The 113,271-nt window shown below is 33.7% G+C and overlaps 1 protein-coding gene across 1 annotated transcript; it reads right to left on the reverse strand.

Annotated features, from left to right (window-relative positions):
• Positions 1-3,324: 3,324 nt before the first annotated feature.
• On the reverse strand, positions 3,325-96,470 carry LOC140748329 (homeobox protein aristaless). The gene is made up of 5 exons (XM_073081171.1): positions 95,958-96,470; positions 18,767-19,031; positions 16,355-16,400; positions 4,990-5,186; positions 3,325-4,584 (listed from the first exon to the last, which is right to left on the reverse strand). The coding sequence occupies exons 1-5, from the start codon at positions 96,127-96,129 to the stop codon at positions 4,266-4,268; spliced, it is 999 nt and encodes a 332-aa protein (XP_072937272.1). The 5' UTR covers positions 96,130-96,470; the 3' UTR covers positions 3,325-4,265.
• Positions 96,471-113,271: the final 16,801 nt, after the last annotated feature.

Below are 113,271 nucleotides of genomic sequence, written 5' to 3' on the forward strand. Positions count from 1 at the left end.
CCGTACTAGGATTCCCTGTATCCTGGGTGCTATGGGTACATTGGTATAGAATAGCCGTGATAGCCTAGTGGTGAAGAAACTCGGCCTCTCGATCGAGGGGACCGAGGTTCAAATCCCAGGCACGCATCAAAATTATGTGCGCATTAGAAATTAATTATCACTTGCTAAACGGTGAAGGAAAATATCGTGAGGAAACCTGCATGCCTGAGAGATTTATAAAAAAATCTCAAAGGTATGTGAAGTCTACCAATATGCACTTGGCCAGCGCGGTGGCCTATGGCCTAATCCTTCTCATTCTAAGAGGAGATGATGATGGTTATCTTTTTTATCTATTATATTTTTCGTCTGACTATTTGTTCAAGTTCTTTGGTTAAACTCAATCAATATTTAATCCAGGTTGTAGATGCAATGATAACGAAATTAAAAAGGAGCGGTAAAAAATACACAAAAATCTATAGATTTTTAAGGATGGTAACACAGACTTTTGCAAAGAGATATGAACCCGCGCACGTATAAAATAATTATAATAATGTTCAGTTACGATCGTATTATATGGATGTCAGGAATTCGCGTCCAAGTCGTTCATAACAGAGTTGCATAAACCTTCGTCGATCGACACGCCTCCCACCAACTAAACGGATTTTAACGAGTTTTTAATCCTGTAAAGCTACTTATTTCATTTTGTAGAACACCAACGATGATTAAAGACTTAAAACTGCATTATTTTAATCTTTGCATATAGTGAATTATTCGCGAACATCCTTATTATAAAGGCTATGAAATTTTTTATCCCAAAGTTGGGGCAAGGTTCTCACACCATGATTGGGTGAAGCTTGGTACAAAATCTGTAATGTTACTCCAGTGATGATAGTCGGTAGTACATACATTTAAGCATTTCATTAAGAGCAAAAAGTATTTGAATTCATAATCAATGTTTGGATGGGGAGATAAATTCTCCTCCTTATGAAGGGTGCGGTAAGCATTTTTTATGCATCATTCATAAAAATAGAGATAGTTTAACGATCTATTTTAGCAATAGTGGCCTGGGTATTTGCAACAGTAGACTAGTTGTTATTGCATTGCTGGCTTTGAAGTAAAGCTCATTTTGAGCTTACATTAAACTTCGTCTGCGATTAGGTATGGCATGATTAGAATTGTTTCATGTTTGGAATTTGGTGACGTAGTGACTTGTTGACATTATTGATGGACTGGTTACTTGTTTGCTATTTAAAATATCTGAAAGATGCTTTCAAGATCTTCCTTCGTTAAGTCTAGGGTCTATACCTTGGTCCCCCGGTTGTGAGGCCCAGTTACTACCACTATCATTACGTAACTGCTTTCAAGATCTTCAAAATAAAAGTTAATCTTCATTGACATCAAGCGCAGAACAATAGAGCACGAGAGTACCATCGATACACGTCAGCGGCCCAGCAATCGTTACTTGAAGCAACATTATAATTGAATTTCAGATTAATAGCTCTTTTGAAACCAATCGGGCCTACGCTCTTCCCACGTTGCCTCCATAATTGAATTTCCCATTGGTATAACACTTTAATTAGACGATAATGTTATTAATGAGTGTCGTTGCAGTATTGTTTCGTGAATGATGGATGAGGGCTGGAGACGGCTCCCAACAGTTAGCTGTCATATTTTTCAAAACGGCCGTGATGAATGGTTTCTCCCGTTGAAAGTTGAATTGGATTAGTTCGTTTTGGTTCCTTTGCTTGCGTCGGAATTGAATAAGCTCGTGCTAATTTTGTTTTAACTGCGTTCATTAATTAGTTTGTGTACGTTTCTCTCTCATTATTTTTAGAGTTTCAGCGTTATTAATCGACGCGTATTGCCGCGGTTATCATACCGGTCTACAAGAGGATTCTGGGTTTGCTGCCAGGCAATGAAATCAAAATGTTTTTGTATTTGTCTTTTTGTGTGTTTATCTACATTATCTAGCATAATGGGTATCTATTAACTAATTACTTAATAATTAATATGGTATAATAAAAACGTACCTAAAGATTATTGTTATTGTTTTTAACAAAGCACTTAGCGATTATACGAGTATATTCGATGAGGTTAATAAAGTTACACAACTTTACTTTATTAGGGTGACATAGTCCAAGAACTATGTAAAGACGCGGATGGCCATACTGATAAATTTTGTCGATCACTGTCTTATGGATGCCAACTGACACGCCAACCTATACTACCTATAGGGAATTCCTATAGGTAGTATAGGTTGGTGACTCAGTTTTCGTTATTAGGTATAACTTATTCATAATAGGTAATTTAGGATAAGTGTGTCTTACTATGAAGGCATTTTAGGGAGATAGTCGGAGATACATACGTCTGTAGTATTGGTACTGAAAAGAAATATTTGAAAGAAACTCTCTTTGTAATATAATAATGTAGGTAAATGGTGTGTGTAGAAAAATAAAAGCATTAAAAGGTTTTATACATTTATTATACATGATCCTTTACGAATTCAATTTAAATTAACAAGTTGTACAAGCAAAGAACGATGATTTATGTTGTTTTTGTAATTATTTCTTTGGTACAACCATGTAAAAAGCTTTTTATAACAAAAGTAAATCATAAATAATAATTTGAAGCCATTAAACTATAAAAAGTAAGCAAGCCGATTATTTTTCTTCCAAAAAACAATTAAGTTCGGTTTTTACACTTAAAATTTTAAAACATCATTAATCAATTAATTAATTTTACGACGGGTTGAACGATGTTTTTAAATACATAAAATAAATTACGTGCGGTACAGTCAAACACGTAAATTGCACAAAAAACATGTCATTTTAATTTTCATACAAATTAGATGTTCCTACATATACATACACATATACAATACTATTGTCAATATTAACTATTTATATTTTGCCCGCAAATTGTAAAAAATAGAACAAATTTAACATTTGTCAAAAGTATTATTTGTCAATGTAATGTCAATTACGTTATTCACTTGTTAACAATTCCACCAGCACTAAAGCTACTCGTATCTACAGTCCACTGCATTATGTATGAGGTTTTAGACTATTAAACAATCTGACAAGTGACTTATGTTGCTGTCGAATAAAATGTTATTAGTCACGAACATTGGCCACTTTCATACCACTGATAAAATCCATGGATTGTAATAATATTAAAAGTTCGAGAGCAAATTATTGACATTATCTATTTTTAGTGCTGTCCAATTATATGTCAGTATTTTAGTTATGTATAAAATATTTTAAATTGTTATAAACACAGATAAGGCAGAAAAGATTATCATGGAAAGCTTGCATCATAACATATTATTTTTGTTGAACGTTAACATATAATTTGACTGTAATTATAATTGTACAGAATACAAACTTGCAAATTACTATAGCAAAATATTGCTCACTGGCATTATATCGAGTACGAGCCAATCATTATTTTTTTATAAATAAGGCCACAAAAAATCCTTGTCAAGATTTGTTAGAATAATAATATAATTTGTATATACAATTTAACAAAAAATATTTTATTGTCAGCAAAGTTATAGGATGTCGTTATCATTATTATTACATGTCTTTAAATAAATATTACTGTGGTTAGGTAAGGCACGTAACCTTGTATTTGTCAATATACAATGTATAATTGTATAATCATGTCTTAGATTCAAAACGAATATACATAATATTCCTTAAGGCTATAATAAATAACAATAAGGCCTACTACGGACGGATAGCATCGACCTAACTACACAATACTAAACTATTATACTTTAATAATCTAATTACATATATTTTATATAGTTATCTTACAAGGCAACATTTGCCAACAAATCTTTGTTTAAATGTAATTAAGATATAGGTTCGAAATATAAAATACTGATAATTTTACTTTAAAATAACCCCTTCAAAGTACAAAAGGAAATTAACTTAATGCGATAACACTTTTGGAGCCGAGTTTACATTTAGTTGTAAACGATTATATTATTATAAGTCGTAACAATAAATCATTTTTTAAATATACTTTATTGTATTTAAGGCATATATTACTTTTAGAAAATTGAGTCTAATTGTTAGATTTCTTTTTTACTATTCATTTTATGTAGTATTAGCAACATTATAATAATGTACATGAGTTATCGTAATACACAGAAGATAACAATAAAATTTTAAACAACGAATATTTCTTTGACGAAACATTAAATACTTCAGTAATACCAATTTCCTACTACCGTACAATTGAATAAACCACTCATTTTTCTAGAGTATCAACTACGAAGCTCAACTGATAAGGTCGGTGTGGTGTCTTTGTCTTAGCATCTCTAGTCTCAGCTCGTGTTCTCTTGCGGCCATTCTTAGCGCTGCTATGCTGGAGCTTCGTCGTTCCACTTCTGGTCCCTGGGGGTTGGGGGGAGACTCGCTCCCCGGGGAGATCGGGGGCGACACTGGTGGGGGGTCGGGGGACTGCTGCGGGGGCGCCGCGAGCCCCGCGAGCAGCGTGTGGAATGGGGGTGCGGTTGAGTACATTGGGGGGTTGAATAATGGCGGCCGGGATAGCGGCGCTCCGAGATACTGCGCCCCCAACGGGCTACCGCCATACCTGTTGAAGGAATGACATTGTTAGAATTTAAAGGCACATTTGATTTTTCATTTATACTGTTCTATTGCTATTTCGGCCAAGCATTATGTAATGAGACCAGTAATATGACAGTGAGTAGGTTTACAAAATAAAGTATGCATATGTTTAATCTATGTTATGTTTCCAGTGGAGCAACACGGTGGTCAGTGTTTTAGTATTCGATTACTATCCTGAGCCGAGTACTACATTATAAAACAATCTACATTATATAAGTAGACATCTTTTGTCTTCTAGATATCTTCTTTGATATTAAACATTCTAAAGCTTCAATTAAAGTGAATTAGACATATTTAGATGTATCGTGTTCGGTGGATAGTACCGGTACAGTCAAACTTCGGAGAATTTTAACAACATTTTGCAACTCACCTAAATGAAGCCAGCGCATTGGTATCAAAGGGCTTTCTGAATCCGAAGCCCAGTTGTGAGAAAGGATTGGGCATGGATGCGACTACGGACGGCGGGGGAGCGCCCCCAGCGGCCCCAAGGTAGGGGTTGTAGGGGTGTGCTTGGGGTCCCACCTTCTCCTGCTTCCGCCATTTCGCGCGACGGTTTTGGAACCAGACCTGCAAAAAATATTATTAAGTTAGGATCTCTTTTAAGGGTAAATTGTTGTCTTAAAACCTTTGGCTGAAAGTGCAGTGCCAGAATATTTTACATAAAGTGTTGTCATATCATAGACCAATAGGCTTTAAAAAATTAAAAAGATGATGCAAAAAGAGGCCTTATTTATATTCACAATAGGTACTTTCTAAGATTATAGGACACGACGATCTACTATACAAAAAACAGGCAAATAAGTATTGCAATTTTATTTTTAAGTATTAAAACACGTTTTTATATCGAAACTAGAAGTGGTCGGCGGTGTTACCATATACGTAAATAAGTATTAAACCTAAATGACGTCATGATGGGTAAAGTTTAAAGTAAGTATTAAGTAAAACCATAAACGATGATATGATATTCTTAAGACTGGGTTAAAAAGATAAAAATATTTATTACCTCCTATTGAGAGCGTACCATTATCGTACATGTAGTTATTACATTACTTAACTTTTTTTTTATAATATAAGAGTAGCAGACGAGCATGCAGTCCACCTGGTGGTAAGTGGCTACTGCCGCCCATGGACATCTGTAATCAACCCCAGATAGGATTAGATATTCCTACCTGAGGTTGGCCACAGATGCGCTACCCCTGAGGACTAAGCTGGAACGCCTCGGAAAAGTCTGTCTCCCTTACCACACCCTTCAAACCGGAACACAGCAGCGCTTAACACTGCTGTTATTAGGTAGAAATAGGTGCGATAGGTACTTAACTTTGTAATTCAATTTCATAAATTCTGCACAATAAATTATAATAAGTTAGAATAGCATAAACAGATAAACAAAAGTTGCCTTTTTAGTTCGTCCATTACCATGAAACATAGTGTCAAGTCCTAAAGATTTTAAAAACACATCAATTATGCATGTTTTGCAATTTCGTTATTGGCACGGTGCCACAAAAACGGCACATTTCAATATTTTATGGCAGGAAACCCCCCGGCGATTGATTGGTTCCTTAATGCATATTTATGTTTTACTTTTAAATAGCCTTTGTGGCCTAACTTTCGTGGTTTTTGTAAGAGGATTATAACAAAATAGTCCTAATAAATGAATTTAGAAAAGGAGCTTTCTATACGAGTGCTCATATCGTCGTATTTTCACTGTATTGGTGGCCATAAACGCATAGGAGGGATAAATATAAACCCAGAATTCGAATGTCTGTAAAATACAAGGATCCCTGCATCATACGAGACAATGCTAATGCAAAGAATTACACAGTGTTTCTTTCCCAGTTTCTTTAATCTATAAAATCCTATTTTACTGTCGATAAAGTAATTCAACCCGATTACGGAACCTATGTATGTAGGTATATCATGACACACTTAGCCTCTTGTATAAAATGAAATTAATACCTAAGTGTTATTTATTACAGATAATAATGATATTTTTCACAGATCTATATATCCAATACAGGTTTGTGATATTTTTCTTATATAAAAGCATAATGGCGTAACAATGGACTTTTCAAAATTACTTCTATAAACTTATCTACTTGTCTATACTCATAAATAATTCCCAAATTGGATTTAATACTGGACAAAAGAATGGATTTATATTTGAATCGCAAACGCGTGTGTAAAATATTTTTTGACACGCATTACGAAACAGACGCGAGGTAGCCTCACAAAACCAACCTTGAGGTCGCAGGAAAATTATATTGATTGATTTATAAGCTATATTCGCCCAACATTAATAAACTTACATATTTATGACTAATAAAAAACTTTACGAAACTGCTATCATTATGTAAACTGATATTTTTATGGTAATTTAAATTAATTCACTTATGATAAATGCAACCGTGTAAAAAATTTTCAACCACGTTTCTGTAAATGTCGATGGAGTTTAACTGATGCTGTGGGACCATTTAACTGGTGATTTTGTTGGGTCATTTTGAACTTAGGTCTGTGGTTATAAAGTTTAAAATCGTGGCTGCGTGCCCGATGTATTAAGTTTACAATTCGTATTAAAAATATGACTTCATACGGTGCGGCTCTCGAATTTATAAATGTTGTAATTGGAGGCAAACACGTCGGCGGAATGGCAAGTATGGCGGCAAAAAGACGGTCGATCTGGTGCGGGGTAATAGCGGCAGAGTAGCGCATTAAGGTAATGACGTCTTGGGAAGGGCACCTAAAATGTCGCTCGATAACGATTTCTGTTGTCGATTTATGGGATTTATCCTCAAAAAAACATCAAATATGTATTGTCTGAGGATGCGGATGAGAAAAGTCATAAAGTACTCGTATGTATAATTCTAAGGAGGTTTTAAGAGAAATGGTAAAATATATAATATATATAATATAGTATAAATAATAATAAATAAAATGTCTACATTGGATTTATTTATATTACCTAACTGCTTCAACGAAATTAGGATTTTAATTAATTGAAAAAAAAACACACTAATTAAAACAATCTGTTGTCATCAATCGTATAATTATATCCTAAAATTTATAAGAAATAGATGCTTAAGAATAAATTATAATTAAAAGAAGCTATAAAATATCTGTGGCTGGAAATTATGTGCGTTTGATTGACATTGGCAGTTTTATTTAAAAACCGAACATGGATTTATGGATGCATGACGTCATAGCGAATAGATAACACATTTGTTAGGCTATAAAATTTTAATAGCAGTTTTAAATTACATTATATTAATTATGCTTAAAACTAAGATTTCTTTAATTTATAATTTATTTATTTTATTACGGACAATATAATTTAGGCGCACATAATCTGGTTTCCATGAACGATGTAATCGAAAATGGCGGCGCTTCCGTCCGCCGCCGATTCGTTTCTACTCGAAACAGATCAGATTTTATTTTAGTTTGGGATTTCGCTCGCTTATGTAAACAAATTCGTCTTTTGCCCGTTTGCTTTGTTAGCACAAATAAAAAATATATAATTAACTCCATAGATTAGTATAGATGACTCACTCTTAACAAGAAAACGTAACCAGTTTTGACAATTGAAATAGTTGCGTACAAAAGTTTTGCTACGGCTTCGTGCTAAAATGTCCCTAAAATTTAAATAATTATTTATTTATTTATTTGAAATAATAGGAATAGATATTATATGAATTAAGTGTGTAATTACATTTCATATTAAATAACATAATTATTTATAATCTATCTATCTATTTACAAACTAAAAAAATATATACAATATATACAAAAAATATAATTTAAACATTTTTTTTTATAATTTGAAATAATTATTTATTTATTATATAAATTACGCAGTATTAGTTATTTATTCGTATTTTTTCTCTAAAAATGTTTTATTTGTCAAGAATTCAAAAAAAGAACTTACAAATAAGCTGTTTGTGGCTTTATTCAAGTTCAAGGCGGCGAAGTATCTTTACTAATCTATGATTAACTCCATAACTTATAAATTACAAAAGAAGTGTAACTTCTTAGGTAAGAAGTTATACTTCTTGTATAGGCATTTAAGTATGTGAGTAGGTACCCTTTTTGCGTTTATTTGGCGGCATCTGTCCATACGTAAATGTATGACTGATGTAAAATGCAAATTCCTATCGTCGCATGAATGGAAGTTCTTAACTAATAACTAATAATTTCATTTTCCGTTTTAGTCCTTGCGAATAGAATAAATTAATTAGTTGCAATAACCCGCTAATTGATTCAATTTACAACGCATGCGAAAACGAATGGTCATACATATTTAGTGAGGCATAAGTATCAATGTTACGAAATATGAAAAATTCAGTTTAATGTTGATTATATACGGACTTGTCTTACTGCGCGCGATACTGCGATATCCCATAAAACTTGTTTCACTAAAGATTGTATTTAAAATAGTGTTATTAAACGTGTAAGCAAGCTGCCATTGTGGATTTTATTCTTTACTGGAATAAGTTTTAAAGTTAATTTCTTGAGAACATACTGATAACTTCTTACGTTTTATTGTTTATGTGTCTGGATTTCAAAATAAGATAAAAATAATAAGTAATATGTCTAATGGGAAGTGGTCACTGCTCAGAGACTATACATGTAAATTAACTGTAAATATGATTGACTTGCTACCTCAGAGGATTACTTCGGTAGAGTACCTACCTACTTTGGTTTTTTACTACAAAAAAGTTTTTTTACTACTTTAACCTAATATCTAAGCCATTAACCGTTCAGTTACTATGCAGAAATTTGAATTATAAAACATACTATGGAACGTTAAAATTCTCTATTTCATCGCGCACTTATCGACAGTGAAACCTCACCTTTAACTTTACAAAGTCGATACATAAAGTAATAACAAATGCTAATATGGGTAATAAACTAAAGTGTTGTTCGCATGTCCCACAATGGTGTTGCATTCTAGCAAATTGTTGTTTAACTTTATCTTCGAGCTATTAAACTTTCAATTACACTGTCCTTTGAAGAATTATAACTTCAGCTTAGGAGTCGGTAATAACTATGGTTTATAGCACTGAGACAAAGTGGCTAAATAAGGGCTAAAAATAGTTATCTTTTGAATAATTCGAATTGTTTCTTTTGTAAATAATAAGACATGTTTTATACTACGAATTATTTCAATTGTGTACATAGATATATAACTATGAGGTTTATTCGCAATTTCCTTCCTACAAATTATTGATTATTAAAATTATTTCTTCATTTCCTGTATTGTGGTGAATAGTGGAGAACATTTTATGCAAATTATCCTTAACATTTATGAAGATGTAAATGCTAACAATTGGTTTATATAGTTTAGATTATCTGTAATAAGTTTTTAGAACAGTATAGTTCAGCCGTATAGTTATACTGTTTAGAAATTCAGTATAATTATATATTAAATTTCAGAATTTCAGAAATTCAGTATAATTACGAGTGCATACCGACTGATACCTATAACAAGTTAAAAAACGATACTTTTACTATTTGTCGCAATTTTTTGATTAAATTAGTATTACTATAGGTATTATACTAACAAATGAGAAAAGTGAAATAAAATTAAAAGGGGTCCCAATATTAATGGCAAACGGGTTAACCTTAGTTTTCCTCTAAATTTATTACGCAGAAATTCCAAACGTTTAACGATGTATTTATTGGTTTTCTCCAACTAGCAAATATGTATTTTACCCGTTTCATTTTATTTTCCAATTAACGGTTTAAAAGGAAAATGAAGTGGGTTTTGTGTGACAGCGATTATAATATTAATCATATATTTACCTACGAGTAATTTGCATAATTGACTTCTTTTTTCCTTATTCTATACTAGCTGACACGGCAAACTTTGTACCGCCTCAAAATCTATTTATCAAATATATTTCATATAAAATATAGACTATGTTACTCGTGGATAATATAGATTTCGAATGGTGAAAGATTTTTTAAATCGGTGAATAGTTTTTGAGCCTATTCATTACACTCAAACAAACAAAGTTTTCCTCTTTATAGTATTAGTATAGATTTAAAATATTTAAAAAAGATTAAATGGATGCACTTATACAAAATTCTGATGTGCGTGTGTTCGTAATAATTTTGCTCCTAAGCGGTTTGATTGAACTTATGATTTGTTTGTGCTTATGGAGCCGCTAGTTCTTATGTATAGTTGCACCCAGTAGGTGACGCTGATGTGGATGCCTATACAAACCATATTTTTAATATTTTTTTTTCCAAAGTCCGACCTTATATTTTTTAGTTTTGTACCACCATACAGACCATATATTTTTAGTATAAATAAAGTAAAGTAAGTTCGTTCATCGCATATATCTCGCTCACGATCCGACCCATGCCTTAAAATAAAACATTGTATTGTAATTCACAATAATGTATGTGTATTGAATTATAGCGTTTGTTGTTCCTTTGACCATAAATTTTCTAACTTCCTCTTTTAACAATACAACAATTATCGATTCGATCTACAACAGACCAGTAGGTTTTATTAAAATGTATCCACAACACCTGCATAGCGCAATTCGTAGAAACCTGAAGTTTAATGCCAAGAATAGATGAGCTTAGGGCTGTCACATTTTGTATTATGTCTCTGCAATGAGATAGGACCGCAGAATAATTTATTTTCATATGAATTCTGGTCTTAAGGTCGTCGTAAACTAAATATACTTTTATGTACTTAGAAGAAGCAAACCGTTCAGTTCACTGTTAACTGGTCACTCCTTCCCATCGCCGTTACATGCATTAATCAAACCCAAATTAGTTAAATCTGCCTGAGGTTGGCTTATGCGTTGCAACTTATGTGCCTAAGATGGAACCGTTCGAAAAGATAAATCTCCAGAATTTTCAAACCAGGGGGGTTACTACCATCTCTTAAAACAATATTAATTTAATCATACATTGAAATTTCTTACCACAACCTGTTTTAAGGAGGTCGTGGTACGAAACAAAATGATGTTGATGAAATATTGAAATAAAACTTTCCTGCACTATGATGGTTTTTAAAAGATGGTGGTAGGCCCCAGAACACAGTCAACACTAAACTGCTGACAGCTATTTTTTTAACGACCGTTAGGTACATTATATTTTAGTAGTTACTGACGACAAAATCTTACATTTTTATGTATAATCTTAAGTATAGTATACATCGTAATTTTAGTATAATCGTATAGCATACATTTTACTACTACTATACTATACATTTTAAATACTCGCTAAAATATAATAATATTTTTATAATTTGTGGCAACCCTAGCCTAAGTGCGGGTTATTGCTTTATCGTACGACTAATTTGTATTCGTGTAATTGCATCGATTGTGCACAATAAGTGTGGCAACAAATGACCGAGTGCGGGTTCCATTCCGTGTTATTAAAAGATCGGTTGTCGTGAAGCGCTGAATGTTACTGTGCACTTGGAGAAGGTAACTCAAATTGTGTCCCACTGCTGGGCACGGGTTTCCACTCAGAGAGACGTATAGGTTAAAATTCACCACAATTGTCCCAAAACATTGGCCACGAGAGATTTCAAACGAGAGTTTGGGAAAATTTCTATTATTTTATTATTTATGTATTTTTTATTTGACCTGTTTTTATTTTAGGAACATCTGTTTCTCCACATATTTTCCTTCACTGTAAAAGTAAGTAATCATTAAAATATATTACGTACTGGGCTGGGAATCGAAGCTAGGACGCTCCATTTGAGAAGCCGTATGAGAAACCACTAGGCTATCATTTCTTAGGCATACAATGTATTCGAATCCAGGTGGCATTGAGTCCAAATTAAATTTAATTTATTCCAAATACTACCACTTAGACAATTAGCTTGTGCATAATTTGCAAAAGGAATGATGGTATATATAATTAATTATTTATTGCTCAGCTGGAGTTACGTCACACTACGTATTTATCGTTGTAGTCATCTACATTGTTTCTAGCTCTGTGGTCGACTATCAATGATATCCCGCCTACCATTAGTATTAAAGGTGATATATTTTTTTGTAAATTTAACGTAATTTCAATGATTGTCAAGTGAGGATGTACACAAAAGATGGTCATGAAAATTATAAAATTGATAGTCCAATATGTACCTACACTAACTTTGTGAAGTCTACCAATAGGGTGCATACTAGCGTAGTAGAACTAAATCCCTTAATTTGGGAGACTTGTGCTTTAGAAAGATGAGTTTTGTTTCTAATGTGGTGATAATGGCTACAATTAAAGTATTTTTTACCAAAATTAAAAAGTATATCTAACCGATTAAAATTGAAGCTCTTAAATTAAAACACATTCAGTAATAAATCATTCGTTAATTTGAGTTTAGTGTGATCTGGTTTAATTTTTACTTTATTTTTATAATATAGGAGTAGCAGACGAGCATGTAGTCCACCTGATGGTAAGAGGCTACTACCGCCTTTGGGCATATGCAATCAACCCCAGATAGTATTAGACATTCCTACCTGAGGTCGGCCACAGATGCTCCGCTACCCCTGAGGACTAAGCTGGAACGCCTCGGAAAAGTATGTCTCCCTTACCATACCCTTCAAACCAGAACACAGCATAGCTCAAAACTGGAGCTATGAGGCAGAAATAGGTGTGGCGGTGGTGCCGCCGGAGTCGAACCGCAAAGGGTTCTACCACCTTCAAAATTTCCTAATATTTTATTACTCCACAAATTTGTAATATTTTATTAGAAATACTGTTTCGTTAAATTGTTCATTGGTCTGTAAATGTTATACAATATTTTATTATCACTTTAGATTTTTTTATAGTACTCTCCAAGATCTCATTAGAAAGTCTTAGTATTTATTTCAAATCGTTTTCATTGGAAATTTTCTTCAATAAATTTCTTTAATCCACGCGTTTTTCATACGCGATTATGTTCTACCAATATCAATTGTGAATAAATTTTATATGGTTACGCAAAAAATCCTCATTACGTAGTTTGTTCACGCGAATCGGATTTGGTTTCCGACAAAACAATTTTAATATAGGAAGTTTCCTAATTTGACTAATTAATAAGGGAAATAGTAACAATGGGTGCGTTACAGTGATGAAGTCTAATGGCTAATTGGATAATGGCTAAATTAATGACTCGAAAAAGTTCTAAAATGACATTTTGACGATTGACTGTTGTCAAAGGTATTCATAAATAAATAAAATACCATATTTCAGGAATCATAAATCAATACTTTCAATAAATTAATGTGTATGCTGAACATGATGACTTAGCCGACTACGTCGTGTAATTTTGGCTTAATTCTTTGGCACCTTGTTTTGATATTTAAAATTTTCATATTAATATGTGTGGAAATTAAATTGGGTTTAAACAAAATTTATAGAACTAAACAAAATTATAATATTAGGCTGTAATTTAACTGGATTTTCGCGTTATAAGGTACTGTTTTTGAATTGTTATTTGTAGTTTTTGACTTTATTTTAGAGATTATCTTGATTGAGTTTCCAACGTAAATAGAACCCTCCATAAATTACTCTCCATTAATTCAGAATTACTATCAAAGATTGGCCTGTACCTAGCTTGATCTACTTATTAAAAAATAAACACATAAAATAATTTTGCAATCACACAATGCATTCGCTGTTTTTTTTTATTTATTTTTTTTTAATTTGAGCCTAGCGATAAAGCAGACTGGCTATCTGATGGAAAGTAATCAACGTCGCCTATGACGGTCGACGTCGACGTCGACGCATTTGCAACACCAGTGGAGTCGCCAATGCATCGTCGGCTTTGAAGGAGAGCTCTTTTTGCACCTTTTTTGAAGAGCCCCATGTCATAGCGCTCTGGGAATACCTCAGGAGGAGTTCATTCCACACCACCGTGGAGGACCGCCACGGGTCCAGTTGGTGTGGATGGAACTTCATCCTTCGGCAAGTGGTTACTTAGCGATGCCCAAATTGCAATAAATCGATAACCTATCAAAAAAAATCCAGTGTGATTTTCATTTATCCTTATAAAACGAATTATCAAAAATGTATAATTCGTCTTAACACATATTTTCAGGCTAAATTTCTTAATCCTATTTAAAATAATTAATTTAATGACGCGTCATTAATGTAATCTTATTTTCAAATTAATACCTTGGTATCTTTAAATACATAGATAATTAGCCTTTGTTAATTCTATTTTAAGACGATTATTTTCCGCGACGATTATAATCCCCGCGAAATTAGACGCGTATTTAGGTAATCTAAAAACGTCACTATTTTTAGATTTGTCTATAAAATATGTCATTGTTTCCTGTACATAATGTTATTGTTATAAAATACGAAATAATATAAAGATCAACGAACATAATATTATGTCATGGGTTCATTTCCTAAGCTCTATTACAATAAATAAAGATGTGTCAATCACGTTATTCCAGTAATAACAATCAAAATAAAGTTTTTCAAATAAATACAATCCAATTACACCTCACAAGTTATATTTTGTCTGTAGGGCGTGCCCATTACTATTGCCAACTCCGAATCGATCAACTATATTCCTTGTATAAAACGTGTCATTTCGCTCGGTGTGAACTGATTAAAGGTTGCCAGTTTTATCGTCGAGTATTGTACGAAACAGGCACTTGTGGCGCAGGGCGCATTACTGGTAATTTGGTTGTCTTTAAAGGTGTTGTGAATGTGTTTCGACCTTTATATGTGGTAATTAGGTTGTAATAAGTTGGATTGATAGTAGATAGTGCTACAATACTGCAGGACGATGGCTGGCTCTAGTCCAAGTGGATAGGTCTGAATTATTTTTCATGTTTTATTTTACATGCAAGTCACAAAAGGTGCCCTATACATAGGTTTGTGTTATGTAAGGTATCCACCATAAACTGCCATTTAATAACTGGACAAAAGCTTAAAACATCACATAGTTATTAGGTATATAAAAAAGAAACATTGTCTTTTTGAAAATGTACGAGTATGTGTAACTTTACGATCGATTTTTGTAACTCTACTTTGTGCCCGGGGTTAATATTGACACTTTAAATACCTGGACGTCACTAGGACGACCTTTGAATAAGGAAAAAGTCGCTGATATAAAAATTCAAAATTACAGCTATCTGAACCTAAGCACAAAGTTTCGTTCTAACCTGAGAGCTTCGTTGGAATAAGTTAGGTATATACGACTCAACGTAACTCATGTTTTTACCAGTTTTCAAACAAGAACACACCATTATAATAATATTCCTAAACACAATTTGAAAATTGCACAATCATAAATATTATTGTTCATTAAATAATTCAGTCCAGTCATATTTTTTGCATATTAATAGGGATTATATTTTTATTATGAAGTGCGTACAGTTTACAGTATAATTTATAAGTGAACAGTATCCATAAATCTTGACACTGTATAATCAGTAATTGAAGAGAATTGCACATAACTACGATGGTTTCGTTTTATTTTTCCTTTTAAAAACACTTTATAGTAATTGATGCATGTTATTATTGGTGTTAGACCCTTTATAATTATGTAGCAAAAAGGCGGTGGCTTTGAATTTATTAGTTATTAGGTACCTAGTTAGGTGGTTATGGACGTTTCCACTTTATGTTTTCATGACAAACTCCTATGCAGATCGAACGTCAAGACTCCATTTTTTTTTAATATTATAGAAGTTTCTAGAAGCGCGCAGTTCACCTGATGGTAAGCTGGATGGTTACAGGTGCAATATAAATAATAACTAATAAAATATAGTAATAATTACCTGTATCCTTGCTTCTGTCAAGCCAATTTTCATCGCAAGCTCTTCCCTGAAACAAAGAATTGGATTTGCGTTATTTATCACCATATCGAAGTAACATGCAGGTAGGTTCCTTAATTAAACAGATACTGTTAATTAATGTGTTCATATTTAAAGGCAAATTCAAATGAGATCCAGAATTATGTGTAATTTTATACAAAATAAAATTTTGTTTTAATTACTCGATTCATAGATTTATGTATTTTCTCTCTTACAAATGAAACTGTTTCATCTAAAAACTGTTGCATATTATGTAACAAGTCATTATTACTTATTATAAAATATATTTATAAATAATTCATGTGTTTTACAGTGTGTTTAATTCGGCATTGAGCAGATTTATTTACCCCGATCATATGGACAGGGGTCATTGAACTTTAGATCAGTTTAGTTTCGCTTTACTTCAACTGGTATGTTTATTTATATTATGTACTCGTTTATATTACCACCACTGTGTATAAAAATGGCTTTATTGGAGGTGTGCCATAAAGTTTATCTAACGTTAACGACTGCCATAAATCAATAATAAAATAATCTTTATATAAATTTATAAAATCATTGAACGTAGGTATTCTAGGTACTAATTGAGTCTATAGAATGGGAGGTATGAATTGAACTGAACCGTGAGCGAAACGCATATGTATTAAGTAATCTAATAAGTATATCTCGATTAAAGCAGTTATATTTGATTCCACAATTTAGTTTTGGAAGTAATATACATAAATAATATTGCACAAAGCACTATACATAACGTTGCAACTTTAGAAATCTAAATTAATCGCACAAATCACGTTTACGTCATACGTCGATATCAGTTATCTGAAAAATTTGAAATATTTCCGTCGGTTTCCTTTCGACAATGCTATAAACATGTATAACATTATCAATGTAATTGATGTAACTATTATATCTACACTAATATTATAAAAAAGAAAACTTTGTTTGTTTGTTTGGCTGTAATGAATAGGCTCCAAAACTACTGGCCCGATTTTAAAAATTCTTTCACCATTCGAAAGCTACATTATACACAAGTAACATAGCCTATATTTTATATGAAATATATGTGATAAATAGATTTTGAGGCGGTACAAAGTTTGCTGGGTCAGCTAGTTACAACATAAAGGTAAAATTTATTTGTTAGTTTTTGATATTTTTGGGCTCTTATCGGCTTAAGCCGGAAATTGGACGTTATCAAACTAATCCTATTATTTTATACTAAAATAGAAATTATCGAAATACTACATAATCATATTTATCGATTATCTGGCATGTATACCTAAGTGTTACTGATAGAACGTTTCGAATTCATTCAAATGCTTGATAAGAATTTGTCAATGGAGTTTGAATGATACTAATCTGTTATATTACGTTTCTTACTAACTATTTGAACTATCCTATCTATAAAAAACTGTATTATCATTTGATTATTACTTTTTATAGTAATTGACATAAAATGATTAATTTATTCAGTATGTAATATTAAAGTTTTATTAAATAGAAATTTTACTTTTGTATAAATGACGAAAAGTCTTGACATTATAATTATAATCTATTCTAATTTATTAATTATGATATTTGTGTGTATTATTTTATATTTAAATAATAATAATTGATCCTGTAATTTTATAATAATTTTGTACGTAAGTGATGACAAAATGCATAGTATTATATTGATAAAATATGTATATGAAGCATTTTACAAAATAAATTTGATTTGATTTGTAAAAGGTTACTTCAAATATTTTTAAAAATAGTCAGACTATTTTTGGACCAGCCTTTTAAGAAATTTTCTCAAAGGTCCAATCTCTACCAAACTTTACTTGATAAGGTGGAATATGGGTCTAAACATTTTCATTTGCAGTTTACACTGGTACATAGTAGTGGACTGTAATGTAGATTGCAACACTTGAATATAATAGCAATGAAGAGACATATGACTAAAAGCAATATTGATTGCAGTGTAAAAAGGTAATTGTTACTTGAAATGGAGTGGTTAAATATATTTATCCATAAATATACTTATTACAATTATACTTAATATGTACTTATATATTAAGTACCAACATGGTATTGTGGATTTCCGAAATCGTGGCTTACGAAAGGCTTTACTAAAAGGTTATTATTGTTACGTAGGTACTTGTTACAGCCAATTAGTTTAATAAAACAACGCGGTTAAATCTTTCTGAACTATATTTATTTTTCCGTCATTGTCTTTGTGTGTTTTTTCCCAATAATTATTTTAATTATGTACAATTTAATTAAATGTAATTTTAGTGTGGTTAATTTAATTATTTTAATAGGTCCAAATGAATAGGTCAAACAATTAATTTAATTATTACATAAAACAATTTATGTTATTTATAAACATGAACTCACCGAGTAAAAACATCAGGATAATGCGTCCTGGAGAAAGCCTTCTCCAGTTCTTCAAGTTGGAAGCTGGTGAAGGTGGTCCGATATCTCCTCTGCTTTCTCTTGGGCGCGAACTCATCGGCGTCGTCGCTGTCCGCGGAGCCCGGTAAGGGCCGCTCTGACGGCGACTGGTCCGTGTGCAGCTCAGGGGTGGTGCGGGGTGAGTCGTCCTTCGGCGGCTCCGACACACCCATGCCTGTGTACTTCTGGTAGTCTTGGTTGTAGTAATCTGAGAATAAAAAAGAAAGGAAACTTTTATTTCCATTATTTGGGAAGAGTAGTATTGTTTGGACAGTATTGTTTTGTGTACGACTGTAATTATCGTTAAGCACATGATCCTCTATGAGAAGATAGGAAAGTTATGGAGGTTTTTCGTCATTTCGTTTCTTTGCATTTGTGCTAATTGTAGGCACAAGTAAATAACCGTTACACGCAACGGAACATTAATACTATTTAAGTACTAAGTAATAAATAAATCGATAGTGTTAAATTATATTTTAATTAACATTTCAAAATTACAGACAGACAATTCAGTTTATTTATTTGTATCATCATCATCATTACTGTCCCACTGCTGGCACGGGTCTTCTCTTCGAATGAGAAGGATTAGGCCATAGTCCACCGCGCTGGTCAAGTGCGTGTTGGTAGACTTCACATACCTTTAAGTTTTTTTTTATAAATCTCTCAGGTATGCAGGTTTCCTCACAACGTTTTCCTTCACCGTTTAAGCAAGTGATAATTAATTTTAATACGCACATAAATTTGAAATCAGAGGTGCGTGCCTGAGATTTGAACCTTGGGCCCCTCGATCGAGAGGCCGCGTTTCTTAACCACTAGGCTATCACTGCTTTTTATTTATTTATATAGAACTAAGTATTCTATTCTATTTATTTATACATATGGCTAGCGTTGACAGCATTCGTATATGCTGATGGAAACCAATGAAGCGGTAAGATGAGACAAATAACTTATCGCGGTACGCTCATCGCATCGATTAGCAACTAAATTAGTCTGTTTATTCTTTCATATATGCAGTAAATGAGGCAATTTATTTAAATATTGACGTATGATTCGTTTATTTTATATCTACTTATGCAAACACCGGAAGTCTTGTGCTTCTATTGCAGTAAAAAAACTCGCGTTACTGTCTACATAGACAGTCTGCATTTAGATTGCAACTGCAAGAATGCAGTTTCTGTAGTTGACATAACTGCATCGCTTACGATAGCGCAGTTCGTTATTCATTTGTTGCATAATTGCTAGCGGATATCATAACGCGTTCGGTTCGGTTTGGTAGCAGTTTCAATGCAATTTCAATAACGGCATAAATACACATCTAAGCTGAAATTTAGCAGTTCGACTGTGGCGATCCTGTGTAGTGTTAGCGATATTGTTATTGATTTCAAATGTGACTCCACTATTTTGATTTCCTTCTATATATCCATAGTCCGTGGACGCAGGTACATTTTCTACACTAATATTATAAAGATGAAAACTTTGTTTGTTTGTTTGGTTGTAATGAATAGGCTCAAAAACTACTGGACCGATTTTAAATTTTTTCACCATTCGAAAGCTACATTATCCACGAGTAACATAGGCTATATTTTATATGAAATATATTTGACAAATAGATTTTGAGGCGGTACAAAGTTTGCCGGGTCAGCAAATTTTTAGTTTTATATGTAACTAACATATAAACCTAAAAATACAATACTATATAATTAACAACCTCCTTTTTTGGAAGAGGATTAAAAATAAAGATTTTTATCTTTTGTTCACACAATCCAGTTAAAAACTCGTATAATTTAGAGCACACATTAAATAAAATGGCAAAAATATGTTCGAATAAAAACTGTAATTAAACGATGCAAAATAATTAATTTAATTAGCAGTTCCGACGCAACGTGCGTGTTGGTACTGTGCAAGTGTGCATTCGGTTTAAAATTGTACTCTACGCCAACAGGTTTTATTTCTTAATATTAAATTATTACTAGTTATTAAATTAACTGTAGATACATTATTTAAGGATTAATTATTTTTAATTTTGCAATTCGCAAGTTATGAAGATTGTTGGAAGTTAAATAAATTTATGAATTTAATTTATAATTCAAGTAATGTTTATATGTTATTGTTTTTTTTATAAAAATGTTAATTAAAGCTTATGTTTTTAAGTGAAAACGTAGTAGGATGGTGGCAATTCAGAGAATTCAGGGGAAAATACAGTTTTGAAATTGGAAAATGATGTATGACAGAAAATAAATTATGAGGTCTAAAGTAGTATCTGTGATTGTAAAGGACGGTAAAGAGCGATAGCACCATTCAAATCGGTATAGCCGTATCGAAACTCAGTATGTAGAGACAGACAAAAATATTAAAAATGGTCTTTTTGCAATTAATAATAAATTCACAGTTTTATGCGAAATCAAAGCTGACTCTGCATTATTACTTTTATCTGTACATTTTAATTTCGAAAAAATAAGTCCGATAAACCTTCTAAAAAAGTAGATAAACACACAAACGTCAGTTGATATCTCGATTAGTTGTTGATGAGAGACGACATGCGGTGATAATTGACAACAATCGCTGACGACAATCGACGACGTTTAGTAACATGAGCTGTCGATCATGTACTAGCTCACTAATCATACTAAGTTGCGTTAAAATTAATTTCCAACCTATAAATATAATCATAGTTTACGAGTAAAAACTAAAGACCACCCTAAAATCGCATAAGTAAAATCGTTAAGTCTGACGATTCTGATGAGGAACGGGACAAAACTATTAAAATCGTGTATTGTTATCGGTTTTTCATAATTTTGCAAAGTTTTAAATTAATAGGACCGTTCAAAGTGGGTAAAAATCGAGTTCTAACATTCCGTTACATATGTACCCACATATAGGTCAAGCTAATAAAATCGTGGTAAAAAGGCCCACTAATTTATTGTTTTATATTTTAACCGTCTCACTTGATTAGTTCATGAGAACTCGCAATAAGAGCTCGCATCTAAGTTAATTTTAAACCGCTTGTAATTTAAACGGGCAAAAAAATAACTTAAACATGTTTCGGCTGCTATCGGTACCTGTATCAATGTCGTGATTTAAAACTATTAGCTTTGATCCCGCAATGCTAATGCCGACCTTACGTTCTTGTAAATCAATCGACGTCATGCCATCGTCTTATTGTCGACGAGAAGCGACTAACTATTTGGAAAAAAATATCGCGTGAGAGTAATGATCTGTAATTAGATTTTTTTGGTAATAAGTTACTAAAAAATAGGTCGTCAGAATCAAACAATTTGTGAAATGTATATAAATCAGCGAAAAAAATGGTCACCGGAATGCGCCACTGGAATAGACACTTGGAATAGACCGCTTGTGGATGCTTCAACGCCAGAGGCTTTAGAGAAAGTCTTTTTATTGTACTTTTTTAGGAGTTCCATATCATAGGGCTCTGAAAATATTTTGGAAGGAAGTTTGTTCCACGTCTTGTAAGCTCGTGTCTAAATTAAACGTGAAGGATGAAGGAATATTTGTATACAATATTACTTATTTAAAAGTAATAATAAAATACCTAGCAATATAAGTATTTTTTATCATGGTATCTCATATGTTCATAATGTATTTTATCTATCGTTCTCTTACCAAATATATCTTTAAACGCTTACTGTGGTCAGACACGTGCCCGATGTTAATGGCATTAAGTTAATTACGTCCTGATTATGGCGTTGGCTTTAATCGGTCGGCCATTACATGTCCGGTTTTTGAATAAGACATAAGAATTACGCGGTTCATCTGCAATGTGATACGTATTAAATATCATATTGCTACTACATAAATACAATATTTAGGTACAATCCATTGCGGTTCGACTCCGACGGCACCACCGCTTCACCTATTTCTGCCTAATAACAGCAGTCTTAAGCTGCTGTGTTCCGATTGGAAGGATGTGATAAGGGAGACATCCGAGGTCCCAAATTAGTCCTCAGGGGAAGCAAAGCGTTTGTATTTCACCTTAGGTAGGAATCTACTCTTATCTGGGGTTGATTACTGATGTTCATGCGACAGCAGCCACTTACCATCATGTGGACTGCATGCTCGTTTACCTTCTACTTTACATGTTATAAAAAAGATAATCTATGGGCAATAAAGTATTATGTATGGAATGTTTTAATAGTTAACATTGTAATGTAATAAATGTTATATTACATATTGAATGGTAATGAAAATAAATGTATTTTATTTATGACATCAAAGAGCAATGTAAGCTAGCTCTGAAAAGTTATTTAAAATGGTAATTACAATTCTAAAATTACTCTTCACAGGTAAATTTTAAGTTGTTCTATTATTTTCAGTTCAGTTAGTATTACAAAATTACAGCTCTTTTAATATTTAATTTATTATTAATTTACGTCATTGCCAGGATGCAAGTATAGTTATATATAGTTTATACAATTTATTTTTATTAACTGAATTCGTTTCAATTGCAAACGTTTGAATTATTTGAATTTTCCGTTAATTTTATCTTTATTCGATTTAACATTATAATCCATCAAATATCCATAAATTTCGGAAAATTCGTTAATATACAAAATAGTCGTTTTTAAAATGGTACAAACATAGTAGAGTAATTATGACGTAGGTATCAAATGAAAAGTCACGTGATGACCAATTAAAATAGTTCTGTTCGAATAATACGAAAACCGACAAAGTGCTCGTCGCATTTTGTCGTTCGTCGGTTTTTGTGACTTCCAACAAACGTGACACAGATGTAAAATTCACAGACTTCAAACGTAAAGTTGTTGACATATTTAGACGCTCGCACGAGAGGGCGTATCAACGATTTAACTCTGTGTTTATTTTACTAATATGATAAGATAGGAGAATTGACAATAATGATGCTCCCATGACGCATAGGCATTGCGGTATGATTAAGTCATATCATGTGGTTCTATTTCTGTGACGTCATGTGAGATTTAACCGGAAATTTTGAGATTTCTTTGCTTTTGATTTCGCGTATACATAAGGATAAGCTTAAAATAACGCGCATTTACACTAGGATTAAAAAAATCATATACTTCTGTTATCTTAATACGTCATATAGATATCTGGATCGGAAATAGAAACTAGTATAATACTATTATCTATTTTTTTTTAGCGCATATCTATTTTATTAAAAGTCGATGGATATAGATGAGAGTGAAAAGTACCGAATATACCCGAGTAGGTTATTTACATATTCGTGCTCGCGTCTATTTATCTTTACTCGGCACATGTCCAATATCAAAACATTGCATAAAATGCGTTTTAACATGACTTATTAACTTTCGCACATGGGAACAACACCGCAAATTCCGGAATTTGAACGCATTTTAACAAAATTGCAACAATTAGGCGTTATGTTAAAACTAAAGGTGTTCCGTTCAACGTTTAAACTGTTTTCCATAATTGCGTTATGATAATTATTATGGGGCGGAAGTGCAAAAAATCAGGCCCGTACCCCATGAGCGATCGCGTGCGATATACATCTACTAATTACGAATATAATGCGCAAATTGCCATTTTGACACGCATTGGTAATAACATGCAAGTAATGCTTGCGGTTTGAAGTCGGTTTTTGTGGTAGAAACATTGACCCAGTGAATGGATGGGGGTAGGTAAATGGCCAAGTGCGATTTGAAGTATTTGAACCCACATTGAAGATTCCGTACCAGCATTTTTCATTTTTCTATTTTGTAGTTACTATCTACATGCATGTTTGTAGTAAACCTTGCGCATTCTGAAAATTTAAGTGTCAATCTTTTATGGTTCATCATTGAAAAACGCCGAAAAATACCTGCATTTTGTACGTGGACCCTTATCTATATGAATTTGTGATAGTACCTAAAACACGTTACCTACCAATAGCTTTAAATCATAAAAGGTTTTCACCAATTTCCACTCAATATAAATAAATGAAGAAATTTACGGACATTTGAGTTACCTACATTCATTCGATTTGTGATGCTTTCGAATTTATTTATGAAATATTAAAAAATGCACTATAAAAATTAAAACATGCAAGTAATTAGTCTATTGTTTAAATAATTTACGAAACAGAGAAATGAATAAGCACCTAAGAAAACCATAATACCTACTTTTATGATATGAAGCACAATTTAGGTAGATCACATACACATTGAAGGTGGTAGAACCCTTTGTGATTCGAGTCCGGCGGCACCACCGCCACACCTATTTTTACCTAATAACTGCAGTGTTAGGCGCTGCTGTGTTCCGTAAGGGAGACAGACTTTTCCGAGGCATTCCAGCTTAGTCCTCAGGGGTACCGGCGCATCTGTGGCCGACCTCAGATAGGAATATCTAATTCTATCTGGGGCTGGTTACAGATGTCCATGGGCGGCACTAGCCACTTACCATCAGGTGGACTGTATGCTCGTCTGCTACTCCTATATTATAAAAAAAAACGTAACCCATTTTGACCAAATACTGCAATAAGTTAAATTATTTGACATCTAAATATTTATTGTTGTGAATAGATGCTAACGAGTCTACCAAGTAGAGTATCGTTGGGCGTAATCGGAACTTGGATGGATGGCCGCTAAAGGCCTTATGTCATGTATGCTACAGTCTCGAGGACAGAAGACTTGGTTTTAAAGGTAACCGTTGACCCTTGGTCAACGCGTAATTCTACCAGGTCAGTGTTCTTACAAGTCTTATAATGCATAAGTCTTCTGCCCCGGTTATCAGTCGTTAAAACCTTAAAGGCCTTAAGGGGTTGAAACTATTCGAATTGAATTCGGCACTAATATTTATTTTTTATCAATCTATGCAGTGTGAGGAAGTACAGGCCACCACTAGATAAGGGAAGTAGATTCAATACAAGAAGGTTAAATCCAAATAATCTATAAAGGACAGATAAAAACTTATAATAGGCTTTTCAAAAAAGTTTAAATTCTTCTTTAAAGCCCTCGAAGAATTGCCAATTCCTCTGGTGTTGCAAACCATGGTCTCCGGTGTTGTACCTGTGACTACTTTAAATATAAATAAGTATAAAAACTCACCTAAAATTCCCATCCCTTTAAATATCGGTACTAGATGAAGATGTATCGATGCAACCAACTAGAACGGAGTCTCGCGCACGAGTGACATAATCGAAACATTCATAATTATAGCGAAATGAATGTGATAACGTTGATAACGTAACTTCCCGTCGTTCCAATATCTTTGTGTTCATCAATAGAAATGTTTGAGTTAACAGTGATAATGATAAGTGTAAGTGGCAAGTGCACGTAACGCTCTGGGGGCTCTAAGTCTAACGCTAACGCTTTGTCTACTGTCATTTGTTCGCTTATATGGTGGGTTTCCTATGATGTTTCGATTGGTCGAATACTTAAAAAGTACATTACACATTACATTATATGAAAATATTACACCGATAAAATTGTTGTTATCCCAAACCACGTGAATTTTGATGAATCCCAAGGCGAATATATTACATTTTGCCACGATTGTTCAATTTTGAGAACGAGCATTTGTTACACATTTATCTTTTCATCTTATATCGTAAAAGTTATGAACTATAAATAATTCAAAATTCACATTAATTTAAATAAATCTAATTAGATATACATTTTGATCGATTATGTTAGAAAACAATATCTTTCGATATCGGTCGAGATAGGACTCCGTTTAAACCTTTTGTTGGTGGCATGTAGACATTAGCAGAAACACGAAAGTTTATAGCACTTTAAAAAAATTGTATGATATGTCATGTATCAAAAATAAAATTGTATATTCCCTGAAATAAATAAAAGAATGGACTAATCCACGAAAGGTTACTAATCAAATTTTCATACTTAAGATTATGAAACCGTGTTAAGAATTTGAGTGCTAAGCAAGCTAATCAAATAGAAACATTTTTCTGATTACTTTATCTTTCATCACCTATTAATATCCGATTATACAATTAGATTTATTTAATTAAAAATATATCTTTCTGATAGTTAATGATTGATAATTTCCATAATCAAACCTAATCTACTTATTCAAATATTTGAAGGTGGTAGAACCCTTTGTGGTTCGACTCCGGCGGCACCACCGCCACACCTATTTCTACCTAATAACAGCAGTGTTAGGCGCTGCTGTGTCCCGGTTTGAAGGGTGTGGTAAGGGAGATAAACTAAAAAAAAAAAATAAGGTTGTGGTCTCTATCTGTAAATTATAGATAAGTATAGATATCTCACCGCCTTGTAATTGAAGGAAGCCATTAAATGGCATAAATGGCTAACAAGCTATTTAACGGCTGTCATGGTGTAATATACGCGGAATAATGCCGACATGCGCAGTTAAGTGGTGCAAAAACATTAAATCGAAGAAAAATGCGGAGAAATATCATTTTATTCGTAAATTATCTAAAAACTACATTTTTTAATATTTATCAAACACGAAAATATATGACAGTGACAATTTCAATTGTCAAAACTGGTTACGGTTAGAGTTCCCACATATTTGGAAACACTATAGATATCTCTTAGGGACGTTGATTTCCATTTTGTCAGTCTTGACCACTCAAGGGTGTTGGTGTTCTAACTATGTTATCGTTTAGGGTTACATTAAAATACGAAACTTTTCAATGTAACTACGTGGTGCGACACGTGTTCCACCGCTCCTTTACCCTTTGTCCTGCGTGTGAGACACGCACGCGGACACAAGCCTGCGTGACAGGAAAAAAGGTCCTAAGTATCGCTCTATTTATTTGCTTAGTGTGCTTAACTACGGCTGATGGTAAGACTAAAAAATTAAGGTATAAACGCTAGATTATAAAATCCAATTACCTATCGACCAACCAACCAATTGTTTAAAGTTGATAGCGATAACGACCCTTTCTGACTTGATTAATTCATTGACATTATTATATTTATGAATAAGATTGTATAGGTATATGTTTATCAATGAACGTGCTATCGCTAAAGAAAATTATCGAAGCAAAATCGTACGATAGAAACAGTGAGATTATATTTATTACATCGTATATATAAGAAAATATAATAATAATTTTATATCGACCGGTGAGTATGGTCAGGACAGGTGACCTCTAAGGGACTAAAGATGTGCCACGCGGTCCGGTTTGTCATCTTTTGGTAGTGCAAACCACGTTGGAGGCCTTAGAGATTTTTTCTGTCAACGCATGTCCTACTCGCATGTCAGCACGCGTCAATTCGCTATTTTCTCTTGGCGACCCGGGCGCGTGACATGACAGGAAAATTTTCTATGAAACGATAGGATGTGGACTAGATTTGCTCGCTTATCTTAGCTCCATTATAGGTTAAAAATATCACGACTTGACGAATAACATGAATCTTCTTCCACAATTCTTCAAGAATATTAGCAGACAACGATGCAACCCCCGACCGCGCCTGACTGTCGAATCCGATTTAATCGAGCCGCGTGGCGGTAGCATCAATCGTTTTTATTTATGAGTTTATAATCATAGCATATGTATAGATAGATCAACTATCATATACATAGTATCAGTTTCTATATTACTTATCAGCACACGATACATAGTCTACTTCCTTTGTATTATCTAAGACATGATGTTTTGCGAAAGCCCTAAACGTGATAAATCATTTTTTCTGAAAAGTGAATTTCCTTAAAATTTTACAATCATTACGTTGTGTTTCTAATTAAATTAATCAACCCATTATGAAAGTACTAGACCAGTACTTGAGTCAATAGATAATTTATTTTCCTGGAATTCTGTTTATTGTTTATATTACACATACATAATCCTTTTTCCTGTAGGTTTTGTTTTCGCGCGTGGATTAACTTGCATCCTATCCAAGCGCTTCACAGATACTTTTACGGGCGCTTTTCCTGTCCCGCGTGTTAACGCTCGACCGCCACGATTTGTTTTTTAAAAATACCGTTAATCAAAAATTAACGGCAGTGGCAGTGATAGCCTAGTGGTTAAGAAATTCGGACTCTCGATCGAGGGGTCCGAGGTTCAAATCCCTCTGATTTTTCAAAGTTATGTGCGTATTAGAAATTAATTATCACTTGCTAGACAGTCAAGGAAAACATCGTGATTAAACCTGCATACTTGAAAGATTTATAAAGAAAAATCTCAAAGGTATCAAAGTCTAGCAATACGCACTTGGCCAGCGCGGTGGACTATGGCCTAATCGTTCTCATTATGAGAGGTGACCCGTGCCCAGCAGTGGGATAGTAAAGGGTTGATGATGATGATGATGAAAAATTACCAATTAATGCAACAATGTTGACATAGATAAATCTTATGACGAGTAAAACCAGGTTATAAAACTGAATTCGCAATTGTTTGTCACAAGTTAATTCAGTTAATTGGCAGTTCGTACGAACAGACCGTTATTTACTTTGTATACGCGTAATGAAATATAATTTATTCCTTTATTGCTTGTAATTATAGCTTGATTTCATTCAATTTGATTAGTTACAGACTCACCACTACTATTGGTTTAGAGAAAATCGTGTAGTTTTTACCAGATTGCACGAAAGAGTTATGTTTTTGCACTTATTTCTGTAATTTTCTTTATTTAATTGGATTTTATAATTCATCTGGATAGCCCAAGAGTTTTTAGATAGGTGACGTCAATACAATTAAAATAGCAGGTGTAAGAACTTTTTAAATTACTCTATAATTATTAAATCGCTTGATATTATTATTTGCTTACGCAAAAAACATGAAAGATTAATTTGTTTATCTTATCTTAAATAAATGTTGTTAGCCGACATGTGACGTTAAAAGTAAGTACATTCTATGTCACGGTATCATCATGATTTTTATAATAATGTTTGTATGTAATGTTACCGTGCACGTACAAAACTTACACAAGAATTTGACCGATAATAGACTTAAATTAGTATGAGTAAGTTTTTTTATCAGTCAATTTCGATTCAATAATTTCACTTTAAATAACTCTGATATAGTATCAGTTGAGGCTGTTAGAATCAGAGTTGCATAACTACAAAAACATGATTTACAATATGGAGAAAAATGTGCATCATCTTTAAATTACGAAAATACAGATAGGTCAAAAGTCTTTAAAATGCAGTTAGGCCACTCTGGTTCTAGCCTCAGTTATTAAAAGCATCCTAAGCTTCTTTACACAGCAGTATATTTAAACTTTTGGAAGATAACATAGAATAGATACCAAACGGTTCAAACATTGTTTTAGAAGTTGAAAGTATATTCTTACACGAATGTTACTATTTATTTCTTATTTTTAATAATTTTAGTTTGCTATCGAGTGCGAGTATTTTGTGAGTTTTCACGGTAGGGGTGTCCCTAGTGTGGGATGCGCGTAGGAATGATTGCTTGTAATTATTTAATCGCGGGTCGTGACACTACGAACATTCGCGACCCTACTTTGTCTATGGGTTTTTACTCCTATGTTCTCTGTAATAGTTAGCGATGGTGGTTTGAATAATGATGTTAGACGACCAATTACATGATTCCTTTGATTATCGTCAGCAGATATGTATAAAATTAAATAAATTTGAAGTGTCTGTCTGTAATTTTAAATTGATAGTAGTTTTTGAATTCACTAAGGTACTAGGCATTAATTATAAAACTAGCCAATTTTATACTATAAAAAATTATATCGTAAAAATAGTCAATGTTACTCCCACAATTTAGACGTACCCAACGACATAAGTTTAAAAATCGGCAAGGCGTTTGGGCTGTAAGACGTGCCAAAGAATGAGACTCCGCAGTCAGGTAAAAAATAAAATGAATGTTTCGACTTCAACGAAACTTTCAGAAATATTATTTTACAGAATTTTATAGAGTCATTTTACTAGAAAACATGCAGGGTTCCTGTCAAAAATTAAAAAAAAATCCGCGTTCATGCAATTCAAACCGCGGGAGAAAGTTCGTATCAATATAGAATTTATTTTGATTAGTGTATAGAAACATTCATTGTGTTCAGAATTGATATAGATTGTTCGATAAGATTACTGATTATTGTAACTACATATATGTTTTAGTACTTTTATTAATATAGAGTGGCTACACTCCTGTATTTATATAGAGAAGCTATTCCATTATGGACGTCGCTATTATAATATTAAATATAAAATTTGTATATTTTTAATTTTATCAATAATTTTAAAACGAAAGTTTTGCTGCTCTATGCTGCATTTAATATATCTAGAATGACCTACCTACGCACCTGACCTGACCGTACGACATGTAGTGTCCATACTTATATGCCTATATTTAATTAAGAATTATTTTTTACAATTTTCATTAAATTCTTACATAAGAGTCTTTAAAAATAAAACGTTAAAAAGCTTTCGTTTCCAACTCGTAATTTCCAACACTAATTCTAACACGACAAATATGAGTGAAATGGGAACCAGACTAATGAGCCGTCGCCGCTATAACCCTACCGAGTATAAAATTAACAAATCGCCATAATTTACATCGTAAATTATGCCTTAATAACATAGCCGCTTATCTCCAACTAAGACATCTACTACTGGAAAACGTCCAACGACAGAGGAATTATAAAATGTACCTTAAATACACGGCCAATAGGTACAGTTCCCTCTAAGAATGGTTCGCCAGAAGTAAATGTAAAGTTGGTACAAGTTCGTAATAAAACAAAGGGAATGATACGTGCGAGTTAATTACGGTCAGAAATGTAATTAGGTCTAATCAAATAACGTAATCTTTTTGTTTATTTTTTTCTGGCCGGCAAAACAATTTTGTAGTTCATTTTTTACAGCCTTTTGCAATTGACTATGGCGTTTCGGAATCGATTTTACAAAATGTTGTTTTAATAACCAAATGAAATTGAAGGGTCTGTCTGTGTATTATTTTATTTTATTAGTTAATAATAAGTAATTTGCATCCAAGAAAAGCTTGAAAATACGTTGTATATTCTTTGTGTGCTTATATTTTAATATAGTTGCAGCATTTTTTTCTAAGGTAGATATTTCATTAGTAGGTCTACTTTTTAAATCGAAACTATAGCTTCAGGATTCTGCATACAATTAAAAAACTTTCATAGTTGGCGGTGCGTAGGGAACTCGTTTATAATGCTTAAGATTTAATATTTATTTATCTATATTGAATACTTACTCGTATTTACTCATCAATTAATGTGAGAAACGATATTTAAGTGCAATAAAAATATTTTCATTTTTGTTTAAATTAAACCTAATATATTATACTACCTGCTAGAAGATTTTATAATTCATTTGATTGGTGTATAAAAATGTTTTACAAGTATTAATGTTTTAATATTATTCCGGTCTTGGGTAAAACTAGTTCCGCTGATTTGCATTGCTCGCTAAATATAGTAAATTTAATTGGATAATTTTAATCGAACACAGGATATTCTGTAAGTATCGTTTATAAGCTACCATAATTGTCAACATAATATTTGTACCTAATTGTTCATTATAAGGAGGTTATACGTATGTTTTTATAGCAGATTTTCTTGAGTATTTCATTATGTGTTAGAAACATATTTGATACTAGCTGACCCAGCAAACTTTGTACCGCCTCAAAATCTATTTATCAAATATATTTCATATAAAATAAAACCTATGTTACACATAGATAATGTAGCTTTCAAATGGTGAAAGAATTTTTAAAATCGGTCCAGTAGTTTTTGAGCCTATTCATTACAACCAAACAAACAAACAAAGTTTTCCTCTCTGTAATATTAGTGTAGATTAATGGAATTATCAGGGTTTTGGCTAGTTTTGTTTATATTACTTCTAGCGTATGCAGTGATAGCCTAGTGGTTAAGAAACTCGACCTCTCGCTCGAGGGGTCCGAGGTTCAAATCCCAGGCACGCACCTCTGATTTTTCAAAGTTATGTGCGTATTAGAAATTAATTATCACTTGCTTAAACGGTGAAGGAAAACATCGTGAGGAAACCTGCATACCTGAGAAATCTTTAAAAAAAAAAAAAAAAGTTTTCAAAGGTATGTGTAGTCTACCAATACGCACTTGGCCAGCGCGGTGGACTATGGCCTAATCCTTCTCATTCTAAGAGGAGACCCGTGCCCAGCAGTGGGACATTAATGGGTTGATGATGATGATGATGACTTCTAGCGTAAAGCAGTTTTTGTAGATGCTAGCTGACTTACATATGAGGCGGTCATATTAGTCCTTAGGGCCAACAACATCTCTATGATAGGCTTCAGAATCTGTTCTGTAAGGAATTTCTTACAGAAGTCCACATTTTCAGTGACCACTTGACCATCAGATGGACTGCATGCACGTTCGACTCCAATCTTATAAAAAATATACATTATTTTATTTCAAGATACGTAATAAAGATAGAAAAAGAAAAAAAAGTAAGAAAACCGATAAAGTTCATTATCGCTAAAAGCACGGAAGTATTCCTTCAAATATTTTCGGAACTAAATTTTGTTATGGTTAAGTACTTAATCCTATGAGTTATTATTTAAATTAAATTGTTTTCTTTGAAATACTTTTTTAAGACTAAATATTTTACCTAATCCCATGAATAATTGTAGAGCTATTAGATAAAATAGCTACGATTATGACATTTACGTACAATACTATTGTGAATTAGGTACTTACTTCATTACAGAAAAATATATTTGCTTGTCATAGCCCGTGTCTGATACGACCAATGTCTGTAGATAAATATGGCTTTTAGCGGTGCGTTGTCGTTCATTAATTGATTAAATGGATTAATGATATGCGATTCGTCTAATCGAAATCTGTTATTAAAGATGTCTTGCTATCCCTGAGCCTGGCCTGTTTAAGTACCGTTGTCTATGTCACCCTTATAACTTTAAACCAGAATATAATGCAGAAGAAGTAACACTATTTCGGCCTCCGCAAAGGGAATCACTTTTTAATTCACATCATTTTGAAGGTGGTAGAACCCTTTGTGGTTCGACTCCGGCGGCACCACCGCCACACCTATTTCTGCCCAATAACAGCAGTGTTAGGCGCTGCTTTGTTCCGTTTTGAAGGGTTTGGTAAGGGAGACGTACTTTTTCGAGGCGTTCCAGCTTAGTCCTCAGGGGTAGCGGCGCATCTGTAGGAATCATCGACCTCAGGTAGGAATATCTAATCCTATCTGGGGTTGATTACAGATGTCCATGGGCGGAAGTAGCCACTTACCATCAGGTGGACTGCATAATTGTCTGCTACTCCTATATTATAAAAATAAAAAAACATTTTTTCCCGCTTACATTTTCAATTTCCCATTAATTAAAACGAAATCCACTATTGACACAACCACACCTTATTTTACCACACATCCGTCCATATCTACGTAGGTATAATTAGCAACAGATATGAAATTACAACCTAAATGCCCCACATATGCATAGATTGCACACAATCGTATCGCGTTCTATAATTGTGTGCACTGTATAGCAATTATGTTACGTCAGTATGAAAATAAAAAGATCTTATCAAATAATTAGTTACTACATTACACGCCTTGCCGCGAACAAACAAATATATTAACATATACCGTGCTATGATGCAAATGTTATATCAACTGTTATGACATGCTTCTAATAATTTTTTCAGTAGCAAACGAGCATGCAACACTTAATGGTAAATGGTTTTCACGTTGGTTATTGTAATTTTATCACTATTTTTTTTATGAGTGTGTATAGTTCAATCTAATTGCAATTTTTGAATGTCAACAATGTAGCACCGCTTCGGAGATGTTTGGCTATGGAGAAGAAGCGGTGAAAGAGACTCCATACGCGTGCAAATTTTCATCTTTAAAAAGTAAGTTCTAATGTACTGATATTTATTGTTAAGTCTGAAAGATAAAGCGTTATGTAGTTCGACTTCGGTGGTATCACCGTCACTGCTATTTCTACCCTATAAGTAGATATTAATAATACGAGTATGACCGTTGTATTCTTAGCTGTGGTGAAGGAATTATTTACAAAGGTGTATTGTATATAGTACTTAATTGTATGCTACTTATTTACGAGCACGCGTGACAAGTTCGAGCGTGAATACCGCGGAACGGGAGCGTGAACGCTGCTGATACGTAGCGTTTTCGCAGCATACTTCTTGCGGCGGGTTTCGCTATGGATATGGTTAACACATTAACGCGATTAACCAGTACCATACAGTCCCCATAGCATGGTTTGTCTTATTTTGTTTTTGTACTCTGAGCGAGATATCAACCAATTGTATTAATATATGTAAAATAGCACTGATATATTACAAGATACACTTTCTTATACTATAAACATTACACAGATTAATCGGTTGGTACTATAAACCTCTTATCGCAAGGAAAGTTCACTAATTTAGCTTTTGTACGCCAAGCGTGATAAAAACCAATTGTATTGTTTTATAACGACAATAGCACTTATATATAACAAAATGCACTTTCTAATAATATGAAATGACAAAAACATTTCTTTGCAAAACGAATCGAAACAGACAAAGGCTGCAAAAACGCTTCAAAATAAAATGATGGCGCTTTCTGCGTCGTTCCGATAAATACTTGTGGCAATAATTAATTTGTCTCACGCACAACAAACGTACATATTTTATATATGTGTTTGGTAGGGTTGCCAATCCTAGTACAAATTATTGTACCTGGTATTCTACTTGCACCTTGTATTGTTCCTACTATATTTTGGGCTAATATACGTACCATATAGACGTATAAGAACTGTTAAAAAAACATAATTCAGTATGAAATATATAATTTAGTTAATAAGAAATAATTTTGACCAATTTTCTTTTCTTAATAATGCGAGGACATAGTTTCGAGCCAGTTTCGAGAGCGTGATTTAAAAAAATATTTGCGGAATAAGTTTAGCTTAGTAATAATTGGTGCTTACTTTTAGGCTGGTCCTTTTAGGTTTGCAAAATTAGCAGGTTATTTAATATTACATTACTTTATTTCGTTATTCGTTATGAAGTAATTAGTAAGTATTTTTTTAAGTCAAGATCAGCTTTTTTAATTTACCTTTTTTAGTTGACATTTCCTAGGAAGATCCTTTTTAAAATACTTTTTTTTTGTTTTTTTTTTTACATACTGGCAACCTTACAACTCGGGTGCAAAAACGCGGGAAAGACTCACTTTCACCGCGCAATTATAGATAGCACCACGATAAGGTAATGCGTGGGCATGCGACTGTTGGTAACGACGCCCTAACCCTCAAATTATAGGGGCGAGTTGACACGTCGTTTTTTTGCGAACGTCAATATACATGGTGTTTTCAAATTGTTCTTAGAATTAGCTTAAGTAGATTTAATAGATAGAGTATACTTGGCGCCTTGACACCATGAGTCTAGCTGGGATACTTAAAAAAACATAAAACTTTAGTATAATGTGATCCATCAATTCATTAGCCATTGATAGTCCCTCACTGCATCTTCATGTGATTACCATTATAAAATAATAATATTATGTTAATTGGTAGAAATTAAAATTAGAGTGTGTAACTGAATCATACTCGATTTTACCTAAGATATTACTGTAACTTGTTTTATAATTCATATACACGCTAAGATTCCATGTCTCGTGGGTGCCATTAACAAGTATAGTTAGCGCTAAAGTGCTAGTCCGCTCTGAAGTTGTTGCGATCAGGTGTCATACAATTTGCTATGGCGACGCAATTCATTTCTATACTTACAGCGGACTAGCAGTTTTACGCGGACTATACAAAGACACCCAGACCTAGAACAACTGTTAGTCCGGGGATCGAACCCGGAACCTCCGCATATCTAACCATTATAATTATAAAATACTTGTCATAATATAATTTTACTATCATACACAAATGGTTATGTTATTTTTCAAACAACACCATGTATAGCTTATAAATACAAATTCCCACCTTGACTGATGTTGGTAGCGTTCAATGGAAATCAGTCAATTAAGTCGTTTGCTCGATATTGGTTGCATAAACCAAGTTCACTGCAGTTAAGCTGTCAGTGGTGAGTAATCGTGTTTATAGTGCACAAGTAAAGGCGGAAACATACTATTGAAACGCCACACTGCCCGATATAGCGTGACGCCTGTTGATTCAAATCCAATATTGTCTATGACCAGAAACACATAATTATTATTCTATTAAAATAGCCGACGAGCATGCAGTTCACCTGATGGTAAGCGGCTTCTGCCGCGCATGGACACATGTAATCAATCCTAAATAAGATTAGATATCTGAGGTCGGCTACAGATGCGCCTCTATCCCTAGAAACTCAGCTGAATGCGTCGGAAATGTATGTCTCCCTTACCACACCCTTTAAACCAGGACACTTAATGCATTAAGGAAAATTAATGCTTTCTACACTCACAGCCCCACACTAGGATTCCCTGTGTCGTGGGTGCCATGGACACACACATAGACAAATATACAAACACCCAGACCCAGAAACAGAAATCTAAATTCATCATTTAGATATCTGTCCGACCGGGGATCGAACCCGGCGCCCTTTGCGCGTCAGACCGGTATGGTCACCGCTCCGCCACGCGGGTCGTCCGTAGTGTAAATCTGAAGTTGTAAACAAGCATGCAGTCCTCCCAACTATTTTTTTGGGCTTTTGACGTATCTATTCAATTGTAATTGATATACATTTAAATTTTTCACATATATGTCACTACTTCTATATCTGCTATTATAACAGATAGTCAAAAATAAGTGAAAATCTGGCTATACGGAACCCTCTGTCGGCGAGTTTCACTCGCAATTAGCTGATTTTATTTATGCATCTGCTTGGTACTCAGCTTTGTGTGTCCATGGTACTGACATACAAGAACTCCAGGATGCCATTGCGTGCAGACAGCGATTGTAGATTCCCTACATAAGCTACACATAGTTACTATTAACTGACATTAGATCGACTGCATTCGATTGTATTTTTGTAATAAAATACCTATATTACTCAAAGGGTTTGCGTGTAGAAAGTGAAAGCATTGTAGATGGTCTATACGAGCTGCAGTGACATCAGATGGACTGCATTCAATTGTACTTCGACAAAAACGTATATGATACTGATATTACTGATAACTTATACGGAGTTTATAAATTTTAATGCCCTATATGCATCGAAACGGTTGAATGAAGATATTATCTGACCCTAATATGTTTTCGATATGATTGTAAATTTGTCAATTTTTATTAGACTCATACTTCAGGTATATTACAAAGAACTCATGTTACTTAAACATATTCTAAGAATGTTTGTTTTGAACATAGCTTAATAAAGTTTTAATTTAGAAGTGTTATTTTTATAACCTATATAAAGGTAGAAAAACTCTTATTGTTGTGACCATAGTCCCACCATCACACCTTTATAAAAGCGCTGTTAAGTTATTACAGGTTCGAAGGATGTAATAAGTTAGACAGAATAAGATAGATATGTTTATTAAGTTTTGCTAATTATTTTTTTGAAATAGCAATGCACCTGTCGTCGGCCTAAGGATAATTGACTTAATTTTTGTCGGTTTTAGACGTCAATGGGTGATAGTTACCACTCTATATGGAGGACTGTATGTTTTTTGGCTACTTCCCTTAGGACAACAACACTCAAATTTATTTACAATTTTGCAGTTTTTATAACAAAAATCACCCTGTATTTTCTAATAAAATAGCTCTAGCTCAACCTATTACTTAAGTATGTAGCTACTACTATATTGCTACTATAAAGCCCCTGTAACTATTCATGTTATTGTTTTAAAATTCAAAATAAACTTTCTTATACATGGATTGTGTAATTCCTGGATAATGTTTAAGTATTATGTTAACGGAACGTTTTGTTAAGTTGTTTCTGTTAACATTTTACTAAATTTATTTTGACATGAAAATATACATTTAATTGGTTATTTCGGACACCACACGCAATTCCATCACCTGGTGTGTCACACGTTTAAGGTAAATACGCATGTTTTTGCAAACCGTTATTTACAGCATTTATATCGCTATCTTACAATAGCGATACACGATACGATAAATTCCTTTAACAAAGAAACCTAACACTCAACTGCATTCTAATTCGAAAAGAAAATTAATTTCACCGCACTACAGTTGTCGTTTTAAATTAAAAACCGACACGTAATTGCAAGGCGGCGGTCGCAGGGTTGATCTTATCACGCGTTGATCGATAGTTCACTGAATTCGTCGTTAAATCGCAATCAGACAATTGTTTTGAAATGCGGAAACGAGTTGTTACACTGCTAAATATAAGCGATATTCGAGTTTTTTTGCTCATGTATGTCCTTACGAACATCACAGACTGATCATATTTATTCTATTTTATACAAATGGTATTCATAAATTACTGCACATCCTTTTAACTCGTTTTCAATATAATGTACAATAGTATTTACATTTACATAGTAAAATAATATTTTAAAGCAGCTTATATTCCAAGAGAAGCTCTTTAAAATAGATAACATTTTTTTACAACATAAATAATGAGCCTGAAAACCACTTTAACGTAGTGTTAAATTTTTCTTAACAACATTTTAATTCATTTACATCGGCGAGCGACACTTACCTATTTGTTTTGCTGTTTCAAACGACTCGCGTCTCGCTACTCGCAAGTACTCAAACACATACCCAACACTGTTCGTCCAATTTGTCATTCGTGTTGAAACATTCCATTATTTCAATGAAATACTGAAAAACTAAATAAGTCACAATTCCGCGTAATTGAGTATTGAAACAGTACATGAGATTATATTTTAACGACATAATAATTCTCGGTTTACGTTATTACGTTACAAATTTCCTTTGCGATTCAATTTGTGTTTTCCATGAGTTTGTTTATATTATCGTTTTTATGATTAAGCAAAAAATCCAGACTAGCTACTTGTATCTTTACGCTCTGAACTTTGTACTATATGCAATTTACATAAAGTAATCATCATAGTGATGTGATTCTACTCTAATAAAGTGTTCTATTAAATCATTAAATAAATTCAATTGAAATTGACGTTGCAATAATAACGACTACGGTATCAACCAATCGTTCTTGTCAACCATTATTGTCAATATATAAAAGGAGCTTGTTAATAATAAGGACATCATCAATATGGTATACTAAGTGCTACTGCCGCCGTCAACATCTGTGATCAACCTACAGAGATCGACCATAGTATAGCTACCCTCGAGGATTAAATTGGAACGCCTCGGTTTATAAGCTTTTTCGAGATTTATGAGCCTTGAAAAGTAAATCTTTCATCAATACAATATCGACAACAATGCTGTTATAAACCGGATATAGGTACAATAATTGTGCTTTCACGAATTATAAAATTTTAGAAAATAAATAAGTAATTTTTTAAAAAAGTTGGAGGGCGGAAAATCTACATAATGGGCACATAACTTAAGCACCGACGCTCCTAATAACACGAACGAACAAAATAGATATTTGCATGCCCGGATTCACAATTCGTAATCCCGACAAATACATACCTATTTTCCGTTTCGTGCTAATGAACAATTAAACAAGCTATTATTTATATTGGCTACACACGCCGGCAGATCGCTCTGGCAACATTTGCAATTTCAAGCAGCCATTAAATGCACTCTCTCACGGATGTCTGCGCAACTACCTAGCCGCTAATTGTTAACAATGACAAGAAAAATAGTTGCTTTCGACTTAACGGCTATGTTTTATTGATAAAAAACTCTGTTTAGACACCTCAATCACTGCCGGTGAGGAAAGAGTGGCGAGGAAGAAAATTATTAAATTATTCAAATAAATAAAGGATTATTAATATTATTATTTGTAATAAAAATTCAAGGGGAGAGATTCTTTTAAAACATTACCATGTTAGTAAATAATTAAGAAATTAACAGGAAACTCGGAAGAGGAAATAATATGTAAGTAATTGCCTATGTATTGGTGATATATGAAATATTGTCCGTACAAAACCAAACAGACATGTTATATGCATTTTGCGTTTTGTAAAGTTATGCGTTATCTGTGACTTCTGTGATAGATTTGACGTTATGATGAACTTATACGAAATAAAATAGTTACCTACAATTTTTAATATGTTCGCCATTGGTAAGACAAATGTCTTATACAAACACTACCCAACAATCGCCTTTGTTTTTTATTTTTAATTTTCTCTCTCGCAAGCCGCAATAATTTCAAATTAAAAAGTCATTCGCTAATGGTAGAAATTTAAAGCGATGTCATTACGATTTATGAAGTGTTGCAACGGCAATAAATAATATCCGAATCGAGATATTTTGCCGCCAAGAGTGACGTTAAATTAATTAGTAAAAGGGTATTTTTAAAGATTTTTTGCAGCGAAACTCACGGAGCTATGCAACAAAGTAATGTGTGGCAAATTGGAATTAACCTTTTTACTACCGACTTTTAAAAGGAGGAGGTAGTATGTTCGGTTGTATGTTTTTTTTTAGAATTTAATTGGTAATGTGGTTTTCATATTGTTGCTTTTTTGTATTTTTATTTAAGGTTAACATTTGAAGCTTTTAACGGATGGAAGTATACTAAAAGTTCTTAAAATTTAAATTTGATTCTAACTTTCATTTTTACAGTTCGAACAATTCTTGGATAGAACAATTCTGTTATTGTATAAATAATACTAATCAGAATTAAGTATAGAATTATAAAAAAATAAAATTGAACATTTATTTAAAATGGTATAAAAGAATTTCAACTGCCCAGTATCACTTAAGGTTGACTTCCGAGAAATGCAGCTTGCAGATTAATCTGCGTCAAAATAAATGTCAAGCTAATACTTATCGTAATGCATTGACAAGGTTTTATACACTTTACTTACAGTCTTACACGAATATTGATTTTAGAGCCCGTATACAAAATTACATTAACAACAATAGACGTTTACGTCCAGAAGTCCACCATAAAATTATCGGTGCCTAAACTTAGCAATTTAACCCTAGAACGCGCACGGAAATGTCAGTCGGCGAACAGCTGTGGGCGCTCCCGACCTCACTTTCATCTGTAACCATGAATTACTCGACAGCCTTCCCGCGGGTTAATTGCAAACAAATATCGCCCTTACGCCTCGCGTAACCGGTAATTATGGGATCGCTCGTAAGTGCAAGGAAGTGTAAGTAACGTTAGCTTCTACATTGAAATATACTAACCGTTTGGTATTGACTGGGGTCAAGCTAATGGGTTAAACTTTAAGGAATAAATAACGCTGTTTACACTCATAGTTAACTTGTGTCTTGGAGACACAAAGGCGAAATAAAAAAATAGGTTCCGAACGGAAATCTATGTCTTTAAAATTTTCATCTGACTGGGAATTAATCTCGGGATGGCGTGTTAAGTATTATATGCCAGTTATGTTCGCGGTTTTCAATATTTTGGCCATTTAATACAGCAGAATATATTCTTTTTCAGTAATTCCTCTGATTTTTTGATTTTTTTCAAACACTTACCTACTATCTGCTAAAAATGTGTGAACCGTTGACAACTGCAAGTATGTTTTTTTATTTCAAAAATCTCATTAAATACTATTCTACAATCAAAGACCAAGGGTTTAAAAATTCGAACTAGGACATTACACCAACAAAATATGCATTGTTGCATACCTACATAATTATTACATACTTAATAATGTATGTATTAGGTTTGATTAAGTTTTCCTTTACCGTTAAAACGGAGTATCATTACACAATCACTGTTAATATACTTCCATTTTAATTTGCAAACGCCTTTTAAGAATTATTTAAACTTAAAATAACCAATCTTTATTCAAGGTCGGTTTGTGGCCGCTAATGCTGTAATTTGACGTAACTGACTAAATCAGTCTCAATCAATTTATTAATGGATTAATAACAGTTTTCCTAGCAAACAAAATGTAGGTTAAATATTCTGCAAACCTTAATTGCTGGCTACAAATGTATAATGGATAAGTAGGGTTGGCAACATTTTTTGAGATGTTAATAGTATTTTTTTGAATATAGTACTCTACAATGTACCATTTCAGGGGTAACGTAAGATTAATAATTTTAAAAATACCTGACTGCTTAAAAATTGACTTGACTGAAAAGGGATCTAGTAGGGATGTAGCCAATGTCACTCCTTTGGGCTGTAAAACTTATCAGATTTTTTTCTGGGAATTTTGCTGTTGAAAAAAGTGTGTAATTGACAAAAATATAATATTTTTTTCAGTGTTATAACGTAGTAAGTACCTACGTTAACCAAAAATATAAAAACGCTTTCTACACTTACAGCCCCACACTAAGGGAATCTTGTCATGGATGCAATGGACACATCTATAGACGAATGGACAAACTCCCAGAGCCAGAACAGATATCTAAATTCATCATTCAGATATCTGTCTGGCCGGTGATCGAAACCCCGAACCCTCTGCGCGTCAGACCGATTTAGACCGCTCCGCCACTTAGGTCGTCAAATAAATAGTATACTTTTTTTACGAGTGACAACCCTACATGAGTGAGTCAGTGACGCTTCTGTTCACGGTTCGACTTTGTGATGTGATATGTCAATTGATCGCAGACACACGCAATCGCGTTACTTTTTTCACATACGCACAAAAACGAGTAGGCATGCATGTACGCACCCACGTAACTACATGCTTAAATACATACTTAGTTGTGTCTACACAAAAAAGTCTTGTCTGTATGTAGTTCAGTAATTTTTACAAAAAGAAAAAAAGTTTGCCTTTCACACGCAAAAGTCAACTAGAAACTGATATTGTAAAATCTTTTAAATTTTTTTTAGATTAGAAGAAAATTAGAGATTATATGGAAGAATTCAATTATAGAGATACATTAGATAAATTCGTTTAAATAGAAACATAATAATATTTTTTGTTAAATTTTAACATATCTATGTCCACGATTATATTATCATGTTTAACCGTTTAGCCAAACTTCAATTATTATTAGGAGTGTAAGAGATTTAACGTTTTCTATTTTTTTTCAAAAATATCTTATTTTAAGATCTAGTGATTCTTTAATTAGTTCAATAAGTCTAACTTCCTTTTTCATTAGTTATAACTAAGCATATGCAGCTTATGTAGTTTTGTAGTTATTATGGATTTCGAACGGCCAGTCATACATGTGAACGGTAGTCTCAGAAATAGGAGCTAAGTTGGAATGCAGTGGGTATTAGTAGATAATCGCAATTACAACGAACTCCATACTTGAGTCAGAAAAAACTGACGGAATAGTTGCTTATTAAAGTCCAAACGAAAAAATGTTACCAACAGACAGACAGTCATTAAAACTCTGGTATTAGTGCGTATTTACCTAAGTGTGTCGTTGTCCATACTGGGCGTTTATAAATATTAATTTGTTTGTTAATAAGTTGGACGCAAGTGTCCTCCTTATGTCAGTTTAGATCTCAGGTACAGATACGATTAATTACTAAATTGCTTCATTTAAAATTACACTAGAGCACTTGACACTTCAGCATTATTACGGATCGGACATGATAATTTTGTTATAAATTGCTAAAGTGATACCTGTGTTGTGTGGCGTGGCCAGGCGTTGAAGGATTTCAGGATTGTCCCGATATCTCTTTCCTTACAATTATGTCTACAAAATCTATGCAGTATGGAGGTTTGGTGCTTCTTTTCCTTTTATCAGTAACGAAATACATTAAGAAGATGTGGTATATAGGGGATATTGACGTTTAAAAATAATTCTGTATACAAATTACTTTAAAATATTTTGATTGAATTTTTAAACAAATGCAATATAGTGTACCGTAAATAAATATGGTGGTAGAGGCTCTTGTATTTTATTGATATTCAATATGAATCCAGTGAATATTGCAGCTTTACGTCAGTTGCTGTCATTTTTTTTGTAAAACATTAAAATTCATAAATAAACGTGAAATTATTCCAAATATTATTACATAGTATTTTTTTTTGTAAAAAATTAAAATTCATAAATAAACGTTAAAGTATTCAAAAAGTTGTCTGAAGGATGGTTTCCTTTAATAGATAAAATTAAACTATGTAATCTTATAATAAATATATTACGTAAACTTGTCATTATTTCCATATTTAGTTGCAAAATCCCGACACTATAATTTCATTTGGTAACCCTAATCTCATAGCCTTAAGAAATGACATGTTGATACCCGTATAAGTAGAGAAGTAGTAATTTATAAAATTGTTTTATGTACAGATAGAAAATATTAATGGCACAGATAATAAATGTAGCGGCTATCATAAAGAATAAGGAATTAAATATTGCAATGCGAAATCTAGCTCTTTGCTTGTCAGTTTGATTTTACATATACTTTGCTTTTTATTGTATCTACCTGTATCCCATGAAAAACGTGTTATGCAAAAAAAGTCCAAGTAAGGGCGCTCGCACACCATTTGATTGTCGATCAACGTCATCGATGAATTGTAATCAAATCAAATCATTTTTTTAGAATCGATTGTTCAATAATCGTCAGTAGTTATCCGCGTAAAACGAGATACATTTCTATATTCAGAGCGGACTTGCTGTTTGGCGCGGACTATACCATACTAGTCAATCGACGTGACCAATCAACGGTAGATAGGAGCGTCCTTCTCTAAAAAACTAAATTTTAAAAGATACATAACTATCGTCTATCGTTCAATCAACATTCGATCGTCGATCGTGGTTTTATCGTTGAAGAGTCAAAGCTACACCATTGATCGACGTTGATCAAGACCATCGACGGACGATCGATCGGTGTGTGTATAACCTAAGACTTTCGTTCTTAAGTTTTTTTTTGGCTTTAGACTTCTTATTGTCTCTACGCTTGTACAGTTAAAAAGCGTAGGGCGATTTTGTACGAGTACATGTTTTATTTATGTATTCATTTATAACCTTACGATAGTGAATGCGGGGTAGCCTTTTTATTATGAATCATACTTTAATTTTCTGGTGTCTCGAGTTTTTACGGTATAATTTAACAACTTTGCGATCGATAAAAGTTTATTGCTATTTAAACGTCGATTTAAGTGACATCATGTTGAGGAACAAAATACTTTGATGTGTGTTGATTTTCCGAGTAACCCCAGCTTTGTCCTCAGGGGTAGCGAGGCATCGGTGGCCAACCTCATATAGGAATCTAATCTTATCTTGGGTTGATTCAAAATTATCATAGGCAGCGGTAGCCTATTGCCATCAGGTGGAGACTGCATGCTAGTCTGCAGTAGCAGTAGGAGTAGATACCGATAGTAAAAAAATGTATTTTACTTTAATTTGTCAGGCAAAGGACTTCTCCCGTCTGTGTTATGGTTGATTATGGATGTCATTGCGTCGCCTTACTTAACATTAAGTGGATTATAGCCATTATTACAAAAAATAAAGCTTCAGATCCCATACAATTAACCACATTAGCAGATACGTTGATAAATTATACGAGGAACGAGATTCTAAAACCACATTCTACTATCCTGCTTATAAGCAAAGGTAATTTTTACAAGCCGTAGCAACATTCTGTTTATGGCAATAACAGGCGATTAACGCGAACCTAGTATCGATATTTATGGAATACGCTTTACGCAAATCGATAAAGCGATTAACAATCAGTTGACAGGCGTATCTTTAAATCTGGATTGTGTACGGGCGGCCTAATGTGTCCGACTTGAGCTCTGTTATTACAACAATAAGGTGGGAATTGTGAAGAGATGAATGTTATTCGCGGACGGGATTTGTCAGTCAGTGAATTATTAACGCGAGATGGAGGGTTTCTGTTTTGACCGTTCTCAATTAATGCTTTTATGGTCAGATAAGCCGATTATGAAGCGAAGCGGTGGTATTTTTTAAAATCATCGACTCGTATGTAGGTAATTTTGAAGTAAGACGTGGCCGTGAAAATACGGTGTTTTGCGGAGTTGAGAAAAACATTGACGGATTATGACGTCGTGTGATAAATAGTTAATTTTGCTAGTAGCCTTATTTCTGCCTTTCAAAAGCCATTTTAAGCTCTACCGTCTTATGTTAAAAAAGGTTTGATAAAGCAGAGGAAAGAGGCGATCTTTATTAGTCCTCAATGTTTGACATTGGAGACGATTCTGATTTTATTAAGGATGGATTATAGATATCCATTAACGGTAATAAGTACCATTAGATAGAATATTGCAGACAACTTCAGTTTTATAGTACTACACAAGTACTACAATACAAAAATCTATAAAAAATACTAAGTTTATGAATATAGCTTAAGGAATAATAAATTTTAATGTTGGTTTCTAAAGAAGAACATACGATCAGACCTATATATTTTAATATTACAGTATTTGAATCATGCGATTAATAAGCAGATTGTTCTGCACCTGGTAGAAGAATTTAAAAATGTTTAATCTAAAGTACCCATTATTTAAATTAGTTTCCACGTTACGCATTAAGATGTTATTAATAGTTAAAAGGATAGTTCGTGACTATGCCTGTGAACCGGTAAAGAATTATTGGATTACACTGAATGAAGCCCATCAAATTATAACAGCTAATGTCAGACACATATAAGGCGTATAATAATAAAATGAGTGTAACCGATTTCAAAAGTTAAGCAACGTCGGGCGCGGTAGGATGTTGGATGGGTGAGCGCTAGTGGTTAAATTTCTTGTGTGCTTCTATGCGCTTAACACTGGTGTTATGATGTAGAAACATATGGCGGGAGCGTCTCCGGAGTCGAACCCCAAAGGGTTCTACCAACTCCCAAAAATATTTCTTTTATTGTATCATAAATACAGAGACCAGGTCCGGATTTAGAGGTGAAGAAGCAACAAAGGAGCTGATGCTCCTAACTTCCAAGTTTCCGAATAAAAGGATCATTTTTCTGTTAACTTTTACAATAATTTACTGTCAAGAAATAAATTAATTCGTAATAAGTTAAGTAATAAGTTGTTCACGAGTAAGTAAGTGTAGTAGTTAAGTGCAAGTATTGTCGGTAAAATGCTAAGAAATCATGTTCGTAAAAAATGATTATTGCGGGGGCCCCACTGTTGTGGAGGCCCTAAGACAGTCCTTCCTGGCTTGCCCAAATCCGGTCCTGACACTATACCTCAACTTTGTAAACGATATTTTTGTTGTGTGAAGATGTTACTTTTTATCGCTTCACACGAATAGTCTCGGAATCCACCGGCAATGCAGCGCAAAGGCGAAGGCCAGCAAATTGCGAGCAGCTATCAATTAGTTCGAATTAAAAAGTAATTTAATCAACCACTCCATTGAACATTGGTATGAAGAATTTCTTTTTTAAACAATGCGCTATTTGAAGTTTGTAATTGTTATTGTTTTGGAGAAATACAATTATAGATGAACTATTATAGATAAAAAGCTTGTAAATTAGACTATATCGCTTGTTGAAATTTCTCCATCTCGATAGATGAAATCTTATAATTTTGCAGGTCTATAAAGGCGCTTCTGAAGACTAATATGGAATAGGTTATGTAAGAAATAAGTAGTATAAAGTTGTGTATAGGTATGTTTATAGCAATAATATGTCTGTGGCAATAATATGTGACCGCCTTTTTAGAAAATTGAGGTAACAAATGATCATGAAGTCCATCTGGTAGCCTTAACTCCAAATATAATTGGAATTTTAGTCATTCTTGCTGTCCTTAACGTAACTAAAAGTAACATTTTTAATTACTTTCCATATAAAACCTTTTGTGTTAACCCTACCTTAATTTAGGTATCTATGATATTTTAAAAAGATTTAAGGGTTGACACTATCATAACGGTAACCTTTGATATTTAGACGTTAACTCAAGTATTTTAATAACATGTTAAGAATGGTCCTAGGCAGTGGAACGGGTTCCGGGGAAGTAATCACATTCAATACGTAATAGGGCCGCGACGAACTCGCCCTCGCGAAAGAATCCGCTCGCAATTACGCCAATCAATTATAATGGAGGAGGAAATTACTTGTTTCCGCGGCCGCTCCGACTGAAGACCGAGTTTGGGGGACGGCGCAAGTTATAGGATGTAGCGGGAACGGAAGCGATATTGAGCAAATATGAGCCTAATTCATAAATTTGTTTGGTTATTCTATTATGTGATTATTATAATTTATCCTTTATGAGCTTTTTATATAATATGTAGTCTTTATTTTCCAGAGGAGAGTAATAACTTCGGTCTCTCTTATTATTATAAGTATTTACGCTTTTACTTTTAAATGTATGTAATTAGGAACGTATTTTTTTAAGTTCAGTATCCTAATTTTTGACTTACATGACACTAGTCCTGACTATAACATTATACCAAATGTTACTACCTACTTATTTAAAATAATTTGAGTACATACGTAACACAAAGAAGATTTTAAAAAATGTCATTTCTTTTTATATAAACAAACTCTGTAAGTATTTATCATACCTGTATATTTTTGGAATTCATGTACCATTTTTCTCGCTTCCGTCTATTTTTTGGACCACACCCTCCCAGTCCTCCGCTAGCACGCGACTAGCAACATTCTATTGGATTATTATATTGTGTTCATCGACACACAAAGTAGAGTTGCAAGCGATATATCTAACGTATGTTTTATTATAACATCAATCGTTATTTATATCGGTCTCGAATTGCATTGCAGATTGAATGCATGTCAACATAATACGAGAATGTGGACTAGAAACCCACTGGAATTACTTCTATATTATATGCGCGCGGCTTTGTGTATGTGTTTTATTTTATACACGGAACATTTTTTAAAATTAAAAGCATTTTAGTAAAATATTTTGTCAATGGATGCATTTATTCTGAGTTTTTTTTTATAATATAGGAATAGCAGACGAGCATGCAGTCCACCTGATGGTAAGTGGCTACTGCCGCCCATGAACATCTGTAATCAACCCCAGATAGGATTAGATATTCCCACCTGAGGTCGGCCACAGATGCGCCGCTACCCCTGAGGACTAAGCTGGAACGCCTCGGAAAAGTCTGTCTCCCTTACCACACCCTTCAAACCGGAACACAGCAGCGCCTAACACTGCTGTTATTAGGTAGAAATAGGTGTTGCGGTGGTGCCGCCGGAGTCGAACCACAAAGGGTTCTACCACCTTCAAAAAACTTGTTTTAGACTACGGCATGAATGGCCTACGTAGGTAATTCCAATTCAGTTAAACATTTTTCATAAAATATTTTTATTACTTGTCCCCATATTTTAGTTGCAATTAGGAACAACAAGATTGACAGATTATAAATATCATATTCATTAATGTATGCTTTTCCACATCAAATATGTTGCTTTCTTACTGGTTTAAAGTTGCTCAAAGTAACTTATATGGTTGTAATGTTAGTAAATTTTAATTGGTATTGATTACATTTTTTTAACATGATGTCAACGAAAATAGAGCATTTATAGAGTTTTAACCTTAAGTTTCGTTTATGAAGTTAAAAATACAATTATGAGTTGTACACGACAACGAACAAACAGACATATCCTTCTTAATTGTTATACACATAGGTACACGCACTCACATGTAATCCAGTATTTATTTATAAGTACAGTGGGACACATAAATTATACGTTAAAGTAAATTTGTTTAATGATACCGAGTACCGTGCGGCTACTTTCTGCATACTTCTCGTAGCGGCTATTACAGCTATGCCTAGTGGGCAGAAGCCTTTTAGTCTATATTAACTAGGGTGTAAGGGTAAAGCCACATTTGATGGGTCGCTAAAGGTAAAGTTGGCATCGAAAAAATATAAACTTAATTTATGAAGCGATGATATTATATCAATTTTATTTAATTTGATTTATTTAAATAAATTTAATTTATTTAATACTATCGCTTAGAACTACGAATCTCTACCATTCTTCAAGGACATATTAAATGAAACGAATTGAGTTAAAAGGAAACGTAAAATAGGATGGAATAATACTGTATGAGGCTGGATAGAACTGGACGAGAGGAGTTGAGAAGAATGGGCAATAATTGAAATAAAATTATTTATTGTTTAATTATATTAATTAGAACAACAATTTAAGGATATGAAAGCATAGCAATTTATTTATACATATTTTAAGGCGTGTAGAGCAGGAAGGTTTAAGGAGTTACCGATAGCGTTTTAATTAAGTATTTAAAGATAAAGATAAAGATAATTTATTTGCATTGAACAGTGAGAAAAGTTGTTACATACAATATTATTAGTCTCTTATTCAGCCTTTTCAAGCATGCAAATTGAATTAAATGAAATGGAATTACATTATATAAAATTAAATTACACCAAATTAATATAACTATACCAACTACATTACATTAAATGGTTTGAAATTTTAACTATTTAGATTAAATTATATATTATACAATGGAATACATTAATTACAATTAGTTTAAATGTCAACATCATCATTCAAAAATTCTTTTATGTCATAATAAACTGCTGTCAAGAGAAATTGTTTCAGTTTTATTCTAAATTTATTTATTGGCAGTTTTTTGACATAGTCAGGTATTTTATTATATATTTTAACACACATGCCATATGCATTTCGTTGAAGCAATGAAGTACGTTGTGGTCTATCCAAAACTAGTCTTTGAGTATTTCTAGTGCTGCGTGCATAAACTTGATCTGCTGTTTTAAACAGATTTGTATGTTTTATTACAAACATGCATACTTCCAAAATGTACATACTAGTCAATGTTAGTATTTTAAGTTTTTGAAATAATGGTTTACACGGCTCATGTGGGGGAACACCTAATATCGCTCGAATACATTTTTTTTGAGCTATAAAAACTCTTTGTATATGTGTAGATGAGCCCCATAGTAACAACCCGTATCTGAGATTCGAGGCTATGTAACCGTGATATGCCAGAAGTGCTATCTCAGTTGATGCAGATTGTTGGAGCCTAAAAAGGACATATCTAAATCTATTGAGTTTATTGCAAACCATTTCTATATGATTATACCAGGTTAGACAAGAATCAACCGTTATACCTAGAAATGTGCTATTTTGTACTTCTTTTATTGTGCTTCCTTTGTAATTTATGTTTAGATTTATGTCACGTTTATTTTTGGTCTTGAATCTGATATAATTAGTTTTAGATAGGTTAATATTTAAATTATTATTTGTCAGCCATTTTATTATTACGTCAATAGTTTTGTTAATGTCATATTCAAATTTATTAGTGTCAAAATTACTTTTAGATGCTATAATAATGGAGATGTCATCCGCAAAAAGTATACTACGATGCAATGTTACATTGGGAAGGTCATTGATATATAAGAGAAAAAGTAGGGGCCCTAGTACACTTCCTTGAGGTACGCCACTATTGACACACTTGTAGGATGATTTATATTTTATTAGCTCGTTATTTTCATTTATATTTGTTATTTCAACACATTGTAATCGTTCGGTAATATAAGAAACCATCCAATTAATTAATAAAAACCATCCAAATAATTAATGCCTTAGAGTCTTAAGGTTACCTTACAACTGCCACCGTTACAAGGCTTTATCTATTACGAACGAACACCAGCAGCCATCTTGTAACAACTAAGCCGAATGTGGCCACGCCCTCGCTTACCGAGAAGCGGTTTATTTAATTAAGCAGAGCCGGCAATCAGCGAGCCTCGGCCCGATACAACGTGTACAAGGAACTTGGCTTTTTACATCCAATGTTCTAAGTATTTATAAAATATACGCACAGTGTACACACTGGTCAGAAATGCAACCAACTTTAGGCCTGACTCAGTACCCTTAGTATGAGTTTTTACGTATTACAAAAATGACTGTTTTTGTATTTGTTTACGTATTTGCCCATACATCTCTATCAGCACCCCCAGCGGACTGTATCTGAACTGATTTGAAATGTATGAGAAATATGTGAACAAATACAAAATCAGCTATTTTTGTCAAAACGTAAAGACTCATACTAAAGGTAAAGTAAATATGAAGGCGTGTAACGGAAGAATTTGTATTTCAAAAGGTCTATTTAGATGTCAATGTAGGTACGCACTACGCATGTAAAGGATTCTTCACTCCACTAATGAAGGTCTTGATCTGGTGCCTTCATAAGACTATTTGTGAATAGAAACAGTGGACAGTGCTTCTGTGTTTTGTAATTAAGGGTTAGTAAGACCTACATTAATAAGGCGTTTTAATTTAGTTCCTACAGGTATCGGTAGTTGACGTCAGGAAGAACGTCCATTTGTTAGGAGTTGTTTATAAATGTCCACAATAATCATCAAGTCGTTATTTCAATTTCATAAAAAGAGTGAATAATACTTCTACGAGTACTAAAAATGCCTGATCCATTTCAACCTTATGTTCAACTCATTATTATGTGAATAACTTCTTTGGAATTCACATTGCATAAATAAGTTTTACAATTTGCCAATAGCAAAAACAAACAGAAGACCCTTCTTATACTGAGTGGAACACTTAAATTCCGTTTATTTAAATTAAATCTTCCATTACCTAAATAATTCATGTACTACAACAGTAACCCATAAAAGTTTATTGCACAAAAATTCAAACTTTCGAGTGGGGCTTACGGACCACCTCGTCAAATCTAATCGAATCTAAATCAAGATACCATTAGTATAATCGAGACCCGTCCTTTGTTTGTGGGGCAAAATGCCCGAGATATTGAGCTAATGAAGACACAACGGGTAATCATGGGGCAAAAAGGGCGAGCAAGGAAAACTCGGTGGCTCGTTGAGTTGCCGGTGGTGACAAAAATGCAATTTAAGTTATGCCATAAAAACTCAATTCTACATCGAACGAGGGTGCATGCATGCTATTGGTCGCCGACGGACAAAAACCGACCTTCGATCATCCCAACGCATAATTAGTCGCACGCTGCGATGCAACTATAAGCTGTTAGGCGGTTCGACCACTGAAGAAGCGGAGCGATGAATCGTGTTGCTAGTAAACGTAATTATAATAAAAACAAACTCAACTGCGCGAAACTATACGTGTTGCTCCTACAATTTAAGCGAATCCAATGCCATCTCATAATATGTTAAAATTCAAGTCGTTTAGGGTTGTCAAAGACAGACATACCTTCATAAAATGATACATTCGTCCAATACATGAGCCTCCTGAGTCGCTTCGCTTTTGTTCGTTTCATATTTCTACGATAAAATTATGTATTTTTTTGGTTACTGAGTATTCCGTTACATTACTCTGTTACTTTACACTTTACATTACTATGTCTTCGAATCACAAATTGCGGTAAAACCAATCATCCATTAGTTCTCTTATTACGAAACTTAAGTGTATCATCGCTTAGCCGTTGCTTCGCGGTAAGCCCGCAGAAGCCTTAAAGCACTATGATCTTACAAAGCCTCGTCGAAAGCTTTTTCCCCGCCTCTATCTCTTAAGCCAATGTCATTCATTGGTCTGTCTATGTTGATTTCACTTTTTATCAACTCTATTTGTTTTTGCGACGCGCAATGATCATTAACTGACTTCATTACGATGGTTGCCTCGTTCTAGCAATTTGAGGGGTAATCGAAGGGTAATGGAAAAAATTAATGGTAATTTATTATGGAGAATATAATTATCCGTTGTGTAGTTATGAAGAAGTTATTAGCTCTTGTAGCGTATGTCGGAATTCCATCGTGTCTTCGTAAGCGGTGACATATACCTCGTTTAATATGAAACGGACGTTTTATATAATAGATACATGTCAACCCCTGACGTAAAAGGGTGTTTATAGTCATCATACCTTCTAAAGGGGTGAATTCCATTTTTGGTTTTGAATGCTGAATTGCTATTGCAATTTACCTCGTAGCATAAAAGGGTTGTTTAAATCTAAAGAAATTGAATGTGTCAGACTCGGCCGTAGCAAACAAATATTATATTGTTATGCAATGTTTGGACAAACATGGCCGTGATACGTGGCTACAGTAAGAAAATAATTAATAATTAAATATTAATAATAATGATATTTTTTTAATAATTAATTATAAATAACTGACATCATTTTATATTAATTAAAACTTAAATACGAGTTTCTTTCTGTCTGTCACGGCGTGTCTGACGCGCTTTATGTAAATGTATGAACCTAAATTGTATAAAACTCTACATTACCACCATAGATATATTATACCAGTAGGATAATATATCTATAATTACCACCTATTCGAATTCCAACGAAACTCGAATCTCGATACTATTGTCATTGTCTGAACTTACACACAGACGCTAAATCGACTCAAAAGCGGTCTATTTATATAAAAATGATTGTTTGTCTGTATATTATTTATAGAGTAGTAAACTATGCATTTGATCATGTGATAATCTGTAGCATTACCATGAGTTGGCATAGAAACGCCACTATAGAAATGGTAAATAGAAAATTATTGTCATTTTGCTAGTGAATAACATAACTACTATCGTTACGGTATTTCTTGACAACGTCTGTCAAATTAATGACTCATGGGACCGAATTTGTATGGCAATAGATCATAATGACATTCGCTAGCGATTTGATTTCGATAGGTTTTTTACGTATCGAGTTACGTCACTACGGATTTTAGTTCTACGAGTAACCACCAGAGGCGCTGTACAATTTTTCATACATTTATTTTACGCAGTCGCTAGCGAGTAATACTTTTGTAAACTCATGGTAGTCCTACTGTAACAAGTTCTGAGTTGGTACGACTTTTTGACGGATAGGGCCACTGTCATTCCAATGAAGGTACAAATCTTCAGTTATATTTCATGTTAATTTAAAAAAAAAAACGCGGGCGAGGCCACGGGCCCAACCAGTATTAATTAAGTTTTCAGATGACATCCATTAGGAGGAAAACCACAAAATCAGAGGTCTCAGGGTATATTGTGAGCCAAATGTAGTTTCATTTATTTAAAAGGATTAATCATTTCATATTTAATTTTATCCGACGACTACACATAAATAGCATGTCGGTTTTCCTTCTGATAAACCACTTTAGTTTTTTCATGATGGAGGAAACATGCTTAATAATATGATGTAGTAGGTTAATGCTATATTTGTCATTTATTTGTAATAACGCGCAATATTAAAAGCATAATGTTTTGCAGTGTCTTTGTAAAAGTAAAGTCACACCTATATCTGCATTATAGTAGAACATGTATGTAGGTAAAAATGCGCCCTTTAACCATCACTATTTATATCACAAACTTACATCTTCTATTTAGGCATTCGTAATCTTAATAATTAAACAATTTAACATTAATGAATGAAATCATAAATAAATTAATAAATCGTTTTCGTGCTAGGTTTTAAAAACTCCTTTTTTACTACAAGTTTTGTAAAGAACTCCTTTTTTTTGGAAATTTGAATGTGAATTTTGAAATTGGATTACCTATTACATAACCATTAAATGTTAAATGTTTATTGACACGATCGGGACGGTCCCTATTATCATCAATGTCATTCGAATCAAAATAAGACCATAGTTCTATCTGCACATTACAAATGCATTTCTATCCTTTGAGTGTACGTTATAATACCTAGTTGAATTACCATACTCTTCAAACCAGAACACAGCAACTTAACCCCACTGTTATAGGCAGAAATAGATTTAACGATGGTGCCACAACATCCAACCACGAAAATTTCTATCAGATTTAAATAAAGCTAAATTACTTACTAAATTAAATTACTTAGATTAACCTATGTTACTCAGATTACTTGAACAGATATACTGGTCATTACCAGGCTAATAAGATTAAATCAAGATTTGCATAAGAAACGCCAATAATGCGTGTAAAACCTCGAGAAGTAATTGACTTGACAAAAAGATAATTGTACTTTCACATGGTTGATTAGATTTATTATAATTATAAATGTTATTATCTGCATTTTATGTCATAAGGTATAGATATTAATAAAATGTGACTTCGCCAAGTGGTCGAAATTCAACCATAAACATATATATTTCATTATTTTGTTGCGTGACCAAACAAAATGAAAATTATTTGCCAAACAAAAGAGAAAAAGGTACTGAACTGAAAATAACATAGAAGACTTTTCCAATTTAGGTGTATTACCTACCTACCTATCTATAATCCTACTATATATAAATAATTCTTACAAATGATACAACCAAACGTTAAGGAATTATCATTTCCACCTTACAGATCAGTGATAGCTATTGCCTAAGATCGGTGCCATTAGTATGTATAATCATAGTAACAATCTATTTTAGAATTAGTGAAAATTTACACAAATAATCAATTTGATACATCATTAATTCATCACATCGCACACTACCGGGAGATTGAATGAAGTGATTTCGACTATACATCAATATACACGGACTACACCAAACGAGGATCGGACACGCGGCATTCTTCGCCGAATCGGTAACCTCTGACTGCTTTTTGCCACTCAAACAATCCTGCTTCGTACTGACCAACATTAATAACCACGAAAGGTCGTAACTGCAATATTATTATCGATCTCCCCTTAATATTTCATTCGCAACAGCCCTTTCAATATTGAAGACCCTCATCCCGAGCAGGGTGGCAAGTTGCTCCTTTTTCCATGTCCTGGACTCGATGCAGGAATTTATATCATGGCGAAATGTGCCCCAATAAAAACTGAATTCCATTTAATTATGGGCGATTTTTAAAATCTGTGAACAATGCGAACGATCCTTTGTGGTCGCCAGCCGGTTTTTATTTACGATGAAACTAATTTGATAATTTCTTATTGTAATGCGGCCTGGCCTTCTTTGAAATGATAACATTGTGTGATGAATTGCTAAGCTAAAAGAAGCTTAAAGAATAATTCTAACCGGATATAAGACAAATTAAAAATTCCTCCTCAGGAATAAGTGATAGCTACAACAAATGAACAGTCGGGTAAATAAAAGATGTGACATAACTTACCTTATTGAAAAACAATAAAATAAAATTAAAATAATTCAATAGAATAGATAGAACAAATAATTATTTAAAATAACAACAAAAGAATAAACAATTGTTTTATTTGACTGAATTGACCAATAAAATTATTTACATAATATTTAATTCATCTGTAAAATTATCGTCCGTGTGTACTAATAATAAAAATTGAATTGATTTTTATATTTACGCGAGCATAAAGAATGTAGGAATACTTTTTGTAACGAAAATATTTAGGATTCACATACAGATTGAGTCACGCTAGAAACTCATTAAAATAAACAACTGGATTGAAATTTGTTTGAGGAAAATAACAGAGAATATTACTGAGAAGGGTTTTAATTTTTATTGACAACAACTTCTTTTGAATGCGCGAACAGGTGTACCGTTTTTGTCGTGTATCGTGACCTATTTCTTCGAATAACTGAAGGCAGAGTGGAATGGAGAGAGTGTAGGGTTTTTTAGCTTAGTAAACAACACGTTTTTACTGTCCATCTACCGGCCCTTAGCAGCCTTTGGTAGAAATCATTGTTGGATGTAATAATTTAGACGAATAGTTCGCCTAGCAATAAATTTGATTTCGACCACAATCATAAATTTATTTTTTCTTCATTGAACATTCAACACTTTTTTGAAGCTTCATTGAAGCTCTATAGTAAGCTAAGAATATTTGACAGAGAAAAAAATAAGATGGAAGTTGAAATCAAAGGTTAACAGAGAGAATGGAGAAAGTACTGAACTATTTTTGGTAACCTATTTGTGATAGAAACTAGGATTTATAAAATATTTACTACATTGTTTTATATAATAATATACCAATTAACTTCTAATACAGCGTGAAAAAATAAGAAAACAAGGAAGCCCACAAGCTGCTTTACAATCCAATAAGTATTTTACATTCTCACTATAAAAACTAAATATTTTCACATAGTAAACGATGGAAGGACGAAGTTTTAACCGTTTCGAGAAGGGCCGAGTCCCGGTGGTCGCGTGGCCACTAATTACATGAACTAATCGCGCGGCGACTCAAACCTTTTAGCGTGTGACGACGCTAATAAATCTCCGAATATCTCCAAATATCTATCCCCGACGCCAGGCACGCCGGCGATGTGTCTCCAATATTAATTGCGAATACATCACTCGATATTGAAAATAAAAATACAAAAATGGAACACATGTATTTTAAAAAGATTAGATATTTTATAAAAAAAAATATTCCAGTTAAAAAAAAATCTCCTTAAATATTTTTATTGAAAGGTATTTAAAATTGCATTGTTGTGTTTAAAAACAAAACACTTTTCGAAATATTGTGTTAAGCATGTTATTTCTTCCGTGAAAAAAATAAAAGTAATATCTATATAATTACGCAATTTATTATGTAAGATCTTTAAAAAAATATGAATACCGAGATAGAAATTAATAAAGTTGATTAATTAATTATATTAATATTATAATTTACAGTCAAGTAATTCGAATTGATTTGTAACGCATAACCAGTTTGACTATATAAATATGTATTTATTATAATTAATATATTAATAAATAATTAATCGGTAACTAAAAGTTATCGTATTTAAGCATAAATCTTATTTTCGTAAGTAAGATTTGTTCAATAATATTCGTCAATTTAATTAAATTATTTCAATTAAAAAAATCTTACTAGTACTTAACTTGTTATAAAACACAAAAGGAATATAAAACAAAGTATTTATTTTCATGTTTTCATGGAACATGGAAATGAATAAAATTGTAATTTTAATTTTAAAGTACCTAAACACATCAATTATGTTATGCACGTTATTTTTAAATACAAATGAAATAAAAAAAATATTTGACTGATATTTAATGAGAAAAATATGTATTATTTTGTAAAATGTTGTGGACAATATATCAAATATAAAAAAAAAATATCTATATTATTTTAATATTTTAAAGGGTTTGTAACTTCAAAATAACCAACAGTGTCCACGCTAACGCTTATTTAAATTTTTTGTTGAGTTTTAGTCTTGCTTTAATGACTAATCTTCGATACTGGTCTACCGGTAATAATATTGTATGCTCATAAAGAAATATACGTTAAACTCTGTCCATTAATTTATTTTCTTTCTCGACAGGTTGATTTAGTGATTTCCAAATTACTTCATAGATACTTATTACCGATCCGTATCTAATACCTATAAAATTCTTGCGTAATTTGAATTCGTTTTAAGAAAATCGATTTATTGTAAATATTATTACTTTCGAAAAACAGGGAGCATGCGTTTAGAAATGAGACAAAAACATACCGTTCGTTCGTTCTTTCGTCTCATTTTCGAAGTTGGTTAATGATACTGTACCTTCAAGAGTAGGTATATCCTACTCTTGAAGGTCAGGTGCTTAGGCATATACGAAATTACGAATTATTTCTACTCATAGTGATGGGTAAGGTAGTTAATAAGGGTAGGCCCGGCCTGGAAGAAAGTCGACGCTGACGCAAATTTGGAAAAAGACGGGGATTAAGAGTGTCGTCAAACACCTTTCGATGAACAAAAAAAAAATACGCAGAGCTATTGACAACCTTCACTTGTTACCTCTCCAACTGAAGAATAAAAAGTAGAATCTTAAAACATTTTTTTTGGTTTTAATTCAAACGTGATGGAATTTCTAGTCAACTGGTACAAGTAGAAATGGATAATACTTTTCATGACAACATCTTAAAATTGACAATAAATGACTAACATTAACTAGTATCTAATAACTGGTGGCAATAGTAAACGGATCATGCTCAGTATTGTTTTACAATTGAAGCAAGCATTAATGATGTGTGTTTTTGTGTTCGGAGAGAACAGTGCATTTTAGGAAGATTGAATTTTGATTGATGGTCGAAGCGGCAAGGTCAACTGCTCCTGTTTTTTGGACCTCTAGGGTTGTCAATTACTATATTGGATTTAGGGATAATAAAAAAGTACAATTAAATAAGTCGTATATGGATAAATCTTATTAGATACACAAGATTCTAAATATTCGAAACTAATATAGATCTACAATAAATGGAGAATTTAATTTAACATTAATTTTTTTAGCGAATACTTTCTTATATTATATACGTATTTTAATAACATAATAATTTAATTATTAAGACAATAAGAAATATTAAAATCACTAAAACAAATAGGCCTACACAAATAAAAAATACATTTTTTATTAAGTTATCTAATGCTGTTTAAATTTATTATTATATTCAAGTTTACAAAATCAATAAAAATCAATAAAAATAAAAATGATCGTTTGTAAAATCAATAAAAATAAATCTTATAAATCATTTTCAATTGTTAATCCATTTTACGCTTCGTTTTTGTAAAGCTTTACAATTTGATAGATTAATCATTGTTTATTAGTGTTACAATTTGACAATTTAAAAGTTGATTAGTTAGGTTGAAAAGTTAATTAAATTAGGTTGGTATAAATGAATTTGCCAAACGAGAACTAATCGAATGGAACTAAATAAATTTATAGGTGGTGGGAATATTTTTGGTTGGACGTCGGTATAACAACGGTAGTACCTATTTCTTTGTTAACTTTGGCGTATTATTTTAAATGTCTTTTATCTATTCGGCAATGACGTTTTGGATCTCAGAATAATTAACTAGCATGTTATTCTGAGTTTTGGAATCATCAGAAAATTCTTAGATATTTTATCGGGTTTAATTTGACATCCGATAAATAACTGTTTCAACCGAATAAACAGCCGACATAGGGGTTAAACTTATAACACATGTATTTTTCCATCAGAAAACACAATAAAGAAACGAAGCAGAGTATTTTTCAGGCCTTATTCAGTGGTGGACAAGGACCCAAGCTCAACAATGAGTCTTAAAAACGATGCAACTGTACTTTTACTGCAAATTAAGATGCAATTCTTCTTATCTTCCTTGCTCAGCACTCTATTTAACATTTAATTATTGATTTATTTGCATAAGAGATAAAATAGAAATAAGCATAACATAAACTGGAAAAGTAGCGATAGAATTACAATTTTAAAGGTGGTAGGACCCTTTGTGGTTTGACTCCGGCGGCACCACCGCCACACCTATTTCTACCTAATAACAGCAGTGTTAGGCGCTGCTGTGTTCCGGTTTGAAGGGTGTGGTAAGGGAGACAGACTTTTCTGAGGCGTTCCAGCTTAGTCCTCAGGGGTAGCGGCGCATCTGTAGCCGACCGGTAGGAGTATCTAATCCTATCTGGGGTTAATTACAGATGTCCATGGGCGGCAGTAGTCACTTACCATCAGGTGGACTGCATGTTCGTCTGCTACTCCTATATTTAAAAAAAAAATACAATAAAAGAAAGAGATGTGTGAGCAATTAAGGGTTAGTGCAAAAAAAAAGTATACAATACATATTTGATGCTAGTTTGTGAAATGAAATAAAATAGAAATGAATATAACATAAATTGTAAACTACCTGTAGGGTTAACAGTAAACGAAGGTAGGTAAATAGACATTTTAGGGTTAACGTAAAATGAAATAATACCGATTTCCCCTTGTTCACATATTTGTCAACCATTCCCGCTACAACCCCATTACGTATGCACCCTTCGCGTGCGGTTTTGTACGATCGCACTTCGTTTGTCACCAACAGCCGTTTTTAGAAACGTTTTATTAAAAACCAATAAACAATTTCTGCTGTTTCGCAAAAAATAAGTATTTGTCAGCTGTTCAGACGATTGACGGGAGATATCTAATATCTATGACATAAGTTGAAAGGTGGTAGAATACTTCGTATTTAAACGATGACACTGCCGCCACATCTACATATTACACGGCTGATTTACATATGAAGCGACTAGCTTAGTCCTGTACCTTTAGTATGAGTTTTTACGTTTTTACAAAGATGACTGTTTTGGTATTTACGTATTTGCCCATACATTTCCAATCAGCGCCCCTAGCGGATTGTATCAGAACTGATTGGAACTGATGGGAAATACGTAAACAAAAAAAAACAGTCATTTTTGTCAATACGTAAAAACTCATACTGAGGGTACTGAGGAATGGCAACGTTTGTGATCGGCTTCAGTTAGAGTTCTATATGGAGTGGGTCAGTTGTTCACGGACGGTGGTGAGTTATTACATAATAGTGGTCTGTAAGCAAGCTTATAAAAATGCCTTATATCAGCAGTGTGAATTATGCTGTGTTCCCGTTTTAATGATGAAGCGACTCATCTTTATCATGTGTGATAATGTCCTCAGATCAAATTATGGTTCCATTTGGAGTTAAATACTCAAACAGACTGCTGCGTTTGCCACTTCTATTGCGGAAAAACAAATCGACTATCATTTTAAAAATAAGAAACAAATCGGGAATAGATCGTATGTATCGCAAAAGTATAACTAGAAGTGAACTACCAACTTGCAAATAAGCTTTACTACGTATCGTAACGACTGGGATTATAAAGTTGAAAGTCCGTCGGAATCCGTTTCGACTGTGGTTAGCCTGCTCGCGTGTTAACCCGCAACGTTCGGCAACCTGGCATTCCACAGACATACCCGGGGCCCCCGCGACCAAATAGCCGCCTTTATCTTAGGCGCCTTCGACAAATTACGTCGGGCCCAAAAAGTCAACGAGCTTATCACAAAACGTTAGAGCCTGTGTTAGTTGCTTGTTCGTCGTTTCTTTTAATTTTGCCCGTACGCTTTTTGTTACGTCCTCATTTTAGGGTTATCTTGCTTGGTATGGCTGCGTGCCTCTGTCACATATTTTTCTCCGTGGTCCTTTTTGTCCCACTTTAACCCTGTTCGGTTGTAAGTGCTCGCCACAGATTACAACATAGTAACTTTATATTTGTTATTTATGGCCGTGTACGTATAAGGCGTAATTTTATTGGGCTTCCATTGTTATTTTTGGTTTTAAACGCGTCCAGGTTTATGGCGGCTTACATTTAAAGAGAAAATACTTAATTGGAATGTAAGGACTTTGGTAATTGCTATTAAACTATCTTAGTTCCACCGTTGGGCATCTTTAAAGGATGTTATGAAAAATCGTCATGTAGGGTTCGGTGACACGATTCCATCAATCTCCAACTTCGAACCTGGATCTTACCAAAATACATGCCAACTGAGCTGTCACTATTTAATGGTGCTCTGAGCTCTCTTATGAGTTCAAAATTTGTATAGAGATGGAACATTCATTTACTAAATGCCCATGTATACCTAAATAAATAAATAAATAATGTAAGTACCTACCTACCCAAGTAAGTACAACGTGCAAATGCATGAATAACATTCAGTTTTATAATATATATAATGTGATACTTAAATTAGGACCAAGAAACATGATATTACCCAAGTCATAATTTATCTTTCAAAGAAAAACTCAATTATCATGCACTTTAGCAAAATACTTAAGTATGAATTAATCATAATTTCAACTACTTATATCTTTAGCTAAAGTTCTGAGTTAAACGTGAAATCGGTAGCCGCAAGACTCAATTAGTGTCAAAACAGGCATAAATTACATTAAAATAGTGTGTTGAAAAATGTTTTTAATGAATTTAAGCTCTTAAATATATTCTCCATAGTCATAACATCATACGATTGTGCTGTTAATGTGATCGAAATTGAACGTTTTAGCAAATAAAAGCCTAATAATAACAACATGCTCGTTACTAGGTATGTGCTATAGGGGTGATGGATGATGATGATGATGGATAGTTTTTACCCGACTGTGAAGGGTAATGTTTGTCAAGCGTATAAATTTACCTATGTCTCAATCTTTGGCACGCCCTAAAGCTCTAACTCTTGAAGATTTTTACACACGTGGTGTAGTTAGATTTGTCTAAATTTTGGGACTGACATAGTTAAGCAGTCAGGAATTTATTTTTATGATATTTTTTTAGCTAGGTAAATAAATAAAAACCTCACATTTATAACCCCATAAAACTGCCTTTTCATATGATTGAATTTTCAAAAATAAAAATTACAACCTTATATTATATACCATTACTTTGGATGATACATGTGTAAGACACATGTGAAGACTTGTCTTAGATAAAGAGGTGGCAGAACTTGTTTGACCGCGGTGGCATTGTTTCTGCCTCATTGGAGCGATGTTAAAAAGCTGTGTTTTCGTTTAATTGATGTGTTACAGAAGATACTAATCTGAGATGTTCCAACTTAGTTTCCATCAGCAACGTACCTATCTGTGGTAGGATTCAGGTAAGAATCCAATCGTATTGGGGTTCATTAAACTTGCGTATGAGTGGCAATGGTCGCTTGACGTCGGGTTGACTGCTTCTTCTGTTTAATAAAAGTACAGGCACCTCCTAGCACAATATAATACAAAATGTGGTAGAGAAGCGAATCCAGGATCTTATACAATGGTATCGATTACAAAAAATGTGCTGTAACGTCATATGGGTCAATTTACTGTGTCATCTCGAAGGTAAAGTTATTCAACAACCAAAAGGTATTTTTACTAGTGTCCAAATTACATAAGGTGTTATAAAACAAATTTTATGAAAACAAAAGACTTACAACTTTACTGTGGAGCTTGATCGTATCACTTGATAGTTGTTAAACAGTTCAAACAACCATATTTTAAAACGTCCTTTACCAGTAATTGGTTGTGCAAGCCAATTGCCATTTAAGTCAGTAGAAATTTTTACATGACTTATTATAGTAATCATTAACTGGTATTGCTCGATTATTATTAAATACTACGTTTTTTTGCCGCGAATAAATTACCCCGTACGTTTTTGTCGGAGCGAAATACTAGAATTGTAATTATTAATAGAATGTTAATAAATAATTGAGACATAAAAGTACGGTATTGCCATTCAATAAATACTTGACAGGTGCATAAGTAACAAAATACCTGCATGGCTTTAAGTACGCAATTAACTGTAATGCACATTTCATCAGGCAATTTAAGAGTGACTATGATTTCATTAATTTTAAACTCAATTTAAAATGTACACGTATAATTACAAACGGCACACTGTTCAAACGCTAGAATATAAATTAACTTTTTGTCATACTTAACTCTCTAATAGAAACTGTAATTACAACCGGTTAGTAAGTTATAATAAAGTTCACACTTACCTTCACTCGTGCAGGAACAGACGAGGAAGTATCCTGCGTCCAATAATGTTTCAAGCACTCAATTTTAGATCCGGCCGGCTAATTACAAAACGAGCTAATAAATGAATACATCAATTAATTAGAAGGGGAGAGGCGAGCGGGCGCGAGACTGTGGCGCTCGCAACTGGTTTGAAGAAGCGATTGCGGCATGCTTCATCCATAATTCAAATAAAACATGGGGGCCAGACCCCGCCCCTGTGGCACGCCGGCCAATAGCCTCCACAACGAGCCTGCACACCAACTCCGCCTGCTATAAACTTACTTCCCCTCCTTTCCTTTAAAATTAACCCTATTAGATCTTATCAATAGATAAATATGTGCCGATGTAATCATCCCGCTCCGGTCCCCGTCCGAAGCGGAGATGTAATTGCTCGTGGGTGCCGATTGATTATTTGCAATATCCAATTAATTGGCATCGTGGTTTCGATGATCACGATTAAGCTGGCCATGCTTTAGTAATTTGTTGATCGGCAGCCTGAAAAATTGAACGAATAACCCACGGAACGGGTCTCCTTGCTCTTTAAAGTGATTTATTAGTCGCTACCGATAAACCGCCGATAGTAGTAATGGATTTGCCCTCTTATTTTTCTATTATCGTACCAGCAATGCTTAAATCGAAATTAGCAAAGTAAGAGCGACGTCTAACAGGAAATTCCTAAAGTGTCGTCGCGTTATCAGCGTCAATATTTCAGAATGTGAGTTGACGTTAAGATAAACTGGGTTGGTGGTCAGCCCGGAGTTCAATGCCGAGACAGTCACGAGCCCGGCCACTTTGCTTATAAACAACTGATTTATTTTCGGACACTTTGCTTGATGAGTGACGTTTGCTTTGCTCCTTATTGATAGCTACTTAATGTTGAAATGGGGCATACGGTTCGCTAGTTCGGAGATATTGTTCGTAATAATAATTTGCTTCTGTATTACGATTTATCCCTGTTTGATATGGACGGTGTTATTAAAATTAATATGACCACCTAAAATGCTAGTTACATGAATTATCTTAATATTAATTAACCTAACTATGATAATTTAAGGATATTAGAATATGGGGAACATTTCAACATGACTTCCTTCCTCGTTTCGTGACAAAAGTAATTGCTAAATTAAAGATCCAATGCAGAATACAGTCGGTATTCTGCATTGGATCTTTATAACACTTTATTATTTGGTTAAACTGCCTTTTTGACTGGTAGCCAGACAATTTAACAAATAAGTCATAACAGAAAATCATTGTACATATTTACACAAAAACCCTGCCACTGCTCATTCAGCACATGACAATAGTAAGCCTACTGGGCTTAAGTTACCTAAGTAATTACTTTGCCAAGCAAATTCTTTGTTTGCACTGAATCACTTCAACGGAATATTTTTTGCCTTTTACTATTGTTTGTTGGCACAATTTGTCAGTTTGTTGTCCTTTTGAGGTCCGACCGCTAGACTGCGCAAAAAATCCGCCTTTTCGGAAGTTGCTAATGACAAGGCGCCATCGGTAGCTTTGTGTTTTTTTTCTCCGGCGTGAATTGTGGACGGTAACGAAATTACGCTGTCTGACCAATTCGGAGGAAATTTGAAGCTTGGAGACAAATTTACACGATTTACGGCTAGCTAATGTGTTGTTTTTGGGGATTTGCGGTTTTGGCAATGACACGTGGCCCAGATCCGGTTTGATGGGTAAATACAGAGCGGTGTCCTCCGGAAGTCAATATTAGATTTTTTCCTTTTATGATGATTGGTAACAAATTATAAAGGTCGGAAATTTCGTGGTCGTTGCAGGCATCACCGGTACAACTAATTAGGTTTTCTGTATAACAATGATGACTTGATTTAAAGGCTTTGGTGAGGTAGAAAATTACATGGAGGAAAGAGGGTTACAGTTTCACATACTCACTACTGTTATAAGCCGATAGTAGATAGGTACTGCCGCAGTGTAATTACGAAGAGTCCTGCTACCTTTAATTTCCCTCCTTTTATATTCTACAAAATTAATTCGATGTGCTGATGTTTCGGTTATGACAATAGATGGCGTTGTGCGTATTGCTTGCTTATTATGTTATGTATCGGTGCAGTTATATATTTCTATCTTAATAATCAAATAGTTCAAATTAAAAAGCGGCTCGCAAATATAGTATAAGTAAAAAACAAATAAATTGCTTGTTTAAATTTTTGATTGGTCATATCGGTTTCTTTAATAAAAAATACGCACTACTTGAATTACACTTTGAAAAAGGAACAAAAGATTCCAAAGAATATGATAGATATATTGGATAACGGCGACGTAAAATGGCAAATGTAATCAAATTTCCGAGTGAGATGAAAAAAAGTTCATCGGGAACTTTTTGCCCTGCGTTTCTGACGCTTCCATTAAATTGCCACACTGTACCCAAATGGGACCAGATTGGTGGACCGTTAAACTGACAACGAGGTGTTCAACCTTACCTAAAAAGACGATGAAAAACAAACTTACCTAGTTATTCATTTAAAGCGTCTCTAAACGTACTCCAATAACGCTTGTATACTTCAGTAATGCGGCCCGAAGCAGGCGTGACGCTGCGTTTGCGCACGCTTTTTGTCCCTCCCCCGCTGCCCCGCTAGGGATGCCAGGCGACCGGATTTTACCGGATATATTTTACCGGATATACGGAATTTGTCATCTCCGGTCTAAGGATTAAATGACTGGCCTAAGGATTTTGTTAGGCTATTCGCTAAATAAAATATGATGCTGGTCAAAAATATCTTGCTGTTTTAAAAGCTCGTGATGTTCAAAAAAAATAATCCAGATTTTGAGACTTACGGCCTGACAAAATAAGCTGGCGAATAAAAATACCTTATTTTTATAATCTGGTATGTTGCTTTTAGAGATAATTTAATTCGTCCTTCATGGCAAAGTTTGTGATTAGTAATAAATGTATGCTTTGTCCGGATTTCCTATTAAGAGACCTGGTAACCCTACTCCCGCTACCGTTCCGCTAAACAAACGTCACGCAACAACACCAAATCGATTCGAGCCGATCGCATCTCGATCACCGGCCTAATAATAGGAAATCACTTTTTACAATCATCCCAATATTGTTATCGAACTATGAAATTATAGCTGGCCTCTACATTGTTTCTCCAATCCCGAATTTTGGCGATGAATCGAGAATCTGTTAACTCATAAATCCATTATCCCCAAATTGGTTCTGCATTGTTTCATTCGAACATCTTTGTCTGAATGGCTTGATCCAATCGTTTCGTGTAACGGTAACGTTACATGGTGATTCGGTGAAAAATTAAGTTTTGGATTCAATGTAAGGTGAGGCGAAACGAACCGATATGGATTCTTGTGTGGCGAACGTGATGATGCGTTTTTCGCCAAGTTATCGACGGAATAGTACCGGCAGGCGATTAGATATTGAATCCATTTGTTTGAGTTTGTTGAACTGCGAGTTTAATCAAACTGAAAGAACGGAAAACGAGCTAAAAAACAAAGATGGCGGTCGGCGGGCAATGTAAATTGTTGTCCATTGAAGGAGTGAAATGGAGCGGGGCGCGCAGGAGCCGCGGTGACACGAGCCAATAGTGATTCGCAACATTTTTACAACAACAAAGTTGTATATGAAAAGTCATTTTAATCTTTGAAGTCAAATCTTTTGGCACCGTTATGATTTAACACTATGAAAACCTAGAATTGTTTCGCCTGAAAGTTAAAAAAAAACGTTCTCGAGAATGTGTAAGGTCTACCAATTGCCAGACTATGACATAAACTCCTCTATCTTTGATAGGACCTTCGTGTCTAGCAGTGGGACACTAATGAGTTGTTTATAAGTACTATTTTCTGAAAAGTTGCTTCCTTTGTCAACTGAACTAGCTCAATTATACCTTTAGGTACATAGATTACTATTTAAATACATACATACTTTGTAATATCTGTATTATAATCTATTTTTTTACTATCATCGATCGAATATTTGTATTATCATCAATGAGATCGATATTTGTAGGTAAGTTTTTATTTAAATAGATACATTATCTTAAAGAATAATCCTCTGAAAGATAATTTCTATCGCGTGAACTGCACACATGTTTCTTGTTATTAAATAATAATTGCTTAAAGAATTAAGACTGTTCGTTGCATCAATTTAATCATTAAACGTAAATAAATATAAATTATTAAAGTAATTTTGCTAGACATTTAATTTAATTATTACTCTTATTGACATTTGTACGTGGTCTTATAACTATTTTCTTTTTTATTTTTCAATATATTTTTTCTAATTAAATTTTATACCAGTTTTAATACCATTGTTAACTATGACTGATTATAATAACTACCAGTTTCTATAGGTCTATTATATTGCCGACATGTTTAGTGCTAGGAATTTAGGTAATTTAATTTTCTAATATTTATCTATAAGTATTTTTAACTGTAAAGGGCTCAAATTTGTCCAACGCACTTCCGTGAGTTTAGATAAACTGCGTGTAGGTTCTCGAAGGAAATATATTATAATATTTGCCTTATTATAAGTCTATTAAATGGCTTTTTGTAATTCTTATAAACTGCTACCATAATAGAACAAATATGGAAATACTATCTATAATAAGGAGATATTAGGAAAAATAATAAAAATACCCGAGATACGCTTCAAACGTTAATTGAGGTGTAAATAGCGCATTGTATTAATTCCACGTCGCCTAGTAGAGTCGTTAATTTTTTTCTCAAAAAGTGGAAACGTTAACGCAATTTACACATAAGTGGGAGACGAATTTACACACGTTATCTGAATAATGTATTAATGTTAGTATGACATACATATTTTGAGAATATAATTTAATGATTCGTCGAGAGCTCTCGTCTAAAAAATGTTATGGCTAAACTAGAGTCGTCACGGAATTCAATTTAAATTTGTGATTCACGATAAAATGTTGCCGACGACTGGTTGCAGGGCAATGATGGGATAGAAATACAAATACGTTTGATATTATCTCGACAAATAGCACTCGGTGAAGAAATGATTCCCATTTGAGGTTTCCGCGGCGTCGCCATTTTCACGGTTTTTGTGCGCGTGCGCCGGATGTGGGCAGATCATTCGATGGTAGCGCGTAACAGAATGGTAACTTTAATGTCAATATAATATCAAATTAATTGGTCTACGTTATATCTTTATAATACGTGTGTCACTATACTTACGTATTCTTGAGTTTGCTTACGTTTGATTTAATAATAACTTTATGGAATTAAATGAATCTTTGTGTGTAGGAATGGTTTTTGCTAAAATCAAGTATGCATTGGGTACTTTGTATAATTTTTAGATCTTCCCTTTCAAGTAACAAATAAGATCCTTTTACATTTTAGGGTAAGAACTCACGTAGCGTTTTCTTCCGCCTCCCTTGCTGACGTGAATAGTTGATTTGTTTCAACGCTCACTTACCTACATCTTCATAACTCTACGTGTGTTGCGGTTCTGCAACCGCACGCGGGTGCGGAAGTAAAAAGAAAAAGATGTTTTAGAAACCTGAGTTTAGAAATCCATTTACCCATAGTACCTACCTACTGAGCTATTACGTTATTTTAGTTCGACCAAAGAACTTAAAAACTCATAAATTAGAGACATTTATCTACTCGTAAAATTAAAATAAGCATACTTCATACTATTCTATACTTTTCAAGAAGCACTCTGTTTGGAGATAGAAACTAATTGCTTCAGATAGAGTCCACAATACTAGTGACGATCATGCATAAATAGGTTTTTTACGAGATGATATTAAAATAAAGTCATTACCACGCTTTTATTAGCTTGACCTGCGTGTATGTATGTAACGAAATCTTTGAACACGATTTTAATCCACTTTGAACGGTCCGATTAATTACAATTTTTAAACTACACAAATACACAATTTAAATAATTTTATCCCATTCAAATCATCAGGATCGTCAGGAATCAGGATGAATGATTATCCTTCTGTGATTTTAGCGTGGTATTTAGTTTTTAAACTATAATTATTTTATATGTAGAGTTAGTTAAACGTGTCCATGGGTAACATTGACCACATACACTATTACATACACTCATGTTTGCTTTCTACTTGCAATCTATGGTGGTATGGTGGTACGGGTTTGAAGGTGGCAACAAACCCTTTGTGGTTCGACGCCGGCGGCACCACCGCCACACCTATTTCTACCTAATAAGAGCAGTGTTAGGCGCTGCTGTTTTCCGGTTTGAAGGGTGTGGTAAGGGATACAAACTTTTCCGAGGCGTTTAAGCTTAGTTCTCTGGGGTAGCGGCGCATCTGTGGCCGACCACAGGTAGGAATATCTAATCCTATCTGGGATTGATTATAGATGTCCATGGGCGGCAGTAGCCACTTACCATCAGGTGGACTGCATGCTCGTCTGTTAGTCCTATATTATAAAAAAATAAATATATAAGAAATAATCTATAGGAATTTGTATGGTGCCTAACTTTATGGATAACTTATGCTTTTAAAGATCATGATTAATTTGAAACCTAAAATTGTTCCAGACTTAATTTATGATTTAAGATTCAATTTATTTAATCACATTTACATTTTGTAAATGTAATATTTATCTTTAAACAAATTTTATCTACAACAAAATTACATGACCACCACATTTTTAAATAAATAATTTGTTTTAGGGTAAAATCTTGCTTATCTAGATGTATAAAGCCCGAACTCGCTTAAAGATTTAAATAGCACTACAAAATCGTTCATTTAAAAATCCATGTTTAAATTCCTTAAATGCGTGCAATTAGACCATTAAAGTGCTATTTCCTTTATTAGGTTACGATAACTTACGTGGTACAATGTTACGAGCGAACCAGTTAGAACAACTTGCTTTACTTAGATCTTTTTAACTAAGATTATATTGCTAACTCTGAGAAATTCGTGCCTAGGTAGTAATGAATTATATCTAGCAGCAGTGTAGTGGGTGCTGGATTGAAGGGTGTAAGCTTAAAAGCTTACGTGATAGAACCCTCTGTGGTTAGACTTTGGCGGCACCAATGCTACACCTAATAACGCCTTCTGCCTAATAACAGCAGTCTTAAGCGCTGCTGTTTTGTGGTTTGAAGGGTGTGATAATGGATACATAGTTTTCGAGGCCTTCCAGTTTAATCATCAGGGGTAGAAGCGCATCTGTGGGCGACCTCAGGTTTGAATCTAATTTTATGTGGCAGTAGCCACTTACCATCAGGTGAACAGCATGCTCGTTTTTTACTCTTATATGTTTTACGCTGTAATGGCTTAGTAACAAAACCACAATACATAAGCCAATTACAGAATTAAGGCAATTAGATTAGAAAATCCCCCATCCCCTGAGAACTAAGTTGGAATGCCTCGGTAAAGTATATGCCCTTATCACGCCAAACACATTTTTAAAATCTCATTTGAGTTATCATCGGCTTCTATTGCATCTTTTGCAGACAGAAACATTCAGAAGTAGATTTTTTATATAAAAAGATTATTACAGATACGTTGCCATTCCTGACTATGATGGTCATATACTCGTAAGTTAGCGCTTAATAAACGCTTTTATTAATTTTGTTCCCAACACCGTAATGGCTTAGTAACACAACCGCAACACGTAAGCCAATTACAGAATTAAGGCAATTAGATAAAATCCCCCAGCAAGGCGCTGAGGAAAATGAGTGATTTGCTAGTTTTCCTAATTGTAATATAACATGCCTATCAGAACTAACATAATCTATCGAATGTATTTTAATAATCGGCGAATAATGTTATTTACAAGTTATTATTGATGCTAAGGAAATAGAGCAGTATCTTATACTATTTTTGTTAAAGATTTTGATGCTTATTCCAGTTAATAGTGTATATGTAGAGTTATTAGTTTTACGGATATACACACCCATAAACGGATTTGACATTTTACAAAGTAATCCTACTTCATTTTCAAATTAAAAGTAGATGTAACTCGCTGTAAAGTCACTCTTTGTATGAAAGTCATATTTAAAAGGTTCTGGTATTCTTAAGTAATTTGGTTTACAGCCTAAACCGGTGTAATTATTGCATACCATAGCCTAGTGATAGCCTAGTGGTTAAGAAACTCGGTCTCTCGTTCGAGGGGTCCAGCATCAAATCCCAGGCACGCATTTCTGATTTTTCTGGATTATGTGCGTATTAGAAATTAATTATCACTTGGTGAAGGAAAAGATCGTGAGGAAACCTGCATTACTGAGAGATTTTTAAAAAAATATCTCAAAGATATGTGAAGTCTACCAATACGCACTTGGCCACCGCGGTAGACTATGGCCTAATCCTTCTCATTCTGAGAGGAGACCCATGCCCAGCAGTGGGACAGTAAAGGGTTAATGATGATATAATCTCAGTTTTGTTCTTACGATCAAAGTAGAAAACGAGCATGCAGTCCTGTTCACTGCCGCCCATCATCATCTGCAAACCAAACAACTTCATAATTATAGAAGAAGGGATTTAGCTAATGCAGATCATAGATGCATTGCCACTCCTGAAGACGATCTCACCTCATATGCAAATAAGGCAGCATCCACATCCATCCACCGAAATGCGAAAACTTTACGCTAGTAATAGATGTAGATGGTACTTCTACGGTCGAATTTTACTGTTGAACTTTTAAGGTACGAACACCTTGCATCCACTATTTCCCTTATCTTGGCACAAAACATCCCAGTTTAACATATATGGATTGTGGCCACAAAAACAACTAGCAGGAACGAAGGTGCCATTTATAAGTACAGTGCTAATGACTAACTAATGCAGTGTTGCCATCAATCGTATTAGGATAATGGGAAAGCTGTAATGACTTAGCGGATATGGCTAATGCAATAAGGTTTTGCCATAGGTTTTACCTCTGTTTACTGTGATTACATTCAAGCTCCGTTACAAGGAATTTCCAAGGAACATTTTAATACGTAGTAACCATTATTACTAATTATGTATGTAACTCATAATGACTGTTAATTTGTTGGATCAAATTATTTTGCACTTACATGACGTTTAAACATTGTAAAACCAGTGTCGTTCGACTCGGGAGGTACTACTGCTACAACTATTTTCAGGGTTAAGAAGATCAGCGTTTTAGTACAAGGGCATGGATGTCTGCTGACTTATATATTGGTATAAGGCGGTGATAGCCTAGTGGTTAAGAAACTCGGCCTCTCGATCGAGGGGTCCGAGTTTCAAATCCCAGGCACGCACCTCTGATTTTTCGAAGTTATGTGCGTATTAGAAACTAATTATCACTTGCTAAAATGGTGAAGGAAAACATCGTGAGGAAACCTGCATACTTGAGAGATTTATAAAAAAAATCTCAAAGGTATGTGAAGTTGGTAGACTTTTTGAGATTTTTTTTATATGCGCTAGTGCGGTGGACTATGGCCTAAACCTTCTCATTATGAGAGGAGACCCGTGCCCAGCAGTGGGATAGTAATGGGTTGCTGATGATGATGAGGCGAACAACTTAGTTCTCAGGAAAGGCAACGCATCTGTGATCGGCTTCTTGACTGACGACCCGCATGGCGGAGTGATCACCATATCAGTCTGACGCACAGGGTCCCGGGTTCGATCCCCGGCCTGACAGATATCTAAATGATGAATTTAGATTTCTGTTTCTGGATCTAGGTGTTTGTGTATTTGACTATGCGTGTGTCCAGGGCACCCACGACACAGGGAATCCTAGTGCGGGGCTGTGAGTGTAGAAATCGTTTTTTTGTTTTTTTTTTCAGGATGTTTATATGGAAAGGTTCTAGATGTCTACACATATGACTATTTACCAAAAGGAATGCTCGTTCCTGCATACATTTCATATAAAAACCACGCATAATAACTTTATAAACTCTCCGAAACAGAACATAACCGTGAGCCTCATTTATCCTGTCCCATTACAACTTGTAACTAGTTAGAAACTACTCAATCACAACCAGTTAATACAAGTACAACGACAAATAACATTTCGACAGTAATCATTACGTTACCGTACATTAGTGGGTGATTTCGGGCGGCCATTAATCCAATAACGTCCGCCAATCCGCGCCTATTATTTGTTGTAACGACATCATTACTGTTAGAGCGGTTTCATACGAATTGGTCCGATATCGGATCACGTTAGAATAGACATGCAAGGTTAGATGCGAAATCCGATGTTGAGTAGGCTCTGAGCTGTAAAGTTTTAAGAAGGAATTTTTAAAGGTGTTGCGCATATCACTATAATTTTCATGAAAGAATAGAAGTTAATTCCATAAAGCACTTTTTAATATTTAAAAATAGGTAAAACCTACATTTTGATTGACACATGTTTAGAAGATAATTGTGAGAATTTTTGAAAACTACATTAGCAATACATATCAGGAATATTAATTTATATACAAACAAAAGTAATATTTTTTTCTCTAGCGATGTTTGTGTAATACCAGATACCATAGCTCAGTATTATCAGGTATAGTCTAACAGCAATACGATATCGGATTGGACGGTATGAAAGCGCTCTTACATCAGTATTTGTGGTCGATCAGTGTCTATAAAGTCATGTCAAGTGAAATTGGATTGCTTTTTTCATTGTTTATTTAAACAACTATGTATATAAATGAAGACGTTTTGTGGTGTAATAACAAAATTGTACTGTATATTTATTGGTTTTCAAGCGGCCATCATTTTGATGGGATTAGTATCGAAAATTATATTAGGTACACGTATAGGGCTTATTATTGGAAATATATTACTCTTATTATAAGTTAGGCAATATAAATTGCGATCCATTATTTTGACCCCCACGGCGTAGTAATCATGATATCAACTACCGGTCTATACAGAGGGACTCGGATTTGATTCTGATTGAAAATACGTTTAAGTGAACAGACGAACAGACAATATTGGTATCTATATAATAATAATAGTAATAAAAACCGTTTATTTCAGAATTAGATTCCATGTTTTAAAATTAAAATGAATTACAAATGTCAACATATAGTAAAATGAAATTAAATTAAATAAATAAATATAGTGGTAGTAACATTTTATCTTAAAATTATGTTAAAATCATTTTCATGATTATGTTTTGTGTATAGTGTATAGTGTTGTGTGTAGTGTTGAAAAATAATTGCACATAAAAATGATGGATTTAACAATAATTTTTATGTGAAAATATTATTTGTGCAATTATTTGAATTTGGAAGCAATAAATAATTTAACATATTTGTAACAGTATTATTTTAATGATATGTAAAGGAAGATGTTTCAAGGCTTTTAACAAATACCTACTCCCGATATGTCTGGGCTCTCAGAATCCTGACGAAATTGGAGGATAATTAAAATTCTGCGCCAACAAAGTCCTGGAAATGACTAACTAAAAAGGTTTACTCGAAAATACCGGGGCTAACTTTCAAATTTACTTATTTGCTACTTATTGTTTGAAAAATATTACTTATTAATACGAAGAGAATATAGACAGATACAAATATAATATAGGTGGTATTTACCTTTCCTATTTCGTTTTCTCGTTCTTTTTTTGATCTTTCGTGTAAATATATTATCTTATATTTTAGTTGCGTGTATTATATTTATGATGATATTAGGTACTACATTTAGAACGTCGAAATTGCTGCGTAAACTTTTTCCTAACAAATTTTCAATAAACTTATATCAATCTTTCTTACCTACAATCCAATCTATTACCAAAAATGAAAATAAGAAAATCATGCTATATCACACTTACTAAACATTACTGTAACGCGTACTACCTCACACTGTCTAAATCGTAACAACCGTACACTTAACGTAACTGAATCGTAATAGCATTCTGATCACCCAAGTCTAGCGACTAATCGTGGCAGTTTCCCTAATTTGCCGCACACACCTAATGTGGTTTTAATACGGAATAGTTCCCCGCAGTTCGGCAAGTTGGGGCAAAAACACCCATTTGCCCACCGTGTGTGGCTTCACGATAAACTAATTTGTCGTGTTTTTAGAAGGAAGGGCTTAGAAAAAATGCGAGGTCGCTGACCGACTCCGCTGGGAGTCTGGGAGGTAGGTTCGAAATTAGGTTCCGAGGTAATTTTGGTAATGTTTGCCCAAAAAATCCAGGTCTTCGAACGTCGATAGGGTGTAAAAAGTTCTGTCGTGAGAGATGAGTTTTAAAATTAAATGACTATTGAAAAATGTTATATACCTACCTAGTACATTTTCCATACTTAAAGCATATGGGCGAGATATAAGTAAGCGATAAATAAAATTAAACATAATAATAAATAAAAATAATAATAAATATTAAAATAAACATAAGCTTATTTAAGCTCACTATCATTGCAAACTATTAAAGGATTTTGGAATGTTTCAAATAGTTAAATAACTGAGCTTTAGACTCTTCAAGCCAAAACTCAACACTAACGAGATAAACTTCTTTAAGACTGAAATGGATGGAGGTAGCACTGCCACATAAAGTCAAAATAATCAATCTATGTTTCATAGTATAATCAGTGTGTGTTTTATTTGTGTTCTAGTGGTGCTAAGAGTTCCGAATGTGTAATTAAAAAGACACATATTGCTTAGGTCATACATTGTCATTCTGGGAGCGACGCGATATCCAGAATCCATATACTCGTACATACATAATATGTGACATATGTGACATCGTGATGGGTTGATAATTATGAATAAATGTAGGTACTCTTTTATAATTTATTCATGACCATCAAAATAACGATTTTTCTGTCAATAACAGCCCTAACACCCAATTATGTAAAGGGTGAATTCAGTGTGATGCGTTTAGTCAGATCACAAATTGAATTTTATTATACGTTAGATGTTCCGGAAGGGTTGCTAATGATGTCCAAAGGACCCCTAATTACACTGTACCGGCAATTTGTTACACCTCTCGAGTGAAACTATTGTTGTAATGTTACAAGTAGTTAGGGGTGTCCTCCTGTTTAAGTAGAATTTAATAGAGAGAAAATTGATTTTTTTATACGAATGCTTAATACTATACAAGAAAATATAAATAGTAGCACAACTGTATTTAATCTAGAAGGCTGTTGGATATGGATAAATGGATTGGAATGAAACTTTTGTTCTATTTCAAGTAGACTACAGATTTCTGTAATAAGCAAATTTTTTTGAACATGCTTAAACACGACATTTTTTAAAACCTTCAAATTCAAGCATTAAACTAGGCGACTCCGAAACACGGAAAAATATATCAAATTACGGTAATTCTGTGACAAATTAAAAACAAATTATAACATACAATGTCACCCATTTATTACGATTGTTATTTGTACAATTATACGCGAACAATAACAACGTAAACAATTCTAGAACACAAGCAAATTAAGCAGAATAATTGTTGCTTGTGCAACCCACAGGGTGTGTGGAAATCTGCATTTTTTATCTATAATAGCCAAGTTAATTTCCCAGTAGATAAACATTAATTACGAAAAGCGATTAGCGGGAACACTTGACACTAAATATAACATAAGTTTCCTAGAAAATGAAACAGCAATCATGTGATAGGGATCGCAGTAAAGTGACAATAACAGAAGACGTATGTTGCTTGCGCTTTGTGCCAAATCGTATTTTAATTAGTTAGATAAGACTAGTCATTAGCTAGCAAATTACCCGAGGAGTTGTTTGTTTTATTTCATTTTTCCTTATCTACTAATGTTGTATCTTGTCCGTCAAATTACCGGAACACAAGGCGCGGTGCCGGTGTGAGCGGAATAACGAGCGGAGAGTTAGGATGTTGCTTGTTTGAATATCGATACAGTAGGAAAGAAGTGTTAAAAAAGGAGATATTAATCAACTCCAGAAAGGAAGAAGTTATATTTTTGCTTTGTATATGCCTTCTGAATTTATTAATGTTAAAACAGACAATAAAAATATCATAATAATTTGACTCTTACCCGGAATATGTATATCATAATTTAAAATAAGAACAAAATTTTTAAATAAGTATAATTATTTCATTGTAGAAACATAATTTTTCGGAAACATTTTTTCATTTTATTTTTTAAATTGTCCATAATTTGCGTAACAAAAAAACAAACAAATAATACATGAATTAGACGTTAACAGCGACAAACAATATTCCGTTTCCGCTCCGCTCTCCGCTACAACTTAGCACCCGCAAAAAGATGTTGATTTGAAGTCATCAAGAGTACTCATTTTATGTGTTTTTATATGTACGCCTTTATGTTTGTTTGAGCGTTTTTGCGCGCTGTAATTGTTTGAATCCCGTTGATGTCGTTAGAATTGCGACAGATTAATGACAAGCGGAATTGTTCGCTCGTGTTTTGGTTACTAAGCGCTTATGGCTCTGCGGCACTTGTGGATTGAAAATGATATGGTTAAAGGGATATTAAATTTTACGTTGTATAAAATTCTAATGTGTTTGATTACTGAATTATTTATAATTAATTTTATTCTTTATCGCTAGCTAGTTTAGCAAATTTAAGTACATAACTGACTTAAGTTAGAGCTAAGTACAAAAATAGTTAATTTCTAGGCCTAGTTAATTGAAAACCATATACCCAGTTAAGCAACAGTAGTCATAGGTAGCATTTGGTGGTAGCAGTAGCATTTTATGATGAACGCATCTGTGTTTTCGGACACGCAATGGAATCGTTATGTCAAAAATAGTCAAAAAAATGAGAGCCTTCAGAATACTGACGTTTTGGGGGTGGTCTGAGTGCTTGTAACAATTTATTGCACAATTTTATGCTTGTGCATGTTGCAAACCCATAAAATATTGTATGTTCCTTGTACTTTTGAAATCGACTACAAAGAGCTCGTAAGAGACTACTTTACCTGAATTACAAAATTTAAATTAAACTAAACCCATAAATTACCTACATTACACAATTTTCACGATATAAAAGCTTTATCTATACAGATTACAAATTATATTTTGCGACAATGCATTCTCTATTTGAGACCTATGATGAACTATGTGGTGAAGTTGTCACTGTACCGATCTCACATGCAATAAGTTCGTGGTTCAATCCCGAGCTCGAGTTTTATTTCTGATCTGGGTCCAGATGTTAGTGAATTCGTCATATTTATTGCTTTAACATTGGATAAAAAAATTGTGAGACAATCTTTAGTCTTGAGAATTCTAAAAAAAATCTCAAGGATGTGTGAAGTCTACCAATTCACACTTGGCCAACGCGATGGACTATGGCCTAATTCACTGTCTGAGAGGACCTAGCAGTGGGACAGTAATGAGTTGATGACGATACATAGTATACAGTAAATTACCGTATATCAATAGTATTAAGTGCCTAAGTAGTGTGGGTATTACAACTCAAATACCCCACCTCCCAAGGTGTTATGCTCAATCCTAATCAACGTCACAGAGTAAAGTGTTTTATTGTATATTAACATTTGAAAGTGTTTCATAGTAGCCACTTCCATACTATCTAAATGTTCTGGAAGAATGTTAAGTATTCCAAAAACCGTGGAATTCCAACATTCCAAACGTTATCGAGGGGCAAGACGGGAGTCGGAATACGGACGGGCCGACATTATTTTTACGACAGACTTTGACAGACTATAGCCAGTGTATCTCAAAGTGATAACTACCCCTACCTATTTTGAAGCAGAAAAAAATCGGCGTTTTATATGGTTTAACCGACGTTAGTGAATTTGTATTTTTCTAATATTTTAAACTAAACATTACCTTACATTACCTATTTGGTTACCTTACACTACGTATTGCTGCCTTGAATATTTAAATAATCAGATGGCTATAATTGAATGATTATGATTTTATGTGAAATTATGAGGAGGTATTAGGTACATACTTAAAATTAATTTTTAAAGTGAGCGGTTAATGAAATAAGTTTGAGAACCACTGGTCTATACTAAATGAGTACACTTTTAGGGGTCCATTAAAAATGACATAAACAATATAAGTAACTACTTATTTATTTTAACATTTTCATTGTTAACGTACTTAATAAAATGTTGAAAATTGATTTTAGAATCGGACAACAATGTAGTGACATAGTGATGACTGAATTAATGAATATTAGGACTGACTAAAGAAAAAAAAATAATATAAAAAGAGAGAACCCTTCAAGGTTTGAGTCTGGAGACATCACCACTTCACTTATTTCTGTTTAGTAAACAATAATAGCGGTAAGCGTTGGTATGTTCTGGCTGGAAGGATATGGCAGAGAAACGTCATTTTTATAAGAAGGATACCAATTTACTCCTTAATGGACAGTATTACACTTGTCGCCTGTCTATGATAGGACTACAATTCTTCTGGGGTTCATTATGGATGAACAGCAGCGGCTACTTAATATCAGATGTACTTCAAATTCTTTTACTACTAATATATAATAAAAAATATAAGGAACCTTTAAAATATCAAGAGGTTGTACACGACCTGCGTTTATTTCTCTTATTTTTTAGTCTGTGGGGCCGCGCGTGCGCCCTAATGGGTCCCCGTGATAACTCTCACTTTCAAATCCTTTTATTTCCATGTCACCCTGAAACTTATGACACGATCATGCAACTCTCACCCTTATTTAGCAATCATAAAGGGTATTTTTGTGTCCTACGATCGTCGGCTCAAATTCCAAAAACATAAGTCATTTGTAGACTTATCAGCACTTTATTTAGAAGCAAGATTTGAATACATCAGGATTGTTTGGATGGTTTGTATTTTTTATGTTAACGCATGTTTTGGATGTTTAGGATTTTTGGGCGATTTAATGAGGCGTGTGTGTTGTTAATAGTAATTAGTTATTTATAACTTGTATAAATTATTTTGGACTAACGTTGTACTAATCGTTACTTTTTGGAAACTATGATCTAATCTTAATATGAGTTCTCAATGAACGAAGAAGTACATTTTTTACTACTTCTTACTAAGTACTAGCTTTTTTTAATTGAATTACTTGCAACTGTCAAATAAAATATTGGAAGTAAATATTTTTAAAAATCTATTTTGCAATAAAACATATGTACCTATTAATATGTAGTAGGCTTTAATCCTATGAAATTGAAAAACGATTAAAAGGTAACAACAGGTCAAAACCTGACCTTAATATGAAAGGGTTTTCATTAACCCCTAAATGCCAGAGATGAATATTAAAAGCCAAATAATTACATTTAATATTAAAGCATTTCTAAAAGGCGTATCAAATAATATTATTATTTATAGACCTTTGCCTTTATTATGAACTAAATAAACACTATTTCTTATGAAATTATAAAATTATAGCAATTTGGAATTAATGTGGCCCTTATTTCTTATTACACGAAGCTATTATGCTAACATGTGCATATTATCCCTTACGCATACCTTAATGCAGAAAATTAATAATTATCAACTTATCCTTAATTATATTTAAATATAGGACCTGCTAGGGGTTCTCCTCCGTCAAATACTGTGGTCAAATACATATTAGAGGTCCGGGATTCGACTCCCATGTTAATCGTAGCTCCATAGTACGATTGATTCGTGTGTACTATAAATACACAATGACACCTAAAAACACCCATAATAAGAACGAAAATCTAAATTTAAAATTTATAACTCAAATACATACTTTGCCGGAGATCGAATGGTAGACTGATATAGCGGTTACACCACTCAGCTTGTGAGCTAAGTTTAGATATAAAAAAATAATAGTGAATCGAAGAATATTTTTATAAATTTTTATCATCACAATTATCAAAACAAAAAGGTGTGAGGCGCGTAAATTAATTTGAAAAAAACCTAACAAAAGTTATTACAAATTCCTAAGAGTGTATTTACGCATAGTTAATTCTTTACTTCTCATTATTATCGGAATTAATATGGAAGACGTGTACGCATTATGATCGTGTAGGGATGCGATGGTGAAATTGTCGATATAAATATCGAAATTTATATCGAAAGCGTAAATTATAGACATACCGTTCAAATGTTGACAATTTTAACGCGATGTTATCGATAATTCCAAATATTTGAAGTAGAAGTAAGTTCCTTTCTTTCGCCGACATATTTCAAAGATTATCCATTTTGCTGAATTGTTATTACCTAAAACATGTACGAGTATTTTAAATTTCGTATTTCGATATATTTTTTCTATGTAACGTAAACCTATCAGCTTTGGTTTCCACATCGAAACAAATATCGATATTTTGGCTTGTACTATTCATCGCATCCCTAATCATAAGCGACTTTTTATCGGAGTGTCGTAATTATAACGCGTTCACATCAAATGCGTTGCTAATAACTTAATAGACACATAGAATGTGTCGGCAAGCTAATAAGAGTGGTGAAGTTAACGGAATAAGTTCGAGTAATAGGAAAAGCTCGGAGAATACCAAAGTAATTTTCACATTGTTGAGCTTTTAATTATGTAATAATTCATTCGACTGCTTCCTGTTATCGTGCCGCGATTATTGTGTGTGCCTTTTTAGGGATCCATGGTAATTTTGTTAAGCTGAAGTGCCTAGTCCATTCGATGGTGAGTGGTCAATTGCCTTGTAGTGAGTAGTGTCTGTACTGGTAATGGTGCCATATACATTGTTTTATAATATTTGAGTTTTTGACTTTTGAGCAAACAAACATGCATTTCATCTATTGGTAAGTGGCTACTGTTGCCCATTGACATTTGTAATCAACCACAGAAAAGAGACAACATGTGATTGGCTACTCATGCGTTCCTACCCCTGAGAACTAAGTTGGAACGTCTCGGATAAGTATGCCTCTCAGAAATAAGTGTTGCGACACACAAAGTCTTACTACTCCTTTAATAAAACAGGAATGGGTTTCAAAGTGGTGCTTTTTGAGTCGAACTATAAAAGATATCTTACTTTTACGGTTCCAACACCTTATAAAGCCGTCCAGTTTATACGAGGGCACTATAATCCGCTCAATATATTACTTTCTATGTGACATTTACGTGCCTATCAATTTCTGTATTTCATGGCTGCAAATTCTATGAAACATTGTCATACTTTATGACAAATATTAATTTAATTATAAGTTTATATTTAATCGATAAAACGTGTAATAAATATATCGAAATAACATGTATTATGGTCGGTTTTTGTTTTTAGAATGTAAATTTAATGGTTTTTAAATAGTCTAAATTTTAATAAGAATACATACAACCAGGAATTTAGTTGTCTTTCGTGCACTTGGCCAATTACCACGTGTGGAAAAAGTTAATAATAACTTCAATTTTACAATAAAACATTAATTGTTCTTTCAACGAGGAAGAACAATTACTGTAAACTTTTAAAAATTCCGTAATATTTTTTTACAATTCAATAAAGTTATAATTCCCATTTAGAATTATTAAATAGATTATAAAACACATTTCGAATTATAAAACGGATTATTATTGTTTAAATGTGTAAACGGATTATTAAAAAGCAATTTAATTTATTTATTAAGTTCAAATAACAGTTTTATGTTTTTATAAATATCTAGGTAATAATTTTATGATAAAATAACTGAAATTAGTTTGAAATTGTTTTTCAATCGGAATTTAAAATTATATATTTAGTCCACTGCTAGGATATTTTCGTCGTCGATAATTTTTACGTTTATTACAAAAAAACCCTGTATATAAAAATATATGGCTGCAAAACCTGTATTAAAGTAATACTGCATTTTCGACGATTTACATCACCTTCTCTACAATTACACGCAATCTATAAACCTTAAGTACTACACATGTACCTAAACGTCGATAGTTTGGGCGTGTATCGATATTAATTCCCTTTTTTCCACGCAATTAAAAGCAGCTGTTCTATGGAAGGTATTGGTAAGCAGAGCAACGTTGTATTAATTAGTTACGATGCTATGCGAGCCGCGCATAAATATTTGTGATGCAAAACGTATTATGATACGGGTTAGGCTCCTTCTGTCAGAAATGATTACGTTGAAATTTTGTTACGCTTGGTTAATATTGTTAAACGTCAACCATTTTAGGTAAATAACGCTTTTTACATAGCTATACGGGTTCCCTGTTGTTTTCTGTTGAAGATATAAATTAATCAATTATAATCTCAGTGGACACAAACCTTTAATTAATACACTGTATGTTTGAAACTAACTCTTATTTTATTGTATTAAAAAAATATAACAATTGAATATATTTTAAGAACATTATTTTCAATATTAAGTAGCGAAAATTCATATATTTTCTCTAACTTTGTTGTATTTTCCATATTTTGTTGATATTGTAATTAATATACTATTTTTAATTTTTTTTTAATATTATGTATTTATTTATTTATTGATTCCTTTATGTCCATAAATTGTAACTGTAAAAAATATATTTATCCATCATCAGTTTTCGTAAATAATATTTATGGTGTAACTTTAACATTAAGCTTTCAACGTAAAGACATTTGACGTAACTGACCGAAGCCGTTAGCGATAATACGATGGGTTAGGGGAAGAAAATTGTAGGTTCTCTATCCTTCCCTACACATGGACTAGAGTGATAGATTACTGCTTGTAACTATTTTGTAGACACCTATAAATTGTGAGGATAAAGGTTACCGTGCGTAGGGTAACTTTTTCAATAAAAGCTACTTGATTATATAGGTGAGATCGGTACTTAGGCATATACGATAAACACATAGTAGATATTCCTACTTTCTTTGACAGACGGTTTTTAATATGAGCAAAAAATAGGAACTCGGTATGTTTTTTTTACCGTCATTCTTATTTATAAAATTAGTGAAAATTCTATAATAATACCAAAAAGAAACAAAAACATAGTAAAACATGATTTTTAGGGTTCTGTACCCAAAGGGTAAAAAAGAAACCGGGAAAATGAATAACGGTGAAAAAATGGAAAATGAAAAACCTCCATGTGCACTCGCACATGTCGACTCGTACTTGGCCAATTATTGTGTATAACAACACACACTTTCATTTGAACCAATATGGGTATCCACCCAATTTTAGGATTTTAAATTAAGGATCCCTTAAATTTAAAGTAAATTCGTATTGAATAAGGGATCGCTTTGAGCGGTCAGTGCTGATGATGAAAGAAATAATTAAATGGCAACACTACAATTACGAAGATAATATTGCATAGGTACTATATTTATTTATTTATTCATTTATTTGGCAATCAAACAGCGTTACACATCGATAAAAGAAGATTACAATTTGTTACATATAATATGGCCAAAAATGGCAAAATATACTTAAAAACTACGGCATATAGAATATTTGTTAACATACTTATTATTTATTTTTTTATTAGTACCTAAGTCTAAGTACATTTGACATTTATTACAGTCTAAGCCGAAGTAACGTTTGGTTTCGCGCATTCTATTTATATCCCACAGCTGGGAACCACCCTGCCCGCAACTGAAGAAGCCTTTTTCTCCCATGATATCCAATGATAATAAAATAAAAATGTCTATTAAATTATTATAATGTCAGCTACATTAGTACAAATATTTACATGCAAATATTTTAAATATGCGTAGATGGTAATAATTAATGATAATACCACAATAAGCTAGCGAATATTAAATACGTAAAGTTTATTACGAAGTATTAATGAGGTACGGAGTATTAAATAATATTCGCATTTTCAACGCGTATTTTTTAAGGTAATATAAAACTCAATAATGTACATTCTAATGTTAATGTTACATTAATATGCAAGCCACCTTTGCCTATCATAATGGATACATGAACAAACGATTAATTGAAATGGCAACACCATTAATATATTGTCTATGGCTGTTGTGAAGTGAATTGTGGCGCGAAAAAATGTTAAGAATTTAATCAAAGTATGTTTAAAGGTGTGCTTTTTCGCCGAATCTTTTTAACTTTTCATTATTTTTAATTATGTACGAGCCTTCATGCGTGAGTTTTGCAATTTATACGGATTATAAATATTTTATTTAAAGGTAATTTTATCTTACTAAATTATGTCAGTTCCCGTCAATCCCATTTTTGTACGAAAATTCTGTCCCTTCAATTCTTTTTCAAGGTCAACAAAATACAAAAAGTTAAAAAATATGTTTATATTAAATTACCTAAAACTTTAAAATATGGCAATTATTTTAAATGCTAGTCAGAATTAACTTTGTTTATTAAAACAATATTAAAAAATAAGTAGATAAAAATAATGTTTAAGTAAATAAAAAAGACAAAATAAGTCGAGTAAGTAATTTGGGGAAATTGTCTTTTCTGGTAGGTACCTATTTTATTAGAATAAATTGCTTTGTCACCTTTTGTCACGTAAGCTCATTGTAAGCTTGAACAATGCGGTTGTAAACTTAACCATTCGATATTCATACTATAAGTTCTCGATTTTAATAAATTAAATGTATTATAATATTATTTTCCACTTTCGTTTTAAAATTATAATTAATAGTTAAGCTATGGTATAATGAAAACATCTGTAAAGTACCTGTTATGAATGTCTATTTTAATGATAAGTTTTAATTACACTTTTTAATACGTATGCATAAGTAACGCTAGGAGTTTACCGCTTTCACAACATCTCAGTAAAGTTATTTAAAATTTTTTAATGGATTGTTTGATAAAAATCCTTACATTATTTACAATTTACATTTATTTCTCAAATACATTAACGTCTTTACATGTAAAAATTGAATCAGGCTTTTAGTAAAACTCATGTTGCCAATAAACCTGCTCTAAGAGATAGCTGAAATGCCATATAGGTATACAATTTTGTAAAAAAAACTTCACATATTTGATATAAAAAACTCCTAATTAAGTTACGACAGATGTCAACAAACCCATACGTCTTTATAGAGCACTTTTCACGGAGCAATAGAGGCACAACTCGATAATTCAAATTGAATCGAGTTCTCAAGGTAGGGGCTGTAATTAATAGCTTTAATTTTCCGCACCAAGGGAGCTATGTTTTGCAAGTCAATTCCGAGCTAGCGGCCGTATAGATCGCAGATAGGGACGGGAGCCACATGCGTTGTATAGCTTTTTTATCTATTGTTAACTATATATACATAATATTGTATTGTTGTCTGTAGCTTAATTTTTTTGTTATGCGTACACAAACTTATTATAAGAACTCATTTTATTATTTTTGTCTGTTTAGGTATTTGTGTGTTTATTTGTGTGAGTTGGTGTTAGAAATTAGAAATTACTGAAACGCTTTCTACACACACAGCCCCACACTAGGATCCCCTGTGTCGCGGGTGCCATGGACATACACATAGACAAGTACCTACACAAACACCCAGATCCAGAAACAGAAATCTAAATTCATCATTTAGATATCTGTCTGGCCGGGGATCGAACTCGGGACCCCTTGCGCATCAGACCGGTATGGTGACCGCTCTGCCATGCGGAATGGATATATAATGCTTGTTGATACGAAACATTTTTGTTTTTTTGTATTAAATAAGTTTTTAGGCGGATGTTTTGTGGAAAATATTAATACCCTTTTTAAAATCCACATCTTTCTTGCATTGTGGGTGCCACAAACACGTAAACACCCAGAACCGTAACAAGCATTTTTTTAATATAGTCCGCGCCAAACTGGTAGTCCGCTCTAAATATATGTAGAAATGATTCGCGTCGCCATAGCAAATTGTGGGACTACACCTGCTCGCAACAACTTCAGATCGGACTAGCAGTTTGGCGCGGATATACCTGCCTACATTTAAAAGCCAAGCATCTTTGACTTTTCGTATTGAATAGAGTCCTCAGTGGTACCAACGCATGTGTGCGTGACCGTCACATATCTACTCCTAAATACTATCCCACTGTTGGGTTCGGGTCTCGTCCCTGAATTTGTGGCGGTGGAAGGTTTTGGATGCCGGCTTACATATGAAGCGACCACCCTAGGAGTGGTAATCCATCTGTGATAATCTGTAATCGGATTCAAGTATAACCTTTTTTTATAATATAGGAGCAGCAGACGAGCATGCAGTCCACCTGATAGTAAGTGGCTACTGCCGCCCATGGAAATCTGTAATCAACCCCAGATCGAAGTCGAACCACAAAGGGTTCTACCACCTTCAAAACCTGATTTATAATTTACATGGGTTTGTTACTGATGTCCATGGGCGGCAGTTTTCCTGCTTCGCCTCCTAGTTTCCTACATCAATGTTCTAAAAATAACTTAAATCAAGTACCTAATATATTTTAATGAGAAAATTACTTCAAACTTTCAAAATAACGTTATCAGTATCCGGTGGGTAACATAATAGTAATTTTGACTATAAATTAATTATTTTTCCTTATACAGCCAATTTAATTTAGAAGTAAATGAGGTAAATAGATAGGAAAATTAAAAGAATATAAATTAAACGGATGAGAAATGTAATTTATATCAATTTGCAATTACATTTCCAATTACTTTTGAATCGTCAATAGTATTTAATTAATCCATGGAAAATTGCACATAGATACACTTCATCATCATCATCATCAACCCATTACTGTCCTACTGTTCGGGCGGGTCTCCTCTCAGAATGAGAAGGATTAGGCCATAGTCCACCGCGCTGGCTAAGTACGTTTTGGTATGGTTTTGGTGAACTTCACATACCTCTGAGATTTTTTATTTATTTTTATATATCTCTCAGGTAGGCAGGTTTCCTCACGATGTTTTCACCGTTTAAGCAAGTGATAATTAATTTCTAATACGCACATAATTTTGTAAAATCAGAGGTGCGTGCCTGGGGATTTGAACCTAGGACCCCTCGATCGAGAGGCCGAGTTTCTTAACCACCAAGTTATCGCTGCTTAGATACACTTACCTAATTTCAAATAAACGAGGTATTCCGACTTAGACCTCAGGGATAGTAATGGGGTACCCTCGGGTAGATGAATGTTATTAGTATACCCGTGATCCTGACAAAGGGCGTCCATAGGAACAACGTGGGGTTATAGCCGGTAGGCGTCCGGCATATCGTCTCCGCTGACCCCGCGGCTAAGAGGAACCCATGCAGAGTTTTCCCACATAAAAAGAACTAGTACTTAATACAACTGTGTCTCAGAACCCTAAACCTATCAGAGATAACGATCTGACATTGAGAGAGTTTCGGGTTCGATTCGTGACAGGCAGAGGTCAAAATAATTTTATATTTCTGCTCTGTCTGTTTGTTTGTGTTCCTATCATTCCATAACAATTCATAACCATAATAAGACGAAAGTACTTTAAAAATACCTCAGAATCTTCATTTTATTTATAAATTTTCCCTTAATATTAGATTTTTAAGTAAGTTCGTTAAAAAGTGTTTTTAATACAAGAGCTTACCTTAATGGTACATAATTGTTATTACCTAATAACTACTGATATATTAGTAGTTTTTTAGTAGTTAGAATAGCTTAAGAAGCGCACAGTTAACGTGTAGTTCGTCTGCACCTGTCTCTAAACAGCCCTCGTATTGAATTTACCGCTGCAATCGGTTAGCGCAGTTCAATTTAATTCCGGAAGCGTCTAGTTAGGGGTGAGTGACGTCACGGGGCTGGCACGGAGGGGTTGAAACTTGCGGCATAGAGAACTATGATACGAAATAATAAATGAAAAGAAGTGATTTTTTGTGATATTTGAGGTAATTTTTGATAAAAATGAATTTTACTAATTATTTTATTTCAAGTAGGTATGTGTGCTCACGAAAATTTAAAAGTTAAAATACCTATTTATTTTTAAAAGCTTCACGAGTAATAGTTTTAGTAGTACGAGTAGTAGTTGTGGCTTTTGGGCTGCAAGGCTTGCTCAAGAAAAACCATCCATACGTACATACGGCCCAGTACCCTTGGTATGAGTATTTACGTTTTTACAAAAATAACTGTTTTTGTATTTGTTTACGTATTTGCCCATATATTTCTAATGAACGCCCCTAGCGGACTGTATCGCAACTGATTGGAAATGTATGGGCATATATAACTCATACTAAGGGTACAAGTATTGAATACGTTTCTAGATTTGCAAGAAAAACAAACATGCTATCAAGACCATGACTATCAAGTGTCGTTTATACGGATCAATAGGACCAACATTTTCTAGGTTAAGTTTTGTTTTGTTATTCTCCTGAGAAATATTTTTTGGACACGATGATTTATCTTACATTTTTTAATAATCTTTACTAAAACCTTACCTTAATTATAATAAATAGGTAGTACGTACAATATACAAGTCTAACAACATTTCAGGTCATATATAGAGTACGTAGGAAATCGATTCATACATACTGCCTGGCGCACACTAATTACTATGATTACTCTTATAAATTATAAGTAATTACTAATGTAATTTGTTGTCATCATTAAAAGATAAAACAATTTTATCGCCCATACTAGGTGTCACGGAAATGCAATAAAGCAAATTATTTTAATCACCGTCTACATTGTTCTTATACTTGTTCTTATGCGAGTTTAATTATATTATTGGAATTATTCTACTAGTGCATTCTGTTTTTAGTAGAATTGTTCTGTTAAGTAAAGGTGTTTTGGAAGGTGGTAGAACTCTTTGTGGTTTGACTCCGGCGGCACCACCGCCACACCTATTTCTACCTAATAACAGCAGTGTTAGGCGCTGCTGTGTTCCGGTTTGAAGGGTGTGGTAAGGGAGACAGACTTTTCCGAGGCATTCCAGCTTAGTCCTCAGGGGTAGCGGCGCATCTGTGGCCGACCATAGGTGGGAATATCTAATCCTATCTGGGGTTGATTAAAGATGTCCATGGGTGGCAGTAGCCACTTACCATCAGGTGGACTGTATGCTCGTCTGCTACTCCTATATTATATAAAAAAAGGTATCTACTACTGCACCTAGTAGGTACAGTACCCTTACCATGAGTTTTTAAGTTTTGACAAATATGACTGTTTTGGTATTTGTTTACGTATTTGCCCATACACATTCCAATCATTCCCTAGCGGATTGTATCAGAACTATAGTGTCAGTAACGTAACATTAAATGTCTAAATTGACAAAATGGCGCTTTATGTTTTGTTTCTCTTTTTTGCGAACATGTGAGGCAGACAAAAAGACTTGAGCACTTACTTATTGTTACGTTTACTCAGTGTACTGAAGCAAACGGAACAGAATAATGGATTGATTAAACGTAATGTAAAATTGTGGGATATTTTGCAAACACATGGTAACGTACACAGGTATAGTACCTACTATGCCCAATTAAGTGTTTTGTCTTTGTTGAGTATTAAAAATATTTATAATTATTTCTAGTCCAAAGTTATTTTTAATTTAATTTATTTTGTTAAAGAAAAAAAACGTAAAAATATTGCCCATGTTTGAAATAAAAAATCGGATGTTCAAGATTTCGTAAGTCCTATAGAAATATAATTATATTGTAATAGAAGTATCTACCTACTCATCTTCAGAATTTCCAATTAAAAAACTTGCAACTAGTATTAGATACGATAATAAATTGAAAGAATACATAAATAAGTACATAATAATAAGAACCTATGCTATTATATTCATTGTTAGAAATCTTTATTAATATTAAGTGAACTTTCAAAAATTTAGCTCTACCATATGTTATGACGTTTTATCAGTTTCTAACTTAGCTAAACTTAATATGCACCAAAATGAATATTGTTACTATAACCTACCTCGTTCAAAATTATTAACAAAACTTAACTTTGAAAATGATTACATGATATACATTAAATCACATATAAGGAAAATATTCAAATTAACTGTAATTGCACTTAATTTCAATTACAATAATATAATATTAATAGCAGACACAATAATATTATTTCGAACATTCATATAGGCTTACTAATTGATTTATTTATAGAATTGTTATCACATTAATAATAAATTTATTAATTTTGCTTAAACACAATTCTGTATAGAACTTGTAAGTGCATTGTTACTATAGGTAGGGCATATTTAGCATGTATTCTACGCTGTGACTACATCAAAAAATCGCTCTAGTGAAGAATTTTGAATGTATGTAACCTAGATTTTGGCAAGTCTATCCCGAATCTTGAAATAGTATTTATTTGAAAGTAGATAAATAATAATAACACCTTTAATAAGCAATAGATACCTAACTACTTAGCTCGTTTTATCACCCTTATCTTTTGTAGTAAACTCAAGCTAATGTTGAAAGAGTGGATGCTACATATTGCTACTATCTCATGAACAAAATAATCTTCATCATCATCAGCCCATTATTGTCCCACTGCTGGGCACAGGTCTCCCCTCAGAATTAGAAGGATTAGGCCATAGTCCTCTGTGCTGGCCTAGTGTGTATTGGTAGACTTCACATACCTTTGAAACTTTTTTTTTTTAGATTTCCCAGGTATGTTGGTTTCCTCACGATGCTTTATTTCAGCGTTTAATCAAGTGATACTTAATTTTCAATACGCACATAACTTTGAAAATACAGAGGTGCGTGCCTGATATTCGAACCTCGGACCCTTCGATCAAGAGGATGAGTTTCATAACCAAAAGGCTATCACTGCATGCAACTTAAGGCAAGTTGGTCACATATACGGTGACTAGTTACCACAAATCATAATTCTATATTATTTATTTATATATTGACTTATAATTAAAGTGAAATAATCTCATCTCATTTTACCTATTAACAGTTACCGGTCATAGGTACTTGGAAATGTAATATGTTATTGGCCCTGATGGCCAAATAATTAATAGATTTAATTAAAATATTTGCCTATAACCAAATAATATACTTACAGCGTATATAATAAATAATGAATTTACATTGAAATTGACCGCAGATAAAACAAATTTAGTTATAGTTACTAGTAATAATGACTAGTTAAATAAATAGGCAAAAGGTAAAAACAAAAACACCGCATATTAACCGCTTTATTAACATTGAATGTTTTGTTTATGTAATAAATTCCATACAATTATATAGACGTTATACATATACGTTAAATATATATGATAGATATATTTCGCGCCAAACTGCTAGTCCGCTCTGAAGTTGCTATGGCAATGCGATTCATTTCTATATTCAGAGCAAACTAGCAGTTTTACCCGGACTGTACCTATCTATAAAGCTTTCAGAATAATATATTAATGGTAAGTTCCTACCACCCATGTAAATGTATCTAATTGACTGCGAGTTAGAGTTGTGTCTAGTGAGTCACAAGCGTGTGCTTCTTTTGAGGACTAAGCTGGAACGCCTGATGTACGATCCTTGCCTTATCAAACTTTTCATGTCCGATGGGACTTGCTTGACACTTAATAATGTTAACAGAGTAAGATATAATATTACAAATTTGCTGTCATTATAAACATGTATATAGAGGTACATACAATTTGATACGATTATGATTACACAGTGTAGGTACTAAATCGTATATTTGTAAAAGAGAATCCATTTCTAAAAAATCCCAATAAGTTATTTGTTAATTCTTAAAAATTAACAAAACAAACCATACACTCAAATAGTTATTAACACGGCTTACATTGCCTTATATAAAAATAAAATTAAAAAATGAAAAATATTGAATGTGTATATTTTTATGTACCTTTCTATTGAATGTTTTAAATACCATACAAAGAACCTGAATAATTAAGGTTGACCATAGATGTATTGCTACCTTAGTAAGTTATAATCTTAAATTAGAATAAATAATTTTTAATATCTTACTATTCAAACAAGAACACAACAGCTTATAACATTGTTTTAAGACAGACATAGAAATGGCAGTATACCACTGTTCGACCTGCGAAGATTTCGGCTATCTTCAAAAATAATTTTGAAAAAGAATTTTGGTGATGGCTAAATATTTAACAAGATATTCGTGCCTAAAGAAGCACACTTTGGAACTTAGGTTAGGCTTGTACAAATATTGCCTAAGTATATGAAAAAGAGTAGATACCTACAGTAATAAGTTAAATAACTCATACTACAAATAATTTAATAGATCCCAATAACATTTATTAATACAGCTTATAGGTTTGCTGCTAATAAATCGAAAAAATAAATCGACTCTACATTCTTTGTAGTCTTATTATAACAGAAAAATGAACAAAATAGCCTTGAGGTAAATTTGTCACGAACTCAAATAGAAAGAGTCCACCTGAAAACCTTTTCAAACTGGAATTTATAAGCCACACACATAAAGATGTGTGTTTTTGAAATGCCTTTTACTGCATGGCCTATACACCAACTAAAATCCATTTTATTTATAATTTAATTAATTTCATTATTTTCTTTAATATTTACATTTATTTGGTGAGCAAGGGACAGAAGGTAAAATGGGCATTAAACTCAAATAGGCAAAACTGATAATAATCGTCCATTACAAATTGAGTAAGGTAAATAAATTGTAAATTAAACTTACCATCACTAGTATTAGCGTTGCCGTCGGGAGTGCGTTCGTCCTCACCACCAACAAGGTTCCGTATACTGAAGGCGCTGGTCTTCTTCGTCACCTCAGCGGTCACGGTCACCTCCTGGCCCTCCTCCCTAACCCCTGGCAGACCCTCGACCTCTCGCCGAGTCGTCAAGTCCATCTTTAAAGTCACTCGCGCTATCCGCTTCCCGTTTCGAAGTCCGTTTCACTGTCATTTTCACATCGCGCCGGCCATTTTCGAACGTTCCGAATTCAAAATTTGTTGCCACAGATTATTTATGATTTGTTTTTATTTTTTTTTTTGTTTTTGTTTTTGCAGTCTTTTCACTGTTGAGTCGACAATCCAAGCACACAGTGTAGTGCACACAAGAGTACGGTAGAGTATAAAGTATTGTTAAGGTACAGTTAGTATAAAAAGTGGAGTTAAAGCACGTGACAATTTCGCCGGCGGTTCGCAATATTCGCGAAGCCACAACGCGCGTTAACACCGCGGTAGCGAGCGCGACTGGTCCTCTGTCCTCCTCCGAGCTCGGAGCGCGCGTCCCTCCCTACGCCTACCGAAGCCCCGCCCACTCGACACGACTCGATTTACGATACGACTTTTAGTCGTCAATTACGACGATTTTTTCACACGATCTATTTGCTTTAATGAGCTGTAATTGCGTTTATCGATACGCGATTACGGTAACCGTTTACGTTTTTCCGACTAAATAGAGTCGGTGATTTTCTTACAAAACTACCTATGCAGCTGTTGTGGCCTACAAAAAGAAATTACCTACAATTTACTTACATATTCTGCAATATCCATTTCTAGTATTTTCGAAAAGCTTATTAATTATTTACGGTAGACTTTATACAAACATGTTCATACTTATATTTTAAGCAAGAGATCTCTTATTCAATTTATACTTACGTATAATTTATTCAAAACTCTTAAAGAGAGCCTTTTATTCTTATACCTACAAAGGTACACACGATATGTACTATACCTTTGTAGGTATAAGAATTAATTTTATTTTTATATTTGATCATTTTTAAATATAAAAAATCTTAAAAAGTATTAGTAAAAAAATACTTGAATTTATTCTTATGTAAACGAGTTAACACTTTAAGGAAAATGAAAAAAGTATCTAGTTATTTTTTAATTTGTAGTAAGAGCCAATACGTTTATTACAATTAAGTCACATAAATAGAGATAGCGTCGGAGGCGTTTCTGCAATTGGATTTGAATATCTGGCAACTAACTCTAGGGTCGCTGTTTGTTGATTTATTATAAAATTTCAATTGTACCTATTACAAGTAGGTACCAAACTTAGTATAGTATAGGTACCTAGGTACATAAGAACAACCCTTCGTTGTTTTTACAGCTTATTTTCTATGTAGAGACAATATGTAGAGATAACATGGCGACAATTAAAATATTGCTTATTTTTTCTAAGTTTGCAAAAATAGACGCTTATTATATTAGTACCAGAATCTATATTTGGTCCCGTAATCTGGGGATCCGAGATTCAAATTTAGGCAAGAGCGTTGGTTTTTCGAAGCTGTATCATTAAAGGCCGATTTCTTAAAGAAACCACGTAGGTACCTGAGAGTTATTATAATAATCTAAATATTTAAGATAATTTAAGATGAATTTCTCTCAGTCTTGGAGGAGACTCGTAACTTAGCAGTGAACCAGTTGTTGTTTGAAAACAACGCCCAATCCTTTAAACAATCAGTAACGTGGAATTCCTATCCATACCAAACAAAAAAATGCCGTCCTCCCATTTTAATTATTAATTACTAAAATTTAATAAGCAGTGACAACCCTAAACAAAATAGTTGCAGTTTCTAGATACGTAAGCCGTGTCCTTAGGTCGTAAATTCTAGTTAGGGTTCAATCTTTGCTCGCTCGGGGCTGAGATAAATTTATTGAGTAGTTGCATTAGTCAGAATAACGTTTATTTAAGGAAATCACTATCTAGTTAAATCACTTAAATATTACGCTTAAAATATATATGTATATGTTTTTAGCTCACTGGGGTGGATGCCGTTTTTCGAGCATATGCTACATACATACATACATACAAGCAACTTTTTTTTTTCTCGAGGGGGAAACCTTCAAAAGGTACCCGACGACGTGGGAACGACGCCGGGTTATGTGGGATTTTTACCGCACTAAAACCCCCCCAGTGGCCGTCCTCAACGCTTGTTGGAGAACTCCGGGATCTCCAACGGAACACAACCGGAGCCCTCCAAGCGCGATGCCCAACAGGCTCTACCCTGGCGGAGCAGTTTTCGCTCCTCCAACACCATGTAGTGTTTACGACGGTATGCGACCACACATACCGCCGTCCTTCCCGGGGTCGCTTGCTGGACGGTTCGAGCTCCCACTCTTGCTGCCCGCAACCCGGGAACCACCCTTTAAGTCGCCTTCTACGACAGGCAGGGGATACCGTAGCCCTATTCTAGTCCCGGAACTACAGGGACAACGTGTATGTACCTATGTATGAATGTCTAATTCTATGGCACACCCTTTAAACGGCTTAACGGATTTAAGCATACCTATGAGATGTCGTTGGATTCATCTGAAATGTAAGCGTTTTTATAATAGTAGGTAGGTTACTCTAATTTTCCGTCCAGTAAGCGATCCCGGGAAGGACGGCGGTATGTGTGGTCGCATAGCGTCGTGTACACCAAATGGTGCGGGAGGAGCGAAAACTGCTCCCCCTAGGGCAGAGCCCGATCGGGGCATCGCGCTTAGAGGACTCCGGTTGCGTTCCGTCGGAGATCCCGGAGTTCTCCAACAAGCGTTGAGGACGGCCACCGGGGGGGGTTTTGGTGTGGTAAGAATCCCACATAACCCGACGTCGCTCCTTCGTCGTCGGGTACCTTTTGAAGGTTTCCCCCTCGTTAAGAAAAAAAAAGTTACTCTAATTTATCTTTAGGTACATTAAAGAACATATGTACCTAGTCGTATGTAGGTACTTACAAAGAACAACTACAACTACCTACTACTATTTGTAACAAGTACATACAAAATTTCAATAAAATAAGATATATTATTAAGTAAATAAAAAAAAAAAGAATTTTATTGTACAGCTTTTTATAGGTAATGGGCTTTGTAAGCTAGTCGTAAAAATCGGAAAAGATATCATTTACATGTAAATAAACAATCTAATTCAATCCTTCTCATTCTGAGAGGAGACCAGTGCCCAGCAGTGGAAATGGGTTGATGACGAAACAATCTAAGATTCTAAGACTATCTATTAAACTCTATCATGATGAAAAAACTTTGACTATAAGTAATGGAACTAAAACTAAAAACATTTAGATGCCCATAGAAGAAAAACTCATCTAGCAGTTAAAATAGTACATTCAGCTGTACACGAGTAATTAAGAACCTAAGGAACGGGAAAAATGCCTAAATCAGTAATATATAAAATATAATTTTGCAACTAAAATTAGGTACCTTACTCGTACGTTTAAGAACTTCATGCTATTCCAGGAAGTTATAACCTTGTAAGGGATCTCAGAATTTATATTATAGGCATAGTGCATATGCACTTATAAATTCTCGTTAATTTTTTTTTACAACAGCTCATAATTATTCAGAACGTGTCCTCAACCAAGAAGATCCAAAAAGAAAATAAACCGATTTCTGTTTTTTTTTTTATAATTCCAATGCCATATTTCGTCATCAACCCATTACTGTCCCACTGCTGAGCACGGTCCCTCAAAGTAATGATTTAGACCATACCTCACCGCGCTGGCTATGTGTGAATTGTTGACATAGTCCGCGCCAAACTGCTAGTCCGCTCTGAAGTTGTTGCGAGCAGGTGTAGTCATACAATTTGCTATGGCGACGCGATTCATTTCTATATTCAGAGCGGACTAACAGTTTTACGCGGACTATACATACGAGTATACTTATTACACTTTGAGCACTTTTTTAAAAATAAATGACATGCTTGTATACACCTAGATATGGTATGTGATCATTTCTAATCAAGTATCATCAATCAAGTATATTTTTTCATATATAATACTAAAATAAATACTTAATTATATACTTCTTCGGTATTCCACCTTAATCCTCAGGGGTAGAGGCGCATCCGTGGTCGAACTCAGGTAAAAATTTAACCTTAACTGAGTTAGCCACTTACCATCAGGTGGACAAATGCTCGTCTGCTAATCTTATTAAACAAAATCAAAAGTAAGCCCTAGTTCAACAACAAAACCCTAAATACTGATGAAAATGAATCAGCCCAGACAAAACGTACTACATATAAGGGCTTAGCAATCAATTCTCATTTCTTACTTCATTCTTAACTGTACAAAAAACGTAATTTATAGCCGATCCATCTGTTCGTCGGCCATCTGTTTTATTTTAATGACAGGTGACTTATATCAAAGTGACTTATATCAGGTGACTTATAAAAACTACGTAACCGCGGGAGAGCATTGCAGAAAAGGGTATCTCCATAGTCTTTAAAGTTGAAATATTTTCATTATTCATACCAATAAAATTAAATGGTATGTGACAATGTTCGAGCTTTGTTTTTTAATTTTATCGGTTATCCATTGTTTTTAACTGTTTCTTGTAGATGGGTAGGTTCTCTTCCTTACTAGGGTAGGCCTGAAATATATGCATGTAGGTCATAGATTAGAAAACATTACTCACTCCTAACAATAAAATGTAACCAGTTTTGAGAATTTAAATAGTTGCGTAAAAAGTTTTGCCACGTCTCCGTGCTAAAATGTCCCTAAAATATTTGAAATACTTATTTATTTATTATGTAAATTGCGCAGTATTAGTATATTTATTCGTAAATTTTCTCTAAAAATGTTTTTTTATTTGTCAAGAATTCAAAAAAATAACTGACAAATCAGCCTTTTTTGTGACTTCATTCAATTTTAAGGCGGCAAAGTATCTTTAGGTACTAATTTATGATGTAGTTAGGTACTTTATCCAGTTTCGATTAGGCTTGTGATAAAATTAACAGTTATCCAGTAATGCCGAACTGCCTTTCAGCCTGCAATAAATAGAATTTTTAGAAAGTAAGAAAGTAAGTAAAAATAAGAAAATAAGTAAGCAATTTTTATAAAGTAGTTGTCTACACAGTTACGATTTTATGAATTTCTCACATCTTATGAGATAGAAAACCTTTCGAAGCTTTCCAAATTAACCTACTTATTGCATAATTAACAATTGAAATGATCTCAGTATGTACAAAAATTAGGAATGCCTATGTTACGTGTAAACAATTAAAGAAGTTGTTATAATGGTTGCGTATGGTTGGATTTGTTCCGTACAAATTAAAGATACAGACTAATATAATATAAACGTTGTTCATGCCTATAATTGGCACTCATATGAACCTTATATTATTAATACTACTATAACTACTGTGTTGCTGTTGGCATGTAAATAAATAAATAAATAAAGAAGTGTTAGATGCAAAATAAATAATCACTGTGTGGTAATTAATTAATTATTACTGAAAGATTTCTAAAACATGGAATACATCGGCTACGCTTTGCAACTTTCTTTACGAATTTCGTGCGGTCATGCTGGCTTTTTCCGATATTGCGCAAAAACCTCCTTCTATTTCAGTTTCCTTAAAGGCACCCTGTATAGCCTTTTTGCGTGAAAAAGAAAGTTGTGCCGCACCAAAAATACATACCCAATAAGTACCTACGTGCACAGTATACATAGAGCATGTAATATGTATACCTACTTGGTGTATATATAAGAACAAGTATGATCATGGAAAATTGAAGTTATGCAAATAAGTATTATAATATAAACAATTTTATTTATTTATACATAATTAATTCACGCGTAGACTGATCAGCTAAAGCTTCTTGCCTATTGTTATAAATTTGCAAAGGTCAGTATGTAAGAAATTGCTGACATATTTATAAACATGTGTAGTTATTTATAAAAATACAATAGGTCGGTAATAAAAAGTGCAAACCTAAACTATAATAGGCAATAAACAATAATTTAAGACGACTTAAGGCTATTCGATAAGAGGTATACTACATTACGAACAATAAACCTTTGATCATTACCAATCATTATCAACCGAACGCAACGACTCTATCTCATTACCACCCCTCGCGTCTCACTATTCGCAACATTCCCTACCGGTAATTAACGAATCAATACACGTTTTCATATCAACCAATATTTGTGGAGCGATTGGTCGAGCGATATATCGTCCGTGGATCGGCGAGCTCAAAGAACTCTTAGCTGCGGGGAGCCGAGCTCAATTATACCGGAGACCCAAACTGATTCTATTTGTATGGTAATTTACTCATTACCACAAACAAAAAGGGTGGAGGGTTAAATCCTTCCAATTTATGGTTCGCTCCGAAAAAGTGAGCTGGGAAAGGGTTAATGAAATTCGATTGGCCGCAGTTTTAAGGCTCATTAGTTCTTAGAGGCTTATTATAAGCAATGAGGCATCGGTTCCAATATTTATTTATTGGTGCGCTATCGTGTTATCACGCGTTTTATAAGTTTGGTATGTGGTGTTAGGTTTTGGAACGTATATGATTTGTTGTTTGATTAGTGAGTTATTTTAAAAGCAAACGCCGTGGCTGACAATTTTGGAAGATTAAAAGTTTTGAAAAGTAGTTGTCTAATATTGTAGGTATCATACGTTTACTGTCACACTTGGTCAGCCAGGTGCACTCTGAGATAAGAGCGGTATAGAACAGAAATAAAAAAAATGAATATTTAGATAAGATTAAGTTTAGATTCTACTACTTGCGCGTAAGACTATTTTTGTGAAAACGGTTCTTAATATAATTTACAATTAACTTTTTCTTTTCCCTAAAAAATAGGTAGGTACTCAAATTTTTCTTTTATGTACTTTTTCATACCGTAACAAGATTTCCTAGACAATACAAATTCGGAAGCGGCACTTTTTATCATTACCGTAAATTAAATATGAGGGCGGCACTAGTGATCCGGAGTACCGGACACCGCGTTCGAATAACTAGGCGTACACAAAAATCGTGTTTAGTACAATACACAACTCATCATTTACATTTAGTTAGTTACGGGTTATGTAGGGTTGGCTGTTTTAAGAAATTTTCGCGGATGCTCAAGCAATGAGAGATATCGCGGAATATGTGTAGATAGTCGTAATATTTGCGCAGTGGTCAAAATTCGACCATTGTTAAAAAAAATCGATTTTTAATGGATGAAATACATCTATTGATAAACAGAAGAGAAAATATTAACAGAACTGTTTATTTTTTCTATTTGTACGCTGAGTTTAGTTTGAATTTAGTAAAAATCATAGAATTTAGTCAAAATGTAATTTTCTATGTACTCGTATTAATTAACAATAAAAATGTACTAAAAGAAATAATGAAGATCATTACTAAGTAGGCACTCACGCAACGTAAATAATAAACAAATTTCGGTAACGGAATCACTATGCTTTATAAATAGTTCGCTATCATTTCTATGATATTTAGATTATGTAGCGTCCTTTTAGCACTATTTAAAATACATTTTCAAAATATATATAGATTTTGTGGCAACCATAACAACGAGAACAAAGGGGCCGTTCCATCCTACCGTTGTTTGATCAGACGCGAGCTGTTGAATCAATAAATAGATTAGTAGCCTTCTTACTTTGAAACCGATACGCCGGTACAGAAGTTTTGGAGATACGTAAACGAATCATAAATAAAAGTTAGGCACTCTACACTTACTTATACACTAACTCTACATTCTAACCGACATTACTAGTTTTAAAGTTAGAGCTCTTCGTGGTTCTTGTACGCTGATACCAGCACTACATTTATTTATGCCTTATAACAGTTCTATAAGTATATTTAAAAAGTAATTCAGGATAATTTAATCCTGTCAAAAGAAGTCCGTCCCGAAAATTGCTAAATAATAGAGTGAATCGCATCCAGAATATGTACCTACTTGTATGCGTACATAAGATACACGCTACTTTACTCGTAGATATAAGTCAATAGAATCTAAGTCTATGCTTGCTACTAATTCAGGAATCCTACTGTAACTAAATATAAATGTTACGAGTGTTTTGTTTATGAATTTTTTGAGCAAATCTTAGATGAACGTCCTGATACAAGTCCCTGTATTACCAAATAGTACCCATAGTATCTACTTTAACAAAAAAATAAATATTGAAAACGGTAGTTCACTCAAACTTCTACCGGCATACGGAACCACCACCCCTCTGTCCCCAATTTCACGGTGTTACCACAAGTGCAAGTCACCCGCTCCCAATCAGATCTTTGTTTCAGACGCCGCCGCCGGCGCCGAACCCGGTACATGGCCAATATATAAACCCACTAGAGAACCTGGCAGGCGTCGTTCTTACAAAAAATAGATTTCAAACAACGCCATCTGTCGGTTTCAGAAGTATCTATCTGTCAAGCTTTCAATATATACAATATACATACTTTCAAAATTTCATTGAAATTTCTTAAGCCTTTTTTTTCTGTGACTAGCGTCTATGAACATAGAGACACAGGTTTTTATACATATATTGAGATGTGTTTGAGTATTTAAAATTGAGGCTGAACTACCTAGATAGAATTACTGTTGATTTAAGATATAACATTCTCTTATTAATTCTATTAATTCTATTCTCTATTTATTCTATTCTCTATTTAAGATATAACAGTCTTTTATTATTTGTACTAGGCACAAGATTATGTACCTAGATCTTAGGTGATTGTAAATTGAAGCTACATGAATCTCATATTAATTGAGCATCAATATGTAAAACTTGAGTTAATTACAGATGCCCGACCACTGAGATAATATGTAGGTACAATGTACATATTATGTAAATTCTATATTAAATCCTTCTGTTAATGGCTAACATAACAGTGAAATGGTCAACAAGTATTAACGATCGTTGTTCTATGAACAATCGAGGACCGCTGTGGTCCTCGATTAATGTCCTTCTGAGTACGGAAGCACGCATGCAAGTGAGAGAATTATTCCTGTATGCGCATGCATGACACTTACATCCTACCAATTGTGTGTATACACACTTACATGCGTTGCGAAGAGACTACAGCGACTTAATTCATGTGTGCGTATGGAACACGCGCGCGGTGGACATAGACACGCACGACATGAAAAGCGCTCTTGTCACTATCCTTCACCCATCCTAATCTCTACCATGGTTGACTTTGCTTCATTTAGTAAATCGTTTATAATCTCAATAAGCCACAGAGCTTTTCACATCCAAAATATTGACGGTGATAATTTTATCGCAGCCACAAATAACTAAGAGCAAATTGTAATAAAATACGTTTTCGCCAAACAGGTGGCTGGGCGGCGACTCAACTTAATGTAGACATTTCTGTGATTTGCATAATGAGCTGATAATGAGACATTATTTATATTAAATACATAAACATTACTATTAAGATCATTATAATATATAAACTTTGTTAAATTTATAGATACGCATTTGATTTTCTATATATTATGTTATTCGAAGCTTGAATTAGGTAGAAAGAAAATAATCTAAATTATAGGTAGATACTTAGTTCAAAATCTCAACATTTTCTTTGTCTCTCAAAACTGGTAAAATAATGAAATATAAAGACTATATAATATGTGTTATATGAATTTGAAAGTTTATTTCGTAAAGGGGTATAATCAACATTAATGATTCGATTGAAAATATGCACAATAATATTATTCATGATAATATATATTCAGAATTACGATTTAAAATTATGTTTATGTATATTTTCGAATACGTAGCTATATAACTAAAATAATTTAAATAATCAGCCCATTTACACCTCCATGTCGAGATACACGTCAGAATATTTCAGCTTATGGGTACCTGTTCTAATTAATTAAACTACAGATAACTAAAGTGATTAATTAGAATTTCCGTGATTTCATTTTTCGTGACGGGCTCGTTGGCATGACAAAAGTATTGTTATTAATAAATTAATAATTATAAACGGTACAGTCGCGCAATGTACGCACAGTCACCCCGGCGCGTGTACACGCCCACTAATTCAATTTACATCGCCGTGTATACCTGTACAGTCGTGTACATAAGTAGTATATAATAAATACGTGATTTTCTTTATAAATATTTTTAGGGACTTTTGTATGACTGCGGTTGGCAATGGTTTTCTAGCTCATTTATGTGTCATTATAACACGCCTTTTTTTGTTAACAAGGGGGAAACCTTCAAAAGGTACCCGACGAAAGGGAGCGACGGCGGGTTATGTGGGATTTTTACCGCACTAAAACCCCCCCGGTGGCCGTCCTCGGCGCTTGGTGGAGAACTCCGGGATCTCCGGTGGAACACAACTGGAGTCATTATAACACGCCTAGCAGCACAAAGGGTTTTGGTGTGGTTCGATTCGTCTAAATCGTGGGGATGACACACTACTTGCCTTTACAGGTAATTATTTATAAACAGTCGTTTACTTTTTTCTACAATAATTACAAGCTTATATATATAGCTAATTAAGAAGGGTCTACACGTAATCAATAAGAAATACACTTACATATAGATCGATTCCTTAACTTACGTATGAGTCGAAGGAAACAGGTGGATATTTCAAACATGTACCGTCACATTGGTAGAAACTATGTACATCTCTTATATATTAATAGTATGAATTTATAATAATTTATTGAAGAATTCATAATAATGATTGTGGCACCCTTTAAACCACCTTCCGAGTTGTTAGCTCAATCCACTTCAAATATTACCTACCTTACCGACAACATCTCAAGTATTTGCAACTAACATAAGTGTAATAAATAATAAAATTTCATTTATTAGTCTTATTTAGTTTTATTTATATCAAACTATTTTGAGCTCACCAGTACTTTGTCGGAATTAATGAGCGGCGATGATTTGCGAAACAGGGCGGCTGAGTAGGCATATTAAGTTCAGTTATTATGCTGCACCTGGGACCGCCCTGCAAAACATATCCATTTTCCGCCCTCATCAGCTCCTGGTAGCTACCATGGGAATTTATGGGGGAATATAGATAGGTAATAGCTTTTATATAATCTTGACCAACTGGAAAAGCGTTGTAGAGTGCTTTTCCCTGATTAGGAAACCCTCATGGTAGCATGGTAGTATGCTACACAGTATTTTAAGTAGAAGTCGATGTTAAGTTTTAGAACGCCACGACTGTTTACATAGGAACTTTATTAATCGAGACATTCTAAAACCGTCTTTAAAGGTAGCAGAGACATTTTATTGATCTCCGGTACAATATTTTCCTAATTCGGGTAATTCACAACAAATTCCAAAATACCAATAAGTTTCATAGTTGACGCCGAATTTGTTCACACATCAGACACATAGATCTTAAACCAATAAAACATTTAATTACTTCATATACATAAGTCAACAGACTTGAAAGTGTCAAGTAGGCATACAGATATCGATCTTAACACAATTTAGGACCAAAATTAAACGCCAACAGCGTAAAAAACTGATTCCAAATTGAGTTATCTTAGTCGATCTTCATTAGTTTTTTGTTGTTTTTCAAGGGGTTGTTGCAGCGTCATCGGGTCACTCAGACACGGTTCAATGACTCTAGTGACCTCAAAATCATATTAAATCAAGATCACGACCACAGTCTTTTTGTGCATTTCACGCGTCCGCGTCAATTTTGAAAATGGAAACGGATATTTATGAGGGTTTTATCAGTTGTTTTTGATATTTCAAACCGTATTTTTTTTTCAAATATTTCGTATTAATTTTTTTTTAATGTGGAAAGTTAATATATCGTAGATACAGTTGGTCGTCCTTTTATAATAAATCAAACAACAATTATATTACGAATTTCATTGTGTAAAAGTCGTTTTGGTTTAAATACCTAGCTTTAGAAACTCTCTCGTTAAAACTTGCATAGTATTTACGTATATACAATTTATTTTGCATATTATAAACCAAGGTATGTTCAGAGTAAGGATAGATAAGATGTTTTGTAATAATTTGTTCAGCCGTTTCTAAACTGTTAGCTCTATGAAAGACGTATACCATAAATAAGCAGGTCCGAAAATATACGTAAAGTACATACAAAATGACACTCCATTACCATAGTTTATAGTCACAATACATAAATTGATATAATCAGAAAACAAAATGTATATACACTTCTGTCTGTTCGAAGATACAATAGTACGATTACCCGATATAGTGACCACATGTCAATGTAGAAAAAACCTTCTTACCAAAACGGACAGCACTCGAAGTTACTTCAGATCTGATCAAACTTGTTACTACGCAAGTCCTCCACCACCGAGGTCTGGTAATGACTATCATTAAGCATAGTTCAAGCAATTGTAACCGCGGGCTAATCGCTCCAAAACCGCTACACCAATTTGGAAGTACGAAAACCACAAAGTACACTGTTAGACATTTAGCTCATTAGTCGGAACAAAATACGTAATCAGGTCGAAATAATCTTAGAATAATTAGCAATTGAAATAGCTTCGTAATGAGATTGACAGAGATTTGTTTTAAAACTATATTTACTATTTTCAAAAATATTAAAATATATCCTACAGCTTACAAATTGTATTCTCATAAACTGTATTTTAATTAGTGGCCTATACATGGATGTAGACCATACATCATAGAGTACAAGTAATATGTAGTTTATTAATTCTTTACGTACTATATATACGTAAAACATGAACAATAGCTTCAACAATTCAAATCTAAAATAATATTTAGTTTATCAAGAAGTCAGCAAACACACCAAAAGAATAAGCGAAAAGTTAAAATTAAAATACAAGAAAAACGCCAAAGGAATAATTCAAATTCAAAATCCCCAAAAAATCGTCAAGTCAAAACTAAAAGAAAAGTTAAGAACAAACAAGGAAAGCGCCACAAGAATAAGCGTCAATTCAAATAGATCATCTACACGTAGGCTCTTGCGTTAGTAGGTACCACGAGCAACCGCAAACAATTGCGGACTAAACAAACACTTAGATCGATTTGTGATGATTGCGTGAAAGTCGCGTGCTATCGCGTAATCGCCGTAACGAGCCATTGACTGACCTTTGAGAGGAAATTGTATCGACTGACTAAAGTTATCTTAAATTCATTGATATTTATCTACGGTAAAAAAATAATTCGTATTTCTTTTTTGGACACGGGGGGAACCTTTAAAATTGGTGGATGTAGAATGTTACCCACTCAAATCCCTCCGTAGCTCTCAGCACTATGCAGCAATTGCGAGATCTCTGATGGAAGTGGTCCTGTTGACTTTCCTCGGGGAGAACTGACGCTTATAACAGACCCTCATTCACGACGGTATGCACATAATGGTATGCAGCTACGCATACCGTTGTCCTTCCCGTGGTCCCAACCTGCCGCCCGCGGCCTCACAATACCCCCTTTTAGTCATCTCTTATGACAAGGAGGGGATACCGTAGCTCTATCGTAGTTCCGTAATCGAATCCGTCGCTGTTATTTTTAAAGATATTTTCCTAAAAGTAAAAGATATTTCAAGAAGACATAAATTAACGCTAATGGCGAAAAATAACTTATTACTCCTAATAAACATTAAAATAAACACCTTAAGCTAACCACAAAGTGTTAATAAATTCACTAATGATTCAGACTACGCTTACCTGTTCAGCTCTAATAATATTTCCAATACCCTTATATTCAATAGCTTTATTGACGAAACATTTCGTTACTCTATTCAAGACATACTCGTGGACAGCAAATCAGCGTAAAACCGCAATCGGATTCTATTTGTGTATTCATGCGAGACATCGAAGCCGGGATTATTATTAGAAAGGTTCTTAGCACCACATTAAGCATTAGAATAGATTTGTTACCTCGTTACGTTAGATAACCAGCGCAAAAAGGTATTCGAAAGACCAATCAGCTTATGTAATTGTCTTCCTCGACTTCCTAGCAGGGATCCGCAACCTTTGGTGCGATTCAAGGACATGACATGTGTTTTTTAAACGGATTTACTAGTGAAAACACAATACGATCATCCTTTATTGCTATTATTATCACCTTAAATGTATATTTTATAAGCAACCTCTGCTTAAACCTTGTGAGAATTTAAAATTCATTTTATGTCATAGCATAAAATCGGATTAACTTATTAATCTGTGTTATCAGTGTTTGTGATTAACCTTAATAACGAGAGTGATAGTGAAAAGTCTTAGAAGGTGCTAGTTTAACTATAGTATCAATCTAAATATATATAACTCAAAAGTGACTGACTGACGTAGTGCGCTGATAGATATCAGCTCACAGCCCAAACCACTGGACGGATCGGGCTGACATTTGGCATGCAGGTAGATGTTATGACGTAGGCATCCGCTAAGAAAGGATTCTGATCAATTCTACCCCCAAGGGTATAAAATAGGGGATGAAAATATTACTTCGTAACGCGAGCGAAAGCCGCAGGCAAAAGCTCGTTAAAAATAAAATCCAATCATCATCAGAATTCGTAATATATATTTTTGTTTATATCGTTATTTTATTTAGGTATGTGTGTGCCATATGTATTATAGAAATTAGGCATACGTTCGGCTAACGATTATATCTAAATATTTATCTTAATAAAGAATTGAAAAAGATATTTTAAATGCGTCTAACATCTTTGCAACCATTTAAAAATAGGTATTTAGACCCGAAATAAAAAACAAGAAAAAATATATTAATATAAAGATTTTAAATGTCTACATTATTATTGCACAGTCCTTGTAAACGCACGTTTTTATGAAAGGTTATCAAACCCTGAAAGGTAATTGATTATAGAACTTCGAAAAAACGTTACGTCACAATTAAGTAAAGCTTTTTTTGGTAACGTGATCATAACGATCAGGTTTAACAAGAATTTGTTTTGTAAAGAAAATGAAAAAAAATCAAATAAAAATAAATACCTATTTCGGTTCCAAGAGCTCATTTGACTACGCTTAGGTTTTTGCGTAATCCATTAAATTTAAAATGGTGCTTATCTTAATTCTGCTACGAATAGATAGCTAAATTTAAAGGTAACTTATTTAAGGTTTAATAATAAAGTTGTATTTGTATTTGTCTATGCTACAGCTGACTTCAGCAAGATCTTAAGTGCGTACGCAAAATGATAATATCCGTTTCTAAGTGTAATGTATATCGGTATAACTGATTTAGTCAAGACTTTTAGGTACCCATATGAATTAATATTACTTAAGGGATCCTTGACGAAAACGATTGAGCTGGATGAAAGGTAGATCCAGGTGGAACTATAAAAGAGTCGTAGGTATATAACCTTATGTACCTGTAGTCCCGGGACTAGACTAGGGCTACGATATACCCTGTCTGTAGTAAGAGGCGACTAAAAGGAGGGCTTCTGGGGTTGCGGTAAAAAACCTACATAACCCGGCGTCACTCCCATGTCGTCGGGTACCTTTTGAAAGTTTCCCCCTCATAAACATACAAAATAGGTACATAACCTTAAAACGTAAAGATACTTGGACATAAAAGCACATTTTACACTGTAAAAATTATGAAAAGACATGTCTTTGAAGCTCCAAAGTTATGATGGGCAAGGACCAACGGTATGATGGACTTTAGATAAAACCTGCGTTTTAATAGGACTTAGGTCTGGTCTATCTAAATCCCTAGACGTACATAAAGGGCGTAGATATCTTCGTGGATCGACTGTGCCGGTGGTATCGCTATTCCATTTGTCCAATAGGGCGAAGCAGTAATTTTTACGAGGTACACCAGTTTATTCTTCAGAAACCGGATTTATAGCTTTAGGTAAGACTTTAATATTATATAGTCGGTTGCAGATGTCAATTGGCGATAGTTACTATTTAGTAGTATTGGTTTGACACGATTTCAAACACACAGACAAACAAAAAGACAAAAATGATAGAAATTCCTGTTATTACTTATTCTCAGTTTTCGTAATTACTTTTTGGCAAATATATTCGATGTGCAAACAAGCGAAGCTTTTATTCTTGTTATATGTATAGAGTGTCATTTGGAAACGTGACTTGATTAATCACTTATACACGAAGTGTAAATTTACGGTGAATCACGTTACCTACCACATAACATTAAATTATTCATATCCTCGCTATTTTTAGCTTAAAATATGGGTACCTATTTAATTTTGTGAATTTTCCGCGAAATATATTCCCAATCCATTAATTTCGCGTCCAGCGCTGGATAAACTGTGATAATAATAATTTAACTTAATGGTAAGTATCGGATACCCTCGCGTTATCAACTGAAGTCTAGACGCCATTTATATTGTCCGCCGAGACGTTCCAATTTCAAACAAATCAAATCGTGTTCCTTTTAAATGTCATTTGTTTGTCGACTTCGGCGCGTGCCCGCTAATGGAAAGCCTCAGCGAACGATTCCTTCTCAAAAAATTGTTGACTGGCACGAACTGCGCATCGCAACACAGTTTCGACTCAACACGCAACAAATAAGGTATGCTTTATGTTATAGACACACGAAGAATACGTCCTTACAAAACATATTCGCGTTAACGTTATCAGCCCGCGTTATTTGCTCGGAGTTTCGATGTTTCTTTTAACCTTTTATCGTTTTCAGAGTGTTTCGAATTAAAACATTAGTTGCATGTTCCGATCGAGTTTAAAGTGTTCCCAATTAATGACAATGCTGGCCGTAGATATTTCATGTGTACCGGTGGAATGGCGTGTTGATAGTTTTCTATTATGAATTCAATCAGCATAAATTAGTTTTAATTTGACCGGCGGAATCTCGCCACGAATACGTTGACCGTAAACGATGATTCGTTCTTGTGATTTGGTATTGAGTTGATTATGAGTAATCTTTTTTGTCTATATTTAATTTAGTATTGGACGGAGTTGAATTGAAAATGTAGGTGGATATTACGTTGTGTAAATGTGCAGGTGCTGGTTTTACAGGCGGCGTGTAGCTAAAAACGAGATTATTTTTATGAGAACTTTTGAATATAGAACATGTAAGAGCGGGATACATGTCCACATATTAAATAAAACCGTTCCTCCTCTAACGATTCAATTAGTGATATTAGACCTCGTTTAAAATTGGACTTTTGCTTTACTCGCCTTGTTTCACCTTGTTTCTACAGCAGACGTTATGGATACACCAGGCAATACGGGTTAGAACTCCATAACTGTATCTGTATAATGTACATATTCTTTTATGTGCCTAATTTGAAAGCCCTTATATAAGTCTTGCCACATTTACCAAGAAAAAAAAATACTTTTCATACATATTAATTTACACATAGACACAGTATAATCAAATTACACGTACCTAAATCTATTAAA

Source organism: Epargyreus clarus, unplaced genomic scaffold, assembly GCF_041222505.1.
Source record: "Epargyreus clarus isolate Ecla_fem2 unplaced genomic scaffold, WU_Ecla_fem_2.2 ptg000015l, whole genome shotgun sequence".
NCBI lineage: Eukaryota > Metazoa > Arthropoda > Insecta > Lepidoptera > Hesperiidae > Epargyreus > Epargyreus clarus.

Excerpts from the sequence above, each read along its gene's own strand:
- LOC140748329 (XM_073081171.1), bottom strand. The coding sequence starts at position 96,129 with ATGGACTTGACGACTCGGCGAGAGGTCGAGGGTCTGCCAGGGGTTAGG. Across the intron at positions 19,032-95,957 it reads CAACGCTAATACTAGTGATG|ATTACTACAACCAAGACTAC; the intron begins GTAAGTTTAATT and ends TTTTATTCTCAG. Across the intron at positions 5,187-16,354 it reads TGACAGAAGCAAGGATACAG|GTCTGGTTCCAAAACCGTCG; the intron begins GTAATTATTACT and ends TATTTTTTGCAG.